Here is a 144,179-nt window from a genome sequence, read left to right on the forward strand (position 1 = left end):
TGGAAGGCATTATTAGGTTCTTCAGACTTAATTAATTTTATGGTACAAAATAGATAAGCTAGGCATTCGTGGAAACTGATAAATATGTACAAAATTCAGTAAAACCACGTGAACAGAATGTGTTCAGACTTTTTTTCCCAAATACCTGGTAATGTCGGTGTGATGGAAGGAGAAATCTTATCACCTTCATTTTTCTGTCTTTATATAAATGATTGTGAAAATAGCTTTATCGAAAATGGCGCTTCTTGTTATGTTTGTGGAGATTAATTTCTCCTGTTGTATGATGATTTAGTATTATTTTCTGAATCAGTTGAGGGACTACAAACCTTATTGAATTGTTATCTGTTTATTCAGCAAAGTGGAAAATGATAGTTAATACAGAAAAAATGAAACTTTTGTTTTCAGAAATGGGGTCAAAATAATATAAAAAAAAATAAATGAACGAAACTTGGATTTATAATGGGAAAGTTATTTCAATCCTTGATTAGTTTTACAACCTGGGCACTCTCTTTCGGTTCATTCAGGTTGCGGATCAAGGACGAAAATCCCTTTTTGCTCTTCGCTTCAAATGCTTAAAACGAATTTAAATGTCAAAACGACATTGAATCTTTTTGGTACGTATGTTGGAAGCATTTCTTTATGTCTGTGAAGTTTTGGGAAGTAACAAAGCAGCTTAGTCAGAAAAATACATCTTCGATTTCAGAAAAAATCTACTGCATTTAAAGAATTCAACCTGTAACATTACGATATATACTGACCTCGGGCGCCAGCCTCTGGAAAACACACAAATTGTTTAGAATGATCAAATAAGTTGTTAAGGCTGATGATTGTATACTAAAGGAGGAACATGATTTTCTTTATATGGAAACGCAGAGACAAAACACTAAGTTCACCTGGCTTGTAATTATGAAAAAAGTAACTTGAATTGGGGTTAAGATATGACATTGCCCAACATTAAGCAATGAATTGACGATCAGGCGAATGAAACTTTAATCAATTCGATAAATATCACGAGTACATGTGATATCTTTAGACACATTGTAGATAAAGTTACACGACAATTCTATCTTACAAAATCCTTACCGAAATGCAGAAGAATGATGATAAGTAAATTACGACTGTCTGCTCAGAATTAGCAATCGAATATGGAAGATATAGAAATATTGACAGGCGTTATAAGTATTGTCTAAATTGTAATGCTTTTGATGTAGAAGACGAATTTTTTTACCAACTTTTGGTAGATTTAAGGAAGAAGTATATCAAGAAATATTTTTGACAAAAAACATTCCATTTTTAAAGTTGTTGAACTTCGTGTGTGTGTGTTTGTTCATGTAGTGGTGGCGGTGTGTGTGGTGGTGTGTGGTTGTGTATGTAAGGGTGTGTGTGTGTGTGTGTGTGAGGGTGAGAGGTGGTGTGTAGGTGATGAGGAGGGTGGTGTAGATGTGTGTGTGTACGTAGAATGGAAGGGTATATATGTACGTTTGTATGTGGAAGCTTTCCCGTTTAAGTTTTAAATGTAGGATACAACCACAAACGAAACTATAAGTACTTTCCGGGAATGTCTATATATATATATTCTATTTTTAGATTGAGCCGTGTTTAGTAATTGACATAATTGACATCACATAGTACCAGTAATTAAGATATCTCAACGTGTTTTAGTTAGATTCTAGAATCACGAGACATATCAACAGATCAATTGTTAACGAAGATAGAGTCCTAGACAGACTCCTATACGGAAACGTTCGATCTGGATTTACACAAAAACGAAAGTAAAATGTCAGGTAAGTACGTGTATCTTGCTGAGTTCGAAACGTTCAATTGCTAACCCTAGTGATTTACATTTATTCATAAACATGGTCGGTTTTGATTACAACTTGTTTATGTTGATTTATTTTGTTCTTTCTAATGATCTCATGGTACGGAAGCAACTGTAAAGTTGGTTGGATTTAGAAGAAATAAAACTCATCTGCTGAAATAAGTAAGAATTTGACTAAGAGTAGCAAATCCACTCTCTACAATGACCAGGTGTTAATTAACTGGATATAAATGTGTTATGAAATATTCGTACTCACCACGAATTAAGGATGTCAGTTTGCTCTTTCACTTCCTGCTGGTATACATGTAACAGGGTGTCCATTGTATGGCTTTGCTGACCTAGTTTGGAAACTAGTGTGTAAATATGGTAATCGTGGGTAGATTTTTATTTGAATATGATGTTAAATTTTGAAAGCGATTTATTACGAAAAGCAGATTAATTTCTGGCTTTATTTCGTATTTTATCCCCATAACATACCTGTAACCTTTCTTATACAAAGTAAAATCATCGTCAGCCGTATTCAATGCTTAATTTAGGCAATGGCCGCTAGCTTGTTACACACAATTGACGTGTCTGAGAGAAGAATGAAATCAGAAATCCATGCTATTTTATATAAGGTTACTCTGTCAGTAATATAGGGAGATCGGCCACGTCCAAAGGAAATATATTGTCTAAATTGTAATGATTTTGATGTAGAAATATTGACATGAGTTTCAAGTATACATCACTGAAATCATGCCATTATTATTAGGTTGATACCTTAAGGTTTATATGCGGGAAATGTACTTCCTTTGGGGATAAAGTACAATAAAGCTGTTCCTTCAGTTTTTACATAACGTTATATCATATAGATTTAGAAATCAAAAAATCTTCTTGTGATATCAAAGAAGTAAAAAACATTAACAATTTTCATGTCATATTGTGTTATCAAGGAAATCTAGAAATTAAAAACCTTCATGTTTCCTCTATTTTCACCGGTTCCTGGTTGCTATTATTTATTCTTTAAGTTACTGGGTTAGTTTCTGAAGTATCAAGTGTCGCCAGATATAAAGGGGTCCTCGTCTTTCCTTGACTGCCCTTTGTATTGTAGTGTTAGTGGGAACATGATTTTCTTATTGGTTTAATTACCAATGTAATAGACATATTAAACAAATTCCAGACTGGAACAGTTGTTTCGAGAACAGAGGAAGAGGTGCGGGTGTTAATATTAGTACAGCTACCATCTATATGTATGTGTATATAAATGGAATTGTCCTCCGCCATCTTGTACTTTACATACATGAATTTTGATAATTTAATTACTATAACGGGTGTATCTCTAAAAACAACCATTTTATATCCCCTACAAGGCAGTTTGTTTTTATAGTGATTATAGTCTTTTTCGTTAAAAGAGTATTAGTTCTAACTGGTAAAAACGGTTTAACTTCACCTGTTGGTATTCAACTACTAGTATTACTTGTATTTATAATTTTTTCCAATGGTTTTTGCTCATGATAATTCTTTTTACATATAAATATTTAAGGATATGTTTAAACAATATTCACGTTTTAATTGATTTTATTGTATAACCTTATTAAGTATGATAAAACATATTTCATAAACCTTGTAAAATTTTTGAATGTCTTAATTTTTGTTTGATTTTGAATGTAATATTTATGATAATATTGTATAGTTTATAAAAACAATGATTTAAATCATCACATGTTAGATCATTGACAATATTCACATATACCTTTTACCTTGTGTTTGTGTGCAAATAATGTATTGATGGGTCCTTAGGCCTTAAGTAAATGAAGCTGAGATGACTATTAATCATTTATCATTGATAAATAGTAGATTGGATATCAATTACCAGAAATGTGACACTTTCTGTGCCAATAATGACGGACTTTTTCTCCTTATTTCCAATACTCTAGTTTTATTTCACATACTTTTCTCTTCATATCATAATGATTTTAAAAAATATGTTAGAGTGTAGTGCTAAATCATCCAACATGATCATTTCATTCAGTTATATTTATTTTATTGCTGAATGAAGTCAAATTTAATTATCTATTATTTTTTATCAAATAAAATTTATTTATTACCTTGTTTAATATTTCAATCATGTGAATATAGGTTGTGAGAAACACAGGTAAATCTCAGGTAAAGTCCAGGTAAAAAAGGGCAGTATATATGAAATAACGTATAATTACCTTGTGATTGTTTCCTGAAACAATACATCCTATTGTTTACAAAAATATTTGCACTCGGAGAACACCCTACTATAATAGGGTATGTTACCTGTTACTGTCTTATTATACGTGATTCAGCTATTGGCTAGTCATTTATAAGACAGCTAAAGGTAATTCGGGATTGTTTAGTCTCTCTATTGTCCTAGTCTGGATACATAAAGTACAATGTTATAGACAACATTGTGTCAGAAGAGCAAGTTTAAATATAACTTGACATGTTCCAAAAGGAAACCATAATTAATGAACAAGTTCAATGCAATTTATTCCGAGAACATCCATCTGGTACAAAAATACACCAAGACAATCGTACGCATATATACAAAGACTTTCACATTATTTACAGGGTCATCACTTCCATAATTTCAAAGAAAGGGCATACTTCCAGCGTTAATGTTCTCTAGTGTCTGCGGTAGGCGATTTTTCGTCTTTTTTTCACCTCCAGTGTTTTGCATGCAGGTACCTCCTGATATCGATTTAAACACACTTTTCAATTACCTTATTCTATTCACTACTTGTGTGTTTGCTTATAGATGTTATTGTTATGTGCAATACTACTTTTTCATTCAATGTTGATGTTAGGTGATCCCCTTCTATACACGTTTGCCAGCCTCAATACCACTTTTTAACAATTCCTTTTCAATACTGTTCGGAAAGTTCTCCACTGCATGTATGACGTCATCATCTGACCGAAATTAGTTACCGGAAATGATGAAAATATTGGAGCAAGATAAGATAAATAAGGCGGATTCTCAATTAATTCAAAGCCACGTCCTTTAATGGCAGCCATGGCAAAGTCAGACTTGTGAACAGAGGTATCGTCCTGGTGGAACAACACGCCTTTACTGAGTTTTCCGTCGCGCTTGAGTTAAATGTTTTCTCTCAGCTGCCTAAAACGTGATGCATGACATATGTCATTGATTATTTGTCCCTTATGCAGATAATCTACCATCAGAATACCATCATCATCCCCTAAAACCGAGACCATAAATTTTCCAGCTTATGGAACAGCCTTTGCCTTCTTTGGTGGGGTGAACCAGTGTGCTTCCATTGTTTAGGTTGTTGTTTGGCCTCTGGGGTGAAATCACGGACCCATAAACCTCTGCAGAGTGTTAGTAGGATCTGCCTCTATGAGGTTCCTATAAGCACGCGACAAAGTTCGCATGTTGGTCTTCTGATCAATTGTCAGAATCTTGGTACCCAACGGACTGAGAGCTTTCTCATTGCAAGATCTCCCGTAAGAATGAAATGTACTCTTTCCTGTGAAATACGAAAAGTGCTGGCTATACGTCTTCCTGTAACTCTGCTGTCAATCATAACAATATCATGAATTTTATTGACCATTTCTGGGGTTGCCACAGTGACAGGCCTTCCAGGACGGGCGTCATCACCAAAGCTCTGCCTTGCCACGCTTAAAGCCACCCGCCTTTTCATTGTAGCATATGAAGAGGCATCATTCCCTAGTGTTGCTACCATATCAGTATGGATATCCTTATGTGCTAGAACTTTCGTATGCAAATAGGGAATTACTGCTGTTTCAGCGATTTTGTCCATTTTGTAAAAGTCACTTGCCTTGCTTTCTTTCAAGTGCTAACTCTTCGACATTAACTGACCAAATGACACCAGTAGAGCTGGAAAAGGACATCACTGCTTAATTTCTCAATACACGGCTCACAACTTACCACTCACTCCTGTTAAGTTATAGATAAGCCTGTACGATATGAGTGAGAGAAGAAAGATCTCGGCCCCGACGATTTCCACGACTTGTCCTCTCTCACACCTATTTTATAGTTTCCGGCTTATATCCATAGCATACAAGTACAGTACTTCCTTATATGCACTATAGAGTGAAGATGTCCATAGGATGTCAACTTTATCCATTTAATCTGTGTCTGTTTTTCTGTGTTTGTTAGAGGCTTCTTATTTATCAACCCCCCCCCCCCCCCATGAAAAAGATAAATGCTATTTATGTACCGATGCAGTTAGTTAACCTGTATTTCTCTAGCTATGTAGCATTCAGTGAACCGCAGGCAGGAATGTTGGTCTATAATTATCCCCGCGAAACACATTTGCGGGGGTTATTAAATTGGGCTCCGTCCGTCCGTCCAAGTGCTTTTCCGGGATATAACTTCGAAACCGTTCAATTCAACTTCACAAAACTTTCTGTATATATCAAGTCATTGCCCTAGTTGTGCCTTTTGCTATTTCGACATTTCACTTTTTATATTTTTTTTCTGTTACCATGGAAACATAGTCAGAAAACACCAAAAGAGGGCTTTTCCGGGCTATAACTTCCAAACCATTCAACTCAACTTCACAAAACTTTATGTATATATTAAGTCATTGCCCTAGTTGTGCCTTTTGCTATTGTCGACATTTCACTAATTATATTTTTTTGTTACCATGGAAACATAATAAGAAAACACCAAAAGAGGGCTTTTCCGGGCTATAACTTCCAAACCGTTCCACTCAACTTCACAAAACTTTCTGCACATATAACCTCAAAAGAAGGCTTTTTCTGAGCTACAACTTCAAGGATAATGCCACGCTTTGCGGCATCTTGTTTAGATTTTAAAACCGTTATAGAATTCAGAAACGTATTAAAATTAATTTGATAACAAAAACTATAACATTTTTTTAAAATTCAAAATTTATCGTTTGAAATATCTTTAAGAAAACATTTTGAGTGGATATGATTCCTACCCTTATGAATATACTTCTATATCTGCTCTGCATCGACATAATTCATACAGACTAAAAACCAACATACCATATCAATCTAGGAATTTTAATTTGTTCACCTTTTGAATTTTGTTTCGGTACAGATCAAGCCGATGCTTCCGTACGAAAGCTTCCAGCCGATACTGAAGAAAAACAAGACTCTCATGCTCGAAAGAAAGAGAGGTAGGATTAGAAAACAAATTTTGGTTAGATTAGGTTCGACTTTCTGATAGTAATTTATTCGAAACAACATATCACCCAAAGCTTCTACAGATTTCAATAACGCCACTACTCAGTACATTGTATATATTTACATTTCTACTCCGTTCATCCTTGTGCATATTTACCCTGCATGCTATATGTAGTTTACATATTTGCCGTACAGTTCTGAGTGATAATAATGCTATATATTTTTAACATTGTTGCATGCATCTATTATTACTCGTTATTATAAAACTTTGTGAATGTCATGTGGGTTCATTCTGCAGGGTCTAATTAAGCATGTGGGGTGTCATTACCAGGCCCTCGCGGGTCCTGTATGGTCACATGTAGGTCCATTCTGAGGGCATTATTAAGCGTGTGGGGTGCCATTACAAGGCCCTCGAGGGTCCTTTATGGTCACATGTAGGTCCATTCTGAGGGCCTTATTAAGCGTGTGCGGTGCCATTACCAGGCCCTCGAGGGCCCTGTATGGTCACATGTGGGTCCATTCTTCAGGCTCAAATTAAGCGTGTGGGGTGACCTGACCAGGCCCTGGCGGGTCCTGTATGGTCGCATGTGGATAAAATCCATCGTGGTAGAAATTACCATTGTCAAATTTTCAAATGTTAATTAATGGAAGGCTTTAGGTAAATAAAAAACCTACTTGACGTGAAAATAAACCGGTTTTTAATTATTCGAATGCAATCTACGTTATTGTTAATTTTCACATTGTATTTCACACTTAGTACTACTTGAACAGAAAACACGAAAATTACAACTTTTACCCAAATAATATATCAGAACTTTAACCATTTCGCTTCATCTTCCCCTACTTTTACCCCCAATTATTCAATGAGAAATACAAAATCTTGTGTTTTAATAGCATGCTGTTTATATACAGCCCTAGATGTTATAAGGTCTATCACAGAGTAGAAGTAGGCAGGTTCACTTTGACACTCCTCCTTTGTTTTGTTGTTCTATATATTTCCTTTCGTGTACTGTGTCTTAACAACTTATATCTTACATTATCATATAATCAAAGACAAAACAATACATATGTAAAATAGGTCCTTTTCAATGCCTTCGCTATGATTCGAACTCGGGACTTTTGGTTTACTTCAGTCTTTACCAAACTTACTTACAATAGATAGCCAGAATCATGGTATTTTCAGTTCCAGTGTTCCGGTGAGGAGCCAATATGACCTGACGAGCAAAGCATACAGATTTAGAAGTGAGAATGAATATTCTCGCCAGGCACTCATTATCAACAATCTTTCAAAGTCCACCGGAGAAAAGGATTCCAAATTGATGGAGAATACTCTTATGGAAACTGGCTTCAAAGTCACAATTATAACTAAGTTGTCAGTGGAAGAGTTGGTAACACATTTGGGAAAAGGTAGTGTGCTCACGCCTAAGTGACAAGATTTCTAATTTATTTACGTAGGAAATAATTTTGCTATTGGATTCTTTACCAAATATTCTGCTTTGTACTCATCAACATGATGTTGTAATTTCCGAGTAATATGCTGTTTAATAGATTTATGTAAATATAGTGTGATGATTAATGTTTGAATTCTATATGTTATCTAAAGCGTCAGACGCCATGCCTAGTGAAACCGACTGCTTTATGTGTGTTGTCATGGCAAGCGGTGGACGTGGCTTCATTAAAGGATATGGGGAAACCAAAATGTTGACAATTGAGAAACTCAGCGATCCATTCCGAGGAAACAGATGCCAATCCTTGGTGTTGAAACCAAAAATCTTTATCATAATGGTGAGTTTTAGACAAGACAGAACATCACTGTTTCTAGATAGTGGGACAACAGGATAATGATGGCTAGATATAGTGGCAGCAGGATAATGATGGTTAGATAGAGTGACAACAGGATAATGATGGTTAGATAGAGTGACAACAGGATAATGATGACTAGATAGATTGACAATAGGATAATGATGGTTAGATAGAGTGACAACAGGATAATGATGGTTAGATAGAGTGACAACAGGATAATGATGGCTAGATAGAGTGACAACAGGATAATGATGGCTAGATATAGTGACAACAGGATAATGATGGTTAGATAGAGTGACAACAGGATAATGATGGCTAGATAGAGTGACAACAGGATAATGATGGTTAGATAGAGTGACAACAGGATAACGATGATTAGATATAGTGACAACAGGATAATGATGGCTAGATAGAGTGACAACAGGATAATGATGGTTAGATAGAGTGACAACAGGATAATGATGTCTAGATAGAGTGACAACAGGATAATGATGGTTTGATAGAGTGACAACAGGATAATGATGGCTAGATAAAGTGACAACAGCATAATGATGGTTAGATAGAGTGCCAACAGCATAATGATGGCTAGATAGAGTGACAACAGGATAATGATGGTTAGATAGAGTGACAACAGGATAATGATGACTAGATATAGTGACAACAGGATAATGATGGCTAGATATAGTGACAACAGGATAATGATGACTAGATATAGTGACAACAGGATAATGATGGTTAGATATAGTGACAACAGGATAATGATGACTAGATATAGTGACAACAGGATAATGATGGCTAGATAATGGGACAACAGGATAATGATGGCTAGATATAGTGACCACAGGATAATGATGGTTAGATAGAGTGACAACAGGATAATGATGGTTAGATAGAGTGACAACAGGATAATGATGGCTAGATAGAGTGACAACAGGATAATGATGACTAGATATAGTGACAACAGGATAATGATGGTTAGATAGAGTGACAACAGGATAATGATGACTAGATATAGTGACAACAGGATAATGATGGTTAGATATAGTGACAACAGGATAATGATGATAATGATGACTAGATAGTGACAACAGGATAATGAGTGACAAGTGACAACAGGATAATGATGGTTAGATAGAGTGACAACAAGATAATGATGGCTAGAAATAGTGACAACAGGATAATGATGGTTAGATAGAGTGAAAACCGGAAAATGATAGCTAGAAAATAGGACAACAGGATAATGATGACTAGATATAGTGACAACAGGATAATGATGGTAAAAAAGTGTGACAACAGGATAATGATGGTTAGATAGAGTGACAACAGGATAATGATGGTTAGATAGAGTGACAACAGGATAATGATGGCAAGATAATGGGACAACAGGATAATGATGACTAGATAGAGTGACAACAGGATAATGATGACTAGATAGAGTGACAACAGGATAATGATGACTAGATAGAGTGACAACAGGATAATGATTGTTAGATAGAGTGACAACAGGATAATGATAGTTAGATACAGTGACAACAGGATAATGAAGGTTAGATAATAAGACAACAGGATAATGATGGTTAAAAAAGTGTGACAACAGGATAACGATGGTTAGATAGAGTGACAACAGGATAATGATGGCTAGATATAGTGACAACAGGATAATGATGGTTAGATAGAGTGACAACAGGATAATGATGTCTAGATAGAGTGACAACAGGATAATAATGGCCAGATAGAGTGACAACAGGATAATGATGGTTAGATAGAGTGACAACAGGATAACGAATGATGATGGCTACATAGATAGTGACAACAGGATAATGATTGTTAGATAGAGTGACAACAGGATAATGATGGCTACATAGTGTGACAACAGGATAATGATGGCCAGATAGAGTGACAACAGGATAATGATTGTTAGATAGAGTGACAACAGGATAATGATGGCCAGATAGAGTGACAACAGGATAATGATTGTTAGATAGAGTGACAACAGGATAATGATGGCTAGATAGAGTGACAACAGGATAATGATGGCCAGATAGAGTGACAACAGGATAATGATGGTTAGATAGAGTGACAACAGGATAATGATAGTTGGATACAGTGACAACAGGATAATGATGGTTAAAAAAGTGTGACAACAGGATAATGATGACTAGATAGAGTGACAACAGGATAATGATGACTAGATAGAGTGACAACAGGATAATGATGACTAGATAGAGTGACAACAGGATAATGATGGCTAGAAAGGTGTGACAACATGATAATGATAGCTAGAAAAGTGTGACACCAGGATAATGATGATTAGATATAGTGACAACAGGATAATGATGGCTAGATTGAGTGACAACAGGATAATGATGACTAGATTGAGTGACAACAGGATAATGATGACTAGATATAGATGACAACAGGATAATGATACTAGATAGAGTGACAACAGGATAATGATGGCTAGAGATGACAACAGGATAATGATGACAACAGGATAAATGATGGTAGTGACAACAGGATAATGATGGTTAGATATAGTGAAAACAGGATAATGATGACTAGATATAGTGACAACAGGATAATGATGGCTAGATGGTTAGATAGAGTGACAACAGGATAATGATGACTAGATATAGTGACAACAGGATAATGATGGCTAGATATAGTGACAACAGGATAATGATGGTTAGATAGAGTGACAACAGGATAATGATGACTAGATATAGTGACAACAGGATAATGATGGTTAGATATAGTGACAACAGGATAACGATGGTTAGATAGAGTGACAACAGGATAATGATGACTAGATATAGTGACAACAGGATAATGATGGCTAGATAATGTGACAACAGGATAATGATGGCTAGATAGAGTGACAACAGGATAATGATGGCTAGATAGAGTGACAACAGGATAATGATGACTAGATAGAGTGACAACAGCTTAATGATGGCTAGATAGTGTGACAACAGAATAATGATGGCTAGAAAAGTGTGACAACAGGATAATGATGGCTACAATAGTGTAATGACAACATAATTTTGGCAAGAATAGGAGGACAACAACATAATGTTACTATTGTGTTAGTACATTCTTTGTTGATAAGGTAAGGGGATGCTGTCGGTATTTGATGTAAGGGATCGTTTCTTAGATTCATCTTAAAGTTTCCTTTTTACAGTCATGGGACAAAGATCCAGACAGTCGAATAGTGTCTGATGGTGATCAAGACGAACCAAAGATTTCCAAGATACCAACCGATTCTGATGTTCTGATATATGCATGTCATATGTCAGGATATCAAGGCTGTGAGTATATATCACTGTTTTAAACCGTTACTGTAAGTGACGAATATTCAAAAGTCTGCTTAGTTGTTTGAATTACTATCAATAGCCTTGGTTTATTTTCATTCAATGTCATGACTTTAAGGGGGTTGATTTTAAGCTGAACAAATGTTTTTATATCCAAATTACAAATGTCAAATATGAAATTTGAAAAAAGTGTCCATTAACCACTGTATTATCATGATTTTAACACATATAACCAGGACTTCCTGTCCAACTGTTAACCAAACAATATTTTGTTAACAAGGCGGTTTATTGTCACTGTCAGAATGTGTTGGAGTCAACCTGTCGGTTTATTGTCACTTACTGTCAGAATGTGTTGGAGTCAACCTGTCGGTTTATTGTTACTTCCTGTCTTACCACATTTTAGTAAGCCCTGTGCTTTATTGTTACCTCTTATCCCACTTGCCATTCATTTCCTGTCTGACCGTGTTTCGTTCAATCTTGTCACGTCCTGTCAGACTGTATTTTGATTAACCTGTTGGTTTATTTTTACTTTCTGTCAGACCGTGTTTTAATTAACATGTCGGTTTATTGTTACTTCCTGTCAGACTGTGTTGTGTTTCAGTTAGCCTTTTGATTTATTGTTACTTCCTGTCAGACTGTGTTGTGTTTCAGTTAACCTTTTGGTTTATTGTTACTTCCTGTCAGACTGTGTTTCAGTTAGCCTGTTGGTTCATTTTTACTTTCTGTCAGACCGTGTTTTAATTAACATGTCGGTTTATTGTTACTTCCTGTCAGACTGTGTTGTGTTTCAGTTAGCCTTTTGGTTTATTGTTACTTCCTGTCAGACTGTGTTGTATTTCAGTTAACCTTTTGGTTTATTGTTACTTCCTGTCAGACTGTGTTTCAGTTAGCCTGTTGGTTCATTGTTACTTCCTGTCATACTGTGTTTTAGTTAACATGTCGGTTTATTGTTACTTCCTGTCAGACTGTGTTGCATTTCAGTTAACCTTTTGGGTTATTGTTACTTCCTGTCAGACTGTGTTGTGTTTCAGTTAGCCTTTTGGTTTATTGTTACTTCCTGTCAGACTGTGTTGTGTTTCAATTAACCTGTTGGCTTATTGTTACTTCCTGTCAGACTGTGTTGTGTTTCAGTTAGCCTTTTGGTTTATTGTTACTTCCTGTCAGACTGTGTTGTGTTTCAGTTAGCCTTTTGGTTTATTGTTACTTCCTGTCAGACTGTGTTGTGTTTCAATTAACCTGTTGGCTTATTGTTACTTCCTGTCAGACTGTGTTGTGTTTCAGTTAGCCTTTTGGTTTATTGTTACTTCCTGTCAGATTGTGTTGTGTTTCAGTTAGCCTGTTGGTTTATTGTTACTTCCTGTCAGACTGTGTTTTAGTTAGCCTGTTGGTTCATTGTTACTTCCTGTCATACTGTGTTTTAGTTAACCTGTTGGCTTATTGTTACTTCCTGTCATACTGTGTTTTAGTTAACCTTTTGGTTTATTGTTACTTCCTGTCAGACTGTGTTTTAGTTAACATGTCGGTTTATTGTTACTTCCTGTCAGACTGTGTTTCAGTTAACCTTTTGGTTTATTGTTACTTCCTGTCATACTGTGTTTTAGTTAACCTGTTGGCTTATTGTTACTTCCTGTCATACTGTGTTTTAGTTAACCTTTTGGTTTATTGTTACTTCCTGTCAGACTGTGTTTTAGTTAACATGTCGGTTTATTGTTACTTCCTGTCAGACTGTGTTTCAGTTAACCTTTTGGTTTATTGTTACTTCCTGTCAGACTGTGTTTCAATTAACCTGTTGGCTTATTGTTACTTCCTGTCATACTGTGTTTTAGTTAACCTTTTGGTTTATTGTTACTTCCTGTCATACTGTGTTTTAGTTAACATGTCGGTTTATTGTTACTTCCTGTCAGACTGTGTTTCAGATAGCCTGTTGGTGCATTGTTACTTCCTGTCATACTGTGTTTTAGTTAACATGTCGGTTTATTGTTACTTCCTGTCAGACTGTGTTTCAGTTAACCTTTTGGTTTATTGTTACTTCCTGTCAGACTGTGTTTCAGTTCACCTGTTGGTTTATTGTTACTTCCTGTCATACTGTGTTTCAGTTGAACTGTTGGCTTATTGTTACTTCCTGTCATACTGTGTTAAAGTTAACCTGTTGGTTTATTGTTACTTCCTGTCATACTCTGTTTCAGTTAACCTGTTGGCTTATTGTTACTTCCTGTCTGTGTTTCAGTTAACCTGTTGGCTTATCGTTACTTCCTGTCTGTGTTTCAGTTAACCTGTTAATTTATTGTTACTTCCTGTCATACTGTGTTTTAGTTAACCTTTTGGTTTATTGTTACTTCCTGTCATACTGTGTTTTAGTTAACATGTCGGTTTATTGTTACTTCCTGTCAGACTGTGTTTCAGTTAACCTTTTGGTTTATTGTTACTTCCTGTCAGACTGTGTTTCAGTTAGCCTGTTGGTATATTGTTACTTCCTGTCATACTGTGTTTCAGTTAACCTGTTGGCTTATTGTTACTTCCTGTCAGACTGTGTTTTAGTTAACCTTTTAGTTTATTGTTACTTCCTGTCATACTGTGTTTTAGTTAACATGTCGGTTTATTGTTACTTCCTGTCAGACTGTGTTTCAGTTAACCTTTTGGTTTATTGTTACTTCCTGTCAGACTGTGTTTCAGTTAACCTGTTGGTTTATTGTTACTTCCTGTCATACTGTGTTTCAGTTAAACTGTTGGCTTATTGTTACTTCCTGTCATACTGTGTTAAAGTTAACCTGTTGGTTTATTGTTACTTCCTGTCATACTCTGTTTCAGTTAACCTGTTGGCTTATTGTTACTTCCTGTCTGTGTTTCAGTTAACCTGTTGGCTTATCGTTACTTCCTGTCTGTGTTTCAGTTAACCTGTTGGTTTATTGTTACTTCCTGTCATACTCTGTTTCAGTTAACCTGTTGGCTTATTGTTACTTCCTGTCATACTGTGTTAAAGTTAACCTGTTGGTTTATTGTTACTTCCTGTCATACTCTGTTTCAGTTAACCTGTTGGCTTATTGTTACTTCCTGTCTGTGTTTCAGTTAACCTGTTGGCTTATCGTTACTTCCTGTCTGTGTTTCAGTTAACCTGTTGGTTTATTGTTACTTCCTGTCATACTGTGTTTCAGTTAAACTGTTGGCTTATTGTTACTTCCTGTCATACTGTGTTAAAGTTAACCTGTTGGTTTATTGTTACTTCCTGTCATACTCTGTTTCAGTTAACCTGTTGGCTTATTGTTACTTCCTGTCTGTGTTTCAGTTAACCTGTTGGCTTATCGTTACTTCCTGTCTGTGTTTCAGTTAACCTGTTGGTTTATTGTTACTTCCTGTCATACTCTGTTTCAGTTAACCTGTTGGCTTATTGTTACTTCCTGTCATACTGTGTTACAGTTAACCTGTTGGTTTATTGTTACTTCCTGTCATACTCTGTTTCAGTTAACCTGTTGGCTTATTGTTACTTCCTGTCTGTGTTTCAGTTAACCTGTTGGCTTATCGTTACTTCCTGTCTGTGTTTCAGTTAACCTGTTGATTTATTGTTACTTCCTGTCAGACGGTGTTTCACTTACCCTGTTGGTTAAATTTTACTTTCTGTAGTCAGACTGTCTTTCAATGTAACTTCCGAGACCTATCTGTTAATGTTACAGCTTATCGGATTTTGTATTGTTGAACAGTTAATAATCTGCTGTCTTGTCGACGGATTTGTTCACACATAACCATATATCTCGTTTCCAAACAGACGACGACAAAGGTTCATGGTTTATCCAGTCTCTCTCGGACGTGATACAGAAGAATCGTGAACACAGCGAGATGAGAGATTTTCTTCGGTTAACTACCATTATCAATAGAGAAATGGTCAAGAAAGGAACAAAACTGAAGCGTTCCGAGTGTATCCCCACAGCCACGTCAACTTTAACTAAACTCGTTTATTTATAAAAGAAGAAAAAAAGGCAATACTCCAAGCTGGCTTTTACTGAACTTTTTTCTAATATGAGTTCTGACTCTCTACTAAGTAAATTAACCGACATCTTCATGTTTCGTCGTATGGTGATATTATACCGTTACATCCTTTTAGGCAAAGTGTTCATCATTCGGTTTACATTACAGGGAGTCAGAAAGAGATTTATGATATTGAGTTTGAAACTCAGATTAGAATATAAGCCAAGAAAAACAACAAACTGTATATTTGATAGTTTGCTCGCTGTAACTTTCTCTTAGGACTGTATCTCCGGCACACCATTATTTAAAAAAAAACCCATACTAATAGGTTAAAATAATTAAATATACATATATAGATATATAAAAGATATATTTGAAACCCTTAATAAAAGAGAGAGGACTGATATGCAAAGGAGCAAAATTATGCATGATATATATACCAAATATGGAGCGGGGAAAGTTAAAATTACGGGACCTACTAAAACACGGATAGATGCGACACGGAATAAAATGATATCAGAATAAAGAAATGAGGAAAGTTGTACCAAGGCAGGTTATCCATTCTAGATAAAGAGTTATCATCAATAGCCCCTGTGAGCATTACAAAGTGTGTCTTGAATTCAATGTAGAATAAAAGTGACAAAAACACAAAATATTTTTGTATGGCTAAAACAGCTGATTGGAATCACATGATTATGCCAAGAGAGTAAAATGTTTGTATTCATTAACATTACAATGGATGAAGGACTGGCGATAGTAATATAACAATTAACTCATTCATCCATTGTATATACACGCATTAGGGACATCGATACAACGTGATGTTTTCGGTTTCCCTGTGGTGAATTTTCCATTTCGATTCGGTAAATATTGTGCTCCTCTAACCTCAGGTACTAGCCTCGCCTGATTGACAGACGTGCCCACACGGTGTTAACTTGTCACAGATGAAACATTACAATTTTCGTGCAGTATATCGGTCCCCTCGTCCCTGTTTTGTACTGCCCCGTTTTGTTGTCTTTCTCTGTTTGGATGCGCCTCAGCGGGCTAGTAATAAACCGGGACGAGGGGAGCCACAGATTCTCGTACATTAATAACCAAGTGTTATACAGAGCGAAGCCGAATTGACTGCAATTTATTGTTACCAACGTGTGTAGTTTTGGTCTATAATCTGTTTACCATCTCGTCGCACTATTTTCGGCCTTATTGTGCATAGGATTATAGCTTACAATTATTCGACCTGAAACATGACCATGGTTGATTCACCGCACTGTTGAAGAGAAATGATATGTGCAATAACTCAACAAGTCCGTTTTAAAGACTGATATGACTGTATTCTGTCTGATGGTCATTTACATGTGTGGTAGCCATGCTGACTATGGCGGAAGCGGAAGTTGTCGGGGAGCATCCCTTACTTAGATATTATATAGGGAGCAGTTATTATAATAGTTCATGTCATTACATCTCCCTTTTTTCAAGTTAAGATCTATGTTATTAACAATATCAAACATGGCCACCAATCAGTCAATAGATGTACAATAACTAACATGGTTTAACTACTTTAACAATAACTCAATATAAACTAGTTAAGCTCACATATGACTAGATGATGAATATTTTAAATGATTCAAATTGAATTAAAATTGTTCATTTTACACCATTGTATTCTGTGTTATTTATCTTATCTAGTCAACTACTAAAACATTAACATATATACAGTCTTATAACACAAGGCAAGTTCCTTTAGGCCTCAATCAGCCTTTTGGGGGCTTTAATGACACGACCGCTGCGTGTTTTGTACATGTTACTCGTCTCAATGTCACTATTGCCGAGTTCTGGCTCTGGGTTAAGTTCTGGTTTGCAGTCAACTTCAAATTCTGGTTCGCGTTCAACATCAGGTTCACGTTCCACATCAAGTTCGCGTTCAAGGTTAGGATCTGTTACACGTAGATCCTTTCTATTTCGTCTCACTGTTCTGTCATTCAACTTAACCTTGTAGGACCTTGGTCCTGCCGGACCAATCACAGTTCCATATTTTCTCCAGTTCTTTTTTCCTAGTTCACAAAGTCGAACCTTTGTATTTTCTGTGAGTGGTTCAAGCGTTTTAACTGCAACCCGATCGTGATAATACTTCTGTGTTTTTCTCTGTCTTTCTTTCCACGACATGACAAAGGTTTGTTTAGTTTTCCAGTTGCAATGGGCAAATTACAGCGGAGTTGTCTACCCATTAACATCTCAGCAGGAGATAATCCATTCTCCATAGGTGTTGTTCTGTATGCCAATAATCCTAGGTGTGGATCTTGGTTGGTTTGTTTACATTTGCGAATAATGGATTTCATAGTTTGGACTGCTCGTTCAGCCATACCATTGGATTTCGGATATCCTGGACTGCTAGTCACGTGCTGAAAATCCCATTCCTCCGCAAATTTAAGAAACTCCTTGCTACTATAGCAAGGGCCATTATCACTCATTACCTGTTCAGGTATGCCGTATCTAGCAAAAGTAGTCTTCATGACTTGGATCACCGCTGTTGAGGTTTGATTGGTTAGTTGTACCACCTCAGGGTAGCCAGAAAAGGCATCTACGACAACAATATATGGGGTTCTATCCAGTTCAAACAAGTCTGTTGAGACTTTCTGCCATGGTCTTGACGGTATTGGGTGTGACAATAATGGTTCAGCCATCTGTTGTTTCTGGTGAACTTGACATGGTTCACAAATTTTCACCAAATTCTCTATGTCCTCAGTCATGCTAGGCCAAAATAACACTTCGCGTGCTCTTTGTTTACATTTGCTCATGCCTAAATGTCCAGCATGTATTTTCTGTAACATGTCTTTCCTGAGATTTTTAGGAATTACCACTCTGGATCCCTTGAATACTATCCCTTTAATCACTGACAGTTCATCTCTATAGTTCCAAAATGGTCGTATCTCATAAGAACAGTCAGTGCGACTCTCTGGCCATCCATCCATAATGGTGTTTTTTAAGCTAATGAGCACTGTATCTTTTTGTGTTTGTACACGTATCTCTTCAAGTTTACGATCTGCGACTTGAATATTTGCCATGACTCCATCAACATATACCTCAACGTCATTCTCGGTTGTGGACTGTTCACCATGAACTGGAGCTCGCGACAACGTGTCCGCAGTGTACATATACTTTCCTGGTGTATGTAATAAGGTTACGTCATATTTTTGTACCCGTAGTCGGAATCGTTGTATCCTGGGCGGACAATCATTTAAACCTTTTGTAAAAATCGCTAATAGTGGTTTGTGGTCTGTTTCGACCTCAAACTTTGCTCCGTACACATACTGGTGGAACCTTTCACATGCATAGACAACCGCCAATGCCTCCCGCTCGATCGATGCATATCGTGATTCTGTGTCCGTCAATGCCCGTGATGCATACGCAACAGGGAGCCACTCGGTGTTGTGCTTTTGTAGAAGTACTGCGCCAAGTCCTTTCTGACTTGCGTCTGCAGAAATCCTGATCAACTTTGTGGGGTCGTAGTACTGAAGTACTGGACTGTTTGAGACAATTTCTTTCAAATTCTCAAACGATTTCTGATGAACATCTGTCCATTCCCAACAGTTTTTCTTATCTAGCACACCTCTCAAGAGTGCTGTATGCGTTGACAAGTCTCTTATAAAACGCGCTAAGTAGTTGATCATCCCTTGGAAACGTTGAATATCGTTTTTGCACTTGGGGTTTTCCATGTCTTGAATAGCTTTGACCTTTTCGAGGTCAGGCTTAACACCGTTCTTTGTAACTCTATCTCCAAGAAATGTTAGCTCGGGCACAGAAATTTCACATTTCTCACGCTGTAGTTTTAACCCAGCTTCTCGCGTTTTATCTAACACGTTTCGCAAGTTTCTGTCATGGTCTGCCTGATCAACTCCCCATACTATGATATCGTCCATGGATGTATCCACGCCCCTCATGTTCTCATACAAAAGGTGTATAGTTCTATGGAAGATCTCTGGTGCACTGGAGATTCCGAATGGTAAACGAAGAAACCGATATCGACCATATGGAGTATTAAAGGCACATAATTTGGAACTTTTTTCCTCCAGTTGTAGTTGCCAAAATCCGCTTGATGCATCAAGCTTTGAAAAGACTGTTGCACCAGCAAACTTCGCCATAATTTCTTCACGAGTGGGTAACTTGAAATGTTCTCTACATATAGCCCTATTCAAGTTTCTGGGGTCCAGGCAAACACGCAACTTTCCATTGCTTTTATGTACAATTACCATGGAATTTACAAATTCAGTTGGCTCCTCAATAGGTTTTATAACCTGTAGTTCCTCCATCCTGTCTAATTCCTGTTTCAACTGGTCGTGGAGTGCAAATGGTACCTTTCTGCAGGGTTCCACTACTGGTTCTGCATCAGGTTTTAACTTAATCTTTACTTTGTCGGCAAGACATCCTAGCCCTTCAAATAAATCTTTGTACTCTGTGAAAATATCTGGTGATTTTACACTGTCCTCCTTGTCCACCATCAGTACCCGTTTGACAAGTCCCATACTGTCACACTGCTTTCTACCTAGGATAGGTTTAACAACACTGCTAGCAATGACAAACAGCGCTTTCTTTGTAAAACCTTTGTATTTTATGTCCAGTACACATTGTCCCTTGGTTGGGACAGATCCTCCATTGTAGGCTGTCAATTTAACTGTTGACTGGTGAAGTCTAATTTTATGACATTGCTTGTTGATCCTATTAAAATCTGCAATACCCATAATGTTGACATCTGAGCCTGTGTCGAGCTTCATCGGTATAGCACATCCATTGACATCAATGTTAACTATCCATGAATCATCAGTTTTGTTGCTGTCATGTACTGCATCTACAAAGAATTGTTGATCTGTCTCGACTGAGTGTACTTTCTGTTGGTGTTTTGGTTTCGTTTTCAAATTGTTGTTGTTAAAATTGGTTCTTGTCCTACACAGTTTCTGGTAATGTCCTGTTTTACCACATTTATAACAAGTTTTTTCCTTAGCTGGACCTGGACTTCCTTTATGATCCATTCCACATTTCTGACATCGAGATGTATTATGTTGCGGGACTCGTGGGCCTTTTCCTTTGTATGAACTCTGGTTGGGATTCTTTTGAGACTGTTTCTTTATCAAATCTACGGATTTCTTTTCAGTAGTGTTTTCTGACACGATACCTTTCATTTGTACGTCAGTTCTTTCCGCGGCTCTACATAAATCAATGCATTTATCCAGATTCAGCTCGCGTTCCCTTAACAGGCGTGCCCGGGTTTGATCTTTGCCGATCCCTTCTATAATTCTATCTCGAATCAGACCTTCCTTCAGATTCCCAAAACCACAATCTTTTGAAAGAACTTTGAGCTCTGTTAGAAATTGATCAAATATTTCTCCGGATTTCTGTACCCTGCTATTAAACACATGTCTCTCATACGTTTCATTCTTTTTCGGAATGCAGTATTCAGAAAGTTTCTGTTTCAAAGGTTCTATCTTATCCTTTTCCTCCTCTCCGAAGTTAAATGTACCTACCAGCTCTATAACTTGCTCTCCTGCCAGCGATAATAGAGTGGCACATTGTAGTTTCTCAGATTTCTTATCCTTCTCAGTGGCACACATGTATAGCTCATATTGTTGTAGCCAGCGCTTCCAACTTTCTGAAATGTTCCCATCTAAGGAAAATGGCTTCGGCGCAGGAAAATAATCACTCATCCTTGACGTTGGACATTTACTGTTACTTCTGACACCATGCAATAACTCAACAAGTCCGTTTTAAAGACTGATATGACTGTATTCTGTCTGATGGTCATTTACATGTGTGGTAGCCATGCTGACTATGGCGGAAGCGGAAGTTGTCGGGGAGCATCCCTTACTTAGATATTATATAGGGAGCAGTTATTATAATAGTTCATGTCATTACAATATGTATTCACAATATTGCTGACTCGAGAAGTTTATTCCCAAAAAAGGAAAGGTTTAGATTGTTTTCTTGACGAATATATATGAATGAACGAAAACAAAATGACGTTTTTGCAATATTAGAAGATGACAATAGTTTACATTAGAATATCCAGGAAAGATTACCAAAGATTACTTAAGCATCACAGTTTGTAAGTATAGACTTTATTTTACAACAATTGTGAAACAAACTTAAACCTTAAGTTAATCACTCTTGTTGACCCGGAAGGAAGTTGTCATCTATCTCAGTGGTTTGGTTACTGAATTTGATCTATCTAGTCAAGTAATCTAGTCAAGTAATATATTGTCGGTAAAGCGTTTGTTCGAAGTTGAATAAAACGAAACTACAAGCAGCCATGCTAGTTTTTGTGTCTCTGTACACAACATGGTGTCAGAAGTGGGCCTAAAACACCGGAAAAGAACCCATCGATAGTCAAACGTCTGTAAAAAGGACTGGTAAAGGTGGTAAGACCCATATAAACATCCAGAATGGAAGGGTTAGCCGGTTCAATGCCGATCATGGATTGGCAAAGCAACGACCTCGAGAGCACGTGGAAAGCTTTCAAACAGCATGTCGACTTCATGTTTTCGGGTCCGCTACAGGGTAAAACAGAGCCGGAAAAATGTTCGTATCTGATGATTTGGGTTGGGGAAAAGGGGCGTAACATTTACACTACATGGACACTAACTGAAGACGAAAGTAAACGGTTAGAAACGTACTACACAAAGTTCCAAGAGTATGTAAAACCACGCTCAAATACAATCTACAACAGATACAAGTTTCATTGTCGGGTCCAGAAAGATGGGGAATCTTTTGACCAATTCGTAACAGAACTGAAAATTATGGTTAAAGACTGTAATTACGGCGACAATGATGAGATGGTCCGGGATCGCATTGTTATTGGTGTAAAAAAAACCCAAAATCAGAGAGAAACTGATTAATGTCGGTACCGATTTGACCCTTGCTAAGGCAATGGATGTGGCAAGAACATATGAACTAACAAGCACTCAAGTTAAAGCAATGGCTGGTGAAGATGTTAAGGTAAATGCCTTGAAACAAAGTGTAAATAAATCCAGGAGACAGTTCACAAATAAACAGAAGCCTGAGGTGAGAAAACCAGTAAAAACACATACCACAAGTCAACATACCACAAGTCAAGCTGGTACCTATAAACAGAATAAACATTTTTCTGAAAAACTGTGTGGTCGTTGTGGGTACGGTGATCAGCATGAGGTTTGCCCAGCGAAAGGTAAACAATGTCACAAATGCGGCGGGTTTAATCATTTTGAGAAGAAATGTCGTAGTAAACGTAAAACCGTGCACCTGCTAGATGATTCTTTGTCTGATGATGAACTATTTGTCGGTTGCTTGGAAACCAATGTCGAAATTAACAAAGTTGATTTGGAATGGTCTGAAACCATTAACATACACAACACAGCCTTGAATTTCCAATTGGATACAGGTGCTATGTGTAACGTTCTTCCAATGAAGACGGTGAGAGACATGAACAAACATCACGCAATTGAGTCATCGTGTGTCCCACTACGGTCCTATTCAGGTCACAAAATTGAAACCAAAGGTACTGTACAACTTACCTGCGAATACAAAGGCAACACATGACAATGTTGAATTCCAAGTTGTGGACATTCCCGCTAAACCGGTGTTAGGTGCAAGTACCTGCAAACAAATGGGCCTTATTCAACGCGTCAACCAAATTACAGAAATCTACAAAACTCTGCCAAGAGACATCCAAAATAACTATGGAGATCTCTTTGAAGGTCTGGGTTGTATGCCAGGTGAACACTCGATAAAGATTGACAAAAGCATTGAACCAGTAGTTCATGCACCACGCAAAATTCCTATCTCAGTCAGGGACAGAGTGAAAGCGGAGTTGGACCGCATGGAAAAGACTGGTGTAATAATAAAACAACAGGAACCAACACAATGGGTTAACTCGATGGTGACGGTGTTGAAACCCAACGGCAAATTACGCATTTGTATCGACCCACGAGACTTGAATCAAGCAATCTGCAGAGAACACTACCCAATGAAGTGTATTGAGGATGTCATATTGCAAATTCCTGATGCGAAGGTATTCTCGAAACTGGATGCAACATCCGGATTCTGGCAGATCCGTCTGGATAATGAGAGTGCTAAGTTATGTACTTTCAACACACCGTATGGTCGGTACAGTTTCACGAGACTTCCTTTCGGCATAAAATCAGCTCCTGAAGTTTACCAACGAAGCATATCTGATATGGTACAAGGACTTGCCGGTTGTGAAGCTATTGTAGACGACATACTGGTGTGGGGTCATGACATGGAGGACCATGACAAAAACCTATTCAGCGTTTTGGATCGAATTCGCGAAAACAACCTGAAGCTGAGCAAGGAAAAGTGCTATTTCAGGAAGGATAGAGTCACTTACGTAGGTCATGAACTTTCAGCAAATGGTGTGAGGCCTGATACTGAGAAAGTGCGAGCAGTTGAAGAAATGGAACCCCCTACAAACACACAAGAGCTAGTGACCTTCATGGGTTTTATCCAGTACTTAGGCAAATTTCTCCCAAACCTATCTGAGGTTAGTGCGCCTCTCGAGACAACTGTTGGAAAAACAAACGTTATGGCACTGGGAAAGTGAACAAGAGCAAAGTTTCCAGAAGCTGAAACAAATGGTCACGAATGCTCCAGTACTCAGTTATTATGACCCTAAGAAACCCCTTACACTCACCGTGGACGCAAGTTCTAAAGGACTGGGAGCAGCTCTCGTTCAGGAAGAAAAACCTATTGCGTACGCTTCACGAGCCTTAACTAAGACGCAACAAAACTACGCGCAAATTGAAAAGGAGACTTTGGCAATTGTGTTCGGGTGTACAAAGTTCCACCAATATGTGTTCGGTAGGAAAGTCACTGTGGAAAGCGACCATAAGCCACTGCAGTCGATCTGCAGAAAACCTCTCCTACAAGCCCCGCCAAGGCTACAGAAATTACTTTACAGAAATATGATCTTGACGTTGTGTTAAAACCTGGGAAAACCATGTTCCTGGCAGATACGCTTAGCCGTGCGTTCTTGAAGGAAACCAATGAGGATCTAATTCCGGATCTAACTGTCAATGAAGTTCATCTGCTACAGTATCTTCCTGTGTCTCCGGAAAAGTACAGAAAGTTTCAACAAACGACAGCAGAAGATGAAGAACTTAAGGTGTTACAAGACATTGTTCTGAAAGGGTGGCCAGACACCAAGGAACAAGTGCCAGTGTCTGCTCGTCATTATTGGTCATGTCGTGATGAAATTTCGTCTGTAGATGGTCTACTCTTCAAGAACCATAAGCTGGTTGTTCCAAAGCCAATGCGCAAGGAAATGCTGAAAACTATACATAACTCTCACATGGGAATTGTGAAATGTAAGAGTAGAGCCCGAGAAGTTATGTACTGGCCAGGAATGTCAACAGAAGTTGAGGAAACTGTTGCGAAATGTTCGACGTGTGCTCAACATCTCGCGAGAAACCCAAAGGAACCACTAACAGAAACAGAAATACCTGACCGTCCGTGGTCAGTAGTATCAGCCGACATCTTTGAGTTCAAAGGTCACAACTACATGGTAACCGTTGACAACTTCTCCAAGTGGCCTGAAGTCGCTAAGCTTGATAACCTCAGTAGTAACAACACAATACACTACTTGAAGAGTCAGTTTTCAAGGAATGGCATTGTAGACAAGCTTATCACAGATAACGGTCCACAATTCTCGAGTGATGCATTCGCCACATTCGCGAAGGAATACGGCTTCATACATCCGACGTCATCTCCGCACTATGCACAGTCCAATGGACAAGCGGAAAGGATAGTGCAGACAGTGAAAAACCTTATCAAAAAGGCATCTGATCCGTATTTGGCTTTACTTGCATATAGAAACACTACTATGGAGGAAATTGGACTTTCCCCTGCTCAGATGTTTTATGGAAGGCGTCTTAAAACAGATCTCCCTACAACCTACCCATTACTCACATCTCAGGAGGTCTCAAACGGACAGGAAATCAAGAAACGGCTTAAACTCAGACAGTCGAAACATAAAATGTTCTTTGATCGACATAGTGGTCCAGAGTTGAAACCACTAAACACTGGTGACAAAGTTATTATGAACCACAACAATTCCTGGATTCCTGCAACGGTGTCTGGAAAACACAAAAATCCAAAATCGTACATCTTGGAAAACTCCAATGGCCGGAAATACCGTCGGAACCGGAAACATATCAGACCAACAAAAGCAGACATTCAGATTCGAACCGAGGAACCGTCTATGGAGCCACCTCCACTAACAACATTCGACACTCCAGAAAAGGCTTCAACAGAAACTGTGTTGGTGGATAAACCAAACTCTGTGAGACAGAGTTCTGAACAACTGATTTCTCCAAAACCTAACTTTGAACCATCACTTCAAAAATGTACAAGATCTGGAAGGGTTGTGGTGCCCCCAAGAAAACTCTGTGACTATGTGTCGTGAATCATTCAGTTAGCTAGTTCAGTTTAGTTTTACTGCTTAGTAAAATAGTGACATTTTAGTTAGTTAGTTAGTTAGTTAGTTAGTTAGTTAGTTAGTTATACTAAGTGTTGACACTTTCAAAAGTTATTCATAAGTAATGCAGTGTGTTGCATTTTATTCGAATTTAATCAAATTTGTTTAATTGATTCTTTCATACAAATTACAGTGATACAGTCTATGAAATATATACTGACTTTGATAATAATGGACTAACAATTTCATTCAAGTGAATTAAATACAAATAATGATTTTCAGTAAATAGTAAATACATTTCATCCATAAGTGAATTTCAAGAGTTTATAAGTTGATTGCAAGTATAATCCAATTTCATTCTTAAATTGCATATATAATATTGAATTAACTTCAGATGTATTTGATCTTATTACATTTCTAGATTTAGCTTAAAGGGAAGGATGTCATGTATCTCAATGGTTCGGTTACTGAATTTGATCTATCTAGTCAAGTAATCTAGTCAAGTAATATATTGTCGGTAAAGCGTTTGTTCGAAGTTGAATAAAACGAAACTACAAGCAGCCATGCTAGTTTTTGTGTCTCTGTACACAACAGAAGTGCGCAAGGAGTCTTATTGTGGGTGGAAATCCGAGTACGCGGAGAAAACCCACGTGGTTGGGCAGATGACATATCTCTTCACGTCCGTTCGGGAAATCGAACCCCATACGTTTAAATCAAGGACAAGTGCGTTACCACTGCTCCATCCCACTAATCCCATCCCATTAATATCTTCGCTTGAATGACACATATTCCACAGATTCTCGGGAGCAAATCTTTCTATTATCAATTTATCCCAGCAGTCAAAAATAGCGAGGTATAAGGCTGAAGACATGGTCCGTTCTAGATGTCTCATGATGAATGCCAAGAGATTATCTTTATCATGACTGCCGTATACACGTTTCATAATAAAATTTCTCAATAGACATAGTCAGCTGGATCTGAGATGTATCAATGTAAAATTAAGAGGGCTACATTCGAATACAGGCGTTACATTGTATACTGTTGGACAATACCAAGACATTCACAGATTTAGTAGGAAAGTGGGTCTCATTATGTGTTTGCATTGTAAACAGATCAGCAATGCTACCTGTCGGACGAGATTTTGATGATAATACTTAGAGAAAAATCTGTCTTGTTTGAAGTTCTCACTTTTCATCTTATCACTGAAGAGTTTTAGAAGGACGATGCAATTTTATTCTGAATAGAAAAAAACTAAAGTTAAAAGTGTTTCTAACTAAAATACTTCAAGCTTTCTACTGCAATGTGTTTTGTTTTACACGTTGTGTAAGTACAATGTATCATCTACCTGTATCTTCTGCTGTTGACATACGTTTAGAAATATTTTATTCCTTGAACTGGCGGGTCCTTTCTTCGAGAATACTGTACACAATAAATGTATTAATCGTTTGATTTTATCCGTCAAATAACAGCCTTGAAATAAAAAAGAAACTTCATTAATCTTCATTGAGTAAACAGTCTTGAATAAAATATCCATACACCTACCGTAGTAGAGATAATACCGATATGCTTGTAACATCATACCTTGCGAATAACCTGACACGAGACAGGCCACCAGGGTCACAGCAGAGACTGTCGTTTTCCTGTTTTGTTTATCAGAACTTCGTGTATATCTTTCCCAAAGCCGCCAGCTAACGACATCATTTCTACACCAAAGCTTACCGATTGCTATATTTCATGATACCATATATCATTTTATGGGAATATTTAACAAGAACTCTAGCAATGCAAAATCTGACCTGCCTAGACGTGGGATATCCTCGGAGATCATAAAATACCGAAAGTAGAAATTATTTCAAATATTCAGACGGACGAGGCACAGTTATATAAAGGAGATGGTGGGATTGACGTTACAAACACCACGAACCCATTGACAAGGAAGGAACTACGAAAGGTTCACATATTTCTACATGACATATGGAGCCTGACCAGTAATATACCGTGTGGTAAAGACTTCGTAAACGTCCTATGGATAGTCAGCATAACTCTGCTGCTTCTTTATTCACTGCCATGTGCCATCTATTCCCAATATTCATGTACAGCATTTAAATAATTTTCTTTGAAAAAAAGCATCAGACGATAATTCATTTGATGGAGATATTGTATGGATTCCCCATGCCGGGTATAGTCTACTAATATGTATATTAAGTCTCCTAGGGTTCCTTACTCCAGCTAAAGATGCATTTTATGTCCGATGGTATGTAGTAGTTATATAAACATATCTGTTAGTATTTAAGTATTTACATAACAACCATATGTCATTACTAAAGAATGATTGATTGATTGATTGACTAAAGAACACATGAAATTGTCAGGTAGACATCACGGAAAAAAACCACTCACACATGTTAATTTAAACAATTAAAAAACATAGAGAGGCATACGTTTTCTGTGGTAATTCAGTAAGTTCTCAGCGAAGTTTTGTCGATGCATATTTCAGCATTTTACGTATATTCATTCTTTTGTAATCTTTTTTTCATAGCTATATGACCTACATGATAAGACCAGTAAACATGGCTGTTGAAAAATAGACCAAAGTGATTATGACTACGAACATTTTAATAACTAAGTTGTTGAAATATATATAAGGAAGTAAAATTTCAGAATCAATCCGGTTTGGAATCAAAAGAAGGGACTAACACTTATCAGTAATGAAAATGATTTCCAAATGTTTGGCCCAAATAAAATTTTTCTCATATCATTAATATGGGTATTAGCAATTTCTTGTCCGTTTTCATCAATCAGATCATACAGGGACGTATCGTCGGTAAACATATTTTTTTACATTAGACGAATTCATCACTGATGTCATTAATATATAATGAAAACAAGCGTGGACCTTGAACTGATCCTTGGGGTACCCCTGCCTGCTAAGTTTTCCAGTTCGATTTGAATCCATTTTAACCAATATATCTCCTATCAGTTAGGTGCCATGAAAACCAATTTACCATGTTAAATTTATGCTGATGCCATATTTTTTTTCATAAATAAGACCATCATGCCAAACCCTACCAAATGCTTTACTTATTTAATATCAAAAAGAATTCAAGGAGTACAAATGCTCAAGAGCGCCATCATTCCGAGAATCGATTTTCGTACCCATTTTTGATACCCCGTGACTGTTCAGTTTTTTATTTTGATTTTCGACGAAATATCGCCAATGGGTAAAGAACGCTGACGGTTTTTTTTAAATCAAGACATATATATACCCATACAGAATATTATGAAATATGTTTGTAGTACCGAGTGACCTGTATAAAAACTCCATGTATCAATTTGCCTATTTTGCACTTCCATAATTACACACGATATAGGGCGCAGAATATAAATAATGAAAAGTCAGAACGCGCGCTATATTAGGCTGCAGAGTTTGACATCTAACGTATGCAATTTATGGCACAATCTATTGTAACATAAAAAGGTTTGCAGAGTCGTGAAACAACAACATAAAATGGCAATTAAGGTATGTCACAGATGTCAGCGAATATTGACAATAATAGTCATTCTCTCGACTTTTTTATACCGGTCTGGGGTCGATAAACGTCAGAACTCCGACCCTATATAAAGTGAGTGAAACAAGCGACCCACGCCTGGGTCGATGTAAAAGAAATCTTTAGGACTTTGGAAATATTTGCTATGGTATAAAACGTCATTATTTACTTTATAGAGTATAATGCCAATGCAACGATCGTGGACATTTAGGACAATTGTAAAGCAGGACATCAAAATTGGAAAACAAAGCAAAGACAGAAAGAACAGACAGAAAAGAAAGGAAAAGACAGAAATCTCAGGGAAATACTCCGTTTCTATCGCGGCCCACGATTAGTCGCCCCATACAAACATGCAGTGGTATACAGCAGACCCTATTCTTAAGATAATATATATTTAGATTAGTATGTTGATGAAATTTAGAAACTAGATATGGAAACATTTCAGAAATATCTGTACATTATTTCATCAATAGCCTCCAGGCAACTTTCTGTCCATATATCAGAATCATAATCCCAGTAGGTTCCCGATGCGAGAAAAATGTCATCGGTCATAGAAGGTCTGTGGATAATTTCCCAGACCTGCCTCCATTCGACACCTATTTTCCAGCTTGAGTAGGACCCTTCGTAAGGGTAATCATCCCACTGAGATATTAGACCACCGATGGGGGCAGGAATGCTTCTAACGGGGATCTGGTATTGCCTCGCCAGGTACAGATGGGCGTGGCGCACTACTTCACTTGAAACACTCTGATTTATCGCCCACAAGTAATCACCGTGCTTCTGTAGCTCGTTCCATATATCGTGTACAGAGAACGCAACTAACAAAACAGCTGCTCCTGTCTCTTTAGATACCCCGAAATCTATCGTCCTGTCCAGAGGCAGGTCGGAATTATACCTCATGTACTGTCCATATGCGTCACACCAGCAACAGTAGAGTCGCGTGGCTTGCTTTGGCCAACAGTAATTTTGCCGATAACAATATGGATTCAAACTTCCACAGATTGACTTAAATTTATTCGAGATGCCTTTCCACCAATGGCGATCATACACTAAATACAATTTAACTGCATAATGGTAGCTCACGGTGTCCAAACTTGCCTGAATATGTCGTTTCTGTAAAACTTTCCAGTTTATATGAAGCAAAGCAGGGGTAGGAATAGCTAGTATCACCTTTCTGCTACAAACAGTGACAAACTGATCATTCGGACGTGTTTCTCCGTCGATCGTTCTTGTCGTCACAAACTTTAGAATATTCATGTTCCCCGTTGTTGAGATACTGACCAGCTTGTGGTTAAGATGGAGATGATGCTTCCTACAAAGAAAATGGCTACTAGTTAGAAAAGTTCCTTGAAAACAAAATGCAGAAAAGCGAACGACATTTCGAGTATTGATTAGTGTAGTTAAAGTCAGTTTTATTGTATTCTTCTTTCTCACAATTTCCGACAAAGAGAGTTAGAGCTTCTCTCATCTTAATACTTGTTCTGTGTAGAACAAATAGACAGAGAGCTTCTCTCATCTTAATACTTGTTCTGCGTAGAACAAATAGACAGAGAGCTTCTCTCATCTTAATACTTGTTCTGTGTAGAACAAATAGACAGAGAGCTTCTCTCATCTTGATACTTGTTCTGTGTAGAACAAATAGACAGAGAGCTTCTCTCATATCAATACTTGTTCTGCGTAGAACAAATAGACAGAGAGCTTCTCTCATATCAATACTTGTTCTGCGTAGAACAAATAGACAGAGAGCTTCTCTCATCTTAATACTTGTTCTGCGTAGAACAGATAGACAGAGAGCTTCTCTCATCTTAATACTTGTTCTGCGTAGAACAAATAGACAGAGAGCTTCTCTCATATCAATACTTGTTCTGTGTAGAACAAATAGACAGAGAGCTTCTCTCATATCAGTACTTGTTCTGCGTAGAACAAATAAACAGAGAGCTTCTCTCATATCAATACTTGTTCTGTGTAGAACAAATAAACAGAGAGCTTATCTTATCCTCAGAACGTGGGATAAAGAGACAGTGATAGCTGTTCTCATAACCATGACTGTTGTGAAATGGAGGTAGTGAATGCTGCTCTCATTCTAAGAACGATTTATGTAGAACAAAGTGTTATTGTTCTTTGTTAAATATACTTGGAGTATCCTCTCATCCTCTGGCTGTTTTACAGAACATATAAGTAGACGAGAAAGAGTCAGGTATGCCCCATACATTACTTGTGCATTCGATGTAATTACATATTACACAAGAACAAAGCATGATTCATAAACAGCAGAGGAATAATCATTAACACGATGACCTTCATAGGTAGACTTACAGACGCTGGGGTTAGATTTTCCACAAGGAGTTTTCTCCGTGTCCTATAAAATGTTAAATAACACAATCATGTTTTCAATATTGTCAACAATAAAATCCCTTCTAACCTTGCAGGTGGTAGCCACGGCTGCTGGTGGACTTTTAATCCCCGAGGCTTGCCGTGACCTGCAAGACACTTTGTAATTCCGTGAAATAGCTGCACGGTTCCGAATCAACATGGTTCAGAAAATACACTTGTACTTTTGAAACTATTAGATAACTTCAAACTTCTAATAGAGACAGGAAAATTAATATGATTTTATGATGATTGTTCTCGTTTCTTTCTCCATTGTCCTCTTTTCACTGACCAAAGACAACTCTCTTTCTGATCTGAGCGATCGTATTCCTTTAAACATTCAAACATTTCTAAATGGTTTCCGTGAGCTAGATACAGTTACGAACAATTACATTCTTGAGTTGATTCAGCGATTCATTACTAATACCAGACGTCTTTTTAAAGAATTTATTCCTTTTGTTTTTAAAACCACGACAATAAAATAATCTGAAACGAAAAATTAAAAAAACCAAATTGAAGAAATATGGGGCTAGTGACTTCACTACCTGGATTTTGACAATTCTTTTGATCATTTTGGACGTCCTCAGTCGCCTCCTAGGCTTTAAAGTTTAGGCCCTTGGCGTCATTGACAAGTCTTAGCAGGTCGGAACAGATGCAGGATGCAGTTAATTGTTATTTGGCACTACTGTTTTGTATTGTAAGCACAATCAATTGGTGTGTCATTCTCCGAGATAGAAGGCGGTAGAATTGAATATGCAAAAAGGACAAAACAACTCTACGATGCAGTTTGATTGGTTATTTGTCTTTATCTAATTCTAGATTTGTATTGACGTATGCCACCATGACCCCCATGACAGATATGTCTACGATTATATATATCAAGTTTTCCCTTCGGTCGTGAGATATAATCTATTCTTACACTAATACTTACTGCTGGTCTAAGTAGAGCTGTGAAAGACAAGTGTTTCAGAAAAGAAATCACTGGTATGAACACAGGTCATAAAACATTAGATACTCACATGCCTGCGGACAGGAATTGCTCCACAAGCTTCAGAGGAAGTTGTTGCATACCTCCTGATATTTTCAACCAATCGTAGCCGGCAAACTTTTCATGACTTATAATGTACTTCATTACTGAGGCAGCTGACCTATTGTATAAGAATGTCTTTATCACATTTGATACCATTTCCACTGCTTCTGTGCTGAGGTATTTCCTCAGGAACTCCTGAATCCTGTTAAAGCAAAAAAGTATGAAGTAAAGAAAATCTTTTCTCGTATATGTCCTCGCCGTACCTAAAGTTGTATCTTATTCAGTCTCTCGTCTTAACCACCAGGGTACATTGAAGTAACGCACTGTTATGGTATTGAGCTTCAAAGAGACCTTACTCAGGTTACATATGTATTTGATTACACATCAACAAAGCTTTGTATCAACACTCGTTTAATGCCTTCTCCGATCACCACTACAGCGATAATCCCTAAATGTTCCGCTTAAACACCTTACAAGACTGACGAAGAAGTTAGAGGACTGTCAGAGGTTGCATAGGAATACCATTCTGAAATTAAAGGACTTATCAGTGGTTGCGTGGGAATACCCTTCTGAAATTAGAGGACTTATCAGTGGTTGCGTGGGGAATATCCTCCTAAATTAGAGAACTAACAATGATTAGGAGGGAAGCGTGAATAAGCGAATGTACCATCAGCACAATAAGGATATCGGGGCAAATAGACAATTAAAACCTATAGAAATATTGTAACAACAGGGCCACGTTCCTGCTTCGTAAGACGGTTGTCAAAAAGTAACAGGACAACATCGAAGCATAATCAGCTGCAAGTGGTCATTCCTCTGGGAGCAAATCAGTTCATACAAGCTAAACCAAACCTGCTCAAAGTCAGTGGCATTGACCGACCACTTCAAGCACATGTAAACCTAACTTGCATACTTCACACCTCTTAAATGAAAAAGTGTAGGCAATAAATCACTGTATACCACAGTCATGTACCCAGCTAATCCCCATCATAGATTATCAGAATCATATGACCTTAAAAGGGGTTGAGTGCAAATTGACTGTGGTAACAAATCTGTAAGAAGAAGAGGAGTTAAAAAGTAATGTAAAGTATGTCTCGTGTCTGTTAAAAAAGATTATGACATACTGATGCAAGAAACGATCGAAGACTTTCCAGGTGCCGAGAAGTACTCACCTACAGGTAAATTACTGGGTATGAAGCCGAGAGTTTTTTTCTCTCGTCCTTTCTGTTTGTGGGAGGTGAGAAGTATACAGTTAGACAGTTAGAGCACGATTTCTCATCACACGGGACTTAAAATATCATCCCGCTTAAAGTATACACCTCATCCATATGTATGAGTATCACACACACACTAAACGCTCAATAAGCACGTTAGGAAGAGTGAGCAAAACGCTAAGTATGTGATTTTCTGTTTAGAGACAAAATATCGGCTTTCGCTACATCTGGCTGGTTCTCCAACAAATGTGTGACGTGATCCAATGTTGGTCTATCAAATTCTGTTACAAATATCATACTAGTTCATATCTATACAATTATGGGTAGGTACTTCACCGAAGTAACGGGCGTTCGTTTTCCAGATTGGACCCGAAGAATCATTTGGTAATTTTTATCTGCAGCAATGAAGGTGTTGCATTTTCACATATTATCTAGTTTCCTCACACTATAAGACTCTTCGATCGCTTCTAGCCGGGCTAACAAGAGTGATTCAAATGACATAACTCTTTCGCTTTGGTTGTAAAATAAATAAAACATATATATATTAATACGATACCAAAGCATTGAGTCCTACTTACGTCTGGTGTTCCAATTTAACACCATCTTCTGAAATAAGGTATGGCTGTTCCTGGTCAATTGAAGAGATATTTCCGCTGAAGTTAGTGTGCTGTATTAAATACCTGAAACAACATATTTTTGTCCTGTTGATAAATTAAAAAATAGATTGTTACTAAAAACTACAGAACTCAAGTGGAAAAACAAGCCGATAACAAAGAATAAATCAGAGATACGAAACGAAATAGTTTCACGAGTCATTTTCTCTGTAATGAAGATGGAAAACTGTTTATAAAATCCGTATACATTCGTCCGCTTAAAATGGACAACATTGCAAACGAACGATTTCCCTATTTTCCCTATCCTGATGAGTTTACAATTTAATCACAATTAACACGTTTTTGTCTGATATTTATCCTTGTACCAATGCCTAGTATAGATATTATCACCCCTAGTCCATTACGTGGATATAGGTTGTACAGGGCGCTTTTCTCTCGAATGTCTTCATCCCTGAGAGACCGTTCTTTCAGAACAATGCATCACCTGTTTGATAACCACTTAAAATAACTCTTTAATTCAACTTTTTGCGCGGTATGGTACATGCTTGATTTACTTCGGTATTGAACATGGCTCCCGGCTCGCTTGTGGGAAAGTACCATCCACCCGAAAAGATCCGTTTCGACCGAAAGGAACGAAACAGTGATATCAGGTATATTCTTCGGCATGTACTCCATGTTTCTGTTTTGTCACATTATACAAAGTCATGCGTTCTAGTACCAGATATCCACAACCTGTAAATTTTAACTTCCTACCTGTAAATTTCGTGTATTCCACGTCTCTCATGTGGACGTAGATTGTAGGGCACGTGGTCTCCCTTAAAGTCATCCTTACGGAGGTATCGACCCCTAAGGTAGAACAAAGCACCCTTATTCGTCAAAGGATTTGGACCTACAGATAACTCTGTCTTTAATCCGACCTTCTGAGTGGTACGATACAAAACTGGATGTTTTTCCTTATTGAATCTCATTGCTCCTAGTTCAACCGGGACGTCCGGAGCTTGTGGGAAAGTGTGTGTGTGGTATCTGCCACCCAATCGGTCCGAGAACTCGTATAAACCGACACGGAGTCCCTGGTTACGAAGTCGCCATACTGTGTACGCCCCTCCCACTCCCCCTCCCACCACAGCCACGTCATGACAGGAATCTGAAACAAAATTCACATGCATCAATCAAAACACATATATGTTCACAGAAGACGACTAAAATTCTTAGACGGTTCTACCCTCATTTTTCATGGCGGCTGATAGCAACTGGATAATCTTCGTTATTTTTATGTTTAAAAGTTTACTATGATACACTTTAAAAATCCAGACCCACTCCTCGACCAATATTAGTATATATAAATAAATCTTGATTTTCTATTTTTCTCGGGTAGCAAAACTTCTGACTAACCCTGTAATACCGCAATTTTAAAGTAAATCGCTACTAATCTAACGTAATAAATAATTTTTTAAAAGAATTCGAAACGACTCAGTGCTAATTCATAATTATGAGGGAAGTCCTGCCCTCTGACGCATGCGCAAAGAACTGTAAATAAATCTGCCGTCTTCCAACATGGCAGAAAGCGTGGGAGGGAAGCGGGGAAGAAAACGTGTTTTGACGGACTCTGAGGCCAAAAGAAGGAAGGTGGCTGGTTCATATTCGGTATCGCTCTCAGTTTGGCTCTCTCGTGTAGCATCACTCCAAAATCATGTTCATAAATACTCTTATCATCGAATATTCGCTTTAGATAGATCCGTTTCGCGGTGTTCTATATTTGAGGGCCTCTTTGCAATTAATCGTAGTTTTTCTAGTAATCTGCACGTTTTTGTGTCATATCTAAGTATTGAAAGATCTTATCAATACATACGTTAAGTGATTTCCATACAGAATATATAGTTATTTTTTTATTTTATCGATAAAATCTCTTTACAAGCGATGTCACATGTCCTCCATTTTTGTTTTGGTTCTGACCGCGTCTGCACGTATCATGTGACTTTTACTCATCAATATTCATATCCTAGTGTTGATTAATGAGACTAATTCTGACATCGATATCTTCGGTACCCTTTCAATTTCAAGTTCGAAACAGTATACAAGTCTTTATTTATGCATTATCTATTAGTATACAACAACATTTCCAGTCAATGAAATATGAAAAAAATATCTATAACGGAGTGAGTCTCGCTCTTTAATGCTTTATGTACAAATTTGGATGTGCATTTGTCCTGCAGTTACAGTCGAAAACGGACTCTGGTTACACAAAGAAACATCCATTGGATCCGTTAGTATTTAGTTACTGTTGGCATGAATGGCTGTGGGGAAACAGGTCTGTTGTTTTGAATCAACATAGCTTTACCATGACATTTTTCACTTGTTAACACTCGTTTCCATTCTTCCGAAATTGTGATTGCTATATCTGTTCAGCAACCAATGATACAGAGAGAAGAATTCCGATTTAAAACATTGTTCCTGTTATCATATCCAGTTGAAAAGACAATCTTATTCTAATTACAATGTTAAATATCAACTTATTCTATTTCCCTTTGGGTACCTCATTAAATCTAAAACATTGTTCCTGTTGTCATATCCAGTTGAAAGACAATTTTATTCTAATTACAAAAATGTTCAATATCAATTGATTCTGTTTTCCCTTTGGGTACCTCATTAAACGAATCAATAAGTTCCACCTGTTTTTGTTATAGCATTGTTCAACACAAAATAATATCATCAATTGACCTTTGACCGCTTTCGGTCAGCTGAAAATGTACCGTGGTACACCTTAAACTGTAAAACTGAATAAGAGTGTACAGTTAAATATATCATACGTTACACTTTTGAAGAATAAAAAGTGCTTTAATCTGTGCGACCGTTGACGGTTGCTGGTGTTTAAAAGATACACATTCGATCACTTGTGGAAATACCTCAACGAAGTGTACCACTTTTGAACATAAAGGAATTAAAAAGTGTCCGTCCGCTCCCAGCAGGCATTGTACGTCAAATTTACGTCATATTTTCGTCAAATGATGGTCAGGACGTCATTGACGAGTATTTGACGAGGATCTGACGTAAATATCCTGACGTCAAATTGATGTCAGAAGTAAAACTTCAGATGTACGTCAAGTGGCCAGAAAACCTGACGAAAATAAAATGTTCACAAAATGTTGATTTTGATTTCAGAAACGATCTCGGGTAAGCGTACTGTTACAGAAAATACTGCTTGTCCCACCTCCCGCCCCTTCAGTTCTAGTTTTGTCATGATTGAAACAACATTCGTGTGATATGATACTCTTTATCATTCATTAAGCAGTTCTTTCTACAGCTTCATAATTTTAACCAAGCTGTATAAATGAAAAAAATATCTTGGTATATATTGCGGTTGATGTCAATCTGATTAAAATCCAGATCCCTAAATACATCACCAGAAGCCGGTGGGTTTTTTTTCTCTTGTTACCTCCCTTTAATGTCACATCGAAATTTCGAAAAATAAAATCATCACAAATACATCTACGCGATAAGAAATTGTTCTGTGTCAACAAAAAGCTTTTGTTGGCTATTTGATGCTTTAATTTAAAAATTCAACTACTTTTAGTAAAATATGGAACGATATGAATATTATCACCGAAGTAGTTCGTTCATACTTCCTGTCATTTTAAATTTCTAGCGGGCGCCGAGTGTTACGGCGGGAAACGAGGTCACATCGGTTTTTGAATTTTTTACATTTACTTTTGGATTTCTGTCTACAGCTGGTTTATTTTGCTTCATTCTCGGAAAAGGTGAGTTGGTTTATCACTCAATGTCCGTATTTGCACCGTTATAATTTTACTTTTGTTTTTTGTTGACTTTTTAACTGTTTAAAAAATCATGGTGGAAACCGATTACACGAGGTTATACAACTCGTGGCCACCGGTACGGTATTTCTTTCACTCGAGATAGGCTAGTTATGTTTTAAAAGTTATAATAGAAACTCGCTAAAGTTTGTATCTTTTGTAACTTAAAAAAAATAACCAACTCGAATGAAAGAAATGCAATAACCAGCAGTATTTTCTCCACTTCTAGCCATGCAGAATACACAAAGAGATACAGCACTTTTTTGCTAAAATTTTCATATAACGTATCTATAAATCATTTTCACAAGTTGAATTGTTTTGGGATTTTTTAACCAGGTTTACCGTGCATACAACAATATTTTGACAAAATTGGCTGATATTTTGAGAGAAAAATAGTTAATGTACAAATGTAGGTATGTGTGATATGGATATTCTACCTAAGGGTGTATAAGTTGGGGTCTTAACGGAAGCTTCAAAGGTTATAACCCAAATGGCTCCTGTGTGGTGCAAATTTTGAAGATGCTATACACTTTTTCTTCCAGTGTCCTCTTTACTCACATGTTAGACATCATGTTAATTCAGTATATAATTTATTAGGAAATGTTAACCTTATTGTTTTGCTTTATGGTATCATTGGAATGTCAGATGAATTTAGTAGTTTTATACTTTATCATACTAGTTCTTATTAAAAAAAACTAAAAGATTCTCAATTTACAAGTAATAATATATACATACAAATCCAAAGTTATAATATTTAGTATACTTAAGTAGTTGTGGATGTAGTGTGGGAGTGAGAATGTGAGTGGTTTATTTTCTTTTCTTTATTCTCTCTTTATTATTATAAACTGAAAAATACCATCCTATTATTAAAAAAAATTGAATATATTAATTAATTTGAAATATACCGGTATCATTTGGGAAAAGACTTAATCCCATTGTTAATACTAAGTTTAGACTATTTATTTATAATATGTTATATATTTTGTTATGTATACTATTTTTTAACAATAAAATATTTTGAAATTGAAAAAAAAGTTATAACCCAAACTTCTTCACCTTGGGTAGAATATTCATATTCTACATTCTTCTTTAAATCTTTAAAGGAATAAATTTTCTTCCCCATTGCAATATTTTTTAACATTAAATGCAATACTAGAAAAAAATAAAGAACAACAAATGTTACATTAGTATTAAGATCTATTGCATTGATCCCTTCAGAAAGCACACAAAGGTGTACAGACTGCAGAGACGCTGACCTGGAAGCAGTGATCGGGTACACATTAAAACATGTGCCCGACAGGAGAAGTGGAGGAGGAGGAAGACACCAGTAAATAATGTTATCAACATTTATTTACATGAATCTCTGTACCAACAATCAATATTTGATATTGCAAACCTATTTTCAGGCATAAAGTTTCATGGAAAACTTCCTCTTTTATTATCTCCTCTTATTTGTATTTAATAATTTGAAGTCCTTCTTGTAACATATTGTGACATTCATGTATTGGGAAAAACATTGTCAACTTTTCATGGGAAATATGGTATTCAAATCTTAATTTTAAGAAGGGTTACCGGTATTATAATAAAATATACATTAATTTTGTTAGGGGCTCACTCTAACAGTGAATAGATATGAACATTTTATGTTTCAAACATTTTGTAATTTGTGCATTTGGAATGTTTCATGGTTGCTTTTTGTGTATGTATTTATAAATTAGGTTTTATTGTAAAATCTTGAAAAGAAAATGAATATTTTGTTTCTATTGTGCATTTGTTAAAATAATGACTTTGATAGAAAATTTACACACGAGAGTTCATATATACAGAAGCTTGTTTTTATTGTCTTTAAGAACAGTTTTGTTATATTTAAACAATGAAGATCATGTCATGAATAATTTCTTTTGTCGCTCTTGTCATTTTTGTAAATTTGTTGATTATTGTCATGATACATATATGATTTTTTGTGCAATTATGCTATAAATAAAATTTGTAAGAGGAACTATATTTTGATTTATATTATTAATATTACTTTTTAATTCATCAAAGCATCCGCAACCTAACGCATCTGAAGTCAGATTCTGACCAATTCTGACTAATAAATGACGTAAATCTGACGTAAAATACTGACGTAATATAGATGTCAGACATTTACGTCAATATTACTTTCATTTCTGACCATTATTTGACGTAATCCTGACGTCAGGATGAAGTCCAAATCCGACGTAAATTTGACGTAAAATACTGACATAATATAGATGTCAGACATTTACGTCAATATTACTTTCATTTCTGACCATTATTTGACATAATCCTGACGTCAGGATGAAGTCCAAATCCGACGTAAATTTGACGTAAAATACTGACATAATATAGATATCAGACATTTACGTCAATATTACTTTCATTTCTGACCATTATTTGACGTAATCCTGACGTCAGGATTAAGTCCAAATCCGACGTAAAATGCCTGCTGGGCTATTGGTCATCTCACCGACTCGATTTGTTAATGATAGACCGATATATTTCACACACACACATAATAAGTAAAATTATGTTAATAACACAACACGCAGTAAAATTAGTTATATAGACAAACTTCATTATACTTTTTGTTTCTCTGCTGAACATGTCTGTTAATTTAAACATTTTCTCTAAAAATGGAATATCGTGTAATCCACAGTCTCTTTCTAAAGGAGAGTGATAATATCTCGGAACCGTATAGATTCTCCAGCCGTCATCTACAGATGTTTTACAGACCTCGAACTATCCTTGAATGCAATAAGTTTACTCATTATTTTCTTGCCAGCGATTTCCTGCTGCTTTGTGTTATTTTCCTCGTCAACTAATCCTATTTTTCATATTATATCACCTATTCAGCATTTCCTCAGCGTTCTTCTCTGATAGTTTACTTATATAAAACAGTAAATGTAGAGGTAAAAATTTGTGCCATACAGTTTTCGTTATAATGCTGAAATTCTAATAATGTATCTTATAGCTACAGTTAGCACTTGTTATATTTTGAAGCATCCTTCATTTACTACCATATGAAATCTTCATACACCACATTACATTTTATCACATCACGAATTTAAAATTCACGATTTTCAAATGGAAAGAAAAAAATTCGTTAATTTGTTTGCACAATTTGAGACCAGTGTGTATAAAAGCGAAAGAAAATCGTAAACGTTACCTGGATCCGACATGGACGCGACGACCAGGCCACTGACCTGTACAAGTATCGCAAGAGTGGACATGATCCACTCAAACTAAATCACCAGTGTCATTACACTACCACCATCTGTTATATATATCTCTCTATAAAAGTTCGTCTCTTGATCTTTGTTATGTTTACAACTTGTCTGGTGATACATAGAAATTTGAATAACAAAATTTGAATATTTATCATTTCATGCACTTACATGATGCAACTTCAAAGAAATGACAAATATTGTAAAAAAAATTTATACGTGTTGTTTGAAATAGTATGTTTCACAAGTTGTCAACTGTTAATTTGGGAACTTTCAAGGCTTACAGAGGTGACATTTGAAATCTTTATTTTCTGATATTCACTTTGACGAAACATATCGATCCCCCATTACATGTAAAGTATAGGTATTAAATATCTATCTTTCGTTAACAGCTATAAAGATTCCATTTGTATTCAAACGTCTGGGCCATATTTTCTAGATTTTCAATGACAGCCTACAGAAATAATATACCAAGCTTTGATTATTTAACACAAGTACTGACTTCCGGTCTACAAAGATGATAGCATTATGATTATGACGATAACATAAATCCGAAAACCAGCCGAAAAATCATCGAAACAGAAAAGAGCACAACTGGATACATGTAGGTGGCCGATTGGGACTTTCGATAGAACCGATGTCATGTGATAATAAACAATATATATATAATCAAATAACTAACCCAAATATGGAACCACGAGTAGATTCAGGGAGAGTAACCCAAACATGGAACCACGAGTAGATTCAGGGAGAGCAACCCAAACATGGAACCACGAGTAGATTCAGGGAGACTTACGAAAACATGGAACCACGAGTAGATTCAGGGAGAGTAACCCAAACATGGAACCACGAGTAGATTCAGGGAGAGTAACCCAAACATGGAACCACGAGTAGATTCAGGGAGAGCAACCCAAACATGGAACCACGAGTAGATTCAGGGAGACTTACGAAAACATGGAACCACGAGTAGATTCAGAGAGACTTACGAAAACATGGAACCACGAGTAGATTCAGGGAGAGTAACCCAAACATGGAACCACGAGTAGATTCAGGGAGACTAACCCAAACATGGAACCACGAGTAGATTCAGGGAGACTAACCCAAACATGGAACCACGAGTAGATTCAGGGAGACTAACCCAAACATGGAACCACGAGTAGATTCAGGGAGAGTAACCCAAACATGGAACCACGAGTAGATTCAGGGAGACTAACCCAAACATGGAACCACGAGTAGATTCAGGGAGAGTAACCCAAACATGGAACCACGAGTAGATTCAGGGAGAGTAACCCAAACATGGAACCACGAGTAGATTCAGGGAGACTTACCCTCATATGGAACCACGAGTAGATTCAGGGAGACTTACCCAAATATGGAAACACGAGTAGATTCAGAGAGACTTACCCAAATATGGAATCACGAGTAGATTCAGGGAGACTTACCCAAATATGGAACCACGATTCAGAGTAGATTCAGGGAGACTAATTCATATATTGAACCACGAGTATATTCAGGGAGATGAACCCAAAGTGATGTCAATATCATAGGAACATATTAATGTCAACGCTCCCAGATTATGTAGCGGGGCATTCAATGTCTAATAATGGCAAAGCCGCTGGGTTCGATTGTTAGAACATTTATTACATCGAATATGATGAAGACGTTCTGAAACATATATTAAAACACAATAACAATCTCTCTCTCACATCTCACACATATGACTTTAATACGTATTCAAATTTCAACAAATTAACAATCAGAGTGAAGATAACAAAACTTACAGAGATATAACATTAACATCACTTGACGTAGCTCGCACCAGAGACCTATGTCTCACACTCAGTCGTCAAAATACATGTAGCAGGTACAAATACTACAAAGAATATAAATACACATTCTAACTTTTACAGTCAAATATGTGCTATTCACAAAACGTACCATATGATAAGAGATATTGCACGACAACATTACCGTACAAAATGTACGCGATACATGAAACACTGTTCACCATACATTGTTCAATTACATTCACTTTTTAAAAGATATAAAATAGATTCAATACACAATTACACATTCATACAGGACAAATAAACCTGGGAAGCAATAAGAAATGAGAAATTATCAAACTTACCCAAACATACGAAGGAACGATCCAATGACATAGGAATTCAACTAAACGCCTTGAAAGAAGAAATTCAAATGTACCGAGACACAAAAGAACAATAAAGATATAGACCAGTACGAAACGTTCAACCAATGAAACAACTTCGTCAAAGTCCATCTAGAGTCAGATGTCCAGTCCGTCGATGACCACAACTCACTCACATTCCACATGCTTACATACATCTCGCGCTATACCTGGTTATATACGCCAACCGGTAAGAACTCGGACTAATAAAACGTAACGCGCGTTTCACGGACAAAGCAATACAATAGTTAATAATTTAACAATTTCGACCCTGTTACACATATGTAACCCTGGTAAAATGCCGCAATATACCACTCGGCTAGAGAGAACTTTTCTTTAGCTCGATTGGTTGAGTGTTAGACTAGTAAGCCGGGGGTCCCGGGTTCGACCTAGCGGAGGCATTGAGATGAAAAATGACCTCCGTTACATTGGCGCCCATGTATGGAACCGGGATTAGTACTTAGCCATGCCCCACCGGCGTAGCTGTAACCCCTGGAAACTCGAGGACGAGTTATTTCCTGGAGGTGGAGTATGTAACCCTGGTAAAATACTAGCCGCAATATACCACTCGATTGGTTGAGCTAGTAAGCCGGGGGTCCCGGGTTCGACCCCTAGCGGAGGCATTGAGATGAAAAATGGCCTCTGTTACAATTATATCAATGTCAACATTCAAGGAGGTAAACCGACATATGGAACCACAAGTAGATTAAAGATCAACTGACATGTCTCCACAAGGTGGAAAAAAGGACCACGTTAATAAAAACAAAAAAATACTGACCAAGTTGTCAACAAAACCATAATCCAAACTCAAAATCAATAAACCTATGACTATATATTGAACACAAGAACAATGCATACCCAAACTCCTGAAAAAGTACCAAGAGAATATGACCAAATATCCCGGAAGAATAAGCGCCTTTTATTTCTTTGTCAATCGATGTAAGACATGTTACTTTCTAAAATGAGAGCCAAATTAGAGAAATATCCATCAAGTCATTTCCACAGTGTCCGCTTGCCAGCAATTTATTATTTTTGTCAGCCACTCCAAAAACGCTGTAGTGACCCAGTACTTCTCAAAAATAACGATACCGAGAGACAAGAATCATTAACGGATGTAAAACAGACGACGGACCTCGGTCGTAGGACGAATTGAATAAAGAGTAAGAGGTAGAGAATATGATGTAATTCATGAAAGTAAAGCAAGACGTCTGTAGCGGTCTCTTTAACTATATAGCTATATATGACATAAAATGATTCGTTCCGTTTTCCCCTTAATAGAGTCGTATTTTAAATCAACCACAAGCGTTTGAAAGATACCGATTAACAACAGAGGAGGAAGATTTTTTTTCAGGACAAGATAAATTAACCTTTTGTATGTGATTATCATTGATTACTGGTGAGTGATGTGCAATTTCGAAATAAAATGTAATATCGATGGATATTAGTGCGTAGATGTTATCGGTAGTACAATATTGTAGTTCCCGAATTTATAAGCTTCTCGTCCACATGGCGCCATGCCGCGACATTTTCACGAAGTGTAGTGGAGGCCATACTTTAGCTCGAAAGTCATATCTTCTTAAACAGCTAAATGTAAGATGATACATAAATGCGGATGTTCGAGGAAAATGTATTATCTTGCCCATGAAAATGTCTCTATTTGATTATATTTGCATAATATTTACTTATTTTAATAATGTGTTCCAGCCAATTCAGATAGTTAGGGCGGTTGAGTTCAATAGGCCTTGAAATGATCCAAAGGTTGCATTCATGCAGTTTCACGTGCCTATTGTTTCACATTACATTGCTTTGTTTAATGTACAGAAATACTTTGTTAAGTCTCTAAAACAGCTGGAATTTCAATTTGTTAATATATCAGACACCCCCTCCTATCCTAGGAAAAAAGTATGTTCTGTAAAGTGTTTGTAAAGGGAAATGAAATGAACTTGATAAGAAAATGATAATCCGCATTGTGGCATGGAAGTATATGTCATATACAACCCTGATTGTGGTTATGACTGTACATGTCTTATCATTGAATGATGAGACTTTAAACTACTGCTCTGCTGATGTATGTTATTGTAATTTCAAAGCATGGTCAAATAGAGACAAACTGGTGAAGTCATTTACATACCTATATCAACTGATTACATGATACATGTCTTATCATTAAACGATGAGTCTTTAAACTACTGCTCTGCCGAAGTATGTTATTGTAATGTCAAAAAGAAACAAACAGAGGGAAGTCATTTACATACCTACTTCAACTAATCACAACAGTAATGTTAACACAGTTATGTAAAGTTTCCTTTATTAATGGGAATGGTGCATTTAGTCGGACAAATAAAAAACACTCTTTACATTTTCAGAAAATGAGGTGCTGATATAGCAAAATTGCTAACTTGAAGTGTCTATAAGTCTTTAATGATTACCTTGACTTCTAATGACATAACAGTCAAGGACAATGGTGTCTGAATGAAAATACATTTAACAAAATTTAATTGATTTCAGAAGTAAAATGTCACAGTTTGGGGGAACAAAAAACCCACCATGGGCTAGACCACAGTCACAGTCAGGTATGTGAATATTTCTGTTTTATAACCACATTAGATATTTTCTGTGGCCACTGAATATGACTTGAATCATATTTCACATACTTTGTTTGGTGACACCCTAATTATCATTGAAGCTTTCCAATTTTAAAAACAAGTCTAGGAAGTCTACCAGATTGAACAGCCATGGTGGGAAAGACAATGTCTGATAGTCTCAATGTACTTTTAATTTCTGAATCTTGAAATGTTTAGTGTGAACATCTCCCTCATGGAAATTAAAAAAACAGTATGACTGATCAGTGATTTACACATAATTATGAGTGTACCTTTCACCACATAATATGCTTTCTCCAATTAGTAGCATGCTGATGTAGAAATAAATTATTTTAATAATTTGTATAAATGTGTTTAAGTATCGCATCATTTCCACAAACATTTTTTTGCAGACTTTATTAATGTTTCATCAACAAACACAATAGCTGCAGCCAACTCAATCAACCAAAGTCAAGTGGCTAATGCCATGCTTCCTCAGTCTGTGGTAGCCAACCCCACAGTGTACAGCCTCAACAATTCTACACCCAACCTGGGAACCTCCCAGTACACTGCACCACAGTACTCTGCCCAACAGCTGGTTGGCCTCCAGGCACAGGTAAAATCATAATAGATATATAGCAATCTTCATTTGATTGGGAGAGCAACTCTGTGTATCATATACTATAAAGCACATGAAAGGGTGAAGAAAGTATTGTAAGTAACTCAGATATTGACAGGAAAGTGTCATGGAAATTGTCAAATGATATTATCAGTTATGGTCATGACCATGTCAATTATGGAATTCATTTAATGATGATGTCAGTCATGACATATGAATAGGAAAGGCCAACATAGATGATAAAAAGCAATTCTATGTACATGTCAAGCAATGTTAAAAACAGCAAATGAAAAGTTATGTGGAAACTTAGCAAACTCTGAACAGATGGGACAAGTAAGATGATAAAGTAAATCTGACATCAATGAAAAGTACAACTAGTATTGTTATCAGAACATGTTTGTCAGATTCAGGACCATAGCAAAATCTTTCAGGCACAGACTGAGCGAAATTCCATATGAAAGCAATGAGGTGAAATATTTGTTACACCTTATTCTGACATAGATACAGGTGAAGTACACATGAGCATGAATATTTTCAACTTGAGTAAGCTGAGGTCAGTGTCGGACATGATGAGAGATAATTCAGGATGATAAAGTAAGGTACAAATGTAGTTGTATTCAAACAAGTTCTACAGTATATAATTAGCAAACATTGTTTCAGCAGCAAGCAGCAGCTCAAGCTGCCATGCAACAGCCAGCCATTTCTTCACCTGCCTCCACAGGACCCGTCATTCCTCAACCAGGCATCGCTATACCCACCTCATTGGCCACTACACAGGTACCTAATGTCAGCTACCCAACTCCAAGGGCAGCCCAGCCTCAGGGACCCAAGCAGCGAGTGTTCACTGGTACTATTACCAAGCTCCATGATAACTTTGGCTTTGTAGATGAAGATGTTTTCTTCCAAACAAGGTTTGCATACGATTATCAGCATTTTTTGTTTTTGTTTTTAACTTTTAAACCTTTGTGACCAGTTCTTAAGTTGTTAATAATATCTTCAAATTTTGACTTTTATTCTCTATGTGTTATAGTCGACACTTCAAAGACGTCAATACACAATATTGTTGATAAGATATCAAACAAACACATCTATCTTGGCTTTATGGTTAACATATATCATAATGAAAAAGTTTTATTCTTGAACTAGGGCAGATAAATCTCGTGCATTTTGTAAATAATGTGTTAATAATGCGAATGGAGGTTCCATGTAGCTATACTGACATCATGTCTTATCAGTCAGCATATTGAATAACTAGGTATTGTTTAGTTAAGTGATATTTTGTGTCGTTTGTGTCGTTTGGTCCGTAGTGAGTGCATGGACCTAGTAATGAAACAAACTTAACTTAATGTATAATTTATATCGCTACATGTTGAAACTCTGTACAATCTTCAAAAAAAAAATGAAGACCTGGAATGTGAGAAGGAATATTTGCTTTCTTTGTAGTTGTGTGAAAGGTGCACAGCCTAAGGTAGGTGACAGAGTTTTGGTGGAGGCGACGTTTAATGCCAACATGCCATTCAAGTGGAATGCTGTTAGGATACAAGTACTTCCAAACCAGGTATATTGAGAGACTTTCCACTTTTCTACTATTTTTAACTAAATGCCATTGTCTTGTTTCTGGTGCTGATTATCTTACAAATCAATTTTGTTAATGCAATTAGGCATACTTATTGGTGTATTACAGCTAACTAAAGAGCCAGAAGTTTGTTTTGAATAAGTGTGTTGTCTAATGTGTCATGAGAGTTATTGCTTGTCCACTAGAATCATATTCTTTTGGCTTAGTAAAAGCTAGTTTTACATTTTGAAAGTCCTCATGTACTCTCTCTTAGTAAGATATTTCATACCCCTGAAGTAATATTACATGACCGCAAACAAATTTTTTTGTTCTCACAGGGACCACAACAAGCAGGAATGGGAGGTGGTTTTAACAAACCCTCTGGCCCTTTGTCTATGGCCAACTCTATGATGCAATCCTTGGCATCAAACATGCCTCCATCAGGACCAATGAATCATGGAGGGAATATGTCTCTCAATCAGCCCCTTCAGTCTTTAATGCAGACTAACCAGCCACCTCCAGGTACGTCTTACACCTGTCTAATGTGACATTTTCTAACCAACCAACCAGCCACCTCCAGGTACATCCTTCTCCTGTGTAATGTGACATTTTCTTACCAACCAACCAGCCACCTCCAGGTACATCCTACTCCTGTCTAATGTGACATTTTCTTACCAACCAACCAGCCACTTCTAGGTATGTCCTACTCCTGTCTAATGTGACATTTTCTTACCAACCAACCAACCGATCACCTCCAGGTACGTCTTACACCTGTCTAATGTGACATTTTCTAACCAACCAACCAGCCACATCCAGGTACGTCCTACTCCTGTCTAACGTGACATTTTCTAACCAACGCACCGACCACATCTAGGTATGTCCTACTCCTGTCTAATGTGACATTTTCTAACCAACCAACCAGCCCCCTCCAGGTACATCCTTCTCCTGTCTAATGTGACATTTTCTTACCAACCAACCAGCCACATCCAGGTACATCCTACTCCTGTCTAATGTGACATTTTCTTACCAACCAACCAGCCACTTCTAGGTATGTCCTACTCCTGTCTAATGTGACATTTTCTTACCAACCAACCAACCGACCACCTCCAGGTACGTCTTACACCTGTCTAATGTGACATTTTCTAACCAACCAACCAGCCACATCCAGGTCTGTCCTACTCCTGTCTAATGTGACATTTTCTAACCAACCCACCAGCCATTTCTAGGTGAGCCGTAATCCAGACACTCTTTTGCTCAGTACATATAGTTACTCTAATGCTTCAACTCTGACAATTATTCATACATGTGTATAGATATTTTTAGAGCTATTCCTGAATTAAATATGTAGGATGGAGGGATATGGGGTGAGGAGGCACTTATTTTTTGCCCCAACCACTCATACAATAAAATTTATTCAATACCCAATCACGTATACAATTTTTTTGCCAAGTTCATTTATCCACACAATTAAATTTGTTACTTAAAGCAATCCCCACAGAATTTTACTTTCCGTGTTAACTTGACACCCGTAAAAATTTTTATTCTGTTGCCATTTTTACATAGTCAAATACATGTTGCTTCCCTGAGCAAAAAGTCAGTCTTGAAAGATTGATTTGAAAATATCATTATATTTTCCCAAACTGCATGAAAAACATCACTGAATATTTCTTATTTCTGCATACATGAACACATTGAATATAGAAGTTTCTAAACAGAGAAAAGAATCAGTATGTCACCACACATTTCGAAACAAGGAAGCTGTCAATTTTCAATCTTTTAGCTCCATTCCTATACTGGAAGTTTGCGAGGAATGCAGTGGACAGAAACACTTGTTATATGCCATTTTTACTCCATTTATTTCACATGTTATCATTATTTTCTGGTTACGTCAAATCTAGGCAAAAACGAAACTTGCATGTAGCGAGTCCACTACAATATATTGATGAGATTTTGTATTACGAACATGCCACAAGTCGGCTTGATTAAAACTGATGAAAAATGCTTACTAATAAATTGCCCTATAAAGGATTCAAGGCCATTTTGACCAAGCTATGTGGTCACCTTGTATATACTCCAGTTATCATTTGCTATTTTTTTCATAGCTGCATTAGTTATCGCATCCCACAGGAGTTTCAAAACCAACACAAGTTATCTCCCTTGAACTTTTGGATCAGGAACAAAAATGCATTTGGAAGAATAAATTGATTTAATTTTGATTTCTTTAAAAATCAAAACAACTGAATTGTTTGACCTACAAAAGCTGATTTTCTGTATGAAGTTTAACCCCACATTTTTCTGGGGGGTTCTCGTTTAACCAGTCACCAATATAATTCAGTTTGTAATGGTGCCAATCATGCATCAAATACATTTTAGTGTCGTCCCAACCACCCAATAAAACATATTTCATCTGCCACCTGATGCCCCCATACTATATTTCTGAAACCGCCCTTACCTAAAAAGCAATATATTGAGTAGAAGCATATAATTTATACATCTTTTACAGAAGAGCTACAAAATTTGGGATCGTCTTTTATTTCTGAACATTGTTTCAAGATTTATTCTGCTTTCTTAGATCAATTTAAAATATCACAGGCAAAATTTTTTACATAGTTTTTCAACATTGTAGGTCTGATGTCGGCATCAGGGATGCGAGGCCCCATTTCATCTGCACGTAGGAATGAACCTGCTCGGTTTGAGAGGAACCGTGAGAGGAAGAGGGAGATGATGCAAGAGAAAAGGGAGCGACAGGAACGATTGCAAATTACAAGGAAACGCTCACGATCCAGGTCCCCAGTTGCTAAACGTAACGATTCCACACACCAGCGTAGTCCTGCTAGAAGGAGGCCTCGGATAGTACCTCGATATGTTGTTCAGGTTCCAAAGATCTCATTTGACATGTAAGATATCATCATTATCAGACAATTTGATTATGAATCAGCATTTTAAAAATCAAGATCTGTAAAAATTCAAATATGAACTATGGTCACCTGTTCTTGATAATAAATTAGGTTGTTGATTTTACAGGAAGTCCGCCAATGTGATGTCGTTGAAGTCACGCTACACAAACATGTATATTCCTAGTGACTTCTTCAATGCCAACTTTGCGTGGACGGAAGCATTCCCCATTGTTCGACCATTCCAGCTTGGCAATCATTGTTCCTTCCATTTGTTCCACAAAGATGTGGAGTGTGTAGAACCAAGTACAGCAATACTGGACCCTCCAGACAGTGACCATGCGTACAATGCCAAAGTAAGTGAAGCTTGATAAGACTTGTCAGACAGTAACAACTTCCACAATCTGAAATCTGGACGTGTTTTTTTCTCTGATTGTCCTGTCATTGCCCTTATACCCGAATCCATTAAATTTCCTTGGTTTTTCTCTATGAGCACTTCTCCATTCTTTTAGTTTGAATTAATGTGGGTCAGCTTGACCAATATTTTCTTTTTGCTTAAAAAACGTTGTACTGATGATTCTTTGTTTAAAAGAATTGCCACCAAAGTGAGAAGATGATGTTATCTAGATGATAGGTTTAAGATTATTTCTATTGTAATCATGATTAATACAGACCTGTTTAGGTAAGTCATCGAAGGAAACATATACAGAAATCAATGTATAGTAAGAAGTTGGTCTGATATTACAGTATGTTTGTTGTCAAGGTGATGGACATATACAGAAATCAATATATAGTAAGAAGTTGGTCTGATATTACAGTATGTTTGTTGTCAAGGTGATGCTCCTTTCCTGTCCCAGCCTTGATGATCTATACCACAAGTCGTGTGCCCTTGCCGAGGACTCTCAAGATGCTCAGGAAGGTTTCGTCCACCCGACTAGGCTACTCAATTTTCTTGTAGGTTTGAAAGGGAAGAATGAGACAATGGCCATTGGAGGGCCTTGGTCACCATCGCTGGATGGCCCTAATCCAGGGGAAGACCCAGGGGTGCTTATAAAGACAGCCATTCGGACCACTAAGGCCCTGACAGGGATTGATCTGGCTGCCTGTACACAATGGTAAGAATCACTGGGTTCTCTTTAGGAAGAAGGGGAGAGTGGTCTGTTCTGGAATGTCAAATAAGTCAACACACTAATCAAATCTTAATATGTTGTATAGAAATAATTTCTATCTTCAGTGTTTGTTGGTCAATAGTAGGTCTTGCAAAGTATGTTGTTGGTCATCTATGAAGTATAAACTATCCAAAGTAAAAAAAGTGGCCTGCATTAAGATAATTATTCAAATAGATAATTGTAATAGATTGAACTTCCTACTATTTGGCTAAATCTAGTGGTTCTTTCAACAGAACAAATTACTTTTACTCTGTCATAACTACACAACATAACCACAGTCATAACAACACCACATTAACACAGTCATAACTACACAACAATCACAGTCATAACTACACAACATAATCACAGTCATAACTACACAACATAATCACAGTCATAACTACACAACAAACACAGACACAACAAAATCACAGTCATAACTACACAACATTAACACAGTCATAACTACACAACAATCACAGTCATAACTACACAACATAATCACAGTCATAACTACACAACAATCACAGTCATAACTACACAACAATCACAGTCATAACTACACAACATAATCACAGTCATAACTACACAACAATCACAGTCATAACTACACAACAATCACAGTCATAACTACACAACATAATCACAGTCATAACTACACAACAATCACAGTCATAACTACACAACATAATCACAGTCATAACTACACAACAATCACAGTCATAACTACACAACAATCACAGTCATAACTACACAACATAATCACAGTCATAACTACACAACAATCACAGTCATAACTACACAACATAATCACAGTCATAACTACACAACATAATCACAGTCATAACTACACAACAATCACAGTCATAACTACACAACATTAACACAGTCATAACTACACAACATAATCACAGTCATAACTACACAACAATCACAGTCATAACTACACAACAATCACAGTCATAACTACACAACATAATCACAGTCATAACTACACAACAATCACAGTCATAACTACACAACAATCACAGTCATAACTACACAACAATCACAGTCATAACTACACAACAATCACAGTCATAACTACACAACAATCACAGTCATAACTACACAACAATCACAGTCATAACTACACAACATAATCACAGTCATAACTACACAACATAATCAGTCATAACTACACAACATAATCACAGTCATAACTACACAACATAATCACAGTCATAACTACACAACATAATCACAGTCATAACTACACAACATAATCACAGTCATAACTACACAACATAATCAGTCATAACTACACAACAATCACAGTCATAACTACACAACAATCACAGTCATAACTACACAACATAATCACAGTCATAACTACACAACAATCACAGTCATAACTACACAACAATCACAGTCATAACTACACAACATAATCACAGTCATAACTACACAACAATCACAGTCATAACTACACAACATAATCACAGTCATAAATACACAACAATCACAGTCATAACTACACAACAATCACAGTCATAACTACACAACAATCACAGTCATAACTACACAACATAATCACAGTCATAACTACACTCACAGTCATAACTACACAACAATCACAGTCATAACTACACAACAATCACAGTCATAACTACACAACATAATCACAGTCATAACTACACAACATCACAGTCATAACTACACAACAATCACAGTCATAACTACACAACATAATCACAGTCATAACTACACAACATAATCACAGTCATAACTACACAACAATCACAGTCATAACTACAAAACATAATCACAGTCATAACTACACAACATTAACACAGTCATAACTACACAACAATCACAGTCATAACTACACAACATAATCACAGTCATAACTACACAACAATCACAGTCATAACTACACAACATAATCACAGTCATAACTACACAACAATCACAGTCATAACTACACAACATAACAACATAACTACACAACAATCACAGTCATAACTACACAACAATCACAGTCATAACTACACAACAATCACAGTCATAACTACACAACATAATCACAGTCATAACTACACAACATAATCACAGTCATAACTACACAACATAATCACAGTCATAACTACACAACAATCACAGTCATAACTACACAACATAATCACAGTCATAACTACACAACATTAACACAGTCATAACTACACAACATAATCACAGTCATAACTACACAACATAATCACAGTCATAACTACACAACAATCACAGTCATAACTACACAACAATCACAGTCATAACTAATCACAGTCATAACTACACAACATAATCACAGTCATAACTACACAACATAATCACAGTCATAACTACACAACATAATCACAGTCATAACTACACAACATAATCACAGTCATAACTACACAACATTAACACAGTCATAACTACAAAACATTAACACAGTCATAACAACACAACATAATCACAGTCATAACTACACAACATAATCACAGTCATAACAACACAACATAATCACAGTCATAACTACACAACAATCACAGTCATAACTACACAACATAATCAGTCATAACTACACAACATAATCACAGTCATAACTACACAACAATCACAGTCATAACTACACAACATAATCACAGTCATAACTACACAACATAATCACAGTCATAACTACACAACATAATCACAGTCATAACTACACAACATTAACACAGTCATAACTACACAACATAATCACAGTCATAACTACACAACATTAACACAGTCATAACTACACAACATAATCACAGTCATAACTACATAACATTAACACAGTCATAACAACAACATAATCAGTCATAACTACACAACATAATCACAGTCATAACTACACAACATAATCACAGTCATAACTACACAACATTAACACAGTCATAACTACACAACATAATCACAGTCATATCTACACTAAAACTATGGATACTGTCGGTAACGTTTTGACAGTAATTTACACTCTTTATTCATCTCAGATTGATGACAGATTTAACACATAGAAATATCAAAATAATTTGCACATGAATCGCCATGATAAACAGTAAAGTATATGTCTTATTAGGAAGTCTGGATACTAATACTAAATGATATAAATGACTTTGATTTAGCATCAGAGTATATATTGATCACAGGTGTATATTACAAATGAAAACATGACCCAGAGAAGGTCAGTTTGATTTTAATCTTCTTTGAATATTACTGTATAGATGGTTCTTATCCGCCACAGAGGTTTTCTGTGACTTAATTGTAAGATTGGTGAGATTTTTGTCACGAGTATGTCATGGTTTTACAGTATGATTGTTGAATTAGACATTATTATATGACGATTTGGTAAGTTTTAATTTAACTTCTGACACTGATGCTATTTGGTACAGTCCATAACATTGATCGAACATTACAATTATACATTTGGTAAGATCTTTGTATACAAGTTGTTGACTGAAGTCTAAAAGTACATCAGAAATAATTATATCCATTAGATAATCCCATCACATGAAAAGTATTAAAAATTTATAACGTTAATGCAAAGTAGTATTTGTCAACAAAATTACTCTGATAACAAAAATGTAAAATTGTTAGAGATATATCACAATCATTGAACAGTGGTGAGTATCATTAAACAAGAATATAGGAAGTCAACAAAGGTAGGAAGATACCAAACTGATGAAATTCACTGATTAACCTAGTGATATGTTGATGTATGTCAATAGATATGTATGTTGATGCATGATCACCTATGGTCTGTTGACTTGGTTTGTTGTACAACTTTTGACAATGGTCTGTTTCCACCCCACCCCTCCTACAGGTATCGCTTTGTCGAGATGCAGTACCTGCGGCCAGAGGAGACCCACAAGGGGAAACACGTGGTGGCCCGGGTAGAAACCACCGTCATTTTCTTTCCCGATGTGTGGAGCTGTACCCCAACCCGCCTCGAGTGGGCCACTTTGCAGGCATCCTACAAAAAACAACTTCAGAAGAAGTTGTCAACGGTTTCCAGTTCCGACAAGGACGACAACTCACAGGCACCCACCATTATATATATATTTTTTTCATTTTTTTCCTTAAGTTATAGGTGTAACGTATGTACAGTGTGGGCCCATGTGGCCTGCTACAGTACACACAGGCCTGAGATGTACCTATACAGCCTTGGCACAACACAACAGAAATATTTAATCTCTAATAGCTCATGGTCACTGTAGTAACCCCACAGGTAGGAGCTGACTGCAGATGACCCTTGACCCCGCCGACCCTGTAACCTTTTGACCTTGCTGACCCTGTAACATTCTATTCATCCTTTTAACACTGCCCTCTGACTAGCTTGTCTTCTTTACTTTTTTTAATGATTGAATGTGTTAAGGTCACATATATCAAACCGTCCATTTCCGATAAACTAGGTCATGTGATTGCTCGTTTCCTGAGATCAATTCTATCCAAGCATAAAATCAAGTATTATAGTATATACATTCAGTCATATTTCAGGATTCTGTCCAGAAAACAGTGATAATATTGTTGCAGCTCCTTACCAATGTGGACTATTAACAGGTTTCAGTTGCCTCGTATCAGTAAGAAGCAGATACAAAAATCTTGGTTGTTGAAATGAAAATCACAGCTGACTGTCTTCACAATCAATCATTATCACAAAAATTGGGTGTTTTTAAAATTATTGAATCAGCTATCACTTGTAGAGTAACAGGAATAGAAAGTGATGAAGGACACTGCTGTGATTTTCAGAAGGAATCCCCCAGTCCACATAGTGTCACTTTTTGTTGGAATTTTCCAATTGATTCACACTGCAGAAGGATCAGTGCTTCCATGCTAAAACTGATTTCATAATTGTAGGAAGAAGAAAATTCAGAGGAAAATAGTGAACCAACCCATTTTTCTGAATTGGATCCTAAGACAATGAAGGTAGGCTGATAAGTCTTCAATGTTATTCAACTGATAATTACCTCAACTTGTCCAGAGAAAAGTGATTCTCTTTAAACTGTAAATATGTTAAGAAATGATAGAAAATTAAGTTTCGTGTACATTTATTAACTGTGAACATGTTAAAAAATTGAAAATTAAGTTTCATGTACATTTACAAACTGTGAACATGTTAAAAAATTGAAAATTAAGTTTCATGTAAGTATTATCACTTCTGTAGATTGTTGACTTGAGGAAAGAGCTTGAAAGTCGTACTCTCAGCTCCAAGGGACTCAAATCTCAGCTCATTGCTCGCCTCACAAAGGCAATAAAATCTGAACAGGAGAAGGAGGAGACACAAGATCCCATGGAAGTGGTAAGACTGCTAATGTGTAGGGAAACGGTTCTTTTTCTTTTCTTAGAAATGTTTGCATTTTTTTATCTCATATCATTGAAGGTCTGAAAATAGACATAGAAAATATGAATGCGTATTTTTTTGTACATGAAGTTTTTTCTTCAACTGTATGTAGAAATAATTGTTTTTGTCCAAATTTGTACAGGTAATTATTCTCTTGTGTTTTCACTACAAATATTTCTGTTGCAGAATTTCAGGAAGTCTTGCTGTCATTTCTCTATTTGATTATTGTATCCCATAAACTGTTGTGTTGTTTGTAATAATGCTTGGTTAGTTAACCAGTGTTTTCTTATGTATAGGAAGAGGAGATACCAGAGGACCTGAAAAAATCACAGGAGCCAGAGGAGAAAACTGAAGAGAAGAAAAAGGAGGTATGTTACAGCCAGTTAAGGCAAGTACATGACTGTTATAAATAATTTCTTCCGGTTGGGTTTTAAGTATTAGTTTAAATACATTTTTATACACATGATATATTATGGCATTGTCTGTCCATATTTAACTTTTAGTTATTCGTAAATCTCTCAGTTTTCACCAGTTTTCAAGTGACTGCTTCCAAACCAAGCAGACTTAATCACATTGCACTGATTTCCGTCTTGACATTTTGCAATAATGCTTGCACTTTGACATGGAACAGATGTATATTGTTTTGTTGCATGGTGCTCTTGTTCTTATATCGCAGCCATTAAAGAAATGTTTAACATGTTTGCACCGAATGAATCAATAAGACCTTTTGGCTGTACTGGAGATGGAGATATAGTAAATCAGGTCAAATTGGTAATACTCCATTCATACAAGGGCTGCTTGATCAGTTGTGAGTCTCATATTTAAGGGTTTTTTGCATTATTTTTCAACATAATCTTCTTCAGTATCTATACACTATTGCCAGAGGTGTTTAATGGCCTCAATGCTACTTTTAAAGGAGTTTATGGTGCATTGTTTATCTACATGACTGAGTATATGGTGCATTGTTTATCTACATGACTGAGTATATGGTGCATTGTATATCTATATGACTGAGTATATGGTGCATTGTTTATCTACATGAACTTGAGTATATGGTGCATTGTTTATCTACATGACTGAGTATATGGTGCATTGTTTATCTACATGACTGAGTATATGGTGTATTGTTTATCTACATGACTGAGTATATGGTGCATTGTTTATCTACATGAACTTGAGTATATGGTGCATTGTTTATCTACATGACTGAGTATATGGTGCATTGTTTATCTACATGACTGAGTATATGGTGTATTGTTTATCTACATGACTGAGTATATGGTGCATTGTTTATCTACATGACTGAGTATATGGTGCATTGTTTATCTACATGACTGAGTATATGGTGCATTGTTTATCTACAGGAATTTGAGTATATGGTGCATTGTTTATCTACATGAACTTGAGTCTATGGTGCATTGTTTATCTACATGACTGAGTATATGGTGCATTGTTTATCTACATGACTGAGTATATGGTGCATTGTATATCTATATGACTGAGTATATGGTGCATTGTTTATCTACATGAACTTGAGTATATGGTGCATTGTTTATCTACATGACTGAGTATATGGTGCATTGTTTATCTACATGACTGAGTATATGGTGTATTGTTTATCTACATGACTGAGTATATGGTGCATTGTTTATCTACATGACTGAGTATATGGTGCATTGTTTATCTACAGGAATTTGAGTATATGGTGCATTGTATATCTACATGAACTTGAGTCTATGGTGCATTGTTTATCTACATGACTGAGTATATGGTGCATTGTTTATCTACATGAACTTGAGTATATGGTGCATTGTTTATCTACACGAACTTGAGTCTATGGTGCATTGTTTATCTACATGAACTTGAGTATATGGTGCATTGTTTATCTACATGAACTTGAGTATATGGTGCATTGTTTATCTACATGAACTTGAGTATATGGTGCATTGTTTATCTACACGAACTTGAGTATTGTTTATCTACATGAACTTGAGTATGATGCATTGTTTATCTACATGTGCATGGTGCATTGTTTATCTACATGACTGGTGCATTGTATATGGTGCATTGTTTATCTACATGACTGAGTATATGGTGCATTGTTTATCTACATGACTGAGTATATGGTGCATTGTTTATCTACATGACTGAGTATATGGTGCATTGTATATCTACATGACTGAGTATATGATGCATTGTATATCTATATGACTGAGTATATGGTGCATTGTATATCTATATGACTGAGTATATGATGCATTGTATATCTATATGACTGAGTATATGGTGCATTGTATATCTATATGACTGAGTATATGGTGCATTGTATATCTACATGACTGAGTATATGGTGCATTGTATATCTACATGACTGAGTATATGGTGCATTGTATATCTATATGACTGAGTATATGATGCATTGTATATCTATATGACTGAGTATATGGTGCATTGTATATCTACATGACTGAGTATATGGTGCATTGTATATCTACATGACTGAGTATATGATGCATTGTATATCTACATGACTGAGTATATGGTGCATTGTATATCTACATGACTGAGTATATGGTGCATTGTATATCTATATGACTGAGTATATGGTGCATTGTATATCTATATGACTGAGTATATGGTGCGTTGTTTATCTACAGTTGTTACAGTAATTTGGATTGTTGATATTGGAATAAACAGGAGGAAGAGGAGAAAAAGAAGGAACGAGAGAAAGTATCGTTGGAGAGGAAATATATTCTCCCTGATGATCCTGCTATTGTTGTTCATCCTAACCCTTCAGCCAAGAATGGCAAGTTTGACTGTGCTGTCATGTCCCTGAGTGTTCTACTGGATTACAGGCCGGAGGATAACAAGGAACACTCATTTGAGGTTTTTATGTCAACTTCATACCATAGAAAATTCAAGTGTAAAACTTTTAATGTTTGAAAAGTTTGTAAGTTTTTAAAGTAAAGATATGGTTTAAACCGTATACAAAGTTGAACTCTTCCACTGTTAATTCATCATGATGACTGTCCTTCTGCACTTTATCTTGTCCAAGTGTTTTCTCCTATACTGCTTGTCACTTTAACTTTATTTTGGGGCATATATACATGAAGGTGAGGCAGTGCGTCAGGTATCAAAAGTTGATGACTCTGCATTTTGACATTTTACCTACATTAAAAAAAAAATTTCGAAGTTCCATTTCTTATTTCCTGAACTAATTCCCACTTAATCTTCAGGTATAGGTTGACTTTGGTTAGATGGTGTGTCATATACCAAAAGTATATCAAAGTGACCACCTTTTTCATTAAAGATAAGTTTGTGCAGACTCCATTTCCTACACTACTTTTCACTGGAACTTATAATTGGGGCATTGGTCAGCCGATGTGAGGCAGTGTGTCATATACCAAAAATGTCAAAAATTTTAACCTACATTTTGACCTTTGGCCCAGATATCCTACTTGTCTCTGGATTGTCTTGGGGGGTGACTTCACTTGCATCGAAGAAAAAGCATATTAACAAGATAGTATGAATGAATTCATTCACATTTTTACACCAAGTTTATTAAATAATGGAATCCATTGAGATTCCAGGTGTCAACAAACATAATTTTGTAACAAACGAAAATGGCACCACTTACTGGTATACATCTTGTAGATTTATTTGCAGTGAGTCTGCCAAACATTCCAAATCTAGAATTTATTACTGCATGCATTCATTGTCTTTGCATTTTTAGAGTATAATTTTACATTGGTGAGGGACTGTCGTTGGCATAGTGTCTTGTTTCAACCTGACATCAGTGTCTGCTAACATTTCTTTTGTCTGGTAACTGTTTGAACCTAACAACAATTATAGACAGTTGTTATTTTCCCTGATTTAAAACACAAAGAAAATACATGATGTGAGTTGGTTTGATAGGTGACATTTGTTCACAACAACACGTTGATATTTTTGTTCTAGGTGTCAATTTTTGCAGAACTCTTCAATGAAATGTTGATGCGTGACTTTGGATTTGAGATTTACAAAGTACTGGTTAAGGCTCCTGAAAAAAAGGAGGAAGAGAAGAAAGATAAGAAGAAGGAGGATGAGAAAAAAGACAAGGACAAAAAAGCAGATGACAAGTTGTCCAAAGTACAGTATTGACAAATTCTGTTACAAAACAAAAAAAATGGCAAGGGAGAATTGTTCAAATTTATTTGAGTGATTCATTCATTAAACATATAAGTTCAGATGCTTTATAGACATAGTGATAATGTTGAATACTTCAGAGATGTAGAATTAAAGGAAATGTTTTTTGTCATAATTTACCTGGTAATGAAAGATTTTTGGTGTAAAAGCAAAAACGATATTTTTATTTGGAAATTTGGCATGGCATATAAATTTTTTTTTATGTATTTTCACTTGTTGATAGGATGGCAGCAGCAGTAGTAAGAAAAAGAAAACTGATGAAAAAGATCGAAAAGACAGTGAGAAAAAGGTAATGTTCCACTTTTGTGACTGTAACTGAATGCTTCACTTTTCTTTACAAGCCTCTAAACAGTTAATAAGTAAATATTTACAATTTCATTTCTGTTATGGATTTAAGTACAACCCCAGTTCCTTCTCGTTTGTTCACTCTCTGTCAAGTACAGGATTTTGCCAAATGAATAAAACTTTCATTAATGAACTTCTTTAAAGGACAAAGATAGAAAGAAGGATGATGATAAGAAAAGTGATGGAGACAAAAAAGAAGAAAAAGTTGATGAAAATGATGGAGATGAAGAAGGAGATGACAAAGGTAATACTAAAGACACATGACTTACTGCTGTACAAACTTAAACAGATATTTTACTGATGGTTATTGTATCTCCATCTTACTATACCCTTGTATTAAGTGGGACACCAATAGTATTCCTCTTGTCCATCAACTTACATATCTATTTGCTAACACTAATTTCAGTAGCATATCTTAGCCAATATTTGATATGGAATTTGCTGTACAGGAAGTTGTAATCAGACATAGTGTTTCCTGCTTCCTCAACTTGATCTGTGGTCTTTCTTTTAATCGCTGAAATTTTGTGAAATACAGGTATCTATAGTATATATGCATAGTGCAATGTGTCCTCTGATTGACCTTTGACCTTATTTATTGTTCTGAAGTGAAATGCCATTAGCTACGGAATATCTTCATCTACATGGGCATTAGACATATACTGTGTCCATAGTATGACAACAGTCTGATTTATACTATATGGTAGGGGAAGTTTGATTAGCTTTAGCCTGGATATGTCAGGCGGTGTGAATATTAACTATACTTAGGTATACATGACATGCTAAATTTCCTTCGTTAAGTTTCCTGTGGTTTGTTTTCCCACATTGCTGATTGAAGTGTTTATCTTGTTGTATGGGATCTCCTTAGTTTGAGTATGTATTTAATATATGAGTTGATGATTGCAGGTAAGAAGGAGAAAAAGAAGGAGAAGAAGAAATTCTTTACTAAGGACAGGGATGTACTGTTATCATTTACCTACTTCGACCAAAATCACACTGGCTATCTACTAGATAAAGATGTTGAGGAAATCATTCATACCATTGGACTACAGCTGTCTCGAGCTCAGGTAATGTTTCTTGCAATCTACCTCTAACAGTAATGTTTCTTGAATCATTATAGTAAAAATCTACCTCTAACAGCACTTTCTTCAACAGACCATTTCCTGGTCAAGTGACAGCAAGGATAGAATCATTATAGTAAAATGGTCACTCAGATTGGTGGATTTGTTTTTCAGGTTCGCAAGTTCGTACAGAAGTTGGTGTCTAGGGATGCACTCAACTACAGAAAGCTTACCGACCGACCATTTCCTGGTCAAGCTGACAGCAAGGAGGAAGTCGAGGAGCAGGCAAGGTTTGGCTGTAAGGTCAATGGTAAGATGAGCATCGGGTAAGATGACATAGGTAACTATGTTTAGAAGTAGTAAGATCAGTGTAGGTTTGGCTGTATAGTACAGGTAAGATGAGAACAGGTAACTATGTTTAGAAGTAGTAAGATCAGTGTAGGTTTGGCTGTATAGTACAGGTAAGATGAGAACAGGTAACTATGTTTAGAAGTAGTAAGATCAGTGTAGGTTTGGCTGTATAGTACAGGTAAGATGAGAATAGGTAACTATGTTTAGAAGTAGTAAGATCAGTGTAGGTTTGGCTGTATAGTACAGGTAAGATGAGAATAGGTAAGGTGAGAAAGATCAGTGTAGTTTTGGCTATATAGTACAGGTAAGATGAGAATAGGTAACTATGTTTAGAAGTAGTAAGATCAGTGTAGGTTTGGCTGTATAGTACAGGTAAGATGAGAACAGGTAACTATGTTTAGAAGTAGTAAGATCAGTGTAGGTTTGGCTGTATAGTACAGGTAAGATGAGAATAGGTAAGATGAGAATAGGTAACTATGTTTAGAAGTAGTAAGATCAGTGTAGGTTTGGCTGTATAGTACAAGTAAGTTGAGAATAGGTAAGATAACTGTAGGTTTGGCTGTATAGTACAGGTAAGATGTGAATAGGTAACTGTGTTTAGAAGTAGTAAGATCAGTGTAGGTTTGGCTGTATAGTACAGGTAAGATGAGAACAGGTAACTATGTTTAGAAGTAGTAAGATCAGTGTAGGTTTGGCTGTATAGTACAGGTAAGATGAAAATAGGTAAGATGAGAACAGGTAACTATGTTTAGAAGTAGTAAGATCAGTGTAGGTTTTGGCTGTATAGTACAGGTAAGATGAGAACAGGTAACTATGTTTAGAAGTAGTAAGATCAGTGTAGGTTTGGCTGTATAGTATGAGAATAGGTAACTATGTTTAGAAGGTAAGCTGTGAGAAACTATGTTTAGAAGTAGTAAGATCAGTGTAGGTTTGGCTGTATAGTACAGGTAAGATGAGAACAGGTAACTATGTTTAGAAGTAGTAAGATCAGTGTAGGTTTGGCTGTATAGTACAGGTAAGATGAGAATAGGTAACTGTTTAGAAGTAGTAAGATCAGTGTAGGTTTGGCTGTATAGTACAGGTAAGATGAGAATAGGTAAGATGAGAATAGGTAACTATGTTTAGAAGTAGTAAGATCAGTGTAGGTTTGGCTGTATAGTACAGGTAAGATGAGAACAGGTAACTATGTTTAGAAGTAGTAAGATCAGTGTAGGTTTGGCTGTATAGTACAGGTAAGATGAGAATAGGTAAGATGAGGATAGGTAACTATGTTTAGAAGTAGTAAGATCAGTGTAGGTTTGGCTGTATAGTACAGGTAAGATGAGAATAGGTAACTATGTTTAGAAGTAGTAAGATCAGTGTAGGTTTGGCTGTATAGTACAGGTAAGATGAGAATAGGTAAGATGAGAATAGGTAACTATGTTTAGAAGTAGTAAGATCAGTGTAGGTTTGGCTGTATAGTACAGGTAAGATGAGAATAGGTAAGATGAGAACAGGTAACTATGTTTAGAAGTAGTAAGATCAGTGTAGGTTTGGCTGTATAGTACAGGTAAGATGAGAATAGGTAACTGTGTTTAGAAGTAGTAAGATCAGTGTAGGTTTGGCTATATAGTACAGGTAAGACGAGAACAGGTAACTATGTTTAGAAGTAGTAAGATCAGTGTAGGTTTGGCTGTATAGTACAAGTAAGTTGAGAATAGGTAACTATGTTTAGAAGTAGTAAGATCAGTGTAGAACAGGTAACTATGTTTAGAAGTAGTAAGATCAGTGTAGGTTTGGCTGTGTAGTACAGGTAAGATGAGAATAGGTAAGATGAGAATAGGTAACTATGTTTAGAAGTAGTAAGATCAGTGTAGGTTTGGCTGTATAGTACAGGTAAGATGAGAATAGGTAACTGTTTAGAAGTAGTAAGATCAGTGTAGGTTTGGCTGTATAGTACAGGTTTAGTACAAGTAAGATCAGTGTACTTTTGGCTGTATAGTACAGGTAAGATGAGAACAGGTAACTATGTTTAGAAGTAGTAAGATCAGTGTAGGTTTGGCTGTATAGTACAGGTAAGATGAGAATAGGTAACTGTGTTTAGAAGTAGTAAGATCAGTGTAGGTTTGGCTGTATAGTACAGGTAAGATGAGAACAGGTAACTATGTTCAGTGTAGGTTTGGCTGTAGTAAGATCAGTGTAGGTTTGGCTGTATAGTACAGGTACGACAAATACAGGTAAGACGAAAACAGGTAACTATGTTTAGAAGTAGTAAGATCAGTGTAGGTTTGGCTGTATAGTACAGGTAAGATGAGAACAGGTAACTGTGTTTAGAAGTAGTAAGATCAGTGTAGGTTTGGCTGTATAGTACAGGTAAGATGAGAACAGGTAAGATGAGAATAGGTAAGATATGTGTAGTAAGATCAGTGTAGGTTTGGCTGTATAGTACAGGTAAGATGAGAATAGGTAACTGTTTAGAAGTAGTAAGATCAGTGTAGGTTTGGCTGTATAGTACAAGTAAGTTGAGAATAGGTAAGATGAGAATAGGTAACTATGTTTAGAAGTAGTAAGATCAGTGTAGGTTTGGCTGTATAGTACAGGTAAGATGAGAACAGGTAACTATGTTTAGAAGTAGTAAGATCGGTGTAGGTTTGGCTATATAGTATAGGTAAGATGAGAATAGGTAAGATGAGAATAGGTAACTATGTTTAGAAGTAGTAAGATCAGTGTAGGTTTGGCTGTATAGTACAAGTAAGTTGAGAATAGGTAACTGTGTTTAGAAGTAGTAAGATCAGTGTAGGTTTGGCTGTATAGTACAGGTAAGATGAGAATAGGTAACTGTGTTTAGAAGTAGTAAGATCAGTGTAGGTTTGGCTGTATAGTACAGGTAAGATGAGAATAGGTAAGATGAGAATAGGTAACTATGTTTAGAAGTGGTAAGATCAGTGTAGGTTGATTGTGTTATATAAGTAAGATTTAGACATCAACAATGTTTAGTTTGAGGTTTTCTCAGTACAAGTTTGTATTGTATAGGTAATAAAAGTTACATCCAGACACGGGTGAAACAGGAGGAAGTAATACAGTGTCCAATAAAGGATACAGAAACAAAGGAGGAGGTGACTGTTGAAGAGGAAAAAAAAGACATCAAGGAGGAGGTGACAGGGTTTGTCATGTACAAAGGTAGTGTTCTGGACATCAGTAGTGTGATGCAGAGGCTGGACAGGAGTGAACGTACACGCAATGAGATGGAAAAACAGATGCAAACTCTAACCACACAAAAAGGTACGACTATTAATCAATTAAACAGATTTCAAAGGCAATGAAGAAAACTGATTTTGTATCGCAACAAAATTCCTACCCTTTATAACCTATTCTTGTCAGAATTTGTAAGAGAATGCCAGATGTCTTTTTGTATTGTTCATCTATAGAGATTACCATTGCCCATTTCATGATTCCAGTATAAAAAAAATATGTTTATTTTATGTCAAGCTATGTCAGTGAACATTTGAAGCATTGAAAAGAAAATGAGATTTTATGGTATTTTATTTGCTTTTTGACTGCATTTGGTCTATTGGATGAGGATGGGTCTTGTGAATAGTTGAAACCCTAGTCATTTAGACCAGTTGATTGTACTTCATCCAGATTTCCTTAAGTGTCCTCTTTGTACCATCTGAATTAAAGTGAGAAATGCTTGTAATACTCTAACAACGTTTACTGATTGTTAAAAAATCACACGTCTTCTTGCTTTGTATTATTTAGATGTTAATAAAAGAAAAGATTTTATTAAAACTTGCACAATCCTATTTAACTGTGCCTTATTGCACTTTTGTTTGGCAGATGGTTTAAAGAAGAATCTAGTCGGCAAAGAGGAATCCTGCCAGAAGTTGACCACAGAAGTAAAGCAACTGAAACAGAAACTGCAAAGTCAAGAGAAACTTACAATGTCGAGCGACACAGCATGCAAGAAATACCTGTCTGCCCTGCAGGAGTCTCGGACCTATCTGACCAGTGCAGTGGACACCATTGCTCATGCCCTCTCTTCTGACAAGAGTAAAAAGGAGGAGGAATCAAATGGCAGCTGATTGTGTTAACTTTATGTTAATTATTGTTTAGTGTTCATAGAATCACCTGGTGTTTAGGAGATTGATGTTTCTTGTTCCTCTAATGTGAACAGTAACACTGATGAACATGTGTTGTCATTGTTCCTACATAGTGAACAATAACATTAATGTGCAGACATTGCTCCAACACAGGAAACAATAACATTAATGTGCAGACATTGCTCCAACACAGGAAACAATAACATTAATGTGCAGACATTGCTCCAACACAGGAAACAGTAACATTGATGTGCAGATATTGTTTCAACACAGGAAACAGTAACATTGATGTGCAGATATTGTTTCAACACAGAAAACAGTAACATTGATGTGCAGATATTGTTTCAACACAGGAAACAGTAACATTGATGTGCAGATATTGTTTCAACACAGGAAACAATAACATTGATGTGCTGATATTGTTTCAACACTGGAAACAGTAACATCAATGTACAGACATTGTTCCCACACAGAAACAGTAATGTGGATGTACAGACATTGTTCCCACACAGAAACAGTAATGTGGATGTACAGACATTGTTCCCACACAGAAACAGTAATGTGGATGTACAGACATTGTTTCCACACAGGAAACAATAGCATCAATGTACAGACATTGTTTCCATACAGGAAATGATAGCATTGATGTACAGAGATTGTTCAAATACAGGAAACGATTGCATCGATGTGCAGACATTGTTTCCACAGAAGGAACATTGATGTACAGACATTGTTTCAACACAGGAACAATAACATTGATGTACAGACATTGTTTCAACACAGGAACAATAACATGGATGTACAGACATTGCTCCCACATTGATGTACAGATGTTTTCATTGTTAGTAATGTTGATGTTGAAATGTCTATTTTTTTCAAGTCTTAAAAGACTCAGTCATTGTATGATAGAGTCACTACAGAACATTTGGTACAAAATGTCAGATAATGCTGCACAGAGTATCATGTGAATAATTTTATTTAGTAGGCTGGAGAATGTTTTATTTAATTTGAAAATGAAATTTAATTTAAATGTGTAGACTAATGGTTTTGATAGAAGAGACTCTATAATGTAGGTATCTGTGCCTCATTGCTGAATCAATTGTTCTGTTCTTGTACATGTTTTCATATTCAAGATGTGTAAGATCATGTTTAAAATTAACCTGTGGAAGGATGTTTTTGAAGTGGCTAGTAAGTAGTAATGATGTTTATAAGTGTATTACAACGTCACATTCCAAATATCATGTCTGGGCAAAATACAACAGAACAGAATTCAGATTTGACTTTGACAGGAAAACCATAGAGGATATATACAACTAGTAATAACATGGAGAGAGGGGCTGACAACTGATCAGAACTAACATCAGCATGGATAGAGGGGCTGACAACTGATCAGAACTAACATTGAGGTAGAAAAAGGGGCTGACAACTGATCAGAACTAACATTGAGGTAGAAAAAGGGGCTGACAACTGATCAGAACTAACATTGAAGTGGAAAAAGGGGCTGACAACTGATCAGAACTAACGTTGAAGTAGAAAAAGGGGCTGACAACTGATCAGAACTAACATTGAAGTGGAAAAAGGGGCTGACAACTGATCAGAACTAACATTGAGGTAGAAAAAGGGGCTGACAACTGATCAGAACTAACATTGAGGTAGAAAAAGGGACCGATAGCAACTGATGAGAGTATAGCAGGAAACATACTAATAAGGTCATGTACGAAACAGGCTACATGGTGTTAGACCAAATAATCAGGAAAGAGAAACCAACTGAAAAATCATATATTTTTGTAGAGTTCAATTTTTGTGGTTTTTAAGAAAAGTGTTTTAAAGCATTTTCATGGACATTTGATTTAAGGGATAAATAAAGCTCAATAAATGTCATTAAACTAATTGTATCAGTGAGAGTACCCACAACATGAATATTAGTGATTTGACAGTACCACCCACATTGAAATCAATGAAAATAAATCTCTCATTGATATTAGTGATTTGACAGTACCGCCCACATTGAAATCAATGAAAATAAATCTCTCATTAATATTAGTGATTTGACAGTACCACCCACATTGAAATCAATGAAAATAAATCTCTCATTAATATTAGTGATTTGACAGTACCACCCACATTGAAATCAATGAAAATAAATCTCTCATTAATATTAGTGATTTGACAGTACCGCCCACATTAATGTCAATGAAAATAAATCTCCCATGAATATTCGTGATTTGACGGTACCGCCCACATTAAATAGAAGAAAGTGTTGTTTCTTTGTTCACATATGTTTTTGATTATTCTAGAGTATTGGAATACTTTTACAGTTTTGATGAAGATCACAGCAAATAATAAAGTGTTGAAGATGTGTGATGGAATTAAGATTGGAAAGTGAAAGTAAGAGAAAGCCGAGTAAAGATGACATTTATCGTACTATAGAAGGACAAGGTAGATTTTCCTGATTGTTTACTTATCTCATTAGTAACCAGGTTTACTGATCTCATTAGTAACCAGGATTACTTATCTCATTAGTAACCAGGTTTACTAATCTCAGTAGTAACCAGGATTACTTATCTTATTAGTAACCAGGTTTACTGATCTCATTAGAAACCTACTTCGACTTGTATAAAACATCTCAACTTGAGATTTCCTCAAGTCAAGATTTTCCTCAGCTGATATCTCCTCAAAAACGGCTTGTATAAAATTTTCTCAAGGAACAGAAGGAAGTCATCGGCTAGGATGTCCTGAAATTCCTTGAGGAATTTTCATACAAGATATTTTCAAGGAGATATTAGCTGAGGAAAATCTGGGCTTGAGGAAATCTCAAGTTGAGATGTTTTATACAAGTGGGGCCAGGATTACTTATCTCATTAGTAACCAGGTTTACTGATCTCATTAGTAACCAGGTTTACTTATCTCATTAGTAACCAGGTTTACTTATCTCATTAGTAACCAGGATTACTTATCTCATTAGTAACCAGGTTTACTTATCTCATTAGTAACTAGGTTTACTTATCTCATTAGTAACCAGGTTTACTTATCTCATTAGTAACTACGTTTTTCATCTTCATTTTTGAATGTCCATTACAGAGAATACAAATTAATTTCCTAAATGGAGCATGATCGGTATAAAGTATGAAAGTAATTGAAATGTTTATTATTTTTACTCATTATGTTGGTTTGTGGTCTGACAGAGAGTGTATGTTACTATGGTATAATTCTCACATTCGGGGTGAACAATGTTTTTTTTTTTTTTAATTACTTTGCTTACTTAAAACATCATACTGGCATCAGTTCTGGTATTTCCAAATGTATTAACCTGACTCAGAAGTGTTATTAATATTGATATTCTAATGACGATTTTGATGTTTGATACCATCGTTCAAAAAGTGTTCTAAAATGTGATGTAGAATAGCCATGACAGGATTTAAAAATAATGAGAGGCACTGTAGGTAGTTACATAAGAACATACTATTATGGATTAAACAACATTGGTATGCTTTAGCACTTGAATAATGATTATCTGATACACAGATTATCTATTGTATTAGTAAGAACATTTTCATATGTGAAATTTATATAGTAAACAACTACAATACATGTGTACTGCTGTAAAGTTGAGAACTGCCAGTTAGATAATCTGTAACATCGGGAGATTGGTGTTTGTGTTCTGAAGCAGTAAAATTAGGTTATGATATAGCATGATATGACTGATTCCTGATAAAACCTACAATATATTTTGGATTACTGTAATATGAACTCTAGTTATTTTATCTTGTTAACTGTTATCCAAGATATCGTGTGAGCACATTAAGGGTGACTTGTAGTCACCTACCTAAAGTGTTACTGCACTGGAATAAAACTGAATAAAACTGCTTCTGTTTCACTGTTTTTTATATGATATACTATATTCTGTGTTTCTGACACTTAGTTTATATATGATGGACTATATTCTGTGTTTCTGACACCAAGTTTATACATGAGGGACTGTATTCTGTGTTTCTGACACCTAGTTTTGATATGATGGACTGTATTCTGAGTTTCAGATACGTTGTTGACATTGTATACTGGGAGTCCTTGTGAAGCATAGTTTTTGATGTTGTCGACTGAACTCTCAATTTTATATCGGAGACTACAACCACAACTGTGGCTTTCCCTTTATCTGCATGTAAAGTCACTATAGATCTGTCCTTGCACAGGTATAGATGTATAACACATTCTTCCTTTGATATGTTGTTTACTGGTAATTTTGTAGACGTTAAGACACCTGTCACTTGTGATCTCAGTTGATCAGCCTCGGCGTAACTCAAGTTCTTACGTGTCTGTTCTGTGGCTACTATAAAATTAAGTGTGATTTTGTCCGGGACAATGGCATAATTCAAACCCTGAGCTAGTGGTGTTTTTGTCCGTGAGCTATTTGTTAGATATGTTAATGACCCATTTACTTAGTTTTGTTTCCTTGAGATTCCTATCTGTTTTGGTGTTGTTATTGGTAGATATCTGTATTAGGCATTTCAACCTTGTCCAATGGCGTTCTTTGGTCGTGTTGGGCGAGGTTTCCCCCTTTGCATGTGTGTTCACTCCCCGAAACTGTCACCTGATGACCGCTCGGTAAGCTTAGCGGTGAGTCGTGTTTTCTGTCACCTGATGACCGCTCGGTAAGCTTGGCGGTGAGTCGTGTTTTCTGTCACCTGATGACCGCTCGGTAAGCTTAGCGGTGAGTCGTGTTTTCTGTCACCTGATGACCGCTCGGTAAGCTTGGCGGTGAGTCGTGTTTCGCTTTTCAATGCGTCTATTTTGTAAGATGTTTCTGCATTTTACTAATGATCTTTCGGACATTGGTGGTATTAATCGGGTGTGTAATATTGTGACATGAAGGTATTATTTCCGAGTCGCAACATCACACCATAAACACAAGGTGACTTCTGTGTTTGTTACCTTATAGGTGGTCATCCATGACCAAGCGTTATACAAAACGTAGCCGAATTGACTGCAGAACATTATTACCACCTTGTATACTTTTGGTCTGTAATCTGTTTACCATCTCGTCACACTATTTTCGACTTCAATATGATTTTAGTACAGCCGAAAAAGTTGGTCGATCCCTTACCATCTCATACACTTCGTACGTCAGTGCTAGTACGCTCCACACTGGTCAGTTGTCTGATGAAGGTGACCGTGTAGTCATTGAAACGTGACACTCTCATACGTCAGTGTTAGTACGCTCCACACTGGTCAGTTGTCTGATGAAGGTGACCGTGTAGTCATTGAAACGTGACACTCTCATCTTCTACTGGTTGTTATGACAACTTCTATTCTATTGACATTACCAACATGAAGGAAATATTCCGAACAAACCAATACATACGATTGCATCACTACTTTACTGTCACCCAAACATCCCTAATTATCACTTTTTCCGAAGAGGAATCTGTTGGAATTCACTCTTTTATGTCTCTCTTTTTTTCAACACTTGTAATCATAACATTTGTATCGGATAAAATGTGTTGGTTATCAGAACACTAAGATTTAAATATGTTTGAAAAAAGATTGACACTTTTTCATTTTCTTACGAACTTGCACACCAGAAGAAATGATATGTATGGAACCTCTGGAGGGCAGTGTGTTACATAAAGAAACAATAAGTCGTTTAGTTAGACATCAAATAACAATTTACTTTTTAGTGATGAACATCACAACTTGACCGGATATAGCCGAAGCTAAGGAAGATGGTTGAGAACGTTAGTATGACCCCCAGCGCATGTTGGGTGACCGTCACATTGGTTAATTTTGAAGATAGTGTGGTTTTTGGGGTCGACAGACATCACTATTAAATGCTGGTGTCCCAAGGCCACGGACGTGTATACTGATACATTCTTGGCGTGAGTTACGTCACGGTACTGGTTGTGGGTTAGATATATGTCATGTACGTGAGGTCCTGGGGTGTGCCACGTGGCGTTGGACGTCTGGAAGTGCTCATCGTCAGCAGCGATCACGAGAGACTGATTGTTGGCCGTGTGTTGTCCAACTGCTGGTGGCACCTCAAAATACTTAACGTACTTCTGCATGTTCATAACCATCTCTTTGAGAGCGTCTATCTCTTTGTAGACGGCATTTCCCTCGTAGTGCGCTGGAGCGATGGGATATCTTAATCTCACTTTGCCAACGCCTTGGATATCTGGAAGGAAAGTACGTGTGCCCGAGGACCGTACACTTCTTACAAGGCCGTGTTTATCCAGGACGCCTACTGCCTCTCTGGTTGGATCGGAGCCGCTCTTGAAGAAATCGTTCGGAGTGAAATAAAAGACGTCATTACGGGTACCATTGAAAGCTTTAGACGTGCTCATACCACCATCTCGACCATTTGCGTCGACCGAATTTGCTGGCGAGACTGTGGAAGGTCCGTGGTGGAATGTGAGGTCATATGGATTCCATCTATACAGTGGTGTTAGCCAAATTATTTCCAATGGGATGGCGTAGGTGTACCTCGAGACCTGGTTAGTACATGTGCGTTTATGGGTGTGTCGGTCTGTGTAACAGTACTTGATGGTTCGGGGTGTTATTTGGGGTTGTGTAGTCTGAGCGGTCCACAGGTTTTGATCGGCGTAACCCCGATATGCGGTGTATGTTCTTGAATTGCCCGGTGTTTGATACTTGAACCAGCGGTGATAGTACCCAGTGTTAAGACGTGTATTGTTGGCGTACTTCATGTCGTATTCCGTTTTAAGATATGCATTGTCATTTAGATTTGCCAGATAGTTGTCTTTCCCTGGAATTTCCTGCATGATGTTATCTATGATGCCCTGTCCGTAAAGCCTAATGTCCAGCTTGCCGTGTCCGAGAGTGCTGTTGAAGTGGTGAGTGCCGTGTGTTGGATTCAGTGTAAACCTGGCCGCTCTGCTCAGTGACATCTGATCTAAAGTCTTTCTGTTGGCCAGACGGGGACCCAGGTCATCAACAAGAGCAAAATCTCCGAGCCCGAGCTGTGTTTTGATAGGATTGCAAAGGATACGGTAGTTCCATTGAGAGTACTGGGGTGTTCCGTTTTTGACATCCACAAGGGTGGTGGGTAAGAAGCTATAGTTCTCCAGCATACTCTTACTTCCGGTGTAAGACGTAAACCGGATCTTCTTGTGAAGGTCGGCCCAACCAGCCGCATCCAAGAAGTGGCGGTCACTGTGGAAGGGTTCCTCTAATGTTTCCGTGTTTGTGGTCCAGCCTCCCTCTAGGTAGCACATGGCGGGCTTGAAATAATTCTTATAGTCTTGACGGATATGCGTGTTCTGTTCCTTGAACGCCCGGAAATATTCGCGCATCTCCTTGATCTGATCCGCCACAGTTTGTTTGTTTCTAACAGATGGTGGCACACCTGGGAAAGGCAGATCTTCCATAGCATTGTATGTCTTTGAGTGTTTACTGGGCATACGTAGCTTGTAGTCGTTGTGTCGCGTACGGAACTCTACTCCATTGAGTACGACGATAAGTTCGCCCATACCCACAGTACGGTCATAGTTCGAGTGGTCATGGGTAGCGAGGGCAGATCGCTGAGTTATGGTGTCCGAAAAGTAGCTCCTGGTGCCCTTGTTGTTGATTCGGATTTGTTTGACACCGGAATCTCCATCTGATCTTATTCGTTCCTCCACGAAGAGCTGTTGCAGCATGAGTTGACGCGCGAGAGTCTGCACTGTGCCCTTTAACACGCCCAGATCGTGGTTTCGATTTGCGTTGGCTGTCAGCACCGAGACCGTTAGTACTACAACCAACAGCATCTACAATGGATACAAAGAAATAAAGCAATATCTACAAAATACACATCAGGTACAATACACAAATACATGATTGCGTATCATGTTGGCTTCTTTATTAGTGTTTTAAGCAAACATACAGGGAACTCATAATATTGAAAAAAAAAGAAAAAAAAAAAAAAACTAAATCAACATCGATATTGTTAAAATAAGGATAAGATTTAAACACAGACAAGATCTACACGTACTTCACCCAAAAATGAAACTATACCTTCTGAATTCATAAAACATTTCGATAACACCAGACTCGACATTTTCCAAGAAATATTTCCGAATCCTGGTTTTTGAAGTAACAGACTTGAAAACACTTGATTTAAAAAATTTAGTTTAAATCTAGCAGTTTACGATGTCCATATTTAATTCAAAAGTAATAAGTCGCATTTCATAGCAAGCATGTTCGGTAACCTAGTAGTGGCTTATCAACACTTGAAAAATAGTTTTGTTGTGTGGAACCAAACTTTTATTTGTAGCAACAATGAATTTTCTCTTTGATTGTAAATGTTACACACATGAAGCGCTTTGTGTAAGTAAGCTGAAGTAGAAGATTTTGTTGGATTGGGATAAGACGCTCAGTTTATTGCGCAGAGACCATCATTCTATTTACAGATCACTGATAGTCTGGTAACGACAAGCAATAGAGTACCGATATTTTGTTACAATTATATAGATCTGTGATCTTTGTACTAAAACAAAACACAAGGGAATCAACAAAGGTGGTTTAAGTTCGATAGCCCAATGGAAGGCAGTCCTGTCTGAAATTTCAGACAAGAAAAAGTGGTTGAAAAACAATGTTTATCAGCAAGTATTTGAAACAGCGAAATCTAATTAAATGATATAAGCACACATCACAGCTAGCCGTGCTTACCTTAAATGCCATTTCTGCAGCCAGAGAAGATGTGAAGTACCGCCGAGGGTCTGACGTACCTGTTTAAATACCTCGAGAAGTTCACCTGTCTGATAGTAAGTATCTGCTTGTCTCTCATCCGATACGCTGAAGGCAGCTGTGTGTGATAATCTCACTGTGTCCCGAGTAGGACAGCCGTATCGTAGCTATTGAACATCGGGTTCTCTACATCGAGATATAAGTGATGGGGACACAAACATAACCTATGAATTAAACACAATCCTTTTGAAAATTAAAATGGAATAAAGTTCATCAAGCTCCCTAAAATAGTGCGTTTCATCTCATAACAAGATATCTTAAGGGATCTTGGCGTCCACCATTGTTTGATCTTTTTTTATTTTTTAAAAGATGGAACTTTTATTCAGGTATGGAGTTCGGAAAATTCCATTCAAGAATTAGCGACGATAATGACTGTAAAATACAAAATGACCGCTTGTCAGCCGTTTGTAGGGCACAGATAGGGGCCAATGAAAAGCTATAAATGAAATTTGAGAAAATCAAAAGTGGCTACTTCTCAGTCAATTTGTTTCTCTGGACAGTTCCACATTAAAATGAAACAACTAGACAAATTTTCATTGCCAAAATCGAAGACTGTCGCGTGCCAGCTGTTTTGTGTTTGTTTTTCTGACCAACCTTTAAAGCAAAATGGCACAACCGGGGGAATGTTCATATAAAATTTGCAATATATATCCATCCAGTACCTCGTTCGAATAGCGTTAACGAACCTTTCAGCCAAAATCTATTTGGCCGCCTTACAAAACTGCCTCTACCAACGTTCAATGTTCGAATTCAACATGTTCACCAGGGAGCCAGTTCTTATCAGTCCCAAAAACTAGAGCGAAAATAGGGACCAATTAGTGATATTATCACTTTGATAACTAAATACCAAATTAAACTAAACGAAACATCATTGATAATGCAATATTCTCTATCAAATGTAACCATGCTTTACCAATACGTGGGAAAAGTAAACGACAGGAAGGAACGGAAGTAGAAAGCAGATGAAAAATGAGATAGGACAATTGTCCGGTCAGAGCTAGGTTTTCCCTTGATAGGCTAAACAAAAATAGAAGTTATAAATGTTTAAACAATTTATTCCATTTAAATTATCTGACTGGTATAAACATCTTTTCATATTTTTATAAAATTTTGTCCATTAAATAAAATATAGAACTATTATACAGATGAATGTGTAAGATAGAGAATATTAAATAGATGAATGTTTAAAATTACTAAATAGAATATAGGAATATTAATTGTTTACTATTATCATTCTCTGTTTACCAAATTGTGTGGCTCTGTTTACTTCACTGTTACAATCAAAGACATACAATAATGATGGCACCGCAAAAATACTGCCTGATAATGTTTCATGATATCTTAGGTCGACTGAAATACGATACCCTCTTTATTATAAAAATTATTTCTATCATAAACGAAACAGGTGTGTGTAAATAAAGTAGAAAATGTCCTCACAAGGACACTGTTACTAGATAATGCGAGACTAAAGAAACGAGAGCCCTGACAGAATTCTGATGAAGATAGAATATAGGTCAAATGTCACCCTATTGATGGCGACAGTGGTCATCACCTGTCGGTCGGAAACAGATACTGGTGTATTATATATAATATGGGACAGTTACATAACTATCATCATTGTCAAGAGCGACATCACGACCTTCACCACACGGCAGCATGGTAAGTATCTCTTTACTCTAGAAACTCTACATATTTTACAAGTTAAACATTATAACTCTTGTTAGATTTATGATGACACTACAAGTTAACTTTTGTGTAGTTATATACAGTGAAGAAATGCCACTATGCATGGTGTACCTTGGAGAACGGAGCTTTGAATAATAGTCAAATTTTGAATAAATAGATACATGCTGTGATCCTTGTAACGAAATACTACAAAATGAACAGATATATGTTATTTCAATTTCACTGTCAAAAATGCATTCGATCTATATAATTACATGAACGTACACACAAACCAACAAGTCACAGTAATTGGGTTGGGTATATTTTGTTTGGTGTGTTTAGATCATATTGACGGGTGTCGGATTGATTTATTGCTGGGTGTATTTCTCCGTGAACAATCAAGGTCAATTTGAGGTGAGGTCTCTTTGTAGTAGCTGATAGCATTACCTCACTGAAAACACACGGGTGGTCCGTCGCAAACCATCCAGAGCCATTGAGGCAATGTGTTTCGCCCACGAACACAACCACGACGGCACAGACCAGATCATTTCTCAGTTTCCCGAGAAACACGCCACGTGGAGGGACTGTAGTACTGAGTACCTCGGATCCCCATCTGTGCCTGTGTATGTAAACACTGTACCGAGACCGGTCCAGCACAATCACCCTATGATTCAATAAGTACTATGAAATGTATTGCGTATGCTGTAGTGAGGAAGTGTTCGCATCATCGGTCAGACTATGTGAACTGTCTGTCTTTGACGGAATATGTCCAGTCTTTTGACACCTTTGTCTACCTTTGATGGTACGGTCATTGTATTAGATAGACAGTCTGTTTTGTCTGTCTTTGACGGCTTGTCCACTTATCGGTTGTGTAACGTGCCGTTCTGTTAACCTGTTAAGGTATATTTCCAGGGCTGGAAATTCAGGACACGACAGACTGTTCTACATCAGCCTCTTATCTCGACCAACATGGAAAACTTTCTCCAGGTTGTATGACGTGATGATTTCAATTTCCCTATTGTGAATTTTCCATTTCTGGATAGCAAAATTCCTGCATTCCCGTCCTATGGTGTTCAAATATAGCCTTTGATTCGATATTCAATGGTCTCTCCCCATTATCTGGATTTTTGTGCAAGAACTCGTCAGCCGTTCACAAACCTCGGTCACATATATACACTAACCTGTTATTTCTCTTTATCACAGATCATGGTAGCATGTCTGGTACACCAAACCAACTAGGTCACTGTAGCCAATATCCATAATATCCAAGGTCGACACATAGACCTGTTTTTTATATTCTTAATTTCATCTTGAACATATACAAGTCATCGATACAAATGAAAATGTTATATTAATGTACATTAAAATCAAAATCAATACAGGCAGTAAGATATACTCATCTCATAAATTTATAATTTAAATATATGCGTTCATATGTATTCTTAGTTTGCAAATCATACTAGTTAGAAACCAACAAATTAGATCGTAAAACAAGCATGATATATGAACCATTGTAATTAATTCTATGTTGTTACAGACTGATAACAATTTGATTCATTTGTAGACTCGATGATATGATTTGATATTAATTTCTTAGTCCACTGAACAAGGGGCTCTTAGAATGAAGTGGTTCCGTCTTCTACGAGTACATCACTTGTTACAGAAAGGACAAAATCTTCATTTTGAGACTGTGTGAAGATATCATATTTTAGCATTTGCTTTTTATACTTTACAGGAAAAGTTTACTTAAGTAAGGCTGAAGGCAGACATGATAATAATATGTTCATACACCAATTACTTTGACGAGGCGGAGAATATTGTCTCACAGTCTTGTTAGAAATAACTAACAATCTCTGTTTTATTGGAACCAAAAAATGATGAAGCTACCCTGTGCATGCCAGTACTCCGACATACCAATAGAACAGATGTCTTGTTAACCCCAATTACATATACTTAGGTTAATCTGTACTTACTTTCTCTTTATTACAGATCGTGATTGCTCTGACGTTATCATGTCTGTTACACCATAGCAACGGGGCGACAGTAACCAACACCCACCATAGCAACGGGGTTACAGTAGCCAACACCCATCATGTAACTCCGAAGCCGACACATAAACCTGTTCACCACGTGAACCATCGACCGACCACACCCACCACTACAATGGACCCGATGGACGTGCAACTAGGTGGCGCACGTCAGACATTAGAGGGGCTGGCTCGCCAGCTGGTAATGCAACAGTTAGGGGTGGAGGAACGTATCCGATCGGATGGAGACTCGGGTATCAAGCAGTCGATGCTCCGACACAAAGGCACGCGACCCTACCTCAACGATGATGTGACTCGTTTTCCAGCGGTTTTCTACGATTTGCCTTATAATCGGGACCAGCATATCATCAATACAAACATATTCGTCTTAAATGGTGTAGAGTTCAAAATACCATCCCAGAGATACAAATTGGTTATGCCGAGTAAAAATAGTCATGACTGGCACAAAACAGAACCCATTCCCTACCCAAGGGTGCCTCCTTCCGTTCTCGCCAAACATAACGTTAGCGACCAGATTGCTGAGATGCAACAGTACTTCAGGGCATTTAAATACCAGGATACCAAGATACGCAGCGACTATGCCGATTATTTCAAACCCGTGTTATGTTATTTAGAGGGAACGTGGTTAGACGGAGCAGCCCATGATCAGAGGCGGTGGATGAGCGAAGCGCTAAGTATCGAATTTTTATCCGCCGATGGACTGGAAACTGGCCAGACTTTTAACCCGACCAAGATCATGACCGTTACCAATGGCACAGCCCTGTATGCACATTGGAATGCACGTATCGTATGCCATCCAATCCAACAGGAATTAAAACTAGCATCCTTCTACATCAAAGATGACCTGGCCACTAGATTATCGTTCAAAAAAAGTTTGTATGATTTTGCGAAGTCGAAATCCGCCCGATTTGACTTAATAGAGTTTGGTAGAAGACCTCGTGGGTTCTTGGCAGATCTTGGCCACGGGGAAGGCCTTCCAACCTTCTCTCACTATTCCACATTAGATGCCATCATGGAGGAGATTCCTGGCAAAGATAACTATCCAGTCAATATAACGGGTGGTGAGTTTGGTCTGACCACATACAACGCACATTTCCCCCGAAATAACACAAAGCTCAACATAGGAAAATACCATCACTGGTACCGCGTGCTGCAGAAGGGAGCCATGGGTACCACTGTTATCAATCGTGGTTACGCGGACCGAACTTTGTGGGTAGCTGCCAATACACAACATAATGTCGCGGCTCTTTCTTATAGGTCCTGCCATCGGGACAGGACCACACACAAAAATGTGTGCACTGCCGACACAGCCCGATATTCTTATGCTATCCCGTTAGAAATCATTTGGCTGACGCCACTCTTGACTTGGAATCCGTACAACTTGGCGTACATCGCCGGGGACGTACACAAGAACCCGGCAAACACTATTACAGCAAATGGACGCGATGGTCACACGCCAGAGAAAGCATTGAATGGTACAAACATGGGCAACTTCTTTCAAACTCCTGCCGAATTCTTCAGTCATGCGAGCGGGAGGCGTTATGTTATGGATAGAACTGGCCATACTCATTCCGTGGTACCGTCTGGCACTGAGACTGTTCTGAGGGATATTCCTGCAGTCGGGACCGTGCGTCTTCGGTATCCAGTGGTACCGACACATTATGAGGGTAATGTGATCTACAAAGAGTTGGATGCGCTTAAAGATCTTGTAATGAACATGGCTACCAATGCCAAGTATTTCCGAGAAAAACCAACCGCTTTACAAAGTATCGCCAACCCCACACGCCACGAGGAGCATTACCAGACATCTTCGTCTTCAGCCGTGTCTCAAGCCGGACTTCATAAGCACGACGTATTCTTGTCTCAAGATGACGTGGCAGCGCTCATTAAAGGTCAAACAGTGGCGGTATATACCACACTCAACAACGGCCATCAGCACGTGCTGGAGATCTACCTGTACGCGAGGGGACACACCTCACACACAAACCTACTTCGGGTGTCATTGTGTGACGGAAAGGTCCAGTGTGGGGACGGCCATTCCAACATTCTCTATTACAAACGGTAGGGCGGACATTCCAACATTCTCTATAACAAATGGTAGGACGGACATTCCAACATTCTCTATTACATACGGTAGGACGGACATTCCAACATTTCTATTACACAAGGTAGGACGGACATTCCAACATCCTCTATTACACACGGTAGGACGGACATTCCAACATCCTCTATTACATACGGTAGGACGGGCATTCCAACATCCTCTATTACACACGGTAGGACGGACATTCCAACATTCTCTATTACATACGGTAGGACGGACATTCCAACATCCTCTATTACACACGGTAGGACGGACATTTCAACATTATCTATTACATACGGTAGGACGGACATTCCAACATCCTCTATTACACACGGTAGGACGATCGATGTCGTTATTCAAGTATATACCGCTGATTCAATAAAAATGTGAAATATTTAGTAAATACCTTCAGCAACTTGTTTGTTATTTAATTAGTGTTGATCAGGTACAACAAAGCCTGCTGAATTGGTGATGTTTCTTAAAAGGAAGGAATTTTAATGGAAATTTACATTCACTTTTTAACGATTTTGTGAACTTCACTATTTAAGATATTTGGAGCATAGTATACTTGCTTTGAAGCACATACTGGGGATTAGATTTTTAATGAATATCAAATATCTTCACTCATGGAATTCTGGGCACTTTAAAATGTGATGAAATATATCGCCAATTTTATCAGTTCTATATGTACAAGGGATATATCCTTTTGACACCATATCTTCTCATTTGCCAATTTCGATTGGTATTCTATGATTGTAAATCCTGAATTTAAAAACGGTATTATGTTTCTAACATTTTAAGATACAAGGATGTTTTTCAGAATATAACTCTACCTTTAGAATACGATAGTATACTAATACTGCCTTTGGGGAGATATTTTATATTTGTTCCACTTTGACATAGATTGGTCCTCCAAAGAAATTTTAACAAGATCACATACCCATACACGGTGAACATTTACTGTAACTATGTATAACCAATATTTTCCAGTGTACGTTTGGTGATTTTTATCAATGGAAACTAATACTTTAATTAGAAAGTTTATAATACAATAGATAATACCTTAGAACATGTCCCTAGTTCTACACTATAAAGGAAAGTGAACTATTCTTAATTACCAATCAGCAACACCACATTTAACAAAGTCCATATTTCACACCCATAAAAACACACACACACAAACAAAAACAAAAAAACACCCCCTCCCAACAAGAAAAATTGAAGTCCTTAAAATATAAAACTCTTATTTATTGTTCTAGTACAGGAACCACTTCCAGTATAAGCAACATATAAGAAATTTTAATGACTAATATCAACAATATGTTCACCTCCGAGTCCCTATTGATCCCGAAAATAAAATCCATCTCGGACATAAGGTTGTAGGGTACAATGCCTTCCCGATTGAGCTATCAAGGCCTTCTGATTTGTTGCAAATCAAATTGAGCTGAAATCTAGTTTACAAATGTTTTCAATGATGGCGGAAGGTACGAGTGATGTCGATAGAATTAAGTGGTTAAGGTGTTATGTTTGGTCCCTCAAAGGGTTGGTTTTCACTGCTCGCCCGAACATTGGTTGTAAACGGATGACACAGTATGCTTCTTTGGTGCATTTGGTAGAGATGGTCGATTATCACGTCGAGCCTTGGGTACGGCACCAAATACATCCTGCCCTTGGTGGGGTTCGAACTAGTGACCTTCCGGCCTCTAGCCGGACACACTATCATTCAACTAAAGGGTAATTCGTAGTAGCCAAGGCTAGTAAGAAAACCTTTATTCTCAACTTCTACATAATACCAATGAAAAAATGTACGGCTTTAATCTCGATTTACGACCGTCTTCTTCCTTTTTGTGTTCTTATGAAGGAGCTTGTCGTTAAAAACGCGTCATCTTAAACGGTCTGCTGTATAATTACTCATACAGCCTTTAAACTATTTCTGTGGCATGTACATAAACACCTTTTGGCTATCAGTTGGAAGATGGAACAATTAGGTTTTTTAAAGTATGTGGTATCTTGCTATATCGTAATAATTATAGTATTTGTTTCAACACTGTCATCAAATCGTAACTGAACAAGTCAGATATACATTTTTCCAGATTGCTTACTTATCAATATCTACAATGTAAAATGAACTAAATGTTCGATATTATAATTAATAAACAAAATTGTACGCAAAGGAGACATTATTATACCGCCTCAACAGTAGTTAAACGGACAAGATCCCGGTCTCGCTTGTGTGAGTTATCTCCCTTATACCGTATGAAACAACACAGAACTGTAAATACTTCACATTTATTTCGATTATTGGCAAATACATAAGATACATATTCTTAACTATGTAAAAATAATAAAATAAACGACCACAATACTAACATTGAAAAATGCTGGCCATTTTATTACCTGCATTTCAGCTGGTTAAAGGGATATTCTGCACAAGTTGGCATGTCAGCTGGTTAAAGTGATATTCTGCACAAGTTGGCACGTCAGCTGGGTAAAGGGATATTCTGCACAAGTTGGCACGTCAGCTGGTTAAAGGGATATTCTGCACAAGTTGGCACGTCAGCTGGTTAAAGGGATATTCTGCACAAGTTGGCACGTCAGCTGGTTAAAGGGATTTTCTACACAAGTTGGCACGTCAGCCGGGCAAATTTCTGGTTGTTTTATGTTTTTACAGAACTCTTTCGAATAACTTTTAAAAATAATATTAGTATCAAAATATCTTTCTCGATGTTAGTTTAAACAGCTCAAATTTGTGGCAATGCCCCCTGCCAATATATCTCAGTGTCTAAATACAACACATTGGGGAATGTAGAACTTACAATGCCATCTGTAATTTCTATAAGGATTGGAATTCCGCTGCTTTTTTGATCGATTCAAACAAAAATCTAATGTATAAGTTAACATTTCAAACTGTTCGGCGAATGAAAAAAGCAAATCTGTTGTGGACCAATCATTATGGAGCGTATGTTCGAAATGTAAATAGATCTAGCTAGATCTACATAGAATTTCCACAATGTTTATATCGTGAACTGAAGCCTAAAATTTTATATAAGAATATAAGTAGACCCTTTTCTGACTTAAAAAAACACATGACATCCTAACCTGTGCTGAAAATACCTTTACAGGTAATGTACGTGTATATTTATTTACTTAAAGCTAATATCAAAATAGCTCACAGCAGCTTTCAAATTAAAACACAGGACATCCCCACTGTATACTTCATTACATACTGATCTTAATAATACTCATTGTACATCATGGAAAAAATGCTGATTTATAAATATAACATTTCTCACTCGTAAGTATACAAATATCTACAAAAATCCATGTTGGACACATTCGTTAACTGATATATTTTCTAAACTGAACAAAAATACGACACAGATAATTCTGACTTTTCAGCATAGAGATAAAATGTCGTTGAGCATGCATAAATTCAGAAGAGATTTAAGTTATGAGAGAGATTTTACAGTAGAGTGCAACATAATGAAGAAGTGGACAGTGCTAAACACAACCAGGCTTTTAGTTGGGACAGGGGAAGGCAAGAACGGACAAAAATCAGTTTGAGTATATATAGCATCATACAAGGACGTTTCTGTATTTAGCACTGCGTTTTGGGGTTTCTTCTGGGATACCAATAAAGTATTTTCATTTATTGTCATTTCCACGTCAGTATTTACTCACAAAATGTGAAAGAAACTTCGTCGCAATGAAACGTTAGAAAGCACGGTCAACAGACCAGGACGCCAAGCAAATACTGTCAACAGACCAGTATTTTAGAAAATATTGTCAACAGATCAGAACGGTTGAAAATATTGTCAACAGACCAGAACGCTAAGAAAATACTGTCAACAGACCAGAACGCTAAAGGCCGCTGAAGCATGACGTGGCCAGTTCCGGTCCAAGTTAGTGAAGAAAGCAACTGTCACTAGATGAAAGCTATCATATATATCTGAGTTTGGAACACAAATAAAGATGGACATCCTTTCGGCAGATATTGAGACAATAGGACGAAATGACGACAAACCTCCCTCTCGCATAGATATACCTTAAGAGCCAGGCTTTGTGGTCGGAGACAGGCCAAGGATGCACGTCGAAAAGTCAACTGATTTTAAACTGAGACAGGTCCAATATATAAAAGGAAAAATCAACCGGGTGTTTAAATCGAGACTGGTCAGAAAACACCTAGAAAAGTTCCAACAAGGTAAACAGACTGATTTCACCGGAAGTATATCTCGGCAGGTTCAGAAAACAGAAAACGGGCTACCGGAAGTAAAGCGAGACAGGTCCTAGGTACATACTGGAAAGACCAGTCTGATGTAAACCGAGACAGGTTCGAGATACCTGACGAATAGATCAAATAGGTATAAGTTATTTAAATGTTTAGAGAATCAAAGAGACTTTCTATTTATCAGCACAAATTTTTTGGTGTCAGTGATGACAGTAATAGAGTTGGCAATGATACATGTCTTTTTATATTGTACACGGCAGATAGAATAGAACTTCTAGTGCAGTCAAGCATATATCTTGTTTCTGAGTATTAAAATCATGAAGCAGTTATGTCCCTCTCTCAGCCGAAAGAATTATACTTCCGGGTCTCGTTGATGTTAATATAGTCACTCCTCAGTAGGCACAAGAAGATAAATCCTTCCAGAATACAGAGCCCGGTTCCTCCCCAGCCCAATGCAAATGACCAACCGTAAGAGTAAGTCACGTGACTTGGATAAATAACATGCGTGAAAATGTCAATGTCCCGCAAGGCAATAAAACAGATTCCGCTTGCTATCCCACACATACCTACAAAAATAACAACATTCAATATGTATCTGTGTACAACAAAACCACAATATTGTATTAAATATTCTGATAATCACAAATAAAACATTCCAACAAACTACAAATCAGATAGCGGGAGCGAAATCGGAACATAAGTGAACGAAAAATGGACTTGTCACTCGTCCTATGTTGTGATAATCTGTAATTTATAGGAGCTAAACCAATCACCGACATAGTCCTAAAGGTACTGCTTACCTGCAATCAGACACAAGATGGCGGATACCAGATAAAGACTGGACTTCTTCAAGCTTTTACAATCGGCAGGCCAGAGTCCACAAATCAAGGTTAGGACGCCGAACACCTGCACAGCAGCACAGGCCATCATACATCCTAGCCATGACCTCTCTAAATCTGCACGAAAAAAGACGCATTTTATTCATCTAACGTGCTTAACTTTCGCTTATACGCCTTTCAGCAGACGGGTAACAGTAAAAATATTGGCCTAGGCCTGGTTGGTTCTGTTACAGTGTATTGGGTTCACAACTAGTCTACGAAGGTCAGTGAATGAAATATTGGTATTTTCTTATGAAATAGAATAAAATGACAGAACATGTTGATCGTGAGGCTGATTCCATCAGGATAGGTTCACACTACAGATCCGTGATCTTAGAATAAAATCCCTATATCAACGATAAAGTTGAACTGTATAGTAACGTTACGATTGACCAACTTGAATGTATCTCGTAATCCTTAAAACACCAGTAACATTGGATATATACCTTGCGCACGACATGTCAGTTTTGTGATGTTCGAAACCAACCATTTGTTTTGTAATATGAACCTTAGATTTTGTATGAAGAAAATTATTCGGGGCAGAGAAGAAGTCCGGCTTATCAGCGACGGCGCCCACATGTTTCGAAGTATCATCAACTTCATAGAATGACAATTTAGTTTTCCAATCAACCAATCAGATGAACTGAATTCATGTTACCATAGTTTGCTTTAGCTTTCAACCGATCTGAGGCCACGATTTCTCATTCATTCAATCCTCCACACGAAAGTACAATGATATTTCAATGTCGCCTCTGCACTATCGGAAAGTCTCAACACCATATTTTCGAGAGGTGGGGCTGTCCGAAGGTATGACGTCAGCAAATCACTAATAATAATAACTTATCGAATCAAACACTACAGCAAGACACGGATCACATAGGTGGGTATACTTACGTAAGTAACGTTTCTCCTCGAAGGTTCGGGTGTCTTCTCTAACAGGAATCAGATCTTGATAGGTATAACCACACATACCGGTACGGCGGTCCACCGGTACACCTACAAAAGATGTCAAGACATTGTAGACACTGGGTACCATTTTCTATCGAGACATTGTAGACACCGGGTACCATTCTCTATCGAGACATTGTAGACACTGGGTACAATTCTCTGTCAAGACATTGTAGACACTGGGTACAATTCTCTGTCAAGACATTGTAGACACTGGGTACCATTCTCTATCAAGACATTGTAGACACTGGGTACCATTGTCTATCAATACATTGTAGACACTGGGTACCATTGTCTATCAAGACATTGTAGACACTGGGTACCATTCTCTATCAATACATTGTAGACACTGGGTACCATTCTCTATCAAGACATTGTAGACACTGGGTACAATTCTCTATCGAGACATTGTAGACACTGGGTACCATTTTCTATCGAGACATTGTAGACACCGGGTACCATTCTCTATCGAGACATTGTAGACACTGGGTACAATTCTCTATCGAGACATTGTAGACACTGGGTGCCATTCTCTATCAATACATTGTAGACACTGGGTACCATTCTCTATCAAGACATTGTAGACACTGGGTACCATTCTCTATTTCTATAACCATCCGAACACTTGGGTTATATAACTTTTGTTTGTAGTCCTTCGTTTCATAGTTATCTGATATCTGTCCTTATATGATTCAGGCTGGTGCGACGACGTTAAACCTAGTGCAACAAATAATAACATGTATCTGATACATGTTACAAACATGCTTTGTACGCCAGAAAGTTTAAAAGTCTGAAGTACACACGGCTTTCTTAGCCTGTGGCTATTTTACATACATTCTTGTTGTGCAAGTTTTCTTCCGGTCATTCATCACCAGACAGTGAGCTTACAACCCGACATATCACAGAGAACGTATGCTTAATAGCCTGCTAATACAAATCATGTTAAAAACCGGCCACTGACAGAATCAAACACACGACACTGTCAATGTTGGCTATTAAAGATCGACACTGACAATATTGGCTATTAAAGATCGACACTGACAATGTTGGCATTAAAGATCGACACTGTCAATGTTGGCTATTATAGATCGACACCGACAATGTTGGCTATTAAAGATCGACACTGACAATGTTGACTATTAAAGATCGACACTGTCAATGTTGGCTATTAAAGATCGACACTGGCAATGTTGGCGATTAAAGATCGACACTGACAATGTTGGCTATTAAAGATCGACACTGACAATGTTGGCATTAAAGATCGACACTGACAATGTTGGCTATTAAAGATCGACACTGGCAATATTTGCTGATTATTTAGAGGTCTAAATATGTACACAGGCAACATTGGTTAATTATGTTGTGGTTTAAATATCTACACTTAGTCAATTAATAATGACTTAATTTAGAGAAGTTAAATGGCTGTATTGACTATCCATTGTACTGGGTCTTTACTGAATAGAAGGAAAGTCTACAAGGTGACCTAGAGCTTAGCTAGAGAACCCGTCGCCGAAAATTATCAGGCAGAAACAGTTCTGCCTGCACAGATTAACATGTAAAAACGGAAAAACCCATTTATTTAGTGACACGATGAAAGATCACCTCAGAATAACAAGGTGTAAAAGACAAATAAGTACTGGAGGACACCATGGCGTCCTGGCCTTTGTGTGGACCTACAGATCATAATTACTGTACATGTGACTGATACGAGAGGACCGTGTGGGGGAGGGGTGCCAATATTGGTACATTTCATTCCTGCCACAACATCCGGTTTGTTGTTATCAAACAAGGAAGGAGTAAAGCTAGTGTCTCTAGTAGATAGAATTTAATAGGGTATTGGATGACGTAATATTAAACATCTTCCTGAATTTACTTCATTATATTTTTATATGCATGAAAATGACTTGGCTCACCTGCATGTCTATATGACTCATGTATCCTTAAATTTGTTATATCAACACACACAATTCGTGATATTTGGTCAGTGACAAGCTTGGATGAACGGTTATTTAGAATTTGATCCACAAAATGCTCCATGTCCACTCCCAACAAGCTCTTTTTCCTATACGTCGTCACAATTTACACGATTTAGATTAGTTACAGGTGAAAGATACAGGCCTGTTATACCACTTTTTCCAATTTTCTTGGCGTACTTCTAAACATTAAAAACATACGGGGTCATTTTCTCTGCGTTAATTTATCGTTCCATGTTATCGCTTTATTTTATTTCAAATTGTTTGACTGAACTTTAAAGTTGCATCGGGGCTGGGGAAAGAAAGGCACATTTAACTACGTCATAATGACCCGAACCTTACATGCGAATAGTAATAAACTTATATTTCTAATACCATTAAACATCAGGACATATTATTGTATTGGAAAATACTTTCCCATGGCTGTCTAAAACGAAACCTCTTCTGACTTCTGAGCGGGACAAATAAGAAAAAAAAATGTCTCGGATAAGGAGATTTTGAAATGTAGACGTTCTGATTGAGGTGTTTAGAATTTGGTAGAGAATCGAACACAATAAGTTGCCAGGTGGTATCGCTACTGTTGAGGAGTGGCGATAGAATGGAAACGGGACAAGTGTCAAAGGGCGGGGTCGTAGGTATCATTTCACCAGGTCTTAAAATAGTAGTGCGAAATTCCAGTGGGTTTTGTGCTTACTTCTGATGTTCAAGGTGAAATTGGAACGTCATAATTGATTTACTTGAATCTGGTGTAGAGGATTTTAAATACTCTTACCTGTATACTTGTAAACAGACTTAACTATACAAACATACAGGTAATATATACTGGCGGATTAGGCCAAATGAAAATTATCCGCATTGTAGTGCTTTGTTTATTAGTTCACAATGGGTGGGGTCGGTATGGTCGGATATGACTGGTACGAGTATATTTCAAAGGCCCAAGTACACCATACTTTATCAGGAACTTATAATATATAAATTTATACATATGTACATATATAATTATACACACATGGACTCACACACGTGGTTTAGTATGTATTACATATAGAGGGGCCAAGTAAGTAATATTTACATATACAGGCACAAGTACATACTAATTATACCTCAAAAAGGTCCATTTGATAATACGTACACAAAAAGGCACTCAGTAGATAGTACAAACACACAGGGGCCCGGCATATACTACTTACATATAGGGGTCCAGCAGATACTACTTACACATAGGGGCACAGTAAATACTATTTACATATAGGGGCCCAGCAGATAATACTTACATACAGGGGCCCAGTAGAAAATACTGACACACAGGGGCCTGGTAGATAATACTGACACACAGGGGCCTAGTAGATAATACTGACACACAGGGGCCTAGTAGATAATACTTACACACAGGGGCCTAGTAGATAATACTAACACACAAGGGGCCCAGTAAATCATAGTAATACTACTTACTATCTGGAATGCTGTAGGTGTAACATTTCCTCCACATGCCAAAGTTATAGGAGAAAATAGTCTGAACGGTTCTGTTAGTGGCCGCTGTGGCGTCCACAGTATACCAAAAGTCTGTCACGATACTGGCTAGTGTCAGGCCCAATGACACCAACATGAAAAACAGGGCGAAAAACAGTAGACATAGCGATCCGCGGCCCATCGTGTTCTTTACCTACAAATATATGTACACTAGTCCGTTCAGGTACCACTTCCTGTCCTGTCAGATACCTATATACAGCCCCCGTAAACGTCCACGTCGTACAAGTCCGAGCGGGTCCTCAGTAGGGAGCGGCCATTGTACTATTCAAGTAAATGAATTTCATTCAACCGGTTCCAGTCAAATACCTGTAAAACATGGCGGCGCTCAGGGACCGTCTCAACCAGCTTACCTGTGTGGCTACAATCAATACACTACAGGTGATCGCCACACCTGAAGGACGTGAGGTCTCGCTTTACATAATAATGAGAAAATTAACAATGACATTCCAGGGCGACACAGAAAACATTTCCTTTTAAAGTGAACACAATGCCATTCGCTTCACAAAGGGCACCCTAGATAATATTTATGGAGGCAATATGTTTACCGTTGTTTGGTTTTTTATGAAAAAAGTTCGTGCACACATTTTTTTTCATATATTTTGTTGTTTCATTTATTTCTACTAGATTGATGCAGAATCCAGCAGATACATGTTAATGCCAGATATATGTTTCTGTGATCATGTTATAGCAAAGTATTTATATTTAATTGACGGTCAGTACTATAAACAAGTACACTGTACACCCATACACAATACACTAGTACACTATACACCCGTATACTATACACCCGTACACTATACACACGTATACTATACGCTAGTAAACTATAAACCCGTACACTATACACCGGCAAACTATACACCCGTACACTATAAACAAGTACACTATACACCCGTATAATATACACCCGTACACTATACAACCGTACACTATATACGTACACTATACACCAGTGCACTATACACCCGCAAACTATACATCCGTACACTGTACACATGTATACTATACACCCGTACACTATACACCAGTACACTATACACCAGTACACTATACACCAGTACACTATACACCAGTACACTATACACCAGTACACTATACACTAGTACACTTTACACCAGTACACTATACACTTGGTTAAAACTATTGGGGCAATAGTACAACTGTTCTGTTTTGGATGACCATATGATCAGCTTTATCTTGATTTATGCCATTATCATTAGTTTTTAACTTATAGGGAATTACACTTAATTTTCCTGAGCTACATTTGAAAATGAATTATTAATAAATGTACGTGTTTCGCTCAAACTATTAAATTTAGACTTAAAATTCAGAGTGACGTAGATGAGGTTAAGACTGGATCCATAGAATTGCATGTTTTCGTTACATCTGGGTAAAACAATTGAACTAAACAGATAAGTTTTAGAACGGGGAACATTGAATTAATCTACATTGTGATAGAGTCTGTAGTGAAGCATTATCATTAAAATTAGGTTAAATGATATCATATAAATATTCTGTAGTCACATGATTCAGACCTTAATACATTAAAATAAGGTCATGTTTATGACGTTTTATAGACAGAGGTTCACACCAGATTCATTAGTTTCTGGTGACATGTTCTACTTCGCATCCGGTTATAGGTTTCATGACTTCCGTTTAGGCAGATTCTAATAATTTTTGTTCGCCAAATGTGCATTCTTTCCAAACAACATCTGTGTGTTCTAGGATATCTCTTACATATGAAAAATAAGTGTATATAATACATTCTTGTCAACCTTCTATATGAGCATCCTTAAAATATTTAAAATTTCATCTGATGTTTTACAAACAACTTGTATGTACTTGCTCCATATTCCTTTGGAATTGAATTAAAGACCTGTTTAATTTTCTTTCTCTTTTATAATTTGGTTATCAAAGACTAGACGATGGTGATTACGGCTTTTTCTGGTAACAGTGAAATCAATAGTTTTGTTGGGATTCAAATTGATTTTCCTTTGGTTATACGGAGCAAAAACATTTACATGCAATAAACTATCTGCAGCAAACAAATGATATTAGTACCTATTTCATTCATTAAAATGAAAAGGGCCAAGTATCTATCGTCGTGTAATGTTTTTGATATTCGAAAAATATCGCTCATAATCAACGTCGTTTTCTATCGGAGAGATACTTTTCAAACTAATTAAAAAGTTTCACTTAAAAGGTCACATTGCTAGTCTGATTTCTTCACCTCCATCACGATTTATCGATATCACATGAATTGTTACTGATTGACAAACAGAGGACTATGATTGCTCGGAAACCCTGATTGATTAACAGAAGACCAGCATTGCTCGGAAACCCTGGTTGATTAACAGAGGACAAGCATTGCTCGGAAACCTGATTGATTAAAAGAGGACAAGCATTTTAACAAAGAACAAGCATTGCTCGGAAACCCTGATTGATTAACAGAGGACAAGCATTGCTCGGAAACCCTGATTGATTAACAGAGGACAAGCATTGCTCGGAAACCCTGATTGATTAACAGAGGACAAGCATTGCTCGGAAACCCTGATTGATTAAAAGAGGACAAGCATTTTAACAAAGGACCAGCATTGCTCGGAAACCCTGATTGACTTACAGAGAACAAGCATTGCTCGGAAACCCTGATTGATTAACAGAGGACAAGCATTGCTCGGAAACCCTGATTGATTAACAGAGGACTATGATTGCTCGGAAACCCTGATTGATTAACAGAGGACAAGCATTGCTCGGAAACCCTGATTGATTAACAGAGGACAAGCATTGCTCGGAAACCCTGATTGATTAACAGAGGACAAGCATTGCTCGGAAACCCTGATTGATTAACAGAGAACAAACATTGCTCGGAAACCCTGATTGATTAAAAGAGGACAAGCATTGCTCGGAAATCCTGATTGACATACAGAGGACAAGCATTGCTCGGAAACCCTGATTGATTAACAGAGGACAAGCATTGCTCGGAAACCCTGATTGACTAACAGAGGACAAGCATTGCTCGGAAACCCTGATTGATTAAAAGAGGACAAGCATTTTAACAGAGGACAAGCATTGCTCGGAAACCCTGATTGATTAACAGAGAACAAGCATTGCTCGGAAACCCTGATTGATTAACAGAGGACAAGCATTGCTCGGAAACCCTGATTGATTAACAGAGGACAAGCATTGCTCGGAAACCCTGATTGATTAAAAGAGGACAAGCATTTTAACAAAGGACCAGCATTGCTCGGAAACCCTGATTGACTTACAGAGAACAAGCATTGCTCGGAAACCCTGATTGATTAACAGAGGACAAGCATTGCTCGGAAACCCTGATTGATTAAAAGAGGACAAGCATTTTAACAGAGGACAAGCATTGCTCGGAAACCCTGATTGATTAACAGAGGACAAGCATTGCTCGGAAACCCTGATTGATTAACAGAGGACAAGCATTGCTCGGAAACCCTGATTGATTAACAGAGGACAAGCATTGCTCGGAAACCCTAATGGATTAACAGAGGACAAGCATTGCTCGGAAACCCTGATTGATTAAAAGAGGACAAACATTTTAACAAAGGACCAGCATTGCTCGGAAACCCTGATTGACTTACAGAGAACAAGCATTGCTCAGAAATCCTGATTGACTTACAGAGAACAAGCATTGCTCGGAAACCCTGATTGACTAACAGAGAACAAGCATTGCTCGGAAACCCTGATTGACTAACAGAGGACAACCATTGCTCGGAAACCCTGATTGATTAACAGAGGACAAGCATTGCTAGGAAACGCTGATTGATTAACAGAGGACAAGCATTGCTCGGAAATCCTGATTGACATACAGAGGACAAGCATTGCTCGGAAACCCTGATTGATTAACAGAGGACAAGCATTGCTCGGAAACCCTGATTGATTAACAGAGGACAAGCATTGCTCGGAAACCCTGATTGATTAACAGAGGACAAGCATTGTTCGGAAACCCTGATTGATTAACAGAGGACAAGCATTGCTCGGAAACCCTGATTGACTAACAGAGGACAAACATTGCTCGGAAACCCTGATTGACTAACAGAGGACAAGCATTGCTCGGAAACCCTGATTGATTAACAGAGGACAAGCATTGCTCGGAAACCCTGATTGATTAACAGAGGACAAGCATTGCTCGGAAACCCTGATTGACTAACAGAGGACAAGCATTGCTCGGAAACCCTGATTGATTAACAGAGAACAAGCATTGCTCGGAAACCCTGATTGATTAACAGAGGACAAGCATTGCTCGGAAACCCTGATTGATTAACAGAGGACAAGCATTGCTCGGAAACCCTGATTGATTAACAGAGGACAAGCATTGCTCGGAAACCCTGATTGATTAACAGAGGACAAGCATTGCTCGGAAACCCTGATTGATTAACAGAGGACAAGCATTGCTCGGAAACCCTGATTGATTAACAGAGGACAAGCATTGCTCGGAAACCCTGATTGATTAACAGAGGACAAGCATTGCTCGGAAACCCTGATTGACTTACAGAGGACAAGCATTGCTCGGAAACCCTGATTAATTAACAGAGGACAAGCATTGCTCGGAAACCCTGATTGATTAACAGAGACAAGCATTTTAACAAGCATTGCTCGGAAACCCTGATTGATTAACAGAGGACAAGCATTGCTCGGAAACCCTGATTGATTAACAGAGGACAAGCGGAAACCCTGATTGATTAACAGAAACAAGCATTGCTCGGAAACCCTGATTGATTAACAGAGGACAAGCATTGCTCGGAAACCCTGATTGATTAACAGAGGACAAGCATTGCTCGGAAACCCTGATTGATTAACAGAGGACAAGCATTGCTCGGAAACCCTGATTGACTAACAGAGGACAAGCATTGCTCGGAAACCCTGATTGATTAACAGAGAACAAGCATTGCTCGGAAACCCTGATTGATTAACAGAGGACAAGCATTGCTCGGAAACGCTGATTGATTAACAGAGGACAAACATTGTTCGGAAACCCTGATTGATAAACAGAGAACAAGCATTGCTAGGAAACCCTGATTGATTAACAGAGGACAAGCATTGCTCGGAAACCCTGATTGATTAACAGAGGACAAGCATTGCTCGGAAACCCTGATTGATTAACAGAGGACAAGCATTGCTCGGAAACCCTGATTGATTAACAGAGGACAAGCATTGTTCGGAAACCCTGATTGATTAACAGAGGACAAGCATTGCTCGGAAACCCTGATTGATTAACAGAGGACAAGCATTGCTCGGAAACCCTGATTGATTAACAGAGGACAAGCATTGCTCGGAAACCCTGATTGATTAACAGAGGACAAGCATGATTGATTAACAGAGGACAAGCATTGCTCGGAAACCCTGATTGATTAACAGAGAACAAGCATTGATCGGAAACCCTGATTGATTAACAGAGGACAAGCATTGCTCGGAAACCCTGATTGATTAACAGAGGACAAGCATTGTTCGGAAACGCTGATTGATTAACAGAGGACAAGCATTGTTCGGAAACGCTGATTGATTAACAGAGGACAAACATTGTTCGGAAACCCTGATTGATTAACAGAGGACAAGCATTGTTCGGAAACCCTGATTGATTAACAGAGGATTATCATTGCTCGGAAACCCTGATTGATTAAAAGTGGACCAGCAATTTAACAAAGACCAAGCATTGCTCGGAAACCCTGATTGATTAACAGAGGACAAGCATTGCTCGGAAACCCTGATTGATTAACAGAGGACAAGCATTGCTCGGAAACCCTGATTGATTAACAGAGAACAAGCATTGCTCGGAAACCCTGATTGATTAACAACATTTTATTAACAGAGGACAAGCATTGCTCGGAAACCCTGATTGATTAACAGAGGACAAGCATTGCTCGGAAACCCTGATTGATTAACAGAGGACAAGCATTGCTCGGAAACCCTGATTGATTAACAGAGGACAAGCATTGCTCGGAAACCCTGATTGATTAACAGAGGACAAACATTGCTCGGAAACCCTGATTGATTAACAGAGGACAAGCATTGCTCGGAAACCCTGATTGATTAACAGAGGACAAGCATTGCTCGGAAACCCTGATTGATTAACAGAGGACAAGCATTGCTCGGAAACCCTGATTGATTAACAGAGGACAAGCATTGCTCGGAAACCCTGATTGATTAACAGAGGACAAGCATTGCTCGGAAACCCTGATTGATTAACAGAGGACAAGCATTGCTCGGAAACGCTGATTGATTAACAGAGGACAAGCATTGTTCGGAAACCCTGATTGATTAACAGAGGACAAGCATTTTAACAAAGGACCAGCATTGTTCGGAAACGCTGATTGATTAACAGAGGACAAGCATTGTTCGGAAACGCTGATTGATTAACAGAGGACAAGCATTGTTCGGAAACCCTGATTGATTAACAGAGGACAAGCATTGCTCGGAAACCCTGATTGATTAACAGAGGACAAGCATTGCTCGGAAACCCTGATTGATTAACAGAGGACAAGCATTGCTCGGAAACCCTGATTGACATACAGAGGACAAGCATTGCTCGGAAACCCTGATTGATTAACAGAGGACAAGCATTGCTCGGAAACCTGATTGATTAACAGAGGACAAGCATTGCTCGGAAACCCTGATTGATTAACAGAGGACAAACATTGCTCGGAAACCCTGATTGATTAACAGAGGACAAGCATTGCTCGGAAACCCTGATTGATTAACAGAGGACAAGCATTGTTCGGAAACGCTGATTGATTAACAGAGGACAAACATTGTTCGGAAACCCTGATTGATTAACAGAGGACAAGCATTGCTCGGAAACCCTGATTGATTAACAGAGGACAAGCATTGCTCGGAAACCCTGATTGATTAACAGAGGACAAGCATTGCTAGGAAACGCTGATTGATTAACAGAGGACAAGCATTGCTCGGAAACCCTGATTGATTAACAGAGGACAAGCATTTTAACAGAGGACAAGCATTGCTCGGAAACCCTGATTGACTAACAGAGGACAAGCATTGCTAGGAAACGGTGATTGATTAACAGAGGACAAGCATTGCTAGGAAACGGTGATTGATTAACAGAGGACAAGCATTGCTCGGAAACCCTGATTGATTAACAGAGGACAAGCATTGCTCGGAAACCCTGATTGATTAACAGAGGACAAGCATTGCTCGGAAACCCTGATTGATTAACAGAGGACAAGCATTGCTCGGAAACCCTGATTGATTAACAGAGGACAATCATTGCTCGGAAACCCTGATTGATTAACAGAGGATTATCATTGCTCGGAAACCCTGATTGACTTACAGAGAACAAGCATTGCTCAGAAACCCTGATTGACATACAGAGGACAAGCATTGCTCGGAAACCCTGATTGATTAACAGAGGACAAGCATTGCTCGGAAACCCTGATTGATTAACAGAGGACAAGCATTGCTCGGAAACCCTGATTGATTAACAGAGGACAAGCATTCGGAAACCCTGATTGATTAACAGAGGACAAGCATTGCTCGGAAACCCTGATTGATTAACAGAGGACAAGCATTGCTCGGAAACCCTGATTGATTAACAGAGGACAAGCATTGCTCGGAAACCCTGATTGATTAACAGAGGATTATCATTACTCGGAAACCCTGATTGATATTCCCTGATTACATGATTTGTAGTATCATGTTTAATACATATTTGATCACGATTTTTTCTGACAGTTTGATAAAACAGGAGGTGATGTTATTACAAATAACATTAGACGATTTCCGTGAAATTGGTAGTTTACCAATACATATGGTTTTCTGGAAAAGTAGATTTAGAGGTGGAGCAAGAGAAGATAACAGGGTTTTTTTAGCTATTACCGGTTATACACTATCAGGTCCAGCTGGTTTCTATCTTTGATAATTAAATATCCTAAATCTTCTCATTTATCGTTAAAACGGTTAAAATGAAGACGACTAAAGGGAGGTAAATCAAGTTTAAAAGTGTTAGAATCATTATCATTAACAGAGTTATATATAGAAGTAAAGGAATAATTAAAAGCTTCAGATTTGTCAAGAGGATCATTATATCGTCATGGATGGGATACATTAGAAAGATTAATTATATATTTAGCAATACGCCACCACTTACCTGGACAAGGCTTTCGATAGTGTGAACAGAAATACATTGATTTTTTAATTGTCCCAAAGTGGAGTTAGAAGAAAGCTCTTTAACATTTTAAATCCCTTTATGAAGGTTTAAAGCTGTGTGTGAGATACAAGTCTGATCTCTCTGATTTTTTCCATTCACACAAGAATTGATGCAAGATGAAGGGTTATCTCCCTTCCGTCATTCAGTCCAGTCGCGTGATCAACTATTTCTAAGAGATATGTCGCTTTTTCTGTTCTTGTACGCCGATCACACTTTTTTTCTCAGAGTCAACTACCAGCTTAAAGAAGATGTTTTTGAAATAACGATTGTCATTCAACATAAAAAAAAAAAAAAAAACAACGACAAAAAAAAAAAAAAAAAAAAACCCACAAACACAAACAAACAAACAAACAAATACAATAAAAATTGTTGTATTCTGAAATGGGGAATGACAAATTTTATGCTGAAAACAAAGAAATATAAATAGATGGTTGATCAATGAAATTATCATGCTGTTACATCGAACTTTCACTGTAAAATGTACCAAAACTTAACTTATTGTTACTGATCAAGGATGTCAATGTATGCTTCATATTCTGAAAATTTGTAATGATCATATGTGAAGTTTGGGGTTTATCCCGACTGATCAGATAGAAAAAATACATAATGAATTTTTTGAGAATAAAATCCCTTGGAATTATGCTATTTTCGGAACTGGGTCGTTTTCTCTACATATTATCGGAAGTGCCAAATAATTAAATATTGGTTGAAATTAAGTATTTGTATATTGAAGCCAGTGTATGAATATACGACTGAATGTAATCACAGAAACTGTAACTGGAGATGCCAGGTTAAAAATACAGCTGTCAACTAGTTTTGGGGGCGTTTGGTTAAATCATAGAGTCGATAACAATTTTCTTTTTTTTCTCAAGCAACGTCTTGCCGATAATGTTTATTCAATTACCGAATGAGTTTGTTGAAACTCACCAATACGTTATTTCTACAAATTCTTGTTAGACTCGTTTACAACTGTACAGCACTATTTAACAAAAGCTATTCCAAACGTTTCTCTACGACTTAATCTAAGTGTCGATTATCAGTCATCAGTTGTGTTTATATATTCCAAGAGAACACGTGCTTTACATTCATTTTAACCAGAATTTAGTAGAAGACGAGTTTCATTTCATTTTTCATCTGTCCTCTGTATATAACTTTACGTTAAACGTTTTCGGAAGATATTATTGGAACCGTCCATCGTCCTATAAACTTGTACAATTACTAACAGTACGAAAAAAGAAGTTAAATATTTAGGCAAATATTTGTAATCAAGTTTATTATTACGTTCAACATTTCAAGCCTACTGTGTATTGTTTAATCTTCTGCCCACCACTTCCTGTAAAATTATATATTTCCGGCACGTTTCAATTAATAATTGTCCTTCTGTTCTACTTTCACTGTCCACCAGTCTGTGTTATTTCTTCTTGTCTTGTGCATTGTAAGCTAATTCTGATATAATTGAATATGATGTATACGTTTTAATAGTCGTTTGTTGTACCACTGTTATAGGTATGAGCTGTAAGGCTTATAATGAGTAATACAAGGAAGAGCTGACCTGTCTGATAAACAATTCTGAAGTTTTCCCATTCATTTCTACCTTCTCAGATAAGATCAATAATTTCATTACGTTTCATCTGAATTTATGGCATTCCTTACCTTTACCATTATTTCTAGCTATTTCATGTGATCTAATTTTTTCCCGTGGATTTGACCTTATATGGCATCAACTGCTTATCATTGGCACGGATTCCAGTGATTTTGGATTGAAAATGGATATCAGTTAATTTCTTTTTTTTTATTTATTAATCAGTTCGTCCTAACATTTTCCTAATCCCTAGTTTGAAGACTTTCATGTATTAGACATCATTTTGTGTTTTGATAAATGTTTCTTTTAAATGATATCTTCTTTAAAACTTTTAAAAATAAACTATGAACACCTCGGCGATTGTCACTAAAAAGTGGTGCTAATGCTTCCATAGAATGAACCCTGTTTAAGTTATTCACTTTAAAGGTATCAACACAGGTTTAAACTCAAATGTTGAGTTCTAGAGATCAGGTTTAATCTCAGATGTTAAGTTCTAGAGATCAGGTTTAAACTCAAATGTTGAGTTCTAGAGATCAGGTTTAAACTCAAATGTTGAGGTCTATAGATCAGGTTTAAACTCAAATGTTGAGTTCTAGAGATCAGGTTCAAACTCAAATGTTGAGCTCTATAGATCAGGTTTAAACTCAGATGTTAAGTTCTAGAGATCAGGTTTAAACTCAAATGTTGAGTTCTAGAGATCAGGTTTAAACTCAAATGTTGAGCTCTATAGATCAGGTTTAAACTCAAATGTTGAGTTCTAGGTTTAAACTCAAATGTTTAGTTCTAGAGATCAGGTTTAAACTCAGGTTTAAACTCAAATGTTGAGTTCTAGAGATCAGGTTTAAACTCAAATGTTGTTCTAGAGATCAAGTTTAAACTCAAATGTTTAGTTCTAGAGATCAGGTTTTAACTCAAATGTTGAGTTCTAGAGATCAGGTTTAAACTCAAATGTTGAGTTCTAGAGATCAAGTTTAGACTGAAATGATGAAATCTATAGATCATACTGGTACACTTATTTTCCTGGTATTTCAGAAGGCCTGATGTAAAATATTCCGTTGTCGTGTTTTGCCATAGTTTGTTCTGAGTACTGGCGTCTTTTGATATAAATACACACTTCATTATATGGGTATTTTACCTGAAATCATCTTTGTAGTTACGTCTTTTGTCTGGATACAAAAGTGATTGCAGTAGACAGAGAAAATGCATTAAACCGCAGAATCAGGTACTCCATTACCGTAAGCTGTAACCTAGGTTTAGGAAAATTGTCGTGCTGACTTCAACTCTATCTTCAGGCGTAATGATCAAAATGACAGTGACGACTACGATAAGCAATTCCGCCCAGAAATTCATTTGTGGGTGGAAATTAAATGGAAATCAAAATTATCTACTTAATTTCCCTTTTTTCAGACAGAAGCATTCGGCATTCAATATATCGACGAGACTTCCATCACTGTTCTGGCCTCGATAAGGTTCTAAATCATGGCACGGTGGAGTATTGTTATGTTGGTAGGAGCGGAGACCTGGTGTAGGAGAGAGAACAGAGTGGTACCCGGCGGTATCTTACAGGAAGGAAACACAACATGACGACGACTCTGTTTGAAAACAAAGAAAATACCCTCAACTATATGTCATCGAAGAAACCTTTCTGTCGACTGAATCAGAAGGAATGGAATGGGAGTGATGTCAAACAGGGTTTTAGAATTTTACCAGTCAACAACCAGAACCTACATACATTTTACGTTTTTAAGGCCCCCGTGGTAGATTGATACATAGGCTTGTTACCCAACTGAGAACAAATCGGAGATCAGGTTGGTTAAAAAGCAAGAGGCGTACTCTATAATACAGTTATATATGTCACATAATTTCCAGCAGTGAAATACCAGTATATGTGTCATGTGAAGTCTCATTTTTGGGTAGTTTGAATAGGGAGACAACTCACGTTCACGGTAGAGCGTTATATCCCGGTGGTAGGGTGCAATGTAATGTCATATCCCAGTGGTAGGGTGATATGTAATGTCAGACCCCGTTTGCAGGGTGATATGTATGTCATATCCCGGTAGTAGGGTAACAGATAGTGTCATATCCCGGTGGTAGGGGGATAGGTAGTGTCATATTCCGGTGGTAGGGTGATATGTAATGTCAGACCCCGTTGGCAGGGTGATATGTATGTCATATCACGGTGGTAGGGTGATAGATAGTGTCACATCCCTTTAGTAGGGTGATATGTAGTGTCACATTCCGGTAGTAGGGTGATATGTAGTGTCATATCACGGTGGAAGGATGATATGTAAGTCATATCCCGGTGGTAGGGTGATATGTAGTGTCACATCCCGGTGGTAGGGTGATATGTAGTGTCACATCCCGGTAGTAGGGTGATATGTAGTGTCACATTCCGGTAGTAGGGTGATATGTAGTGTCATATCCCGGTGGAAGGATGATATGTAGAGTCATATCCCGGTGGAAGAATGATATGTAGAGTCATATCCCGGTGGAAGGATGATATGTAAGTCATATCCCGGTGGTAGGGTGATATCTATTTTCATATCCTTATGGTAGGATGATATGTATGTCAAAATGCATGTGTTTGGTCGGGGGCTGCCATATGATTGATCGGTAGACGATCACTGGTCATTGTATAGCATTAATACACTGTGTTGATCGTGGTTTAGTGATACCACACACTATTAAGGCATACCACTATCATACTGTATAGATCAGGATATAGCAATAACACATTATATTGATTAAAGCATACCACTATCATACTGTATAGATCAGGATATAGCAATAACACATTATATTGATGAAGACATGCCACTATCATACAGTATAGATCGGGATATAGCAATAACACATTATATTGATGAAGACATGCCACTATCATACAGTATAGATCGGGATATAGCAATAACACATTATATTGATGAAGACATGCCACTATCATACAGTATAGATCGGGATATAGCAATAACACATTATATTGATGAAGACATGCCACTATCATACAGTATAGGTCAGGATATAGCAATAACACATTATATTTATGAAGACATGCCACTATCATACAGTATAGATCAGGATATAGCAATAACACATTATATTGATTAAAGCATACCACTATCATACTGTATAGATCAGGATATAGCAATAACACATTATATTGATGAAGACATGCCACTATCATACAATATAGGTCAGGATATAGCAATAACACATTATATTGATGAAGACATGCCACTATCATACAGTATAGATCAGGATATAGCAATAACACATTATATTGATGAAGACATGCCACTATCATACAGTATAGGTCAGGATATAGCAATAACACATTATATTGATGAAGACATACCACTATCATACTGTATAGATCAGGATATAGCAATAACACATTATATTGATGAAGACATACCACTATCAAACTGTATAGATGACGTCATTATACGGATCAGACTTATCGGTACAACGCTACATACATTTCATGTATACTTACTCTTAATGTGATTTGCCTTGGTGAAATTTATTGAAAAGGAAATATTGGAGGACATGTATAGATAATTGATGGTCGATGACTGTGAAGACGTTTGGTATCGTTTGATATCCCGTACAAATATTAGTAACAATAAAACGCTACTTTATCCTCAATCAGACCTCGGGTTGGCTGTTATCAACAGACTGATACAGTGGAGACATTTTGGAGAGAATGGGCGACACCAATTCCGTCCACTACTCTAACATAATCATATATAAAATTGGCCTTATCTCGACCAATTTACTCATATATTCCCATGTCATAGATTTGGCCACAAATCTCGGGAGTGTATTGATTGGAAGCGAGTGGGCCGCTAGGGTGGGGGGAGCCGTCATCGACTCCCTTATCATGGCGGGAGGTGTCGCAGCGTAATTTGGCTAAGCGTACGAACTGGTATGGGGTGTGAGAATCGATAAATTAACATCTCGGTTATTAGATTAGGACTGGTGTTTGTGTTCTGATGACAGGCAAATGATTTCTCATCACCACAGTATATCCATTGAGAGGATTGTGGGAAAGAGGCGGGGGGTGCACAGGTATGGTAGGTGGCAGAGAGAGAGGGGCGAGGGTTGCACAGGTATGATATGTTTGGGAGAGAGGGGCAAGAGGTGCGCAGGTATGGTTGGGGGCAGAGAGAGGGGCAAGGGGTGCGCAGGTATGGTAGGGGGCGGAGAGAGGGACAAGGGGTGCATAGGTATGGTAGGGGGCGGAGAGAGGGGCAAGAGGTGCACAGGTATGGTAGGGGGCGGAGAGAGGGGCAAGAGGTGCGCAGGTATGGTTGGGGGCAGAGAGAGGGGCAAGAGGTGTACAGGTATGGTAGGGGGCGGAGAGAGGGGCAAGGGGTGCATAGGTATGGTAGGGGGCGGAGAGAGGGGCAAGGGGTGCATAGGTATGGTAGGGGGCGGAGAGAGGGACAAGAGGTGTACAGGTATGGTAGAGGGCAGAGAGAAGGGCAAGAGGTGCATAGGTATGGTAGGGGCGGAGAGAGGGGCAAGAGGTGTACAGGTATGGTAGGGGGCGGAGAGAGGGGCAAGGGGTGCATAGGTATGGTAGGGGGCGGAGAGAGGGGCAAGGGGTGCATAGGTATGGTAGGGGGCGGAGAGAGGGACAAGAGGTGTACAGGTATGGTAGAGGGCAGAGAGAAGGGCAAGAGGTGCGCAGGTATGGTTGGGGGCAGAGAGAAGGGCAAGAGGTGCGCAGGTATGGTTGGGGGCAGAGAGAGGGGGGAGGGGTACATATGTATGGTAGGAGGCGGAGAGTGGGGCAAGGGGTGCATAGGTATGGTAGGGGGCACAGAGAGGGGCAAGAGGTGCGCAGGTATGGTTGGGGCGGAGAGAGGGGGGAGGGATGCATAGGTATAGTAGAGGGCGAAGAGAGGGACAGAGGGTACACAGGTATAGTAGGGGGCGGAGAAAGGGGCAAGGATGGATAGGTATGATATGTTTGGGAGAGGGGGGCGAGGGGTGTTCAGGTATGGTAGGGGGCGGAGAGAAGGGCAAGGGATGCATTGGTATGGTAGGGGGCGTAGAGAGGGGCAAGGGATGCATAGGTATGGTAGAGGGCGGAGAGAGGGGCAAGGGGTACATAGGTATGGTAGGTGGCGGAGAGAGGGGCGAGGGGTGCATAGGTATGGTAGGGGGCAGAGAGAGGGCCAGTTGATGCATAGGTATGGTAGAGGGCAGAGAGAGGGGCGAAAGATGCACAGGTATGGTAGGGTGCAGAGAGAGGGGCGAGGGGTGCACAGGTATGGTAGGGAGCAGAGAGAGGGGCGAGGGATGCGCAGGTATGGTAGTTGGCGGAGAGAGGGGTGAAGAAGGGTGCGCAGGTATGGTAGGGGGCAGAGAAAGGAGCGAGGGGTACGCAGGTCTGGTAGGTGGCGGAGAGAGGGGCAAGGGATGCACAAGTATGGTAGGTGGTGGAATAGGGGAACGAGGGGTACACAGGTATGGTAGGTGGCGGAGAGAGGCAAGGGGTATATTGGCAAGTGGAGGAGAGAGGGATACACAGATATTGTAGGTTGCAGATAGAGAGGCGGGGAATGCATATGTATGTTAGTTGGATGAAAGAGGGGCGATAGGTTCACTTATGGTAATGGTACGGTATGGTATTGTAATTACGGAATAATTACGTCATCATCTGTAATCATATACACAATATCATCCTTGTCGTTGTGACTGATACAAACCATATTTGGTGAGAGACTCATAAAGAGGCAAAAAGTAACTACAATCTCCCTCTTATGTATCTCTACACTTGACGACTAATCATCGTTACAGATTCCCTCCTGTCCTGTATCTATATTTACACATTCACACCTGTCCCGTAGGATTCTCACCTATCCTGTATATATCTTCACAGATACACACCTGTCCCGTAGGATTCTCACCTGCCCTGTATGTATCTTCATAGATTCACACCTGTCCTATAGGATTCTCACCTGTCCTGTATATATATATCTTCACAGATTCACACCTGTCCTGTATGTATCTTCACACATTCACACCTGTCCCGTAGGATTCTCACCAGCCCTGTATGTATCTTCATAGATTCACACCTGTCCTGTAGGATTCTCACCTGTCCTGTATATATATATCCTCACAGATTCACACCTGTCCTGTATGTATCTTCACACATTCACACCTGTCCCGTAGGATTCTCACCTGTCCTGTATATATATCTTCACAGATTCACACCTGTCCCGTAGAATGCTCACCTGCCCTGTATGTATCTTCATACATTCACACTTGTCCCGTATGATTCCCACATATCCTGTATGTATCATTACAGTTGAGTACTATTCGCCGTTACAGTTTCACACTTGTCCCGTATGATTCCCACATATCCTGTATGTATCACTACAGTTGAGTACTATTCTCCGTTACAGATTCACACTTGTCCCGTATGATTCCCCCATATCCTGTATGTATCACTACAGTTGAGTACTATTCGCCGTTACAGATTCACATCTGTCCTGTATGATACATACATGGTTTGCCCTGTTCTGTATATACCGCTAAAATTGTCACTGTTACACACTACACAGATTCACACCTGTCCTGTATGATTCCCACCTGACCTGTACGTGAACATTTGTCCTGTATAATTTATACATGTTTTTTTTTATGATTTTCACCTGTTCGGCTTGTACCTTCAAATTTTGTCCTTTAACTATATTTACACAATTTCACACCTGTGCTATATGTTCACACCTGTCTTGTGTATGATTGTCACCTGCCCTTTATTTACCTCTAAAATTTACCACTAGTCACGATTGTTCACACATGTCTTGTCCCGCTTGTCCTGCATGTACCTCTACAATTAACCACTAGTTAGAGTTAAACAGATTCCCCCGTCTTGTATGATTCACACCTGTCCTGTATGTACCTTTACAATTAACCACTAGTTAGTGTCAAACAGATTCCCCCGTCTTGTATGATTCACACCTGTCCTGTATGTACCTTTACAATTAACTACTAGTTAGTGTCAAACAGATTCATTTGTCTTGTATGATTCACACCTGTCCTGTATGTACCTCTACAATTAACCACTAGTTAGTGTCAAACAGATTCCCCCGTCTCGTATGATTCACACCTGTCCTGTATGTACCTCTACAATTAACTACTAGTTAGTGTCAAACAGATTCCCTAGTCTTGTATGATTCTCACCTGTCCTGTATGTACCTCTACAATTAACTACTAGTTAGTGTCAAACAGATTCCCTTGTCTTGTATGATTCACACCTGTCCTGTATGTACCTCTACAATTAACTACTAGTTAGTGTCAAACAGATTCCCCCGTCTTGTATGATTCACACCTGTCCTGTATGTACCTCTACAATTAACCACTAGTTAGTGTCAAACAGATTCCCTAGTCTTGTATGATTCACACCTGTCCTGTATGTACCTCTACAATTAACCACTAGTTAGTGTCAAACAGATTCCCCCGTCTTGTATGATTCACACCTGTCCTGTATGTACCTCTACAATTAACCACTAGTTAGTGTCAAACAGATTCCCTAGTCTTGTATGATTCACACCTGTCCTGTATGTACCTCTACAATTAACCACTAGTTAGTGTCAAACAGATTCCTTTGTCTTGTATGATTCACACCTGTCCTGTATGTACCTCTACAATTAACCACTAGTTAGTGTCAAACAGATTCCCTTGTCTTGTATGATTCACACCTGTCCTGTATGTACCTCTACAATTAACCACTAGTTAGTGTCAAACAGATTCCCTAGTCTTGTATGATTCACACCTGTCCTGTATGTACCTCTACAATTAACCACTAGTTAGTGTCAAACAGATTCCCTAGTCTTGTATGATTCACACCTGTCCTGTATGTACCTCTACAATTAACTACTAGTTAGTGTCAAACAGATTCCCTAGTCTTGTATGATTCTCACCTGTCCTGTATGTACCTCTACAATTAACTACTAGTTAGTGTCAAACAGATTCCCTTGTCTTGTATGATTCACACCTGTCCTGTATGTACCTCTACAATTAACCACTAGTTAGTGTCAAACAGATTCCCTTGTCTTGTATGATTCACACCTGTCCTGTATGTACCTCTACAATTAACCACTAGTTAGTGTCAAACAGATTCCCTAGTCTTGTATGATTCACACCTGTCCTGTATGTACCTCTACAATTAACCACTAGTTAGTGTCAAACAGATTCCCTAGTCTTGTATGATTCACACCTGTCCTGTATGTACCTCTACAATTAACTACTAGTTAGTGTCAAACAGATTCCCTAGTCTTGTATGATTCTCACCTGTCCTGTATGTACCTCTACAATTAACTACTAGTTAGTGTCAAACAGATTCCCTTGTCTTGTATGATTCACACCTGTCCTGTATGTACCTCTACAATTAACCACTAGTTAGTGTCAAACAGATTCCCTAGTCTTGTATGATTCACACCTGTCCTGTATGTATCTCTACAATTAACTACTAGTCAGTGTCAAACAGATTCCCTAGTCTTGTATGATTCACACCTGTCCTGTATGTACCTCTACAATTAACCAGAGATTGGTGATTTACTGCGAACGCATGATTCTATTCCAAGGATGAAAGTACTGTTTAGAAAACTCTCTTAGTCCATTATTGACATTCAAGAAAAGTTCAAAGTTTATTTGTGATGTAAATTCCTATTAGTCGGCTCCAATGATTAATTTAGCAGTGAGAGGCAATAGGTCGTAGTGAAATATCACTAGTGTGTTCGATGAAGCTACTAACACCCGTTAATGACAGCAGAAAACCTACAACACAGCTTTAGCAATCCAATGTAATTTAAGTACTATTACACGTGGTCTAAAATCTCACCAAGAAATTCCAAATTTGTAATTTTTTAAAGGAAGATTTACATACAATATGTTGCAGCATATGAATTTAATTTAGGTGATTTCACAGGTATGTGTTTTCAAGGTTAATGTATATGTGTTTGTAGTCAAGGTAATTGTACAAGTGAGTCTTGTCAAGATTACTGTACAAGTGTGTCTAGTCAAGATTACTGTACAAGTGTGTCTAGTCAAGGTTACTGTCAGAGGTGTCTAGTCACGATTGCTGTACAAGTGTGTCTAGTCAAGGTTACTGTACAAGTATGTCTTGTCAAGGTTACAGTAAAGAGGTGTCTAGTCAAGGTTACTGTACAAGTGTGTCTAGTCAAGGTTATTGCACAAGTATGTCTAGTCAAGGTTACAGTAAATCGGTGTCTAGTCAAGGTTACTGTACAAGTGTGACTAGCCAAGGTTACTGTACGAGTGTCTAGTGAAGGTTACTGTCAGAGGTCTCTAGTCAAGGTTACTGTCAGAGGTGTCTAGTCAAGGTTACTATATAAGTGTGGCTAGTCAAGGTTACCGTACAGGTATGTATAGTCAAGGTTACAGTAAAGAGTAGTATAATCAAGGTCACTATCAAGAGGTGTGAAATCAAGGTCTTTATAAATGGATGTTTCGTCGGGGTTTTATAATGGGGTGTATTGTCTAGGTCTATATAAAAGAATGTGTTGTCAAGGTCTATATAAAGGGTTGTATTGTCTAGGTCTATATAAAGGAGTGTGTTGTCAAGGTCTATATAAAGGGGTGTGTTGTCAAGGTCTATATAAAGGAGTGTGTTGTCAAGGTCTATATAAAGGAGTGTGTTGTCAAGGTCTATATAAAGGGGTGTGTTGTCAAGGTCTATATAAAGGGGTGTATTGTCAAGGTCTATATAAAGGGTTGTATTGTCAAGGTCTATATAAAAGGGTGTGTTGTCAAGGTCTCTATAAAGGGTTGTATTGTCAAGGTCTATATCAAGGGTTGTATTGTCAAGGTCTATATAAAGGGGTGTGTTGTCAAGGTCTATATAAAAGGGTGTGTTGTCAAGGTCTATATAAAGGGTTGTATTGTCAAGGTCTATATCAAGGGTTGTATTGTCAAGGTCTCTATAAAGGAGTGTGTTGTCAAGGTCTATATAAAGGGGTGTGTTGTCAAAGTCTATAAAAGTGATGTGTTGTCAAGGTCTATATAAAGGGTTGTGTTGTCAAGGTCTGTATAAAGGAGTGTGTTGTCAAGGTCTGTATAAAGGGGTGTGTTGTCAAGGTCTATATAAAGGGATGTGTTGTCAAGTCTGTATAAAGGGGTGTGTTGTCAAGGTCTATATAAAGGGTTGTATTGTCAAGGTCTATACAAAGGGGTGTGTTGTCAAGGTCTATATAAAGGGTTGTATTGTCTAGGTCTATATAAAGGAGTGTGTTGTCAAGGTCTATATAAAGGGGTGTGTTGTCAAGATCTATATAAAGGAGTGTGTTGTCAAGGTCTATATAAAGGAGTGTGTTGTCAAGGTCTATATAAAGGGGTGTGTTGTCAAGGTCTATATAAAGGGGTGTATTGTCAAGGTCTATATAAAGGGTTGTATTGTCAAGGTCTATATAAAAGGGTGTGTTGTCAAGGTCTCTATAAAGGGTTGTATTGTCAAGGTCTATATCAAGGGTTGTATTGTCAAGGTCTATATAAAGGGGTGTGTTGTCAAGGTCTATATAAAAGGGTGTGTTGTCAAGGTCTATATAAAGGGTTGTATTGTCAAGGTCTATATCAAGGGTTGTATTGTCAAGGTCTATATAAAGGGGTGTGTTGTCAAAGTCTATAAAAGTGATGTGTTGTCAAGGTCTATATAAAGGGTTGTGTTGTCAAGGTCTGTATAAAGGAGTGTGTTGTCAAGGTCTGTATAAAGGGGTGTGTTGTCAAGGTCTATATAAAGGGATGTGTTGTCAAGTCTGTATAAAGGGGTGTGTTGTCAAGGTCTATATAAAGGGGTGTGTTGTCAAGGTCTATATAAAGGAATGTGTTGTCAAGGTCTATCTAAGGGGTATGTTGTCAAGGTCTATATAAAGGGGTGTGTTGTCAAGGTCTATATAAAGGGGTGTATTGTCAAGGTCTATATAAATGGATGATTCGTCAAGGTTTATATAAATAAATGTTTCGTTAAGGTCACTATAAAGGAGTGTGTTGTATAGGTCTATATAAAGGGGTGTGTTGTCAAAGTCTATATGAAGGGGATGTGTTTCAAGGTCTATACAAATGGGTGTGTAGTCAAGGTCTATATAAAGGAGTGTGTTGTCAAGGTCTATATCAAGGGGTGTATTGTCAAGGTCTATATAAAGGGGTGTGTTGTCAAGGTCTATATAAAAGGATGTGTTGTCAAAGTCTATATGAAGGGGATGTGTTTCAAGGTCTATACAAAGGGGTGTGTTGTCAAGGTCTATATAAAGGGTTGTATTGTCAAAGTCTATATAAAGGGGTGTGTTGTCAAGGTCTATATAAAGGGGTGTGTTGTCAAAGTCTATATGAAGGGAATGTGTTTCAAGGTCTATACAAAGGGGTGTGTTGTCAAGGTCTACATAAAGGGGTGTGTAGTCAAGCTGAAAGGATGTGTCTAGTTGAGGATTTAAATGGTGTGTAGTCAATGTTTTTGTACAGCGATAAGTTACGATATGAGTACTGTACAGATATGTAAAGTCAAGGTTACTGTTCAGTAATGTAAAGTCAAAGATTCTGTATAGATATGTGAAGTCAGGGTTATTGTTCAGTTATGTATAGTATAACTTACTTTACAGGTGTGTGTAGTCAAGGTTACTGTCTAGATATGTGAAGTACAGGTTACTGTTCAGTTATGTATAGTTAAAGATTCTGTATAGATATGTGAAGTACAGGTTACTGTTCAGTTATGTATAGTTAAAGATTCTGTATAGATATGTGAAGTACAGGTTACTGTTCAGTTATGTATAGTTAAAGATTCTGTATAGATATGTGAAGTACAGGTTACTGTTCAGTTATGTAAACGTTTCTATGCTGGTGTGTGTTGTCAAGGTTACTGTCTAGATATATGGAGTTAAGGTTACTGAACAGGTATGTGTAGTCAAGGTTATTGTAGAGATATGTGGAGTTAAGGTTAGTATACAGGTGTCTGTAGTCAAGGTTACTGTCTAGATATGTGGAGTTAAGGTTACTATACAGGTGTCTGTAGCCAAGGTTACTGTCTAGATATGTGGAGTTAAGGTTACTATACTGGTGTGTAAAGTCAAGGTTAATGTATAGATATGCGGAGTTAAGGTTACTGTACGGGTGTGTGTTGTCAAGGTTACTGTCTAGATATATGGAGTTAAGGTTACTATACAGGTGTCTGTAGTCATGGTTGTGCGTAGTGATACTGGCCACTGTTTTCAACATTACCATAATAATCGCCATAGCTGGACCCGGTGCTGGTGGTGGGGATTGTTGTGGTTAATGGAAATTTAATTGACATTCGATAATTTTAGACGAGTGGTTCTACCATTTTAAAGAAGGCCGTAACGTTGGCGCCACTTACCAGCAGGATAACGCACCAGTGAACACAAGTTGCGTCAGCAGAACTATCTTGCAACAGATTAACGTGCAGGTGTTAGATTGGCCATCGAAACCGCCTGATTTGTCACCAATTCAGGGAAATCACCTGATTTGTCACCTATCGCGCTTGTTTGGAACGTTCTTGGGTAACGCGTGAGAGGGCGTCAAAATCAGCATTTTAACTTGCAAAAACTGGCCCAAGCCTTGAACGATAAATAGAACACCACCTCTCTTCGAATAATCCGCCGGTTTACGAGTTCCACGCGACGAAGAGACGAATAAAACCTGAACGCAAACATTTGCAAAGCTCTAGGCTTGTTTACCCATTACATTTGTGTCATATGAATATGTTAGATTGTTGAGTATTGAATAAAAACATTGTTTAAACTAAGCATTTGCAATCAACCATAACAGCAGTTTTATTCTTACTTGGTAGTCTAACTGGAAATATTTGTTAGCAAGTCTGGTTATCTTGATGACACTCGTATCGTTGCCTGCTCAAGCCCTATGGGTGGCTGTTCACAAACGCCCTTATCACGCTGTCTACACATTTTATCATATTGATACATAATATCTCATTCCACCTGGTAAATCCTTCTCTAATATATAATATTACCACCTGGTATATATACTACTACCACCTGGTATATATAATACTACCACCTACCACCTACCACCTGGTATGTATAATACTACCACCTGGTTAATATAATACTACCACCTGGTATGTATAATACTACCATCTGGTATGTATGATACTACCACCTGGTATATATAATACTATCACCTGGTATATATAATACTACCACCTGGTATATATTATACTACCACCTGGTATATATAATACTACCACCTGGTATATATAATACTACCACCTGGTATATATTATACTATCACCTGGTATATATAATACTACCACCTGGTATATATTATACTACCACCTGGTATATATAATACTACCACCTCGTATATATAATACTACCACCTGGTATATATTATACTACCACCTGGTATATATTATACTACCACCTGGTATATATAATACTACCACCTTGTATATATAATACTATCACCTGGTATATATAATACTACCACCTGGTATATATTATACTACCACCTGGTATATATTATACTACCACCTGGTATATATAATACTACCACATTGTATATATAATACTATCACCTGGTATATATTATACTACCACCTGGTATATATTATACTACCACCTCGTATATATTATACTACCACCTCGTATATATAATAATATCACCAGGTATATATAATACTACCACCTGGTATATATTATACTACCACCTGGTATATATAATACTACCACCTGGTATATATAATACTACCACCTGGTATATATAATACTATCACCTGGTATATATAATACTACCACCTGGTATATATAATACTACCACCTGGTATATATAATACTATCACCAGGTATATATAATACTACCACCTGGTATATATAATACTACCACCTGGTATATATTATACTACCACCTCGTATATATAATACTACCACCTGGTATATATTATACTACCACCTGGTATATATAATACTACCACCTGGTATATATTATACTACCACCTGGTATATATAATACTACCACCTGGTATATATAATACTACCACCTGGTATATATTATACTACCACCTGGTATATATAATACTACCACCTGGTATATATTATACTACCACCTGGTATATATAATACTACCACCTGGTATATATAATACTACCACCTGGTATATATTATACTACCACCTGGTATATATAATACTACCACCTGGTATATATAATACTACCACCTGGTATATATAATACTACCACCTGGTATATATAATACTACCTCGTATATATAATACTACCATCCAGTAAATCCTACTCTCATGTATAACATTTTTACTGATAATTCCTCTTTGAAATCATGGAATTCTCTTTATGTTTTATATACAGGTTTTGTTATGTATTATTCCAACAGCAAATACAACAACATATACATCATCATTAATATGAATGTCGCTTGTTTCAATAGGTAAAACATCAATCAATTAATATAGATGATGTAGATAATAATGGTCCACCACCCTACTGCCACAAAAGGTTCATCAATTCTAGGACAAGTTGATAAATAGTAGTGATGCTCTGATGATATTCTCTCTTTGACGAACACAAACTTTTATGGATCAAATTTTTAATTTTTAAAAAATCTTAATATTTTCCCAAAACAAACTTAATATTTTACCCTATGCGAGCGTATCAGGGTAATCACGCCACTATAGTGAGCTTACGTTATATCCCGCTGGAGCTGTTATCCTTCCTTTTGTTTATGTAACTGACAGACGAGCAAACGGGGAAACGACGTAACAGTAGATAGACGATATTTAATGGTTTCTTCAGTTATAATAATTATATTTCACAAGCGTTTGCGGACTCGGGAAAGATACGAAATATCAGACACACGAGTGAAATTTTCAGAAGCATTCGACTAGGAACACAATGCGGGTAAAGGCAACATCCTTTTGTGATAAAGGCCTTAATCCCCATTACAAACACTTGGTGCCGTGACCAGGATGGATCGAAAACCACAGTTTAAAGTTCTCGAATTATTTCTGTAACTTTGACAAGTTGTCATATTGTAAAAGTTTGACTAGAAGGTTTGCTATGGTTGTTCACATAGAGTTATGGGCCCTTTTCTGATGAAGACTTATCTACCTAATTCTACTCCTGTAGATCTAAGATATCAGACTAAGGTAAACAAGTGACAGGTTCCCCTAGCCATGCAGATAATGTTGATAATTAAGCACCATTAAGGACAAGCTAGCTCCTTGCGTGCTACACATAGGAGGTTGTCCGCTATTCCGTCCCAGAGGTCTAACCCATTCCTGGACTTGTCAAAGGAGAGTATTTATCAGGAGTCTGTGTCAAACATTTATCGTAACCTTCATTTACCTTGCTCAGGGTTTAGTTTCTATCCTACAGTGAATTTCGAGGGTAGAACCTAGAAAAGAAAAACAGCCTGACACATTTTACGGTAGTTCAGTGAATGGTAGGACTGCATAGTGCATTTTGAGAAGATGGCATCATGGAATTGGCGGTCCGAGTTTGAACGAGTTCAACAATTGAGAATGAGTTTACGGGGAACTGCTCAAAAGTTATTGAGTAACCTTAATGTAGACTAACTATACGCTTACTTCACCATGAACTCTGTGAGCAACGTTTTAATTCTTAGTAAAGGGTTATTGCCTACAGATGTGAGTTTAGGAATAGGAGACAGGGGAAGAGTGTGTCAGTTCTCTGACTATGGTTACAAGCTAAGGCGATAAGCATTACAAGCTTACCCTCAAGTAACATACTCCTCATTGGAACTTCAATTAATAGACCAGTTCATTAACGGGTTAAACAATTTTGACACGAGAAAAAATGTTAGCTTATTTACCCAAAGACATTAGATCAGGTAATTACCTCAGCAGTGGAGGCTGTGGTGGATGAAAGGCCACGTAAACCCCAACCTATTGAAAGTTCTGAAACTATCGGTCTGACCTTGAGGACATAGCTAAATTGATAGATGAGAAGCTAGGTAATAAGGAGAAGAACGCTGAGAATACAAATGTGGCAGAATGATGTCATTATTGCAAGAAACCTGATCATTGGATAACGAACGAACAAAGTCAGCTGCTAAAAATAGCAAAGCAAGGGAACAGTCTGAAGGAAGCTGGAGAAACTAGGTCAGGCTGGATTCGTGCCCGAGACCCCAGTCAGTAGTAGGACCAGCAGGGAACATAAGAGAAAGGAGGTAACGGTTGAGTCAGATTTGGCAATAGGTATCCGTAATGTCGTACCAGGAGTTTTGTAGGCCAGGACAGCTGGTTGCTTCGCTACTACAGGTTAAAACCACCCCACAGCAGCTAATGGGATAGGTTAGAAACTCAAGGGGAGGTAAATTTGACGTTGGAAGTATGCTTTTCAGTTGCTTCCCTGGTGAATTTGCCTGGTATTGTGTAAACTTCCTCGAGAAATATTAGCGTGAGACACAGATAAGTAAGCAGAAACTCAAAACATCATTAGGAAAAGTGAGTTTGTTTAAACAAATGTCTAATAACTGTTCTACTGTACATGTTCTGTCTAGGTCGACAGTTTTGTCTGAAAGTAAATCGGATACTCTGGGTCAGGAACAGAAATGTTCATCAAATATTCAGTCATTCTTGTTGACAAGACCGGTTAAGTCATTTATATCACAAAGAAAAGAAGACAAGCGTTTTATTGGTTTTTATTTGGTACTGCATGTTCAACGTTTTGATTGTTCCTGTGTTAGCAGTTTGAAATCCGCGCTTCCAAATACATTTTGTTGAAAGGCTGAAATAAAGCATTGTAACAAACGCGATGTTTGTTGATGCACACCTGTAGGGAGCTACATGCTTTAAAAAGCCGTGGAAAGCATGGGATCCATTTGTGGACACGGAAGTGGTACACACCTTGTGTGGATCCATCCAATAGCAAATCACTAAAAGAGCGTGGGTCAATGACAATGACAATGAGTTGGTGGCATTCGTCAGAGATGTGGTCCTTGACCAACCAGCAAAGTAGAGAGTGCGCGTCGCGTCTCACTTTAATTTTTATATAATATGTACACTATTTTTATTGTACATCCTCTCTTCTTTTCCGTAAAACAATGTTCATCCTTAAATTTTGTTATCCACTCCCCCAACTTTTTCTTGGGGAAAATCTGAACTTTGTATAATAAATATTTCCTTGATCTTTGGGGAAGGAATATGGCGGCACTAGGCTTGCTAGGATAGTTTGTTACCACTAGGTTCTATTTCATATTACTTTGTGTTATTGCATAAGTTCATAACTCTGGTTTTTTGTTATAGAGTACTCTGTTTGTTGTCCTATTTCATCGCCATGTTGGCGGAAGCAGTTTGTTTATGTTAACCGACCTCTGATTGGTTGTCTTTTCCGACCAGAACCAATCGTTCCCTTTGTTAGTTAGATCTCCTAGTTAGTGATTATTTTGAGTATATAAAGCAGGTAATATTCGCGTGTTCGCTCTCTTTCTGGAGATTTCAGATATCTAGAGTTGTCTAATGCCAAAACAGAGGAGTCCCTCCTGAGGTCAGATCTAAGCAGTTTTAGACGAATATCTTACATCACCAGAGTATGTAATGAACTTTGAGAATTAACTGTTTATGAAATTTGTATCATATTGTCTCTATCGAGTTTGTGATGTTGTACGTCTCATTGTTATACAATATTTAACTATGATTGCAGGTATTGGGTTAAATAGCAAACACACCACCAATACTTGAACTCAGTATCCTGGTGAACATTGTAATGCTACACAGTTGATATTTATTTGAGGGCACTCCAGTGGCTATTTTCCTGTTTCCAGCTGCTAAATTTATACCCAAGTTTTACTGGAATTATCTAGTTTTAGCTGGAATCTCATCACATTTCTAAAAGACATTTTGCATTTTGTCATTACTTGTTTATAGTGCTAATTTAAGGGTCGAGACAACATCCTTTTGTGTTAAAACCCTTAACCCTTCTATAACATTATGCTATGCCCTTCACTATACGTATATCCATGTCTTTTCTATATATATATCATCATAGACATCACTGACTGTATCCGGCCCCTAATATGTACAAATGATCATAGACATCACTGACTTTATCCGGCCCCTAATATGTATATACCATCGTTGAAATTCCTGACTATATCCGGCCCTTTTCTATATATATACAGCATCATAGACATTATTGTCCATATCTGGCCCCTAATATGTATATATGATTATAGGCATCACTGACTTTATCCGGCCCCTAATATGTATATATAATCGTTGACATTCCTGACTATATACGGACCTTTTCTATATATACATCGTCATAGACATTACTCACTATATCCGGCCCCTAATATGTATATATGATCATAGACATTACTCCAACTCCAGACATCCCTGACTTTACTTGGCCCTACTATCAAAGATGATTATAATTACACCTTTAAATCTATACTTTATCATTAGTTGAAGACCGTTTAATCGCAAGCTTCTATTACGTAGCCATCATTATGTCCTATAATTTCAAATCGGTTAATGCAAGTTACATCTATTACAAAACACAACTCAAAATGTTGTTTAATATCCTTAAAAGTATACAATTTTAGATGTAAATTACATATTGACGAAACCCTTAGATCCCTGATATATACATTACTATACTCAGAGCTACTTAGTGTAAGTAACACGCACCCAATATATATGTACAGTCCTAGACGGAATATTAGTTATTTCAACCAACACTTCATATGCATTCGATGACGCCAGACTAGGAGTCACGCTCGCATCACCAATTGTGGCGTTGAAATGCCGGATTGACAACCTAATCTGCCGATCGCGGTGACGATGCAAGTCCAAAAATTCAAGTGATTTTGTCTGCCATGAATATTTAACAAGGAAAGGAGGGAAGGCCTAAAACTTTCTCTTTTTTAATTAGTAATTGGTTTACATGGGTACGATGAGCCATGCTAACCTCTGCGTTTCCCTTGGGATTTCTTTAAAACAATTATATATATGTTATCTAGATTTTCGCCCTGCACCAATGGAAGGTGTTCAGTCTTGTTTCCCTAATATTGATTTTTCTGCTCAGAAATCTTCTTATACTTAAAACAAGACTCCGCAATCTGCCCCAACGGAACCCAGCTGTAGTTGGAATCTCCCGTTATTTCTTCTCTGCTGTATTTTCAGACGTATCACCGGTAATTTCGAATGTCAGTAGTTCTGTAGTTTGCATAGCTACAGTAACCTAGAGCTTTTGACGGACATTAATCAAGGTAGGCGTCGACAAACACGACACCGAGATACGGTCAACACAAAATAGCACACCTAAAAGTGGTACATTTTCACGCTCATATGACCACTGTTTCTTCCAATAACGGCGGCTATCCCCGATAAACAGCCAGAATAGATGACCTGGATATAATGAAATCATCAAATAACAATTATCACGGTTCTTTGGCATTGTCTCACACAATGTCACGTCACCACATCACAGTATAACTTATCCAAACTTTTCATCTGCCTCAATGACCACCAAATTTCCAAAGATTCGCACTACTTTTATGAACATTTCGTACAAAAATATTGATAATAATAATTACTGGACATTACAGCTCTTCACGAGGTAGTATCTAAAATGTCCCTATGTGTGCAGGAGACGGGAAAAGAATGTACTGTATCTCACTGCATGTCACAATATCGGACTAATTGTGATGAAATCTACAAATCGGGAATAGTTCCTCCTATGCTTTCTGTTTAACTGGAGAGCCCAAGATTCATTTTCAGCAAGCACCACATGGACGCAGACAAGATTTCAGCTTTCAAATCCAACCTCCATTTGTTTGGTTGTATATAAATGGTAAAGTTATTTGGACACGTACCGTTGGTCGTCATTTCGTATAAAACGTTCTGTTAACGGAAACTGATGTAGAGGTAGTTCTATAATGGTATTATACAGGTTAAGTTGTGACCTGGTTAAGGTTAAATTATTTTCCGAAGTTTTATAGTCATTTAACTATAAGAATACTAGGCCACCTTAGACGTCATCCTCTATCGCCCGTCCGTAAATAATGAGTTTTCAATTTCTTCTAAGAAATCCTTCAACCGATTTTATTGAAATTTTGCATGGAACGAACGGTGTCGGTCAAAGACGCACCAGAATGGTTGATTGTATTGGCATCGCTATAAGGAACTCCGAGGGGGAAAGACATTGGTCGAAATGTCTGGAGTTTCAACGAATTTCTTTCCCCGACTTAGATGTGCTTGAAATCCATATTTAAGATAAAACAATTATATACTTAATTAATTACTTTTATTATAATCGATATTCATTATAGATATTATCTCCCTTTGATTCATCATCAATACTTCAATACATCTTCATAACCAATATCAATACCAACAATCATATCAATTGTCTCCATAATTAAAGGGACATTGTCTCCTTGTTTAAAGGCACAATGGTAACCCGTGTAAACTTGTTTGATCTTATAACTATGAGATGACATTTGGATACAATGGCATTATTGACCGTGGTCTGTCCACATGGGACTAAGAAGTGGAATCATAAGGGGACATATCAAATAAACAAGTACTCTTTATTTCAGAAATGAAGACGATCTCTTTTAATGCTGAATATGGTCGGTTAAAAAATATCTATTTTACAATCTTTGTAACCATAAAATGAAGACGAACTTCGTTATTTGTCTAACTTTAATGACCTGTGAATATTAGAAAAAAAAAATTTTAGGTTCTATTTAATGACGAAGCAAATGATAAATTGGTTTCATTTGCGAAATTCACCAACCATGTCAGCAATAGATTTAACACTGTTTAGAAGTACCCCTTTAGAGAACATGTATTTATATGTTCTGTATATATTTCTCTACAATGTTTACGATAATAAAATCTCGTCGTTGTCATCTTCTGACTTATAGGCCATATGTTTCTCCTTGGGGTGACGATTTTATTTAATTTCCATTGGAAATTTGGTTTGTTTAGGATTAAGTATGGAATGACAGTTTAATGGTTCACCCTGTCTGACCCTATCGGCTGATGGACAGGGTCAAAGGGATTCAAATTGACTTCTATTTCAAAAGAGAGAAAAAAACACCCTGAAAAATCTTGAGATGCTGAGCCAAAATTGTGAATTTCCTGACCCCAGGGTCTCACGTTTTCCCTAGGGACGGAGTAATGATCACTATAGTTTCTATTTTTTGTTTGTTTTGTTGATTTTTTTTTTATTTCATTCATTTTTTTGTTTTTGCTTTTTTTTTAAATGTTTTTTTTTTTTTTTTGTATATTTTGTTTGATTTGCAAATAAACATATAAACATTATGGACTTGGAACAGTCCAACACTTGAACAATATTTTCGCAGTTTTTTTTATAAACCTGCTTAGACCTGACCTCACACCGGTTTACCACACAGTGAGGTAGACTTCTGAATTACATACCAGGAGGGTGTACAGATAGATGTGGTGCGGTTTACCACACCGTGAGGTAGACTTCTGTATCGTATTGGAATTACATACCAGGATTGTGTACAGATAGAGGTGGTGCGGATTACCACACAGTGAGGTAGACTTCTGTATAGTATTGGAATTACATACCAGGAGGGTTTACAGATAGAGGTGGTGCGGTTTACCACACCGTGAGGTAGACTTCTGTATCGTATTGGAATTACATACCAGGATTGTGTACAGATAGAGGTGGTGCGGATTACCACACCGTGAGGTAGACTTCTGTATCGTATTGGAATTACATACCAGGATTGTGTACAGATAGATGTGGTGCGGTTTACCATACCGTGAGGTAGACTTCTGTATAGTATTGAAATTACATACCAGGAGGGTTTACAGATAGAGGTGGTGCGGTTTACCACACCGTGAGGTAGACTTCTGAATTACATGCCAGGAGGGTGTACAGATAGAGGTGGTGCGGTTTACCACACCGTGAGGTAGACTTCTGTATAGTATTGGAATTACATACCAGGAGGGTGTACAGATAGAGGTGGTGCGGTTTACCACACCGTGAGGTAGACTTCTGTATCGTATTGGAATTACATACCAGGAGGGTGTACAGATAGAGGTGGTGCGGTTTACCACACCGTGAGGTAGACTTCTGTATCGTATTGAAACGCAATAACATACCAGGAGGGTTTACAGATAGAGGTGGTGCGGTTTACCACACCGTGAGGTAGACTTCTGTATAGTATTGGAATTACATACCAGTAGGGTGTACAGATAGATGTGGTGCGGTTTACCACACCGTGAGGTAGACTTCTGTATCGTATTGGAATTACATACCAGGATTGTGTACAGATAGAGGTGGTGCGGATTACCACACCGTGAGGTAGACTTCTGTATAGTATTGGAATTACATACCAGGAGGGTTTACAGATAGAGGTGGTGCGGTTTACCACACCGTGAGGTAGACTTCTGTATAGTATTGGAATTACATACCAGGAGGGTTTACAGATAGAGGTGGTGCGGATTACCACACCGTGAGGTAGACTTCTGTATCGTATTGGAATTACATACCAGGAGGGTTTACAGATAGAGGTGGTGCGGTTTACCACACCGTGAGGTAGACTTCTGTATAGTATTGGAATTACATACCAGGAGGGTTTACAGATAGAGGTGGTGCGGTTTACCACACCGTGAGGTAGACTTCTGTATAGTATTGGAATTACATACCAGGAGGGTGTACAGATAGAGGTGGTGCGGTTTACCACACCGTGAGGTAGACTTCTGAATTACATACCAGGAGGGTGTACAGATAGATGTGGTGCGGATTACCACACAGTGAGGTAGACTTCTGTATAGTATTGGAATTACATACCAGGAGGGTGTACAGATAGAGGTGGTGCGGTTTACCACACCGTGAGGTAGACTTCTGTATAGTATTGGAATTACATACCAGGAGGGTATACAGATAGAGGTGGTGCGGTTTACCACACAGTGAGGTAGACTTCTGAATTACATACCAGGAGGGTGTACAGATAGATGTGGTGCGGATTACCACACCGTGAGGTAGACTTCTGTATAGTATTGGAATTACATACCAGGAGGGTGTACAGATAGAGGTGGTGCGGTTTACCACACCGTGAGGTAGACTTCTGTATAGTATTGGAATTACATACCAGGAGGGTGTATAAGGATATCCGACTATACGTACGATAATGTATTTTGGCAACCAGGTGTGATGGTGACATTTGAAATGTTGTGTTCTATTTTCGAGTTTCCATTTGTTAATTATATTTGTCTGTATCGGTTACAGAAGCCTTAACATTAGCAGTATTACACAATGATAATGAAGGTGTTAAACCAGCTAGTAATGAGGCTGCTTCTGTAATTATCGTCCAGCGTTAATGACAAATATAAATCATTGCTGTGGTATCTTATACCTTAAGATAACATTTATCTAACGGGCTAGAGGAGACTGAAGGCAGGGTTTCCCTTACAGGTAGACCACCACAGGTAACTGGAGTGCTTCTGGTATCTTATCGGAGGGGTATAACAGGTATCTTACAAGAGCGTATAACTTCCATCTTATCGGAGGGGTATTACTGGTATCTTATCGAAAGGGTATCACTGGTATCTTATCGGAGGGGTATTACTGGTATCTTATCGGAGGGGTATCACTGGTATCTTATCGGAGGAATATAACTGGTATCTTATCGGAGGGATATTACTGGTATATTATCTGAGGGGTATTACTGGAACATTATCGGAGGGGTATTACTGGTATCTTATCGGAGGGGTATTACTGGTATCTTATCGGAGGGGTATCACTGGTATCTTATCGGAGGGGTATCACTGGTATCTTATCGGAGGGGTATAACTGGTATATTATCGGAGGGGTATAACTGGTATATTATCGGAGGGGTATAACTGGTATCTTATCGGAGGGGTATTACTGGTATCTTATCGGAGGGGTATTACTGGTATCTTATCGGAGGGGTATTACTGGTATCTTATCGGAGGGGTATTACTGGTATCTTATCGGAGGGGTATAACTGGTATCTTATCGGAGGGGTACTGGTATCTTATCGGAGGGGTATTACTGGTATCTTATCGGAGGGATATTACTGGTACATTATCGGAGGGATATTACTGGTACATTATCGGAGGAGTATTACTGGTATCTTATCGGAGGGGTATTACTGGTATCTTATCGGAGGGGTATTACTGGTATCTTATCGGAGGGGTATTACTGGTATCTTATCGGAGGGGTATTACTGGTATCTTATCGGAGGGGTATTACTGGTACATTATCGGAGGGGTATTACTGGTATCTTATCGGAGGGATATTACTGGTATCTTATCGGAGGGGTATTACTGGTATCTTATCGGAGGGGTATTACTGGTATCTTATCGGAGGGGTATTACTGGTACATTATCGGAGGGGTATTACTGGTATCTTATCGGAGGGGTATTACTGGTATCTTATCGGAGGGGTATTACTGGTATCTGATCGGAGGGGTATTACTGGTATCTGACCGGAGGGGTATTACTGGTATCTTATCGGAGGGATAATACTGGTATCTTATCGGAGGGGTTTAACCGATATCTTATCGGAGGGGTATAACAGGTATCTTATCGGAGGGATATTACTGGTATCTTATCGGAGGGGTATTCGGACTGGTATCTTATCGGAGGGGTATTACTGGTATCTTATCGGAGGGGTATTACTGGTATCTTATCGGAGGGGTATTACTGGTATCTTATCGGAGGGGTATAACTGGTATCTTATCGGAGGGATATTACTGGTATCTTATCGGAGGGGTATTACTGGTATCTTATCGGAGGGGTATTACTGGTATCTTATCGGAGGGGTATCACTGGTATCTTATCGGAGGGGTATTACTGGTATCTTATCGGAGGGGTATTATTACTGGTATCTTATCGGAGGGGTATTACTGGTATCTTATCGGAGGGGTATTTCTGGTATCTTATCGGAGGGGTATTACTGGTATCTTATCGGAGGGGTATTACTGGTATCTTATATAAAGATATCACTTTGATTACAGCTAAGCTTGCATTTAAACTAGGATTACGAAACTTGGTGTGTTTATTTGGCATTATAAGATGATGTGCAATGTTCGAAAGTCAGGGCCTTCAACCCCCTTAATTACAGAATTACTGTCCAGTGTTTAATAAAGTTTTATTTCCAATAACGTCGTTTTCGGCAAGCATTCGTCAGTTCCACTAGATTTATTTTATTAGTTTTTATCTTAAAGTTGTTAAAAGTCTCTAGTTGAAGTTGAATATTGCAATTTGTAATATTTAAAAAAAGAGATTTGTCCTGATATTATCTTGAGATCTTTTGATTTATATGTTTTCTTTCCAGATTCTCCTTATAATTTGATGGAGGGTTAGTTAGATTAAGTGTTCAGTTATCAAAAGCCATTTTCAATTTGTCAACATAACCAAAAAGGTCGATATTTGTTTTGATTTTTTTCTTTGTTAAACCTTCAGGCCTGCAGTTACATTATGACGTTCGCCCATCATCAATGTATAAAGAAAAAAATTGTTCTTTCTATCTTAACATAGAGTATATTTTGAGGTAATTTCAAATGGAACTCTGCGGTAAGTAATACAAAATAGACAGATGACAACTGTATCAGAGTAATTATAGAAATATGTTTTGTTGTCATTTATTTCGTTGTTTTTTATCATGTTTGATAGCAGTTATTTCAAAATGTGTTCGTCTGAAACCTTCCACACTCTTCCGATGTTGTTACACAAACATACAAGAAATTAATGTTTCATATATCATCCCCTTCCTCTTTTATGATTATTACTTTGAGCTTAATCTGAATTATCGTCATTTTTCTCTTGGATATCATGAAGTATTACATGTAAATGATAGAAAATATGATTTTGTAAAAAAAAAAAAAAGAAAAAAAAAAACCTTTTAAGAATATTCATTTGTAAGACATACGTTGTATATCATTTCAATTTTTATAGGTCTATTTTGTTGTATGAAAACAACTGTTTAAAAATTGATGTTGAAGAATCTTACATCATGATAAGTAATTATTTATCATATTTTTGCAGTCTAAGTCTGGGGTTAAGTTAAGTTGCATGACGGCATCTCATCTATCCAACTCAATAAAGCCCTAGGGTTTGTTAGAATTATAACGTTGATGTTATCTTGTCTAATGCAACTTAATCTAGCCCTGGAGTTTGAATAAATTGCAACCTCATTTTTTTCTTATCCTATAAAAGTGTATTCAACTTGTCTACTTAGGCTCAAAATTAGAGCAGTGCATGCTGAACATATTTTTGTTGCTCTTTTTTTAACTATAGTTAAACATACATAAATCGACTGATTCAATATGACCGATTATAACAAGTTAAGAATAAAGAGATATACCTAATTAATTTGTAAATTTGTTAATTTGTAAAGACTGATTCAATATGACCGATTATAACAAGTTAAGAATAAAGAGATATACCTAATTAATTTGTAAATTTGTTAATTTGTAAAGATTGATTCAAAATGACCGGTTATAACAAGTTATGAATGAAGGTATGTACCTAATTAATTCGTGCAGATTGATTCAAAATGACCGGTTATAACAAGTTATGAATAAAGGTATGTACCTAATTAATTCGTGCAGATTGATTCAAAATGACCGGTTATAACAAGTTATGAATAAAGGTATGTACCTAATTAATTCGTGCAGATTGATTCAAAATGACCGGTTATAACAAGTTATGAATAAAGGTATGTACCTAATTAATTCGTGCAGATTGATTCAAAATGACCGGTTATAACAAGTTATGAATAAAGGTATGTACCTAATTAATTCGTGCAGATTGATTCAAAATGACCGGTTATAACAAGTTATGAATAAAGGTATGTACCTAATTAATTCGTGCAGATTGATTCAAAATGACCGGTTATAACAAGTTATGAATAAAGGTATGTACCTAATTAATTCGTGCAGATTGATTCAAAATGACCGGTTATAACAAGTTAACTAATAAGTTAAAGTAAATCGATGGCTCATGTTTTCTTAACTCCATAAAATTTTAATTCAGATATAAACAACAAATTTTTGGTGGTCTATTTAAATTTGGAGAATTTAAAAGATCAATTGGATAAATATTACCGGTATTTAATTTCAAAACAATTTCAAGTATTTACACTATTTATATACCAATTACTTATCCCCTCCCCCCACCCTCTCATCGTAAAGTCTTACTGATGTAGGGGCAAAATGTCACAGAAAACAATATCGTAAACAAAAGGAGTACACGGACTTTTTGACAGAAACGAAGGTAATTGTAATGAATCCGCAGATATTTTATATTTGATATTATTACAGAAATAAAGAGTGAACCTCTAAAGACTCTTCCTGTACTGGTCACAAACGAGGATAGTTTCGTGAAAGAGGGATCTACTATATACCAAAATGTTGCATTTCATCCAACGAAGGAAATTTCAAACAATTAAAAAGCCTCGATATCCTTAATTTAAAACAAATATGTGAATCGTTCTATGTGATATTTCGTCAATTTCTGAGAATTTCCCGAGCATATTATATTTTAACGCGCCATGTTTGATTGCCTGTGTAGCAATTACAAAATCTTTCCACAAAACGAAAATGACAAGGAAATTAGACAAGAAAACCGTGCTACGAGTTGAAGGGGAAAAAACCCGCGTAATAAGTCGCCATTGCTTTCTTCATAATTAATCATTTCCTTTTTATTTGTCAGAATTCTTCAGGAAATTCTTTCATTTGATATTAATATCATAAGGATTATCATAATGAATATAGTTTTTATTCATTTCTTAATTAATATGTATTCTGAACAGTTTTCCTTTTGTGGACAACGCAATGATAGGGGAAAATGGCGCCAATCGCACAGTAAATAACAAATATATTGTCCTTCTCTACAAATTAGAACTGACAACGATTTTGCCAAACCCATAGACCAATAGATATCACTTTCATTCATCAAGAATAAGGACACAAGGAATATTCCATCACATTTTTACATCTTTCGTTGAAGCCAGAATTTAACACTCTGTCTATAATTGATATATACATGTTTTATTATTACTCTGCCGGGTATATACTTTCATAATGAAAAACACTGAATATCAAATGATTTAATATCAAGTAAATATTTTATTGAGTAAATTGAGATTGACCCTGGATCAATGTAGCGATTTCCCTACCATTCCTACCATTTTATAAGGTTACCTATATGTCTACCTGAGTTGTCTTTCCTGAAGTTCCGCAATGCATTCTGGGATAGTAATATTTACACTGCATGAGTGAATATGTTATTTATAAATCCACTAGAGAACCGCACTGTTCCACTGCGAAAAAATGACAAGGTCTAGTAGTCGTCTTTTCCTCGATCTTAACTACTTTTCATTTCAGGTAAGTTAAACTGTATTTGTTTTGGGGTTTAATCATAACCCCTTATTTGGTATTAATAGAACACTAGAAGACTTTAAAGTTCAGATACAATGTAAAATGATGATGATAATAATAATAAAGATAATAATGATATTGACAATCAAATAAAAATAAAGATCATGTAGACAACGTTAAGATGGATATAGACCATGTAGACAACGTTACCGTGGATATAGACCATGTAGACAACGTTACCCTGGATATAGACCATGTAGACAACGTCACCCTGGATATAGACCATGTAGACAACGTTACCCTGGATATAGACCATGTAGACAACGTTACCCTGGATATAGACCATGTAGACAACGTTACCCAGGGTAGAGACCATGTAGACAACGTTACCCTGGATATAGACCATGTAGACAACGTTATCCTGGATATAGACCATGTAGACAACGTTACCATGGATATAGACCATGTAGACAACGTTACCATGGATATAGACTATATATACAACGTTACCTGGCTGTCGTTGTCTAAATGGTCAGTACGGTCTACATGTCGGATTGTCGTGTTGTTGAGTGGTGACACGCTCACTTTTTACCTGGACGTGTGGTCTCATGGCGACTACGTGGGATTTCTCCTGAATACTAGTTCTCCGATTTTTCCTACACAGAGGCCCGTTTGTAGTCTCCCACCCGACAGAGGGAAAGATATAAGCTAATCTTTGTTTTGTTTATGTACATGTATAATGAACAGTGGACGTAAAACACGTTAAATAAACATTTAAGAAAAATGAATACATGTGTGATGAATAAAGTGTAGAGTTAATTAATTGAATTTTGGACACGATAACAAATTATCACAGCTTAACAATATAAGTATAACTATCCTCTGTATTTACAAAAACTACCAGTCTGCTTTTTAAAAAAATGCTTATGACGTGTCATGTTCATTGATGTTATTCATAATCGTATCTGTTGCTTCATATGTAAATCTTAGTATGCTTCTGTTATACGACCGCAAATCATACACACTGACCAATGAAATGCCGTGTTAGATAACGAATGAATCAGAGTCGTGGTAACCTGGTTTCCATATGTTGTGATTTTCGTACAAGCAGAATCCACTCTATTCATCAGAATGGTTTTAATCAGTTCAGTCCACTTTTTCAAACATCCAGTGACTAGGACATAGACTCCTGTACGTCAGACAATCTTCCTACTACCACCAAAATGTCATCAAATCAAAACAGTCATAAGTGTATGTTTATTTTTGGTAACACGCGCCCGCACACACACTAGTGTTTGTTCCGATGGTGACATATAGGGGAACTCGGCATACGGGTGGATCTGGAGGGATGTTTCCCCTCGTGTCACCACGGTGGAATTTGGCGCCATCTCCTGCGTCGGTAATTAATATGATATATTTAGATGGGAGGATACGGTAAAAATGACGTCACTAACTAGGTAATAAACGGTAACATACATTGTAATTAAATCTGATTTTCTGATGAGTACATAATACATGTAATCAGGTATGCAGTTCGACCGAAAGACGTAATTAATCTGATGGACCGCAAGAAGTAATTAATCTTATAAACTGAATGACGTAATTAACCTGACTATTAAACGTATTTAACCTGGTACACAAAAGGACACACTTAATCTGATTGGTCAGAAAATATAATTATAAATAACCTCAATGACAAAGAGGATGTAATTAGCCTCATGGATCGCTGACCGTGAACCTAATGTACCGGAGGGTATAGTTAATCTGATGTACCGGAGGGTATAGTTAATCTGATGTACCGGAGGGTGTAGTTAATCTGATGTACCGGAGGGTATAGTTATTCTGATGTACCGGAGGGTATAGTTAACCTAATGTACCGAAGGGTATAGTTAATTTGAGGTAACGGAGGGTATAGTTAATCTGATGTAACGGAGGGTATAGTTAATCTGATGTACCGGAGGGTATAGTTAACCTAATGTACCGAAGGGTATAGTTAATTTGAGGTAACGGAGGGTATAGTTAATCTGATGTACCGGAGGGTATAGTTAATCTGATGTACCGGAGGGTGTAGTTAATCTGATGTACCGGAGGGTATAGTTAATCTGATGTACCGGAGGGTATAGTTAACCTAATGTACCGAAGGGTATAGTTAATTTGAGGTAAAGGAGGGTATAGTTAATCTGATGTAACGGAGGGTATAGTTAATCTGATGTACCGGAGGGTATAGTTAACCTAATGTACCGAAGGGTATAGTTAATTTGAGGTAACGGAGGGTATAGTTAATCTGATGTTACGGAGGGTATAGTTAATCTGATGTACCGGAGGGTGTAGTTAACCTAATGTACCGGAGGGTATAGTTAATCTGATGTACCGGAGGGTATAGTTAATCTGATGTACCGGAGGGTATAGTTAACCTAATGTACCGAAGGGTATAGTTAATTTGAGGTAACGGAGGGTATAGTTAATCTGATGTAACGGAGGGTATAGTTAATCTGATGTACCGGAGGGTATAGTTAACCTAATGTACCGAAGGGTATAGTTAATTTGAGGTAACGGAGGGTATAGTTAATCTGATGTACCGGAGGGTATAGTGATTTTGATGTACCGGAGGGTATAGTTAATCTGATGTACCGGAGGGTATAGTTAATCTGATGTAACGGGGGGTGTAGTTAACCTAATATACCGGAGGGTATAGTCAATCTGATGTTACGGAGGGTATAGTTAACCTAATGTACCGGAGGGTGTAGTTAACCTAATGTACCGGAGGGTATAGTTAATCTGATGTAATGTTAACCTAATATACCGGAGGGTATAGGATGTAACGCAGGGTGTAGTTAATCTGATGTAACGGAGGGTATAGTTAACCTAATGTACCGGAGGGTATAGTTCATCTGATGTAACGGAGGTATAATTTATCTGATGTAACGGAGGGTATAGTTAATCTGATGTACCGGAGGGTATAGTCAATCTGATGTAACGCAGGGTGTAGTTAATCTGATGTAACGGAGGGTATAGTTAACCTAATGTACCGGAGGGTATAGTTCATCTGATGTAACGGAGGTATAATTTATCTGATGTAACGGAGGGTATAGTTAATCTGATGTACCGGAGGGTATAGTTAATCTGATGTAACGGAGGGTGTAGTAAACCTGATGTAACGGAGGGTGTAGTTAACCTGATGTAACGGAGGGTGTAGTTCACCTGATGTATCGGGGGATGTAGTTCACCTGATGTAACGGAGGGTGTATTTTAATCTGATGTTACGGAGGGTGTAGTTAATACACCGAGGACATAATTCAACTTATACACTGTCGTGATGGACAGGGAGTACTGATGAACCTGTTGGAAGGACGAACTTTACCCTGATAGACCGGATGGTGTACATCTTATGATTGTGATAGATCGAAGGTCGTTATTATGATGAAATGGAGGACCTACATAGATTTTTAATAATGATGGAATGGAGGCTGTAATTCAATTGATAGACCACAGGACTTAATCAACTTGAAAAGCTGTGGGAGGCGATTTACTTAAATTATGGAATGACGTAATCAAAAAAATTGTCCGAAGGATAAAGTAATCCTGATTAAGGAGCGAGGGTATGATTTACCAGAGAGATCGCGGGATATTAATAACTTGGTTGCACAGAATACGTAATGATCCTTGTGTAACAGGACGTAACAAACCAGGAAGATCTGAGAACGTAATTCAAAAAATAAATCAAATGGACGGGACCAGCGGACGTGATTAACCTTACAGACAGTAGAGCATAACACACCTGATGGACCAGAGGACGTGATTAACCTTACAGATAGTAGGGCATAACACACCTGATGGACCAGAGGACGTGATTAACCTTACAGACAGCAGGACATAATAAACCTGATGGACCAGAGGACGTGATTAACCTTACAGACAGTAGGACATAACACACCTGATGGACCAGAGGACGTGATTAACCTTACAGACAGTAGGACATAACACACCTGATGGACCAGAGGACGTGATTAACCTTACAGACAGTAGGACATAATAAACCTGATGGACCAGAGGACGTGATTAACCTTACAGACAGTAGGACATAACACACCTGATGGACCAGAGGACGTGATTAACCTTACAGACAGTAGGACATAACACACCTGATGGACCAGAGGACGTGATTAACCTTACAGACAGTAGGACATAACACACCTGATGGACCAGAGGACGTGATTAACCTTACAGACAGTAGGACATAATAAACCTGATGGACCAGAGGACGTGATTAACCTTACAGACAGTAGGACATAACACACCTGATGGACCAGAGGACGTGATTAACCTTACAGACAGTAGGACATAACACACCTGATGGACCAGAGGACGTGATTAACCTTACAGACAGTAGGACATAACACACCTGATGGACCAGAGGACGTGATTAACCTTACAGACAGTAGGACATAACACACCTGATGGACCAGAGGACGTGATTAACCTTACAGACAGTAGGACATAACACACCTGATGGACCAGAGGACGTGATTAACCTTACAGACAGTAGGACATAACACACCTGATGGACCAGAGGACGTGATTAACCTTACAGACAGTAGGACATAACACACCTGATGGACCAGAGGACGTGATTAACCTTACAGACAGTAGGACATAACACACCTGATGGACCAGAGGACGTGATTAACCTTACAGACAGTAGGACATAACACACCTGATGGACCAGAGGACGTGATTAACCTTACAGACAGTAGGACATAACACACCTGATGGACCAGAGGACGTGATTAACCTTACAGACAGTAGGACATAACACACCTGATGGACCAGAGGACGTGATTAACCTTACAGACAGTAGGACATAACACACCTGATGGACCAGAGGACGTGATTAACCTTACAGACAGTAGGACATAAAACACCTGATGGACCAGAGGACGTGATTAACCTTACAGACAGTAGGACATAACACACCTGATGGACCAGAGGACGTGATTAACCTTACAGACAGTAGGACATAACACACCTGATGGACAAGAGAACGTGATTAACCTTACAGACAGTAGGACATAACACACCTGATGGACCAGAGGACTTGATTAACCTTACAGACAGTAGGACATAACACACCTGATGGACCAGAGGACGTGATTAACCTTAAAGACAGTAGGACATATTAATTCTGATTGACAGAATCAACTTAATGGGGAAAAAAAGTATCAAAACTAACCTGACAGTTCCACAGCTACACTTAGTATACCTGTTAATACACAAAGCTACAGTCAGTATCGATATTAATACACACAGTTGCTGTCAGTATAATATTGGTTCACTCAGTTACAGTCAGTATGATGTTGGTACAAACAGTTACAGTCGGGTTATTTGTTTGTAAATATAGTTGCAGTCAGGTTAATGTTGGTACACACAGTTACAGTCAGCATGATGTTGGTACACACAGTTACAGTCAGTATGATGTTGGTACACACAGTTACAGTCAGTATAATGTTGGTACACACAGTTACAGTCAGTATGTATGTTGGCACACACAGTTACAGTCAATATGATGTTGGTACACACAGTTACAGTCAGTATAATGTTGGTACACACAGTTGTAGTATGTATGTATGTTGGCACACACAGCTGCATCCAGTATGATGTTGGTACACACAGTTACAGTCACTATGATGTTGGTACACACATCTACAGGCAGTATGATGTTGGTACACACATCTACAGGCAGTATGATGTTGGTACACGATTACAGTCAGTATTTGGATGGTATAAACAGTTAAAGTCAGTGTTATGTTGGTACACACAGTTACAGCCAGTATATCTGTTTGTACACACAGTTACAGTCAGTATGATATTGGCATACACAGTTATAGCCTATATATTTTTTTTATAAATGTAGTTGCTGTCTGTTTGATGTTGGCATACATAATTACAGTCAGTAAGATGTTGGTACACACAGTTACAGCCAGTATATCTGTTTGTACACACAGTTACAGTCAGTATGATATTGGCATACACAGTTATAGCCTATATATTTTTTTATAAATGTAGTTGCTGTCTGTTTGATGTTGGCATACATAATTACAGTCAGTAAGATGTTTGTACACACAGTTACAGTCAGTAAGATGTTTGTACACACAGTTACAGCCAATATAATGTTGGTACACACATCTACAGGCAGTATGATGTTGGTACACACTGTTACAACCAGTATATCTGTTGGTACACACAGTTACTGTCAGTATGATGTTGATATATATAGTTACAGTCAGTATGATGTTTGTTGATACAGATACTCCAAGTATAGCTGTTGGTAAGACAGTTACAGTAAGTATATCTGTTGGTACACACAATTACAGTCACTATGATGTTTCTTCACATAGTCATATTAAGTATGATATTTGTACGCACAGTTACAGTCAGTATATTGTTGTTACATACAGTTACAGTCGGGATAATGTTGGTAGACACAGTTACAGTCGGTATCATGTTGGTACACACTGTTATACCCAGTATATGGGTTGGCACATACAGTTATAGCCAGTATAATATAGGTACACATATTGACAGTATGATGTTGGTACACATAGTTACAATTAGTATGATGTTGGTACTCACAGTTACTGTCAATATGATGTTGGTACACACAGTTACTGTCAATATGATGTTGGTACATCAGTTAAAGTCAGTAGGATGTTGGTATATACAGTTAATGTCAGTATGATGTTAGTATACAAAGATACAGTCAGTGTAATGTTGGTACGCACAGTTACAGCCAGTATGATATTGGCACGAACAGTTACAGCCAATATGTTTGTTTGGTAATATAGTTGCAGTCAGTTTGATGTTGGTACACACAATTACAGTCACTCTGATGTTTCTACATATAGTCATATTAAGTATGATATTTGTACGCACAGTTACAGTCTGTATATTGTTGTTACATACAGTTACAGTCGGTATCATGTTGGTACACACAATTACATCAGTTTGATGTTGATATATATACTTACAGTCTGTATATTGTTGTTACATACAGTTACAGTCGGGATAATGTTGATATATATACTTACAATCAGTATAATGTTGGTACACACAGTTACAGTTAGTATGATGTTGGTACACATAGTTACAATTAGTATGATGTTGGTACACACAGTTACAGTTAGTATGATGTTGGTACACATGTAGCAACATTATACGAAAAATAACTGTGTGTACCAACAAATATATGGACTGTTACTGTGTTTACTAATAGATGTACTGGCTGTAACTGTGTGTCCCAACATTATACTGACTGTAACTATGTTAACCAACAGATATACTGGCTTCAACTGTGTGTACCAACACTATCCTGACTAACTATGTGTACCAACATCATATTGACTGTAACTGTGTGTACCATCATACTGTCTGTAACTGTGGGTACCAACATCATACTGACTGTTATATCTACAACTATATCTACAAACAAATATATTGGCTATAACTGTGTGTGCCAATATCATACTGACTGTAACTGTGTGTACCAACAGATATCTTTGCTGTAACTGTGTTTATCAACATAACACTGACTGTAACTGTGTGTACCAACATCATACTGACTGTAACTGTGTGTACCAACATATATACTGGCTGTAACTTTGTGTACCAACATCATACTATTTGTAACTGTGTGTACCAATATCATACTAACTGTAACTGTGTGTACCAACACCATATTAATTGTAACTGTGTGTACCAACACCATACTGACGTAACTGTGTGTACCAACACCATACTAATTGTAACTGCGTGTACCAACACCATACTGACCGTAACTGTGTGTACCAACATTATACTGACTATAACTGTGAGTACTAACATCTTAGTTATAATACCTATGTGTACCAACATCATATTGACTATAACTGTATGTACCATCATCATACATACTGTACCTGTGTGTACCAACAGATAAACTTGCTGTAACTTTGTGTACCAACTGATATACTGACTGTAACTGTGTGTTCCAACATCATCCATACTGCACCTGTGTGTACCAACATCATACAGAATGTAAATGTGTAGAACAACACCACACATACTGTAACTGTGTGTACCAACATCATACTAACTGAAACTGTGTGTACCAACACCACACATACTGTAACTGTGTGTACCAACATCATACTGACTGTAATAGTGTGTACCAACATCATACTGACAGTAACTGTGTGTACCAACATCATACAGACTGTAACTGTGTGTACAAACATCATACTGATTGTAACTGTATATACCAACAGATAAACTTGCTGTAACTTTGTGTACCAACTGATATACTGACTGTAACTGTGTGTTTCAACATCATCCATACTGCACCTGTGTGTACCAACATCATACAGAATGTAAATGTGTAGAACAACACCACACATACTGTAACTGTGTGTAACAACATCATACTAACTGAAACTGTGTGTACCAACACCACACATACTGTAACTGTGTGTACCAACATCATACATACTGTAACTGTGTGTACCAACATCATAGTGTCTGTTACTGTGTGTACCAACATCATAGTGACTGTAACTGTGTGTACCAACATCATACTGACTGTAATAGTGTGTACCAACATCATACAGACTGTAACTGTGTGTACAAACATCATACTGATTGTAACTGTATATACCAACATATATACTTGCTGTAACTTTGTGTACCAACATCATACTGACTATAACCGTGTGTACCAAGATCTTACTGACTGTAACTGTGTGTACCATCATCATTCTAACTCTCACTGTGTGTACAACATCATACTGACTGTAATTATGTGTGCCAACTTCAAACAGACTGCAACTATATTTACAAACAAATATATTGGCTATAACTGTGTGTACCAACAGATATACTGGCTGTAACTGGGGTTATCAACATAACACTGACTTTAACTGTGTGTACCAATAAAGATTTGGACTGTTACTGTGTTTACCAAGAAATATAATGGCTGTAACTGTGTGTACCAACACTATCCTGATTGTGACTATGTGTACCAACATCATACTGACTGTAACTGTGTTTACCAACATCATACTGTCTGTTACTGTATATACCAACATACATACTGACTGTAACTGTGTTTACCAACATCATACTGTCTGTTACTGTATATACAAACATACATACTGACGGTAACTGTTTTTACCAACATCATACTGTCTGTTACTGTATATACCAACATACATACTGACGGTAACTGTTTGTACCAACATTATACTGACGGTAACTGTTTGCACCAACATCTTACTGTCTGTTACTGTGTGTATCAACAGTATGATGTTCTTACACACAGTTACAGTCAGTATGGCGTTGGTACAAACAGTTACAGTCTGGATGATGTTGGTACACACAGTTACAGTCAATAAGATGTTGGTATACACAGTTACAGTCAGTAAGATGTTGGTATATACAGTTACAGTCAGTAAGATGTTGGTATACACAGTTACAGATAGTATGATGTTGGTACACACAGTTACAGTGTGGATGTTGTTGGTACACACAGTTACAGTCAGTATGATGGTGGTACACACAGTTACTGTCAGTATGATGTTGATATATACAGTTACAGTCAGTAAGATGTTGGTATACACAGTTACAGTTAGTATGATGTTGGTACACACAGTTACAGTGTGGATGATGTTGGTACACACAGTTACAGTCAGTATGATGGTGGTACACACAGTTACAGTCAGTAAGATGTTGGTATATACAGTTACAGTCAGTAAGATGTTGGTATACACAGTTACAGTTAGTATGATGTTGGTACACACAGTTACAGTGTGGATGATGTTGGTACACACAGTTACAGTCAGTATGATGGTGGTACACACAGTTACTGTCAGTATGATGTTGATATATAAAGTTACAGTTAGTATAATGTTGGTACACACTGTTATAGTCAGTATAATCTTTGTACACACAGTTACAGTAAGTATATCTGTTAGTACACACAGTTACAGCCAGTATATCTGTTGATACACACAGTTATTTTTCGTATGATATTGGTACACACAGTTACAGTCAGTATGGCGTTGGTACAAACAGTTACAGTCTGGATGATGTTGGTACTCACAGTTACAGTCAATAAGATGTTGGTATACACAGTTACAGTCAGTAAGATGTTGGTATATACAGTTACAGTCAGTAAGATGTTGGTATACACAGTTACAGATAGTATGATGTTGGTACACACAGTTACAGTGTGGATGTTGTTGGTACACACAGTTACAGTCAGTATGATGGTGGTACACACAGTTACTGTCAGTATGATGTTGATATATACAGTTACAGTCAGTAAGATGTTGGTATACACAGTTACAGTTAGTATGATGTTGGTACACACAGTTACAGTGTGGATGATGTTGGTACACACAGTTACAGTCAGTATGATGGTGGTACACACAGTTACAGTCAGTAAGATGTTGGTATATACAGTTACAGTCAGTAAGATGTTGGTATACACAGTTACAGTTAGTATGATGTTGGTACACACAGTTACAGTGTGGATGATGTTGGTACACACAGTTACAGTCAGTATGATGGTGGTACACACAGTTACTGTCAGTATGATGTTGATATATAAAGTTACAGTTAGTATAATGTTGGTACACACTGTTATAGTCAGTATAATCTTTGTACACACAGTTACAGTAAGTATATCTGTTAGTACACACAGTTACAGCCAGTATATCTGTTGATACACACAGTTATTTTTCGTATGATATTGGTACACACAGTTACAGTCAGTATGATGTTGGTACTCACAGTTACAGTCAGTATGATGTTGGTACTCACAGTTACAGTCAGTATGATGGTGGTACATACAGTTACAGTTAGTATAATGTTGGTACACACTGTTCTAGTCAGTATAATGTTGGTACACACAGTTACAGTCAGGATAGCGTTGGTACACACAGTTACAGCCAGTATATATTTTGGTATATACAGTAATAGACAGTATGATGTTGGTACACTCATTTACAGTCAGGATAGTGTTGGTACACACAGTTTAAACCAGTATATCTGTAGGTACACACAGTAACAGTCCATATATTTGTTGGTACACACAGTAACAGTCACTATGATGTTGGTACACACAGTTCCAATCAGTATGATGTTGGTAAACACAGTTACAGTCAATATGATGTTGGTACACACAGTTACAGTATGTGTGATGTTGTTACACACATTAACAATCAATATGATGGTGGTACACACAGTTACAATCAGTATGATGGTGGTACACACAGTTACTGTCAGTATGATGTTGATATATAAAGTTGCCGTCAGTATGATATTGGTACACACAGTTACAGTCTGTATGATGTTAGTACTCAAAGTTACATTCAGTATGATGGTGGTACACACAGTTACAGTCAGTATAATGTTGGTTTACACAGTTACAGTCAGGATAGTGTTGGTACACACAGTTACAGCCAGTATATCTGTTAGTACACACAGTAACATTCCATATATTTGTTGGTACATACATTTACAGTCACTATGATGTTGGTACACACAGTTGCAGTATGTATGATGTTGGTACACACAGTTACAGTCAATATGATGATGGTACACACAGTTACAGTCAATATGATGGTGGTACACACATTTACAGTCACTATGGTGTTGGTACACACAGTTGCAGTATGTATGATGTTGGTACACACAATTACAGTCAATATGATGGTGGTACACACATTTACAGTCACTATGATGTTGGTACACACAGTTGCAGTATGTTTGATGTTGGTACACACAATTACAGTCAATATGATGGTGGTACACACATTTACAGTCACTATGATGTTGGTACACACAGTTGTAGTATGTATGATGTAGGTACACACAGTTACAGTCAATATGATGATGGTACACACAGTTACAGTCAATATGATGGTGGTACACACAGTTGTAGTATGTATGATGTAGGTACACACAGTTACAGTCAATATGATGGTGGTACACACATTTACAGTCACTATGATGTTGGTACACACAGTTGTAGTATGTATGATGTAGGTACACACAGTTACAGTCAATATGATGGTGGTACACACATTTACAGTCACTATGATGTTGGTACACACAGTTGTAGTATGTATGATGTTGGTACTCACAGTTACAGTCAATATAATTTGGGTACACACAGTTACAGCCAGTATATCTTTTGGTATATACAGTAACTGTCCATATATTTATTGGTACACACAGTAACAGTCCATTTATTTGTTGGTACACACAGTTACAGTCACTATGATGTTGGTACACACAGTTCCAATCAGTATGATGTTGGTAAACACAGTTACAGTTAGTATGTGTGTGATGTTGTTACACACATTAACAATCAATATGATGGTGGTACACACAGTTACAGTCAGTATGATGGTGGTACACACAGTTACTGTCAGTATGATGTTGATACACAAAGTTACCGTCAGTATGATATTGGTATATACAGTTACAGACAGTATAATGGTGGTACATACAGTTACAGTCAGTATGCTGTTGGTACTCACAATTACAGTCAGAATATCAGTTGATACACAGTTACAGTCAGAATATTTGTTGCTACACACAGTTATAGCAAGTATACCTGTTGGTTTACACAGTTACAGTCAGAACATCTACTAATTTTGTCATTGCTTTTTCTGTTTTAACAAAGATGACCAACATTGATATGGAGTTTTTGAGGCCTTTCAACAGGCGTTTACTAATGTGCGACTGTATAACTCCATAAGAAAAGTCACAATCTATCCTTTCTACTATTTCAATATACAAGTAATAGGCTATCTGTCTGTATGCCCTTTGTAGAAATTGAAACAAAAGCAAGATTACTGCCAATTAAGAAACGTTTTCCAGTCCATATTTCTTGGAGACGTATCGGAAAGTAATCAGGGACGTTTGGTGTGTACAAAGGAGCAACACTTTTTTTAAAGCGACGTCCTTTGTTTTAAATTGAAAAAAAACACTACATGCAATTAAGAAGCATTTTTATTTCAAAATTACACTAGCCTATTCGTGTGAAATCGACGAAGTATGGCTTGGCTAATTAGATTAACGTTATTCTGCTGTGCGTATAATCGGCACGTGATGATTTGTTTTTCCTTCAAACTGTCACTTCGGCAACACAAAAAGCAACGTCAGGTGATAAAGGGTTCAGTTTAGCAAATCTACAAACCC

The 144,179-nt window shown here is 37.6% G+C and overlaps 8 protein-coding genes across 8 annotated transcripts; 4 read left to right on the forward strand and 4 right to left on the reverse strand.

The window, feature by feature from the left end:
- Positions 1 to 1,726: 1,726 nt before the first annotated feature.
- Positions 1,727 to 16,369, forward strand: LOC132556160 (caspase-7-like). Its single transcript, XM_060220548.1, has 6 exons — positions 1,727 to 1,784; positions 6,876 to 6,954; positions 8,145 to 8,368; positions 8,565 to 8,746; positions 11,946 to 12,072; positions 15,836 to 16,369. The coding sequence occupies exons 1-6, from the start codon at positions 1,778 to 1,780 to the stop codon at positions 16,030 to 16,032; spliced, it is 816 nt and encodes a 271-aa protein (XP_060076531.1). The 5' UTR covers positions 1,727 to 1,777; the 3' UTR covers positions 16,033 to 16,369.
- A 1,406-nt stretch (positions 16,370 to 17,775) lies between these two features.
- On the reverse strand, positions 17,776 to 21,731 carry LOC132556146 (uncharacterized protein K02A2.6-like). The gene is made up of 2 exons (XM_060220535.1): positions 18,164 to 21,731; positions 17,776 to 18,041 (listed from the first exon to the last, which is right to left on the reverse strand). The coding sequence occupies exons 1-2, from the start codon at positions 21,729 to 21,731 to the stop codon at positions 17,776 to 17,778; spliced, it is 3,834 nt and encodes a 1,277-aa protein (XP_060076518.1).
- Positions 21,732 to 25,015: 3,284 nt separating this feature from the next.
- LOC132556148 (uncharacterized protein K02A2.6-like) lies at positions 25,016 to 26,479 on the forward strand. The gene has a single exon (XM_060220536.1). It carries the CDS (start codon positions 25,016 to 25,018, stop codon positions 26,477 to 26,479), a length of 1,464 nt encoding a protein of 487 aa, XP_060076519.1.
- A 4,001-nt stretch (positions 26,480 to 30,480) lies between these two features.
- On the reverse strand, positions 30,481 to 42,330 carry LOC132556149 (achacin-like). Its single transcript, XM_060220537.1, has 5 exons — positions 42,267 to 42,330; positions 36,021 to 36,411; positions 35,232 to 35,333; positions 33,429 to 33,641; positions 30,481 to 31,351 (listed from the first exon to the last, which is right to left on the reverse strand). Exons 1-5 carry the CDS (start codon positions 42,328 to 42,330, stop codon positions 30,481 to 30,483), a joined length of 1,641 nt encoding a protein of 546 aa, XP_060076520.1.
- Positions 42,331 to 45,872: 3,542 nt separating this feature from the next.
- On the forward strand, positions 45,873 to 71,399 carry LOC132556150 (cell division cycle and apoptosis regulator protein 1-like). Its single transcript, XM_060220538.1, has 21 exons — positions 45,873 to 45,908; positions 47,021 to 47,085; positions 47,508 to 47,710; positions 48,377 to 48,624; positions 49,157 to 49,271; positions 49,607 to 49,790; positions 51,895 to 52,165; positions 52,293 to 52,518; positions 52,997 to 53,277; positions 57,161 to 57,377; positions 58,195 to 58,263; positions 58,502 to 58,636; positions 58,975 to 59,046; positions 61,376 to 61,564; positions 62,636 to 62,806; positions 63,087 to 63,152; positions 63,353 to 63,452; positions 64,112 to 64,272; positions 64,441 to 64,576; positions 67,630 to 67,878; positions 68,434 to 71,399. The coding sequence occupies exons 2-21, from the start codon at positions 47,028 to 47,030 to the stop codon at positions 68,676 to 68,678; spliced, it is 3,396 nt and encodes a 1,131-aa protein (XP_060076521.1). The 5' UTR covers positions 45,873 to 45,908; positions 47,021 to 47,027; the 3' UTR covers positions 68,679 to 71,399.
- Positions 71,400 to 74,407: 3,008 nt separating this feature from the next.
- Positions 74,408 to 77,369, reverse strand: LOC132556151 (uncharacterized). The gene is made up of 2 exons (XM_060220540.1): positions 77,358 to 77,369; positions 74,408 to 76,456 (listed from the first exon to the last, which is right to left on the reverse strand). Exons 1-2 carry the CDS (start codon positions 77,367 to 77,369, stop codon positions 74,408 to 74,410), a joined length of 2,061 nt encoding a protein of 686 aa, XP_060076523.1.
- A 2,232-nt stretch (positions 77,370 to 79,601) lies between these two features.
- Positions 79,602 to 83,213, forward strand: LOC132556152 (uncharacterized). The gene is made up of 2 exons (XM_060220541.1): positions 79,602 to 79,727; positions 81,090 to 83,213. The coding sequence occupies exons 1-2, from the start codon at positions 79,602 to 79,604 to the stop codon at positions 83,211 to 83,213; spliced, it is 2,250 nt and encodes a 749-aa protein (XP_060076524.1).
- Positions 83,214 to 87,801: 4,588 nt separating this feature from the next.
- LOC132556125 (transmembrane protein 178B-like) lies at positions 87,802 to 92,912 on the reverse strand. Its single transcript, XM_060220511.1, has 4 exons — positions 92,714 to 92,912; positions 89,235 to 89,336; positions 88,263 to 88,418; positions 87,802 to 88,028 (listed from the first exon to the last, which is right to left on the reverse strand). The coding sequence occupies exons 1-4, from the start codon at positions 92,910 to 92,912 to the stop codon at positions 87,802 to 87,804; spliced, it is 684 nt and encodes a 227-aa protein (XP_060076494.1).
- Positions 92,913 to 144,179: the final 51,267 nt, after the last annotated feature.

This window comes from Ylistrum balloti, unplaced genomic scaffold, assembly GCF_031769215.1.
Source record: "Ylistrum balloti isolate Yb309-2 unplaced genomic scaffold, AGI_CSIRO_Ybal_v1 Utg370552, whole genome shotgun sequence".
Lineage (NCBI taxonomy): Eukaryota > Metazoa > Mollusca > Bivalvia > Pectinida > Pectinidae > Ylistrum > Ylistrum balloti.

Excerpts from the sequence above, each read along its gene's own strand:
- LOC132556146 (XM_060220535.1), bottom strand. The coding sequence starts at position 21,731 with ATGAGTGATTATTTTCCTGCGCCGAAGCCATTTTCCTTAGATGGGAAC. Across the intron at positions 18,042-18,163 it reads AGACAGAGAAAAACACAGAA|GACCAAGGTCCTACAAGGTT; the intron begins GTATTATCACGA and ends TTGGTCCGGCAG.
- LOC132556125 (XM_060220511.1), bottom strand. The coding sequence starts at position 92,912 with ATGGGCCGCGGATCGCTATGTCTACTGTTTTTCGCCCTGTTTTTCATG. Across the intron at positions 88,419-89,234 it reads CGAGGAGAAACGTTACTTAC|ATTTAGAGAGGTCATGGCTA; the intron begins GTAAGTATACCC and ends TTTTTCGTGCAG. Across the intron at positions 88,029-88,262 it reads CATCTTGTGTCTGATTGCAG|GTATGTGTGGGATAGCAAGC; the intron begins GTAAGCAGTACC and ends TTATTTTTGTAG.
- LOC132556160 (XM_060220548.1), top strand. Across the intron at positions 8,747-11,945 it reads CAAAAATCTTTATCATAATG|TCATGGGACAAAGATCCAGA; the intron begins GTGAGTTTTAGA and ends TCCTTTTTACAG. Across the intron at positions 12,073-15,835 it reads TATGTCAGGATATCAAGGCT|ACGACGACAAAGGTTCATGG; the intron begins GTGAGTATATAT and ends GTTTCCAAACAG.
- LOC132556149 (XM_060220537.1), bottom strand. The coding sequence starts at position 42,330 with ATGTCCACTCTTGCGATACTTGTACAGGTCAGTGGCCTGGTCGTCGCG. Across the intron at positions 33,642-35,231 it reads GTTAAATTGGAACACCAGAC|GATTCAGGAGTTCCTGAGGA; the intron begins GTAAGTAGGACT and ends TTGCTTTAACAG. Across the intron at positions 31,352-33,428 it reads CAATTCCTGTCCGCAGGCAT|GAAGCATCATCTCCATCTTA; the intron begins GTGAGTATCTAA and ends TTTTCTTTGTAG.
- LOC132556148 (XM_060220536.1), top strand. The coding sequence starts at position 25,016 with ATGTTCCTGGCAGATACGCTTAGCCGTGCGTTCTTGAAGGAAACCAAT.
- LOC132556152 (XM_060220541.1), top strand. The coding sequence starts at position 79,602 with ATGTGTTTCGCCCACGAACACAACCACGACGGCACAGACCAGATCATT. Across the intron at positions 79,728-81,089 it reads CCCCATCTGTGCCTGTGTAT|ATCGTGATTGCTCTGACGTT; the intron begins GTAAACACTGTA and ends TCTTTATTACAG.
- LOC132556150 (XM_060220538.1), top strand. The coding sequence starts at position 47,028 with ATGTCACAGTTTGGGGGAACAAAAAACCCACCATGGGCTAGACCACAG. Across the intron at positions 48,625-49,156 it reads GATGTTTTCTTCCAAACAAG|TTGTGTGAAAGGTGCACAGC; the intron begins GTTTGCATACGA and ends CTTTCTTTGTAG. Across the intron at positions 64,577-67,629 it reads GTTTGGCTGTAAGGTCAATG|GTAATAAAAGTTACATCCAG; the intron begins GTAAGATGAGCA and ends TGTATTGTATAG.